The 139498-nt window shown below is 48.2% G+C and overlaps 8 protein-coding genes and 1 pseudogene across 18 annotated transcripts; 3 read left to right on the top strand and 6 right to left on the bottom strand.

Moving 5' to 3' along the window:
• Positions 1–1265: 1265 nt before the first annotated feature.
• SPRN (shadow of prion protein) lies at positions 1266–2633 on the bottom strand (the record flags this gene model as incomplete). Its single annotated transcript, XM_081233463.1, has 2 exons — positions 2535–2633; positions 1266–1728 (listed from the first exon to the last, which is right to left on the bottom strand). Exon 2 carries the CDS (start codon positions 1710–1712, stop codon positions 1266–1268), a length of 447 nt encoding a protein of 148 aa, XP_081089589.1. The 5' UTR covers positions 1713–1728; positions 2535–2633.
• Positions 2634–9058: 6425 nt separating this feature from the next.
• On the bottom strand, positions 9059–9647 carry LOC308624139 (ganglioside GM2 activator-like; annotated as a pseudogene). The gene has a single exon. The product of its transcript is annotated as a ganglioside GM2 activator-like (transcript).
• A 642-nt stretch (positions 9648–10289) lies between these two features.
• On the bottom strand, positions 10290–12559 carry LOC308620289 (olfactory receptor 6B9-like; the record flags this gene model as incomplete). The annotated part of the gene is given in 6 exon segments (XM_081239730.1): positions 10290–10801; positions 10804–10828; positions 10832–11239; positions 11241–11273; positions 11275–11329; positions 12351–12559. Coding segments are annotated over 6 exon segments (1242 nt in total).
• A 7077-nt stretch (positions 12560–19636) lies between these two features.
• LOC308620326 (pre-mRNA-splicing regulator WTAP-like) lies at positions 19637–20694 on the bottom strand. Its single transcript, XM_081239803.1, has one exon. It carries the CDS (start codon positions 20529–20531, stop codon positions 20097–20099), a length of 435 nt encoding a protein of 144 aa, XP_081095929.1. The 5' UTR covers positions 20532–20694; the 3' UTR covers positions 19637–20096.
• Positions 20695–39664: 18970 nt separating this feature from the next.
• Positions 39665–40619, bottom strand: LOC308620284 (olfactory receptor 226-like; the record flags this gene model as incomplete). Its single annotated transcript, XM_081239715.1, is given in 3 exon segments — positions 39665–40202; positions 40204–40232; positions 40236–40619. Coding segments are annotated over 3 exon segments (951 nt in total).
• Positions 40620–50665: 10046 nt separating this feature from the next.
• On the top strand, positions 50666–68548 carry SCART1 (scavenger receptor family member expressed on T cells 1; the record flags this gene model as incomplete). The annotated part of the gene is given in 22 exon segments (XM_081239705.1): positions 50666–50948; positions 52830–52883; positions 52886–52956; positions 52960–53131; positions 53807–53841; positions 53845–53979; positions 53981–54101; positions 54840–54856; positions 54858–55152; positions 55556–55865; positions 55987–56324; positions 56400–56585; positions 56588–56713; positions 58516–58542; positions 58545–58823; positions 58967–59035; positions 59109–59512; positions 59708–59806; positions 60077–60131; positions 60242–60339; positions 60492–60575; positions 68429–68548. Coding segments are annotated over 22 exon segments (3378 nt in total).
• Positions 68549–77750: 9202 nt separating this feature from the next.
• On the top strand, positions 77751–91528 carry CYP2E1 (cytochrome P450 family 2 subfamily E member 1). 6 transcript variants are annotated; one of them, XM_081243535.1, is made up of 10 exons: positions 77751–77944; positions 78849–79008; positions 80269–80472; positions 81867–82016; positions 82311–82471; positions 82921–83097; positions 84138–84279; positions 86183–86370; positions 86874–87015; positions 91036–91528. In XM_081243535.1, exons 1-10 carry the CDS (start codon positions 77768–77770, stop codon positions 91047–91049), a joined length of 1515 nt encoding a protein of 504 aa, XP_081099661.1. In that variant the 5' UTR covers positions 77751–77767; the 3' UTR covers positions 91050–91528. The 6 variants fall into 6 exon arrangements, with proteins under 6 accessions (XP_081099661.1, XP_081099662.1, XP_081099660.1 ...); XM_081243536.1 differs by having other exon boundaries at positions 91022–91528; XM_081243534.1 differs by lacking the exon at positions 91036–91528 and adding an exon at positions 87774–91010.
• A 43-nt stretch (positions 91529–91571) lies between these two features.
• Positions 91572–114778, top strand: LOC308620547 (zinc finger protein 717-like). Of its 4 annotated transcripts, none has more exons than XM_081240224.1 (5): positions 91572–92197; positions 109171–109297; positions 109550–109642; positions 112576–112743; positions 114662–114778. In XM_081240224.1, the coding sequence occupies exons 1-5, from the start codon at positions 92066–92068 to the stop codon at positions 114667–114669; spliced, it is 528 nt and encodes a 175-aa protein (XP_081096350.1). In that variant the 5' UTR covers positions 91572–92065; the 3' UTR covers positions 114670–114778. The 4 variants fall into 4 exon arrangements, with proteins under 4 accessions (XP_081096350.1, XP_081096347.1, XP_081096348.1 ...); XM_081240222.1 differs by adding an exon at positions 95566–95624 and having other exon boundaries at positions 92127–92197; positions 112576–114778; XM_081240223.1 differs by lacking the exon at positions 91572–92197 and adding exons at positions 92298–93177; positions 95566–95624 and having other exon boundaries at positions 112576–114778.
• Positions 114779–122006: 7228 nt separating this feature from the next.
• SYCE1 (synaptonemal complex central element protein 1) lies at positions 122007–130994 on the bottom strand. Of its 2 annotated transcripts, none has more exons than XM_081239787.1 (13): positions 130583–130994; positions 127097–127159; positions 126394–126453; positions 125978–126052; positions 125278–125325; positions 124977–125031; positions 124186–124275; positions 123874–123937; positions 123008–123074; positions 122808–122931; positions 122632–122742; positions 122388–122475; positions 122007–122138 (listed from the first exon to the last, which is right to left on the bottom strand). In XM_081239787.1, exons 1-13 carry the CDS (start codon positions 130650–130652, stop codon positions 122061–122063), a joined length of 993 nt encoding a protein of 330 aa, XP_081095913.1. In that variant the 5' UTR covers positions 130653–130994; the 3' UTR covers positions 122007–122060. The 2 variants fall into 2 exon arrangements, with proteins under 2 accessions (XP_081095913.1, XP_081095914.1); XM_081239788.1 differs by having other exon boundaries at positions 123008–123071.
• Positions 130995–139498: the final 8504 nt, after the last annotated feature.

Raw genomic sequence — 139498 nt, 5'->3', positions numbered from 1 at the left:
TGGACAGGCTGGTGGCTTGAGGGAAAGGCACCTGAGAGGTGAAAGGCTGGCCTTCCGCGCGGGTGTTGGGTGCCGGCGGCAAACCCTTCTCAGGACGCGCCCTGTGGTTTCTTCAGAGGCTGCTCTGGCCTCGTTCTGACAGCCCTTGGGGTGTGGAGGAAGCTCAGCTTCTCCTGGGCTTTCTTCTGCTGGACAGGTGCCCTCACATCTGGTGGTACTTGCTGGGCGCCGGGCCCTGCCTTGTGGCCACGGGTCTGACTGGAGCGCCGGCCCCTCCGGTCCACCTCACCCTCAGCTTCCGAGGGGCTGCCTGCCACAGCTGCCATCCCGGGGTACAGGCGGGGCTCTTATCCCGGAACGTGGACCTGGAGCTCAGAGTGAATGGAAAACTCGAAGTTTAAACAGATTTTTTTTTCTTCCAAAATAGGTCCAAGAAGAGTTATGTGATTTGTTTCAAGTCAGAGCAAAGTGGCTTTAAGGGTTTAAGGGAGCCCCTGGCGGTGGGTGTCGCAAAGTGTCTGCCCACAGGGGGACACGGGCCCTGGGCCCGAGGGCAGGGGCAAGGCGTGGGCAGTTCCTGTGGGCGAGGGTATCCTGGGAGCCATCTGGAGAACCACGGGGCCACCTCTGGGCTCACTAATCCACAGATATGGCCCCTTTCCTTTCTGGACAGGCAGGCAGCACACTACAGCCTGCGAGGGAAACCTCTCCTCTTCCCCAAATCCTCAAGTCCTTTGGTCCACTGGGGCTGTTTCTGGGGGGGAGGCCACCACGTCTTCAGGGCTGTGGCAGAACCAGCCCAGCCTGAGGGCCCACCTCTCTGCCTGGTGGTCAGCACTGTCCACACCTCTCAAGTGTCCAGGTGGGGTCAGGGGAGCTGGAGTGGCCTGAACAGCTTGTAGAGTGGTGGGCAGCTGGCCAGGATGGTGCAGGAACCTCAGGACACCTGCCTTTCTGGCTGGGGAGTACCCTAACCTCCAAGTGGCAGGCAGGGCACCCTGGAGTTGATGGGCCACTGGCCCCCTGGTAGGGTGGGAGGTGCGGAGGCTGGGGAGGGGATCGGGCAGGAGGGGGAACAGGAGGTGCCTCTGGGTCACAGGAGGAGAGGCTGCTGGACTGTCGGGAGTTGGCCACGCAGCTCCTCTGGGCTCAGAGGCCTTGGGCAGTGGAGGCAAGGGGCGCTCAGTGCTGGGCAGCCTCTGTGGTGGCCGCCCGCGGGGCGGGCGCGGGCTGAGGGCAGATCTGGCCCCCGAGCCCAGCCCGGCCTAGGGCCGCAGCAGCCCCAGGGCGCCCAGGGAACCGCCCAGAAGCAGGCAGAGGTGAGGGTCGCCCGTGGGCCCCGCGCCCGAAGTCCACGCTCGGTAGCTGTAGACGCTTCGGTTCGTTCCGTTGCCGCCGGGTGCGCCGTCCTCGTCGTCCTCCGGGCCATGCTCCCCGGGCCCCGCGGCCCTCCTCCAGCTTGAGCCCGCTGCCAGGCCCGCGGCTGCCCCCGCCGCTGCCCCCGCCGCCGCTCCCGCGGCCACGCGCAGCGAGGAGCCGGCGTAGCGGGGCGCAGGCCTCACGCGCACCCTCGAGGCCCCGCGCGCGCCCCCGCGCAGCCCGCCCCGGGCGCTGCCGCGAGCCCCGCCACGGCCGCCCTTGGCCGCGCCGCTGTCGCAGAGGAAGGTGGCCGCTAGCAGCAGAGCCCAGCACGCGGCGGCAGTCCAGTTCATCTTCGTGGAGCAAAACCTGCGGGAGGACGGAGGAAGGGACCTCAGCTTCTGCGAGGCCCAGGGCGCCCGGGGCCTGCGGACAGGGGCTCAGCATTTGGTGGTACATGGGGCCCCCGCACCTTGGAGCACTACCCGCCCAGGCTGGCGTGGGCTGAGAGGAGGAGGTTTTAATGCCTGAGCGTTAGGGACTCAGGCCTGGGGAGGGCGTGGGTTCTTGTTCAGTAACTGGGAAGGGGCGGCAGGGGCTGAGAGGGTTATTCTGTGCTTGGCGGGGGGGGGTGGAGTAGGGGCAAAGAATGGGCGGTGGCGAGCACCTCCGGGGCAGGGGGGGCGCTCAGGCCTGGGGAGGGGGCTCCGTATTCTGGGCTGCTTTGGAAGGACCGACTCCGGCCTCCAGGGCTCGGCAGGACCAGAGGCCACCCTGGGGTCTCAGGGACCGAGGGCCTCCAAGGAACCAGATCGGGGTCTGGAGAAGGGACCAACGGTGAGACTCGGCCCGGCGCTCCCAGCCCCTTCCAGGGCTGCGCGGGGCCAGAGCCGGTTCGGGCCTCGCGGGCTGGTCACACTGTGCGGACCCCGCCCCACCGCCGCAGGCCCGGACCCAGCTTAGGGTCGCCTCCCGCCCGCTTCTGCCTCGCGCTCCCCACCTCCCCCTGCCGCCTGGCTCAGCTGCTGGGCCGGGGGACAGGGACGCGACCACCTGCCGGCGGCTCCACCCTCTGCCCGGGCCCTGTCGGCCCCTCGCTGCGTCTTCATTTGTAGCCCGGCGGGCGTCAGCCCCAGCCTCCCGGTGCGTGCCCACATTCCGCCGCCCGGCCTTACCAGCCACGGGCCTCGCTCGGAACCGCGGCGGCCGCTCCAGGGACCGCTGCCGAGCGGGAAGGAAGGCGCTGCGGCGGAGACTGCACGGGGCCCCGAGCGCCAAGCGCCGACCGCGGATCCTGGCTTTTGCGTGAGGCCTCCGCCCTAGGCTTGGGGGTGGGCAGACGCGGAGGCGCATCCCCCGGGAGACGGAAGGGAGGAGATAAAGGCAGGCGCTCGGAGGCGCAGCCCCTCTCGCTGCCCAGCACGCCGTCCTAGCGGCCCCCGTACCCCCACCCCCCGCAACCCGGTCGTCTGCCCCGCTGTCTTCAGCACCCGGTGCGCACACCGCCACCTTCCCACACTCCATCCCACTCCACCCGCCCCAAACCCTAACCTCTCTCACCCCACCCTCTCCCGTTCCTCATTTCCATCCTTCCCGGGGTGGGTGTGTCCCAGACACAGGGACCACAGAATGCGACGTTGGACCTTGAGCTCCTGACCATGGTGCACAGAGAGGGGAGGACGGCTCTCCAGGGCCCCATGGTGTCTGAGTCCCAGAGCAGCACCCCGTCGTGGGCCCCCCTCCTCCCACCCTTCAGTGCCCACTGTTCAGGCTCTTCCAGGGTGTCCTCAGGTAGCCCCACCACCGGTAACCCGACTGCTCAAGCCAGCGGGCCTCCCCAGTCCCGGCCGGATTGGACTCAGGGACCACGTCTGAAATGGTGCTGTCCTGCTTTCCAAGGTTGGTTTGTCCTCTGGAATCTCTTCCCCTCCACCCACTGACTCTAGGCCTTCACCCCAGCCACTCCACCCGGGGACGCCAGGCTCTCTTGATGGTGTCGGAGGTGAGCTTCAGAGGGTTGTTATGTGATTCGATCTCTCAGCTTCCATCAGACCCTCCGTGGTCCCTGGAGGCTCGGTACCGCTGCTCCACACGTTCTCCTGGGCAATCTCAGGGCCTGTCGGTTTCAAATGTCACCTGGGCCAGAGGGGCAGCGGCCAAGGAGAGAGCCTCCCGCCCAGCCTCAGGGATTGGGCTGCTGTGGTGATGGATGGCGGGAGGGGTGGGGACAGAAATGGGGGTTCGTCCAAGGTTTGCATTCTCTGGTTGAGCCCCACCCCGGTCCCACGCACAGAACGGCCCCCAGCGTGTTGCTCACCCCAAGGAAACAAGGGCGTTTCTCTGACGGCATCAGGAAGCGCCCGGAAGCCCCGGCGTGGCGTGGGGCCTGCTGGGGACAGCTGCCGCTTTGGCCTCTCAGCGTCCTTTCCCTGTTCCGGTCAAAGAATCCATGTGTGTGCCCTGGGGAGCCAGCCCTCTCTTATGTTCGGCCCATGGGGGTCTGACTGTGACTGCCCCCTCCCCTGGTCTTCTGAGGGGATGTGGCATGCCCTGTGGCTCTTCCTGGCCACGTGGACCTGCTTCTCAGTGTAGGGCCTCTGGCCGTGGTCTGAGCTGCTGAGAGGGCCGCTCTCCCTCCGCGGGAGGCTGCGCCTGGAGCCGTTGCATGCGAGGACCCGTCACCCTCGTGGAGCCTTCGCATGGAGCCCGAGGGCAAGTGAGGCGGGCCCTGTGCCCCCTCGACCTCCCGGGTCAGGCAGCGCCACAGCTGACGCCGTGGACCTTCTCTGGATGAGTGCTGTCCGTCACCTGCACTTAGAGGGTCCCCAGCCCGATGGCCCGTCCCTGGCCCCTCATTCTCAAGGGTTCTGCCGAGCACAGGGAGCTTCCCGGCAGCCTTCCCACTGCTTCGCTTTAAAGTATGAACAGCAAACAGCGTTTATCAGGCATTCGAAGACAGAAAGTCTGCAACACAACAGAGAAAGACCAAGGTAAAGAAATGGGGGGGGGGAAGGCTCAAGAAGTTTGAGGAATTAGAAGAAAACCTAAGAAACAAACAAAAAATACTCCAATTCATAGGCTCAGAAAAGCTGGGGGGCGGATACTATTTATATAAGAACAGGATGCTGTGACAAAGGTCGAGGCTAAGAAAGAACCTCTGAAAAACAACCAGGAGAATTGAATTATAAAGTTAAGGAAATTTCTCTGGATGGCAAACAGATGGCAAATATGAGAGAAAGGGCACAGTTTTGGGCTCTGAGTCTGACAGATAGTTGTTTGGAGGAGAGAGAAGGACCAAGGGCACCACGTAGGAAGAGCCACGGGCTGAGGCTTAATTAACCCTTTTTGAGACCCTAAACCTTTTCTCTTAAAATATATAAGGGAAGCACAGAAAAAAATTTAGAATATATTATGTTTAAATATCAAGATGAAAAATCTAAATAAAATATTAGCCACTGAGCCCAAGAGTACATCAAAAGCAGGTCAGCACCACTCAGGTCCAGGTGGTTTCAACATTGTCAAGTATGTGGACGTACTTTACTCACTTCTGCACCAAGGGAGAAGAACGCTCACGATTTTCTCAGGAGAAGACAAAGCATTTCATTTCTTAATTTTGTTTTGTTTTGTTTTTTGGGGCGTTTTTTGCATGTGAAAATGTATTACTATTGTGCCGTCACCATCAAAACTTAGGATCTTGGTCCTTTCTTCTAACCTTTGCGTTAAGGCCAAAAGAGAGACATTGGCTACTTTGACGACCTACAAGACGACTCCAGGAATGTCACCAACAGCATGACCTTTGGGACCAAATCCAGCAACCAGAACTTCATCATTTTCCTCAATAAAGTTCAAAAAACCATCACTGGGTGCAAAGGCTGTGATTATTTGGCCATTCTTCACTAACTGAACCCTGACACCCTTCCCTATGGCACAATTTGGCTGTTTGGCTTCAACCCCTACTTTTCCAAGCACAGTTCCCTTTGCATGAGAAGCGCCTCCATAAGGGCTGGCCCTCTGGGCTGTGCTTTCTTGTACTGTTTATCAGGCCACCTCTGGTCTTGTCAGTGGCTACGGAGCTTCCTGGCAGGATGAAGACATGCCATGGGCCTGAGCAAAAGAGAGCCATTTCTGAATTTTTAAATGTTTTTTTTTTTTAGTTTTTTTTAATTGAAATATATATGACATGTAACATGTTGTAAATTTAAGGTGTCCAACATGTTGATTTGGTACATTTACATATTGTAATATGATTGCCATTGTCAAGCGTTTGATTTCTATCAACACTCATTGGTGGGGAAAAATGCCAAGAAAACTAGTCGTTGAAATGAATTTTTTAACTCGATTAAGGCTGTATTTCAAAAAAACCCTCAGCAGACATCATACTTAATGGAGAGCCTTTAAATGTGTTCCCTTAAAAAATATGAACAAGAAAAGCTTCCTACTCTCACCACTTCTGTTGATCAGAGTAAAGTCCGGCCTGAGACCAGGAGACAGCCATGCACTGGAGAAGCCACAGGCTCTGCAGTTCGACTGCTTACCACCCCCCGCAGCTGGGGAGCCAACGACTAGGCAGAGCCGACGAAGCCTGCAACACGGTGTGCTCTGAGGGTGCCCGGGGGGTTTTGCTCCCCCCAAAGAGGGCATACTCTCCCCCTCCCCTTCCTCCAGCCTGGATTGTGGACCTGGTGCTGGGAGTTGCTGCTGCCATCTGAAGACTGCAGGCTGGACACCAAGGCTAGTGTGTGGGAAGGTGGGAAGGAGCATCCTGGGTCCTGGACACTCAGCGATGCTGCTCTGTTGGCCCTGTACTGCCCATGGCCTGACTGCTTGTCCCTGTTGGTTCAAGCGATTGCTACCTGGATATTCTGTGACTGCAGCCATATGTGTGTCTTAGGGTTGATAAAATAGAATTTCTCTACCAGAACAAGAAATAGCTAGAAAATATAAAATAGGGAATTCCCTGGTGGTCCAGTGGTTAGGACTGCATGCTTTCACTGCCGAAGGAAGGACTGGGTCCCATCGTCCCTGGTCGGGGAACTAAGATCCCACGAGCTGCACGGCTCAGCCAAAAAAAAAAAGTGAAGAAGAAGAAAAAATTAACAGTGGTTCTCTAAAAAAAGAAAGAAAGAAAGAAAAAAACCCTGAAAATATAAAATAAAATGCCATGCACAGTAACAACCAACTCCATAAATAACCTCCCACAATGCAAAGGATCTCTGTGGCAAAAAAAGAGAAAAAAGTCATTAAGGAACATAAAAGAAGACCTGCATAAACGGGGGAGAAACAAGGACAGCACAAGTTGATACCTTGAGTGACCCTGCTCCACAGTTAACCCATAAACTTGGTGAAATTCCAATAAGAATCTCCACAGAGTTTTTAAAGGAACCTGTTATTGACTGAATTGTGTCCCCACCATGCATTCCTGTCCCCAGCACCTGAGGATGTGACTGTATTTGGAGATGGGTCTTTGCAGAGGTGATTAAGGTAAAATGAGGTCATCAGGGTGGTCCTGACCCAATATGACTGGTGCCCTTATAAGAAGAGATCAGGTCACAGACATGCACCCAGGGATGGCCAGATGAGGATGCAGGGGGCAGATGGCTGATTGCAAACCAAGGACAGTGGCCTCCATGAAACCAACCCTGGTGACACCTTATCTCAGACTTCCAGCCTCCAGAATTGTGAGAAAATGAATTTCTGGTATGTAAGCCGTCCAGTCTGTGGTACTTAGTTACCGCAGCCCAAGCGAACTAATACAGAACCCAAGGGTTTCTAAAGTCCATACAGAAAAATAAAGGTCAAATATAACTAATTTTGAAAAAGCAGATCAAAGAAGAGGGATTCACTGTGCCAGATATTAAGATGTTGCAGAAGCCATGGTGATAAAACAGTCCAGTCTTGGCAGAACAGAGAGAGAGACCAATACGAGAGAAGAAGGGCATCGCTGACAGACCAGGTAGGAGCTTGAACACGTGCACAGGAATCAAACAAGGTTGAGAATGTGATAGAGAATGGGAAAACTGTGAGAGGAGCCAGATGGAAATTCCAGAACTGAAAAAACACATTAGAAAACAGATTAGATAGATAGAACGCATTAGTAACCTGGAAGGTCTTCTTCTGAAGACCAGAGGGAAAAAAGACAGAGCATGCAGAACAGGCTGCAGGGGGTCACGGGGGACCCTACAAAAGGTCCAACATACGCGCACTTTTTTTTTTTCAAGTTAAAAAAATTTATTACCATTCCAGCCTTCATGTGAGCCCAGAACACGGGGCTGGTCCCCGGGGATTAACTTGTCAGGAGAGGACAGGACAGTGAACAAACCCAGGCACCTGACATGAGTCCACCTCTCTGTGCTGGACCCCTGCTCCAGAGTGGCTGCTGGCGGGCCCAGCCCTTCAGCCTCTGCCCCACTCACCCTGACAGTGCTCCAGGGCCAGGGCAGGCAGCCTCGTGACCCCCGAGCTCACAGCTCTGAGGCCGCCTCTACTCCCCAAGCACTGGAGGAGCCTTCTAGGGTCAGGCACTATGGATTGGCCCAGTGGAGGGAGAAACAGTGTTGGAGGAGTTGTCTCAAGGTTAAAAGGACAAGGCATGCATGTTCTTATATCCCAGGCCACCAACTGGCCACCCATGAGCCAGCCAGATTTCCCCAGTGACAAGTCTGTTTGGCCCCTTCTGCCTGCTCAGTATTTTAAAAAATTAATTGGTTGCCGATATTTAAAAATTGGCTTCATATAAGAGTCTGGATTTCTGGCTTCTCGAGGGGAAAAAAATTGAGAATATTTGGTAACACTGGACCCACATTCTCCTGTGGTACTTACTGGCTAGGGCTAGACAGCAGCTGTCCCTATGGACCGGATGTGCCCTTTCCAACTCACTCCAGTCCCCTCATTCCTGATTATACCCCCAGCTCGAGACTGGGCAGCAGCTGCCTCGGATCAGTTATATTATACGAAGGAAAAAATGGAAGATGTGCCCGGAAACAACATGATGTTCCTCGTGGTCCTCATCATTTACTGATGTCTTGTGCTTTGCCCTGCAGGCACCTGAGTTCGCAGACTATCTTAAACACATAGAGCATTCTCAGATATCTCTCCCATCACATGCCCTGCCTCTCCAGGATACACTGTGCCCCACTGTTAGCTGGGCAAGTCTAGAAAAGAACACTAAATCATAGAAGTTAATGGAGGAATAGACTGAGATGGACTCCTTCAGACCCTTCATTGTAAGCGGGGGTGGGAGTAAAATGAAAACTGTTAGTACTCTCACTCTGCTTTTAGGTCAGTGACACACACACAAAACCAATGAGAAAAATCATAAAGATACTTCAGGAGACCAAGACTGGGTCAGTCTGAACGGGGGGTCACAAAACATGTTAGCCCCCTTCCTTGACTGTTTAGAAAATGAGTTGAGTTCTTAGAGAGAAAGCCATGGGGGTGAGGAGGAAAATGCAGTGGCCAGCCCAGTAGATGTCCTGGGCTGTCAAAAACCACCAGGCTCATCCTCGCTTAGGTTAGAGCTGCTGGCCCACGCCTAAAAATTTTATAGGTGGCATAAAATGACTTTCAGCGGGGGAGTGTCATCATTGTAGAAAGGGGCTCGAGAAAGGACAGAGAGTAGAATCTGGCCTTGGCCAACGTAAGACAGAAGAAGAGGATGCCTTTCTCACACCTCCTTCATCCTGCTGTGGCAAGTGCCGCCTTATTTGCCCTTTAGGGAGGCAGAGATCTTGGCACAGCCCAGACGCTTCCCGTTGCTACTTAGGATGATCTCCGACTGGTACTTCCCACTGCTGAGCCAGCTGGGCAACTCCACGTCAGGCAGGAAGAAGTCAGACTTGGGTAGTGAGTAGGTGCCTTCTTTGAAGGGACAGTGACAGGGAAGCCCACAGGTGTGCAGGGGTTCTTGGCAGGGATTCTCAAGGGGAATTAACATTTCAAGCACATTACAGAAGTTCTCGTAGGTGCAGCTACCAAGTTGCTCCACACATGGGACTTTGACCCAAAAGCCAGCCACTTCATTCTCCAGAGTTAATACCACCTTCAGAGGATCTTTGAGGTCCACAGTGGTCCTGACCTCAGCACTGATGGTCATGTTCCTGGGAATGACAATGGGGTCAGGTTCCACAGTCAGGCTGTTGATCACCGCAGGGTCCTTCCCCTCATCGCAGTTATCCCAGGAAACGCTACCAAGCCTGGAGAGCCTTCGAGAGGATGCGTGCAGGAGCTGCTGGGCCGGCAAGAAGCAAGCCCAGGGAGATGAGGAATGGAGCCTGCATCAGGGGGTTCATCACAAAGGGTGGGTCCTCACCGGGTTAACTACAAGTTTTGTGGAGGTGACGACGCCTTTAAATGCCTGCCCGTAGTGGTTATGCAAAGCTGTGCATTCCAACATACATGCACTTTTGAAACCAAAAGGAGAGGAAGGAAGAATGAGGCAGATGCAGTGTTTAAGGAGATAATGGCTGATAACTTTCCAAAACTGATGAGAGAAAGCAAGTCTCGAATTCTAGAAGCATGACAAACTCCAAGCATGATAACTACAAAAAAAAAAAAAAAAAAGCATACCCTGGACACCAAACACAACAAAGAGATCTTGAAAGCTTCCAGGAGTGGGGGAAAGCCAGAGATTGACCAGGTTACAGGTGGTCGGGGGAGTGACGGTGGAGGGGGACCTTCCTGGGAGCTCAGAGTGAGCTCGTCCTGGGCTGAGGAGCTGTCCCCTGATCGGGTGCTGAAGCTCCCAGTGAGAGGCAGCTGGAGCCTTTGGAGTTTCGGCTGCTCCCACTGTGCTCCCGTCTCAGGGTGAGGGGGGAAGAGAGGAGCTTGCTGGCTGCACTAGTGGGAGAGAGCCACCGCCTGCCTGGTGTGGGCTGGTGGCTGTGAGCAGATGACGGGGGACGGATTTGAAGTTCCTCCCCCTGCAGCTGGTGCTAGGAGGGGCCAGGGGCCTGATGGAGTTTGGCCAGGGCCTCCCTGATGTCGTGGTTCTGAATGCAATAGATGTTGGGGTTGAGCTGTGGGGTCACAACAAAGTAGACCATGGACACCAGCTTGTTGAAGTCAAAGGAGCTGATGGCGTGTGGCCAGGCGTACATGAAGATGGTGGTGGTGTAGAAGATGGCCACCAGCGCCAGGTGGGAAGCACAGGTGGAGAAGGCCTTCTGGCAGCCGGACCCTCCTGGAATGCTCAGCACCGTGGCCACGATGTGAGCATAGGAGACCACGGTCACTGGCAGGAAGGTCGCGAGCACAGCCAGGGCTGCCACGAAGTCCAGCACTTCGATGGTGATGGTGCCGGAGCAGCAGAGCTGCAGCAGGGGTGAGATGTCACAGAAGAAGTGGTTGAAGATGTTGGGGCTGCAGAGCCTGAGGCAGGAGGTGAGAGCCATGGACACAAAGGAGACCAGGAAGCCACCCAGCCAGGCGCTGAGGGCTAGACTGAGCAGAGCCTCCAGTCCATGATGGCCGGCTAGTGCAGCAGGTGACAGATGGCCAGGAACTGGTCACAGGCCATGGTGGCCAGGAGGAAGCACTCAAGCGAGCCAAGGGAGAGGAAGAGGAACAGCTGCGTGAGGCAGCCTGAGAAGGAGATGGTCCTCGCCAAGACCAGGCGGCCAGCCCGCAGCTTGGGGATGGTGACCGAAGTGTAGAGGGTCTCCAGCACCGACAGGTTGGCCAGGAAGTAGTACATGGGTGTGTGCAGTGGACGGCTGGCTCTGATGGTCACCACGATGGCCAGGTTCTCCAGGACAGTCACCATGTAGATCGTGAAGAATGACCCGAGCAGCGACCCCTGAAGGTAGCACAGCTCAGGGAAGCCCAGCAGGATGACATCTGTCACCAAGGTCTCAGTGGAGTTGGTGGAGTTTCTCATAGCCCTCCCTGGCAGGGGGGTCACTTCTGAGTATTAACTCTGGACAGCAGAGAAGCAGGTGTGATGTGTGCTGGGCAGGGGGCCAGGTCGTGAGAGCTGCATGTGGGCACTGTAACCCTTCTCAAAGCTGCTGCAGCACTGACCCCCTCTCAGCCCAGCACGCACCTCACCCCGAGCTAACACCTGGCAAGGGGGCCTCGGTGCCTGCACACCAGTGCGCGCAGATACACCTCTTACCTCCACACTCATGTGGATGCTCTCAGGTGCGTACTGTTCCCTATCCCAGCACCAGGTACATGGACAGGCGTGGGAGTGCCTGTGCTTGTGCACGCGTGCGCACACACACACACACAGGTGCACTCCTGCACACACCCCCAGGTACATGCACACACACTCGCACACAGGTGTATGTGTGCACATAGCAGGAGAGAAGACCCATTCTGCCTGCCTGGTGTGCCATCTTAGGCTGTGTGTCTGGGCACTTCTCTGGCCTCCTCCACGTGGGCCCCCAGGGACTGCTGCTCCATGCTGCTCTCTGGCCAGGGTCCCTCATGCCTCAGGAAGGACACCACTTCCATCAGATGGCCAGCTGGCTCTCCAGGGGTGAGGAAAACCTGGGCCAGGGATTTGCAGGGCTGGAGGTGTGGCGGGGGAGTGGGTGGGAGGGTTCATCCCCACTTTTCGTGTCCCCACATGGCTCTCCTTGAACCGGCCTGAGGTCTTTATCCTGTGTGTTCTGAGCATCAAAGTGGCCTTTGAGGGATGGTGGAATCGGTCCACTCAGAGCCTTTCAAGGGCCACGCAGTTTGGGACTTTCGTGCCAGGACGCCCAGGAGTTGGGTGTCTGATGGATGGGCGAGCGGCAGGGAGGTGTGGCGGGCTGGGGCGGAGCCGGGCAGTGCTCCCCACTGGTGAGTGAGGGGCTCCTGGGGCCTCAGCTCCTCTTCAGCCCCTCCCCTACTCTGCGAGGTCGGGGTCTGTCCAGCAGGACCGGGGCGCGCTGGAGGTGGAGGGTGATTCCCGCCGGCAAGTGTACTTCCTGGGCGACCCTCAGCCGGTTCCTCCTACGTTTACCTTCCCTGTGCTGGGGCTGAGCTGGTGGCTGCTCCTGGCTCACCTCGAAGGGGCTCGGAGACCCCCACTGATAGCACCCGGTGCCCAGCCCCGTGGGGAGGGGCTGCAGGAGGGCTCAGAGCTGGTGGGGGGTGCAGGACTGAGGACTGTGCTCCAGTCCCTGGCGATGTGAGACCCGTCAGTGATGCGGCAGAAGAGGCTGAGAAGGGGCTGAAGAACCGGGGTTGGTGGGCCAGCTTGGACACGGGGCATTCGGGCTGGGGGCTCCAGAAGCCCGTGCCCTGCTGTCTATGCCATGCCACTTGGTGGCAGGTGTTGGGGGCACCCGGCAGGTGCTGCCCTTGTAGCACCCCCAGGCCCTTTGCCTCAAGACCAAGGTCACTGCCAACCCACTCTACCCCTCACCTCACAGAAGGTCTCCGGGGAGGGTCTAGGGGAAGTGCCGCATCCCACTGGGTCCTGCTGCCTCGGGGCCCAGGTGGCTCTTATGGGGCTCATTAGAGGCTTCGTCCCCCAGCCCTGTCCTCTGGAGGACACAGCGGGACTCAGAGCAATTTGCAGGGTCCATGGAGGGACTGTGAGGGGGGAATATGATGTAAGGGGTGGGGGGCTTCCCGCCTTCCCCACGGGACAAATAGAGCCCGGCCTGTTACCTGCCCTCCAGGTGCCCTGGCCCTGGTGACGCCTGAGACTGGCTCCCAGTCTCAAGGCCCTTCCCTGAGGTCCAAAAGGGAGGGGCTGCTACCTGATAGCGTTCGTTTTATTTCCTCTCCATGCAGAGCATTTATTTATTCATTTGTATAAAATAAGGTAAAGGACTCTTGTAAACCTCTCCACTCAAGACCTACACAGTGGCTAATAAGTGACCTTAGTTCCTCCCCTCTGCCACCCCTGCTTCCCTCTCAGAGGGACCACTCACGGGGGTTCCCCTGCTGCCTAGAGCATTTTAATTATAGATAACACATTGCTTAGTTTTGCTCGTATTCAAACGTCATAACAAAGGGTATCATGCTACATGCTGTCTTCTGGGTCTTGCTTTTTCTGTTGCTAAGATTCTTACTCTTTTTGGTAGCTGTACTGCATTCATTCTGACACCTGTGCAGTAACATTCTGTCGTGTCTGCCTCCTGATTCGTGAATTTGCTCTTTGTGCACAGCTCCTGAGTGCTGGGTGCCAGTGTTTCTCTTGCAGCTACCCCTACGAATGGGAGTGCTGGGCTGCACTTCACATGCAACTGCAAGAAAATGCCAAGTTCTTTCCTCAGAGTGGCTGAAGTGATCACACCCCGACCACTGAACTACACCCTCTCCAACAGAGGGTGTGGCGGATTTCCTAATATTTGCCAATTTAGAGGGTAAAAATAGCATCTCACTGTGAATTGTCTTTCCCTGCTTCTCTTGATATGGTTAGTGTCAGTGAGTGTTTCTGCTTCTGTGAGATGCCTCTGTGTGTGTGTGTGTGTGTGTGTGTGTGTCTTTTGCCCATTTCTCTCCATGGTGCCACCTTTTACTTATTGATTTGCAGGAGTTCTCTTTATATCCTTTTCTAAATTCCTTTATTGAGGTGTAATTTACACAGCGAAGTGCACAGACCTTAAGTGTTAAGTTTGATGAGTTTTGACGAATGCACACATGCATGGAACCTGCACCTCATCAAGATACAAACTTCCTTCACCCCAGAAGCATGCTCCTTCCCAGTCAACCCTTAATCCCCCACTTCGAGGCAACCACTGTTCTGATTCTTTTCTTCATAGATTAATTCTGGTTCTTTCTAGAATGTAAGAGAAACGGAACCACCCAATATCCCCTCTTTTGTCTCTGGCTTCTGTCAGCATGTTTTTGAGGCATGTCCAGGGTGTCTGTGCCCGTTCCATTATATAGATAGACCATGGTTGTCTGGAAGAGTGTTCTTTAATTTCCAAGTATTTGGAGATTTTCTGGAGATATTTCTCCAGATATTTTCATTTCATTGTAATCAGAGAGCATACTTTGCATAATTTTGAATCTTTTAGAGTTTGAGATTTATTTAATGCTCTAGAATATGGACCTGTATTGGTAAGTGATCTGTGTTCATGGGTCTATTTCTGGATTCTGTTCTGTTCCATTTGTCTCTAAGTTTGTCCTCTCTCTGATACCACACTGCCTTGATTAGGACAGCTTTCTAGGCTTGAAACCGGCTGGTGTGAGTGCTCTGACTGTTCTTGTTCTTCAAAGTAGCTTTGGATCTTTTAGTTCCTTAGCTTTTCCATAAATTTTAGATTCAGCTACTTGATTCCTATGAAAAAAATTCTGTTGTAATTTTTTATTGGAATTGCATTGAATCTAGATCAGTTTGGGGAGAATTAACATCTTTACAATATTGTATCTTCCAATACATGAACATGGTCTATCTCTTCATTTTTTGGTTCATCTTTGATTCACTTCATTAGTGTTTTTTAATTTTTACCATGTTTTGCAAATATCTTTCCCCAGTTTATAGCTTTTCTCAGTTCCTTTAAGATGTCTTTTGATGAACAGAAGTTCTTAATTTTTCAGTTATTTTAGCACAGTTTTAGATTTACAGAAAAGTTGCAAATTTAGTACAGACAGTTCCCATACACCCCATACCCAATTTCCCCTAATGATAATATCTTACATTAGTGTGGGGTACGTTTGTTACAATTCATGAACCAATATTGATACATTATTATCAACTAAAGTCCATACTTTAGTTGGATTTCCTTAGTTTTTACCCAATGTTCTTTTCCTGTCCCAGGATCCCATCCAGAACACCACATTACATTTAGTTGTCATGCTTCGTTAGGTTCCTCTTGGCTGTGAGTTTCTCATACTTTTCTTTTTTTTTTAGACAGTTTTGAGGAGTTTGGGTAATCTCTTTTATAGGATGTCCCCAAATTAGGGTTTGTCTCATGTTTTTCTCATGATTAGACTGGGATTATGGGTCTTTGGGGGGAAGACCACAGAGATAAAGTGCCCTTCTCGTCATGTCATATCAGAGGTCCATACTGTCAACAAGAATCAAGTGTTGACCTTGATCACCTGGCTGAGGCCGTGTGTCATCTCTCCTGTCAGGTTACCCACCAGCCTTCCACACTGTCCTCTCTGGAAGGAGGTGATTACATCAGCCCACACTTAAGGAGTGGGGGGGGGGCGGTCACGCTCTCCCTCCTTGAGAAAGGAATATAGACCTAAATCACTTGCAGTTCTTTTGCATGGAAGATTTGTCTTTTCTCCTCATTTCTTTATTTATCCAATCAGTCCTTTATATCAGTACAGACTCATGGATTTTATTTCATACTTTGGGCTATAACCTGATGCTATTCTAATTATTTTGTTGCTCGAACCATCCCAGTTTCTGTCACTGGGAGCTCTCAGGTGATTCCTGGGCCCCTTGGACAGGCCCCATCATTTTGGCTTTTCTTTTGAGTACTTACTTTCTGGTGCTGAGATGCCCCAGGCTCATCCTGCACATTTCCTGCCATACCTGGAATCAGCCATTTCCCCAAGGAGCCCTGGTGCCTTTTATTAGACGATGATATTAGAAACCAACCTCTGGGGACTTCCCTGGTGGTCCGGTGGTTAGGACTCTGAGCTTCCACTGCAGGGGGCACAGGTTCAATCCCTGGTCAGGGAATTAAGATCTCTCGTGCCACGAGGCATGGCCAAAAAAAAAAAAAAAAAAAGAAAGCAACCTCTGGGCGCCAGCAGTGTTTGTCGCTACCAGGGTACTGTTATCTCTAGGCCCCCTTGCCTGACAGAGCAAGGAGGCCTGTGTGTACAGTAACCTGTGTGCACACACTTCCACACGGATTTCTGTATGTAACACCTGTGTCTGTGCTAAGCCAAACACGAGACCTTACTGACGTCTCCGCCTCTGATCCGTCACCACGTGGACCTTTCCGTCCGCCTTGCTGCGCTTATCTGTGAAAGTCCACGCCGACATGAAACCCCTGCCTCCCACTGCCCACCATGCATTAACTTAATTGTCCAGTTCCAGTGTACATGCAAAGTGGCGGTAGAATTGTTAACCTGTACTCAGCTAGGAAAAAGCTTTGTCAACTAGAGCACAGCGCTGGGTAGTTTCTCCTGCCATTGGTCTTACAGACTCCACTCATTCCCAAGGTTACTTAGATTAGCACCTTTACACCCCACGCCCTGCAGTGAGGTTTTTCTTGCATTCCTTATACAGTTCAATTGTTTGCCACCTTCTGCATTCCATCTAGAGTCCCCGAGCCTCCTAAATGATTTTTTTTAGGTTTATATACATTGAAGTTCACTTTTTGTACGGTAGAATTCTATGGGTTTTAACAAGTATCAATATCATGTATCCACCATTACACTATCACAGAATAGTTTCGCTGCCTTGAAAATCCTCTGAACTTCACCTGTTAAACCCTCTCTCCTCCCCCTGACCCTTTGGCAGTTACTGACCTTTACAGTCTCCACCGCTTTGCCTTTTCCAGAATGTTATAAAATTGGAATCACACGGTGTGTAGCCTCTTCAGACTGGTGTTCTTCAGTTAGCAATGTGCCTTTAAGATTCAGCCATGTCTTTTCGTGGCTTGATAGCTCATTTCTTTTTAGTGCTAAATGACATTCCACTGTATGGAATTAGCACTAAGTGGACCACAGTTTATTTATTTGCTCACCTATTGAAGGACATCTTGGTTGCTCCCAGTTTTGGGTGGTTATGGATAAAGCTGCTGTAAACACTAGCATGCAGTTTTTTTTTGTGGGCATAAATTTTCAGATCAGTTGGGCAAATACCTAGGAGTGTGACTGCTAGATCATATGGCAAGACTACATTTAGCTGTTAGGAAGCTGCCTAACTATCTTCCAAAGTGGCTTTGTCATTTGCTTTCCCACCAGCAATGAAGCAGAATCCTTTTGCTCCACATCCTTGCCAGCATTGTGCATTGTCAGGCTTTTGGATTCTAGCTGTTCTTATAGGTGTGTAGTGGAATCTCCTTTTTAAAATATTTATTTATTTATTTATTTGGCTGCACTGTGGGGCATATGGGATCTTAGTTTCCTGACCAGGGATCAAACCCGTGTCCCCTGCAGTGGAAGTGCAGAGTCTTAACCACTGGACCACCAGGGAAATCCCTGCTTATTTTGATTTGCAATTTTCTAGTAAATTTTGTTGACCATCTTATCATAGGCTTCTTTTTCATCTGTATTATCTTCTCTGGTGAGGTGTTAAAGGTCATAATTTTAACACAGTCAAAATTTTCAATATTTATTTATTTATTTATTTTTGAGAGAAAATAGATTTTAATGAAGTCTCTATAATACAGATGTTGATTTCTATATGACATATATTTGTCATTGATTCTTTTTTTAAAATCTTTATTGGATTATAATTGCTTTACAATGGTGTGTTAGTTTCTGCTTTATAACAAAGTGAATCAGTTATACATATACATATGTTCCCATATCTCTTCCCTCTTGCGTCTCCCTCCCTCCCACCCTCCCTATCCCACCCCTCTAGGCGGTCACAAAGCACTGAGCTGATCTCCCTGTGCTATGCGGCTGCTTCCCACTAGCTATCTACCTTACGTTTGGTAGTGTATATATGTCCATGCCTCTCTCTTGCTTTGTCACAGCTTACCCTTCCCCCTCCCCATATCCTCAGGTCCATTCTCAAGTAGGTCTGTGTCTTTATTCCTGTTTTACCCCTAGGTTCTTCATGACATTTTTTCCCCCTAAATTCCATATATATGTGTTAGCATACGGTGTTCGTCTTTCTCTTTCTGACTTACTTCACTCTGTATGACAGGTCTATGCACCTCATTACAAATAGCTCAGTTTTGTTTCTTTTTATGGCTGAGTAATATTCCATTGTATATATGTGCCACATCTTCTTTATCCATTCATCCGATGATGGACACTTAGGTTGTTTCCATCTCCGGGCTATTGTAAATAGAGCTGCAATGAACATTTTGGTACATGACTCTTTTAGAATTATGGTTTTCTCAGGATATATGCCCAGTAGTGGGATTGCTGGGTCATATGGTAGTTCTATTTGTAGTTTTTAAAGGAACCTCCATACTGTTCTCCATAGTGGCTGTACCAGTTCACATTCCCACCAGCAGTGCAAGAGTGTTCCCTTTTCTCCACACCCTCTCCAGCATTTATTGTTTCTAGATTTTTTGATGATGGCCATTCTGACTGGTGTGAGATGATATCTCATTGTAGTTTTGATTTGCATTTCTCTAATGATTAATGATGTTGAGCATTCTTTCATGTGTTTGTTGGCAATCTGTATATCTTCTTTGGAGAAATGTCTATTTGGGTCTTCTGCCCATTTTTGGATTGGGTTGTTTGTTTTTTTCTATTGAGCTGCATGAGCTGCTTATAAATTTTGGAGATTAATCCTTTGTCAGTTGCTTCATTTGCAAATATTTTCTCCCATTCTGAGGGTTGTCTTTTGGTCTTGTTTATGGTTTCCTTTGCTGTGCAAAAGCTTTGAAGTTTCATTAGGTCCCATTTATTTATTTTTGTTTTTATTTCCATTTCTCTAGGCGGTGGGTCAGAAAGGATCTTGATGTGATTTATGTCATAGAGTGTTCTGCCTATGTTTTCCTCTAAGAGTTTGATAGTTTCTGGCCTTACATTTAGGTCTTTAATCCATTTTGAGCTTATTTTTGTGTATGGTGTTAGGGAGTGATCTAATCTCATACTTTTACATATACCTGTCCAGTTTTCCCAGCACCACTTATTTTTTTTTTCAAGGCACATTTAATTTAATATCAAGAGTACAATACAAAAGGCCCAAATACAATGAAGGAACACATTCCCCCATTAACACCAACGACAATGCTCTTTCAACATGTGCCTGTTGATGGAATGGGGATTTAATAAATTTTACTACTGAAAAAAATAACGCAGTGAATCTCATCACAGCTAATATCCTTATACAATCTAGTTGTGAAATGAATGTTTATAATGCTTCAACAGTTTAGACCTGAAGTTTGATACCACACCTTCATTATTTGTACAGTCCTCAATAAGATTATCTACAGTATTAGCAACCATTCAAAGGACAAACCATTGAGTAAAACCACATTGATTTAAGGCTCAGTCAGGTAATATGGAGCCCCAAACTAAATGGTTAAATATATGAACTACTTGTACTACCATCTATTATTTGATTCTCTCATGACTATTAAGTTGGTTCTTAGCAAATAAACCCTTTAAAGGCAAAATTCACCTCATTTGAGTTTGACCCAGAAGTTCAACAACAATCACGAAGTCCACAGTCTTATTGGCAAAACTGATATACAGTGTCTCTAAGTCACTATGCTCAAGGTTAAGAGTGATGCATATTCCATCTTTACATTTACTGCAATTTTACATGTTCAATTCATGATTTTAAATCTCTAGGTTTTCATTCCTCCAAACTGTCTGAAGACACAGTGTGCCACAGACTTAAGACTTCTGTTTCTCCCTCTATTTTCTTCAAACAGAAACATTTGTCAAGTGTCTACACGTTCTAGAAGGGGAATTTTTTGGAGGTGGCCACTTCTTTGGAGTAGCCTGACGCCATCAGGTCTCTGAAGCAAGGGGAGGGGGAAGAGAAAAAAGCTGAAACACAAGGTTCATCTGGTAAGTTTTACATTAACCATTACAAGCTGGATAGTATAAGAATGTGGCTTTTTGGCTCAAAAAGTCTGAGTCTTGGTGTGGAAACGAGTACTTGGCTGTCCCACCACAGCTTTCTCGTAGTGGGACTGTCAGGGAAGTCTTGACTGGGGAGTATGATTTGTTTACCTATCAGGCGTAAACTTTCAGGCACTCAGTTCATTTTGGGATTGTTCCAGTTTGTCTTTAGTCTGTTCCAGTTCACCTTTCATTTTCAGGAAAAACAAGTTGATCGCTGGGTCTACCATTGTTGAACTCAGTTGGGCAACGCTAGACTGCTGGACTTGCTTGAGGTACTGGATTTGAGTAGTACACTCTTGCATCTCTTGCTCCTTGGTTGCTAGTCGCATTACAAGAATGTTTTCCCTGCGTACAGACTCTTGCTGTTGTTGCTTTAGTTTTTCTTCAGATTCCCTTAAGCCAGTTACATCATTACAGTTAAGATCTGTGTACTTGCCCTCCAAAGCTTGCACATATGCTTCATATTGTTTCCACCTGAGAATTAATTCATCTTGTGCCATAACTTTGAAGTCTGTTTCACTCAGTCGAAGCTTATTAGGAAGAGGTTCCTCATTGGTCATCTTGAATCCTCTCCTGATGGAGGCCGTGCTGGCGCCGCCCAGTCATATAGGCTGATCCCGCGCTACCCGCTCGCTGCCCAGGCCACCCGACCCTGCTGCCACTGGCCCCTGCGCTCCTCCTCCCGCCACTGCCCCGGCTCTCCCCTTTATCTACAGGTCTTGCTGCCACAAAATGAGCACCACTTATTGAAGAGGCTCTCCTTTCTCCACTGTACATTCCTGCCTCCTTTATCAAAGATAAGGTGACCATATGTGCGTGGGTTTATCTCTGGGCTTTCTATCCTGTTCCATTGATCTATCTTTCTGTTTTTGTGCCAGTACCATACAGTCTTGATTACTTTGTTGTAGCTTTGTAGTATAGTCTGAAGTCAGGGAGCCTGATTCCTCCAGCTCCGTTTTTCGTTCTCAGGATTGCTTTGGCTATTCGGGGTCTTTTGTGTTTCCATACAAATTGTGAAATTTTTTGTTCTAGTTCTGTGAACAATGCCAGTGGTAATTTGATAGGGATTGCATTGAATCTGTAGATTGCTTTCGGTAGTAGAGTCATTTTCACAATGTTGATTCTTCCAATCCAAGAATATGGTATATCTCTCCATCTATTTGTATCATCTTGAATTTCTTTCATCAGTGTCTTATAATTTTCTGCATACAGGTCTTTTGTCTCCTTAGGTAGGTTTATTCCTAGATATTTTATTCTTTTTGTTGCAATGGTAAATGGGAGTGTTTTCTTGATTTCACTTTCAGATTTTTCATCATTAGTATATAGGAATGCCAGAGATTTCTGTGCATTAATTTTGTATCCTGCTACTTTACCAAATTCATTGATTAGCTCTAGTAGTTTTCTGGTAACATCTTTAGGATTCTCTATGTATAGTATCATGTCATCTGCAAACAGTGACAGCTTTACTTCTTCTTTTCTGATTTGGATTCCTTTTATTTCCTTTTTTTCTCTGATTGCTGTGGCTAAAACTTCCAAAACTATGTTGAATAAGAGTGGTGAGAGTGGGCAACCTTGTCTTGTTCCTGATATTAGTGGAAATGGTTTCAGTTTTTCACCATTGAGGATGATGTTGGCTGTGGGTTTGTCATATATGGCCTTTATTATGTTGAGGAAAATTCCCTCTATGCCTACTTTCTGCAGGGTTTTTATCATAAATGTGTGTTGAATTTTGTCAAAAGCTTTCTCTGCATCTATTGAGATGATCTTTGGTTTTTCTCCTTTGTGTATCTCCGACGTGTATCACGTTGATTGATTTGCATATATTGAAGAATCCTTGCATTCCTGGAATAAACCCCACTTGATCATGGTGTATGATCCTTTTAATGTGCTGTTGGATTCTGTTTGCTAGTATTTTGTTGAGGAGTTTTGCATCTATGTTCATCAGTGATATTAGCCTGTAGTTTTCTTTCTTTGTGACATCCTTGTCTGGTTTTGGTATCAAGGTGATGGTGGCCTCATATAATGAGTTTGGGAGTGTTCCTCCCTCTGCTATATTTTGGAAGAGTTTGAGAAGGATAGGTGTTAGCTCTTCTCTAACTGTTTGATAGAATTCGCCTGTGAAGCCATCTGGTCCTGGGCTTTTGTTTGTTGGAAGATTTTTAATCACAGTTTCAATTTCAGTGCTTGTGGTTGGTCTGTTTATATTTTCTATTTCTTCCTGATTCAGTCTTGGCAGGTTGTGCATTTCTAAGAATTTGTCCATTTCTTCCAGGTTGTCCATTTTATTGGCATAGAGTTGCTTGTAGTAATCCCTCATGATCCTTTGTATTTCTGCAGTGTCAGTTGTTACTTCTCCTTTTTCATTTCTAATTCTATTGATTTGAGTCTTCTCCCTTTTTTTCTTGATGAGTCTGGCTAATGGTTTATCAATTGTGTTTATCTTCTCAAAGAACCAGCTTTTAGTTTTATTGATCTTTGCTATCGTTTCCTTCATTTCCTTTTCATTTATTTCTGATCTGATTTTTATGATTTCTTTCCTTCTGCTAACATTGGGGGCTTTTTGTTCTTCTTTCTCTAATTGCTTTAGGTGCAAGGTCAGGTTGTTTACTCGAGATGTTTCCTGTTTCTTAAGGTGGGATTGTATTGCTCTAAACTTCCCTCTTAGAACTGCTTTTGCTGCATCCCATAGGTTTTCGGTCATTGTGTCTCCATTGTCATTTGTTTCTAGGTATTTTTTAATTTCCTTTTTGATTTCTTCAGTGATCACTTCGTTATTAAGTAGTGTATTGTTTAGCCTCCATGTGTTTGTATTTTTTACAGATCTTTTCCTTTAATTGATATCTAGTCTCATAGTGTTGTGGTCAGAAAAGATACTTGATACAATTTCAATTTTCTTAAATTTACCAAGGCTTGATTTGTGACCCAAGTTATGATCTATCCTGGAGAATGTTCCATGAGCACTTGAGAAAAATGTGTATTCTGTTGTTTTTGGATGGAATGTCCTATAAATATCAATTAAGTCCATCTTGTTAATGTATCATTTAAAGCTTGTGTTTCCTTTTTTATTTTCATTTTGGATGATCAGTCCATTGGTGAAAGTGGGGTGTTAAAGTCCCCTACTATGAATGTGTTACTGTTGATTTCCCCTTTTATGGCTATTAGTATTTGCCTTATGTATTGAGGTGCTCCTATGTTGGGTGCATAAATATTTACAATTGTTATATCTTCTTCTTGGATCAATCCCTTGATCATTATGTAGTGTCCTTCTTTGTCTCTTCTAATAGTCTTTATTTTAAAGTCTATTTTGTCTGATATGAGAATTGCTACTCCAGCTTTCTATTGATTTCCATTTACATGGAATATCTTTTTCCATCCCCTTACTTTCAGTCTGTATGTGTCTCTAGGTCTGAAGTGGGTCTCTTGTAGATAGCATATATATTGGTCTTGTTTTTGTACCCATTCAGCCAATCTGTGTCTTTTGGTGGGAGCATTTAGTCCATTTACATTTAAGGTAATCATTGATATGTATGTTCCTATTCCCATTTTCTTAATTGTTTCGGGTTCGTTGTTGTAGGTATTTTCCTTCTGTTGTGTTTCTTGCCTAGAGGAGTTCCTTTAGCATTTGTTGCAAAGCTGGTTTGGTGGTGCTGAACTCTCTCAGCTTTTGCTTGTCTGTAAAGATTTTAATTTCTCCATCAAATCTGAATGAGATCCTTGCTGGGTAGAGTAACCTTGGTTGCAGGTTTTTCTCCTTCATCACTTTAAATATGTCCTGCCAGTCTCTTCTGGCTTGTAGAGTTTCTGCTGAAAGATCAGCTGTTAACCTTATGGGGATTCCCTTGTGTGTTATTTGTTGTTTTTCCCTTGCTGCTTTTAATATGTTTTCTTTGTGTTTAATTTTTGGCAGGTTGATTAATATGTGTCTTGGCATATTTCTCCTTGGATTTATTTTGTATGGGACTCTCTGTGCCTCCTGGACTTGATTAACTATTTCCTTTCCCATATTAGGGAAGTTTTCAACTATAATCGCTTCAAATATTTTCTCAGTCCCTTTCTTTTTCTCTTCTTCTTCTGGAACCCCTATAATTCGAATGTTGGTGCATTTAATGTTGTCCCAGAGGTCTCTGAGACTGTCCTCAGTTCTTTTCATTCTTTTTTCTTTATTCTGCTCTGCAGCAGTTATTTCCACTATTTTATCTTCCAGGTCACTTATCCGTTCTTCTGCCTCAGTTATTCTGCTATTGATCCCATCTAGAGTATTTTCAATTTCATTTATTGCATTGCTCATAGTTGCTTGATTCATCTTTAGTTCTTCTAGGTCCTTGTTAAATGTTGCTTGCATTTTCTCTATTCTATTTCCAAGATTTTGGCTCTTCTTTACTATCATTATTCTGAGTTCTTTTTCAGGTAGACTGCCTATTTCCTCTTCATTTGTTAGGTATGGTGGGTTTTTATCTTGCTCCTTCACCTGCTGTGTGTTTTTCTGTCTTCTCATTTTGCTTATCTTACTGTGCTTGGGGTCTCCTTTTTGCGGGCTGCAGGTTCGTAGTTCCCGTTGTTTTTGGTGTCTGTCCCCAGTGGCTAAGGTTGGTTCAGTGGGTTGTGTAGGCTTCCTGGTGGAGGGGACTAGTGCCTGTGTTCTGGAGGATGAGGCTGGATCTTGTCTTTCTGGTGGGCAGGTCCACATCTGGTGGTGTGTTTTGGGGTGTCTGTGGACTTATTATGATTTTAGGCAGCCTCTCTGCTAATGGGTGGGGTTGTGTTCCTGTCTTACTAGTTGTTTGGCATAGGGAGTCCAGCACTGTAGCTTGCTGGTCATTGAGATAAGCTGGGTGTTGGTGTTGAGATGGAGATCTCTGGGAGATTTTCGCCGTTTGATATTACATGGAGCTCGGAGGTCTCTTTTGGACCAGTGTCCTGAAGTTGGCTCTCCCACCTCAGAGGCACAGCACTGACTCCTGGCTGCAGCACCAAGAGCCTTTCATCCACACGGCTCAGAATAAAAGGGAGAAAAAGTAGAAAGAATTGGTAGAAGTAGAAAGAAAGAAATAAAGAAGGAAAGAAAGAAAGAAAGGAGGGAGGGAGGGAGGAAGGAGGGAAGGTAGGAAAAAAGAGAGAAGATAAAGTAAAATAGAATAAAGTATGATAAAATATAATAAAGTTATTAAAATAAAAAATAATTATTAAGAAAAAAAAACGGCTGGATAGAACCCTGGGACAAATGGTGCAAGCAAAGCTATACAGACAAAATCTCACACAGAAGCATACACATACACATTCACAAAAAGAGGAAAACGGGACAAAAAATAAATCTTGCTCTCAAAGTCCACCTCCTCAATTTGGGATGATTCGTTGTCTATTCAGGTATTCCACAGATGCAGGGTATATCAAGTTGATTGCGGAGCTTTAATCCGCTGCTTCTGAGGCTGCTGGGAGAGATTCCCCTTTCTCTTCTTTGTTCGCACAGCTCCCGGGGCTTAGCTTTGGATTTGGCCCCGCCTTTGCGTGTAGGTCACCGGAGGACGTCTGTTGTTCGCTCAGACAGGACGGGGTTAAAGGAGCCGCTGATTCGGGGACTCTGGCTCACTCAGGCCGGGGGGAGAGAGGGGTACGGAGGCGGGGCGAGCGTGCGGCGGCAGTGGCCGGCGTGACGTTGCGCCAGCATGAGGCGCGCCATTCGCTCTCCCGGGGAAGTTGTCCCCGGATCCCGGGACCCTGGCAGTGGCGGGCTGCACAGGCTCCCGGGAGGGGAGGTGTGGAGAGTGACCTGCGCTCGCACACAGGCTTCTTGGTGGAAGCAGCGGCCTTAGCGTCCCATGCCCGACTCTGGGGTCCGCGCTTTCAGCCACGGCTCGCGCCCCTCTCTGGAGCTCCTTTAAGCAGCGCTCTGAATCCCCTCTCCTCGCGCACCAGGAAACAAAGAGGGAAGGAAAAGTCTCTTGCCTCTTCTGTAGGTCCAGACTTTTCCCGGACTCCCTCCCGGCCAGCCGTGGCGCACTAACCCCCTTCAGGCTGTGTTCACGCCACCAACCCCAGTCCTCTGCCTGCGCTCCGACCGAAGCCGTAGCCTCAGCTCCCAGCCCCGCCCGCCCCGGTGGGTGAGCAGACAAGCCTCTCGGGCTGGTGAGTGCTAGTCGGCGCCGATCCTCTATGCAGGAATCTCTCTGCTTTGCCCTCCGTACCCCTGTGGCTGCGGTCTCCTCCGCGGCTCCGAAGCTTTCCCCCGCCGCCACCTGCAGTCTCCGCCCGCGAAGGGGCTCCTAGTGTGTGGAAACCTTTCCTCCTTCACGGCTCCCTCGCACTAGTGCAGGTCCCGTCCCTATCCTTTTGTCTCTGTTTATTCTTGTTTCTTTTGCCCTACCCAGGTACGTGGGGAGTTTCTTGCCTTTTGGGAGGTCTGAGGTCTTCTGCCAGCGTTCAGTAGGTGTTCTGTAGGAGTTGTTCCACATGTAGATGAATTTCTGGTGTATCTGTGTGGAGGAAGGTGATCTCCACGTCTTACTCTTCCGCCATCTTCTCTGATTCTCAATATTTATTTTTTTATGATTCACATTCTTTTTTTTAATAAATTTATTTTATTTTTTAAAATTTAGTTTTGGCTGTGTTGGGTCTTCGTTGCATTGTGAGGGCTTCTCATTGTGGTGGCTTCTCTTGGTTTGGAGCATGGGCTCTAGGCCCATGGGCTTCAGTAGTTGTGGCTTGTGGACTTCAGTAGTTGTGGTTCGCGGGCTCTAGAGCACAGGCTCAGTAGTTGTGGCGCACAGGCTTAGTTGCTCTGCTGCATGTGGGATCTTCCCGGACCAGGGATCAAATCTGTGTCCCCTGCCCTGGCAGGCGGATTCTTAACTACTGCACCACCAGGGGAGCCCCTGATTCATATTCTTTTAAAGGACATTCTTGGCTACTCTGAGGTTAGAATAATGTTCATCTATATATTCATGGAAATATTTTAAGTATTTCCTTCTTTTTTGACATTCTTTTCTTTTTAAAAATTGAAGTGAAATTCACATAACATAAAATGAACCAGTCTGCTCCCAATTTGCTTTCTGTCTGTGGATTTACCTATCCTAGATATTTCATATCAATGGTATCATATGATATGTAACATTTTGTGTCTGGCTTCTTTCATTTAGCTTAATGTTTTCAAGGTTCATCCATGTTGCAGCCTGAATCAATACTTCATTACTTTTTATGACTGGATAATATTCCATTGTAAATATATACCAACTTTTCTTTCTTTATTAATCTCTTAGGGTTGTTTCTACCTTTTGGCAATTGTGAATAGTGCTACTGACCTTCGTGTACAAGTATTTGCTTGAGTACCAGTTTTCAGTTCTCTTCGATATATATCTAGGAGTGGAATTGCTGGGTCATATGATAATTTTATGTCTAACTTTTTGAGGAAGTGCCGAACTGTTTTCCACAGCAGCTGCACCATTTTACGTTCTCACTAGAAAGGGTTCTGATTTCTCTACATTCTCACCAATGCTTGTTATTTTCTGTTTTTAAAAAAATATATGGCCGCCCTAGTGGGTATGAAGTGGTATCTCATTGTGGTTTTGATTTGTGTTTCCCTGATGACTGATGACACTGAGCATCTTTTCACGTTGGCCATCTGTACACCTTTGGAGAAATGTCTATTCAAGTCCTTTGCCCATTTTATTTTATTTTATTTTATTTTTTGCGGTACGCGGGCCTCTCACTGTTGTGGCCTCTCCCGTTGTGGAGCACAGGCTCCGGACGCGCAGGCTCAGCGGCCATGGCGCACGGGCCCAGCCGTTCTGCGGCATGTGGGATCTTCCTGGACCGGGGCACGAACCCGTGTCCCCCCCATCGGCAGGTGGACTCCCAACCACTGCGCCACCAGGGAAGCCCTAAGTAGGCTGTTGCAGTAATCCAATTGAGCAGTAATGGTGGACAGGGCAGGATGGTGGCAATGGAGGGAGAAGCCGCCAGGTTCTGGATATTTTCTGAAAGTAGATCCAACAAGACTGCTGCTGGACTGACTGTGGGATGTGAGAGAGAAAGAAGAGCCAAGGGTGATGTGGATTTTGGGCAACTAGAAGGATGGGCTCCATTTATAGAGAAGGAAACAGCTGGGGATAGAGCAGGTTTGGGGGTATTTCAGAAATTCCATGTTGGACACATTGAGTGCAAGAGGTCAGGAGACATCTGAGTGATCTGAGTGGAGGTGGAGAGGGAGGACCTGGACACGGCTCTGGACTTCAGGGGCACTTTAGGGGCATTTGAGAATGTCACAGTGAAAACCATGGGACTGACTGACACCCCAAAGGAGGGATGTGGAGAGAAAAGAGACCTTGGATGACAGGCCTGGGACCTGATGCTAAGAGGTTGGGATCACGAGGCGACACCAGCCCAGGAGGCCGGGGGCAGCAGCCCCCAGGGAGGGGATGAGCAGGGCCAAGAAGAGGAGGTGCTGTGGCCGGCGCTGCCTGTCCTCAGCCTGGCCAGGGCGGGGGGCGGGGGGCAGCGGTCACACGTCACACAACAGAGACAGAGTGGCTTTGGGGAGGTGGTGGGGCCGGGGGCATGTGAGAAGGTGAGTGGGGAGAGCACATTGATACCATCAAGGCGCCAGAAGTGGTGAAGCTGGAGGGGCAGTGGGGAAGCCTATGAGGACAGCATCACATCTGATGGAAACGCCCAGGAGCGAGGGCAGCCTTGACGCTTTGGGAACTAGAGGAGCGACCTTGCATCAGGCGAGAGTGGCCCTTGGGTGGGGACTCGTGGTGTGTCCCAGACGCACTGTACCCTGGGTTGAGGGTGAGATGTTTGAGACTTTTGGACTATTGCAGTAATTCCTCTGGGGCTGGGAGCAAGGGGGGAAACATCTACCGACATGGAATTCCTGTGCTCACCCTCAGAGGGATTTGGAGTAAGCAGCTTCAAGCCCACAGGCAGGAACTCAGCTACAGCTTTCTCCCCAGGTAGTTGCTGGCCAGGACACACCTGCTGAGGACACACCTCCTGAGCTGGGACACACCTGCTGGGTCAGGAGACACCTGCTGAGGGGACACCTGCTGTGGAGACACCTGCTGAGGAGAAACCTGCTGTGGAGACACCTGCTGAGGGGACACCTGCTGGGCCAGGAGGCACCAGCCCCTTGCTGGCTGCAGGGCCCTGGCCATGGCTGGGTCTCTGCCCATGGTGGATATTCATGCCTTGCTTCCTCAGCTTCTGTAGATGTGTGTCCAGAGCATCCCCACAGGCATCTCTGGGCAGCAGGATGGCAGCGGTGTCCCACTCAAGGGCTGAGAGCCGAGGGCAGGCTGTTCTGAGCCCAGCTCAGCAGCTCGTGCAGCTGTGCTCGGAACGTCTGCTCACCCATTGCCTCTTCCCTGACCTGCTCCACCTGAGGGAATGTCTTTATTCTGAATTCTGTTTCTGAGAAAAGTTTGTGTTCTCCAGGCACCTGGGGAATCCTTTGTAATCCCCTTGGTACCCAGTCAGCGCACAGTTGATGAAAATTCCAGCCCATATTGACGGGAGAAGTCTTTAGAGCTGGGTGTAGAGGTGCTGCCTTCCCTGGGGCATAATTAAAAAGGAGGCAGGTGGGGCTGCTGGGGGCTGAGAGCCCGGGGTCAGCAGGTTCCGGCTCGTTAGGCCCCGGCGACGCTCTGGCGTGTCACCTTGAGGATGGCAAGGGCCGTCCCAATTAAGAACGAGATCACATCCCTCCAGGGTCCAGTTTGGAGGAGGCAATTAATTTCAAACAAGCAATTGCGTACCCGGCGATGCGCCTCCTGAGAGTGGGGGTGTCTGCGGGAGGGGAAGGTTGAACAGAAACCTGGACCAGGTCTCCTCGTCCTCCTGGCCTCCCAGGCCACGGGGGCTGAGGCGTGGGGAGTGTCCCGGCCTTGGCAGCCACCTGCTCTCCTGGTTTCTGTGGAATTTTCTGGCAGAGTCTTGCTGCCTCTCCGAGTTCTGGCGGGTCTGCGGGCTGCCCCAGGGCACACCCGGGATGAAGACACAGTGACACCAGTGTGTGCAAATTACATTTCTTCCAGCTGTAACCCGAACACATCCAAGTCATTTGTAGGGTATTGACTTTCCTGCTTTCTCTCACTATTTATATTTCAAAGGGCTTAAATGCTTTTTTTTTTTTTTTGGCGTGTAAACTTCAACAAATTTCTAGTAGGCTATTTTTTACAAGCCAATATGTCACAACACAGAATTTTGGGAGTCTTTTGCATTTTAATCAATTAGTTGATATTGAGATATAATGAACACATAGCATTTTATTAGTTTTATGTGTACCACATAATGATTTGACATTTTTATGTGCAGTGTAACGGTCACCACAGTAAGTCTGGTTAACATCCATCACCACACAGAGTTAAAGAACTTTTTTTTCTTGTGATGAGAACTTTTAAGACCTACTCTCTTAGCAACTTCCAAATATACAATGCAGTGTTATTAACTATAGTCACCATGTTGTACATGACATCGGGTGTGTAAACTTCTTATCAAAGTATAAAATACACATAGAAAAGTGGCCAAATCTTAGGTGTATAATTTGATGAAGTCTCATAAACTGCATGCACCTGACCAAGAACCAGACGTGGCTGGAGCCCCAGATCCCAATGCCTCCTCCCCCTGGGGTCCCCGAGGGCGGCCACGATCTTGACTACCTAGCATATTCACTTTGCCTGTTTTTTATTTTTATATAAATGGAATCACACAGAATGTGCTCTTTTGTGCTTGGCATTTTCCCTCGATGTCATGCGTGTGAGATTCTGCCGTGGTGCCGTGTGTGGTTGTTTTCACTAATCCTCACTGCTGCTTGTCCTCCACTGCATGAATAGACCACGGTTCATCCACTCAGCCGTTGAGGGTTGTCTCCGTATTTTGGTTATTATAAATTATGCTGCTCCAATAATTCTCATACTGTCTTTGGGAAGTCCTGTTGGGTATGTATCCAGGAGTGGAATTTCTGGGTCCCAGGTTGGTGTGTGTCCATCTTTACAGACAACAGTCTTCTGTAAAGACTGTGAGTGCCAGTGAGTGCCACCCTGTCCAGTGCCTTCAGGAGTATAGGCGTGTTTGTCAGGCTCTCCAGCACTTAGTATTGTCTGTCTTCATTTTGGCCATCCCAGAGGGTATGTATCACATTGTGGTTTCAACTTGCATCTTCCTGATGACTAAGGAATTGGGCATTTATTCTTGCTTGTTTGCCATTGAGATATAAGTCAAATCTCCCTTGATCTTGGATGCAGGAGAGCAGAATACAGCTTCTGTGGCAACCCGTTTATTCCCAGTGGCCCAAAGGATGGCCCTCGGATGGTCCTGCCGATGCTCAGCATTGCCTGGGTCTCAGTGGCACCTTGGAGATGGTGGACAAGGTGTGTCCCCAACACGCTCCCCCAGCCTTTCCATTTGAAATGCATGTGGTTGGCTAACAAGATCCTCTCAAAGCAGAAGATACGTCGGGTGGGGCTGCAGTGCTGCTGTGAGCTGCTTGTGCCTCATGCCACTGGGCAGTGACTGCTCAGCGGGACCACTTGAGGCAACACCGCCTTTGCCAAAAGCTGGGGTGGGGTCTTGCTCCTCCTCCCGGTGGCTCTGAGATCCTGTGCTCAGTCCCCATCCGCACAGTGGGTGTGACCACCACGCCCACCCCGTAGCACCGTGGGGACTTGTTGTGCTCTCTTGGCAGGACAAAGCAGGGGTAGAACCCACTTTGCCAAAGAGGCTCATGGACACATGGCGAGCACACCACAGATCCAGTATCTGAACCTCTGTCCAACTCCTCACACGTGAATGAAAGGACTCAGCCTGGCCGCTGTGAGGCAGCGGGCAGGATGCAAAGTCCCTGTGGTGGAGGGGGCACCACAATGGGTGGACCACCTTGTGCTTCCTTTCAGGTGAAGTAGAGTTGACTTATGTTTCAGGTGTACCACAAAGTGATTCAGTTATACATACATATACATACATATATATATTCCTCTTCAGATTCTTTCCCATTATAGGTTATTAGAAGATATTGAATATAGTTCCCTGTGCTATACAGTAGGTCCTTGTTGTTTATCTATTTTATGTATAGTTGTGTGTATCTGTTAATCCCAAACCCTTAATTTATCCCTCCGCCCCACTTCCCCTTTGGTAACTATAAGTTTATTCTCTATGTCTGTGAGTCTATTTCTGTTTTGTAAATAAGTTTGTTTGTATCATTTTTTTTAGATTCCACATATAAATGATAACATATGATATTTGTCTTTCTCTTTCTGACTTACTTCACTTAGTATGATAATCTCTAGGTCCATCCATGTTGCTGCAAATGGCATTATTTCATTCTTTTTTATGGTTGAGTAATATTCCATTGTATATATGTACCACGTTTTCTTTATCCATTCATCTGTTGATGGACATTTAGGTTGCTTCCATGTCTAGGCTATTGTAAATAATGCTGCTATGAACATTGGGGTGTGTGTATTTTTTAGAATTGGTGTTTTCACTTTCTTTGGCTATGTACTTAGGAGTGGAATTTCTGAATCATATGGTAGTTCTAATTTTAATTTTTTTGAGGAAACTCCATACTGTTTTCCAAAGTGGTTAATATCAGTTGCAAATATTTTTCTCCCATTCACTAGGTTGTCTTTTCATTTAGTTGATGGTTTTCTTCGCTGTGCATACAATGGAATATTATTCAGCCTTAAAAAAGAAGGAAATCCTGCTATATGTGACAATATGGATGAACCTGGAAGACATTATGCTCAGTGAAATAAGCCAGGCACAGAAGGACAAATACTGCATGACTCCACGTATATGAGGCATCAACAGGAGTCAAATTCATAGAAACAGAGCAGGATGGAGGTTGCCAGGAGCTGGGGGGAGGGGAAAGGGGAATTCTGTTTCAATGGGTATAAAGTTTCTGTCATGCAGGGTAAGTTCTGGAGCTCTGCTGAACACATGGTGCTTATAGTTAACAACAGTGTGTTTGCACCTAAATTTTGAAGAATGGGACAGTGGTGTGGTGATGGGGCCTGGGGTGGCCTTGTGTTCCCATGCTGCACAATTCCTGAGAGTGGATAGGAACCTTCCCCTCCCCCCAGAGCATGGTCTTTATTGTCCAGCTAATTGACAAGTGTTTAATGAGGCCCAGCTCTGTCCTAGGTATACCATACTAAGTGTAAATACAGCAGTAGGAGACACAGTCCCTGTCCATTTGAGGCATATAACCCAAGTATTTCTCAGGAATTACTCCATGGTCAGAAATAAAATCTGGACTTAGTTGCCTGTATTGCAAGGAACATTCTTTAAAGTCAACATTTTAAGGAAAAACATTACACCCTGCACTTATATGGTATGCAATTTCTTCCTGGCAACATCAGCTTCATCATTATCAATAAACAAGGTTTACTTTTGTTAAAATTCACCTTACATTACCCTCCTCTGTAATTTGAATAAAGATTTTAAATTAATAAATAAATTAATTAATTTTTGGCTGCATTGGGTCTTCATTGCTGCATGTGGGCTTTCTCTAGTTGCAGTGAGCGGGGGCTACTCTTTGTTGCAGTGCACAGGCTTCTCATTGCATTGGCTTCTCTTGTTGTAGAGCATGGGCTCTAGGTGCATGGGCTCAGTACTTGTGGCACACGGGCTTTGTTGCTCCATGGCATGTGGGATCTTCCTGGACCAGGGCTCAAACCCGTGTCCCCTGAATTGGCAGGTGGATTCTTAACCACTGTGCCACCAGGGAAGTCCCATAAAGATTTTTTGAAAGGGAATTTTATGAGGTTAAGCAGTGGAAGGAAGGGCTTAGGTATAAATTTGGCCAACAGCTGTCTGGGCAAAGTTCTAGGGTGTTGAGTGAACCCAGCTCATCTCCAGGCCATTTTTACTAATAGTTTGAGGACAACAGAAAGCACCTGAGAGTGGATGGGAACCAGTAAACATGCAAAGGTGAGGGGCTGTCCCTCCTGTAACCACAGCACGTCATGTAAGGCGCTGTCTGAGCTTGACCCTGCTGGTCCTGAAGAAGCAAGCCGCCATTGTGAGAAGGCCTGTGGGAAGGCCCCAGGGCAGGGGACTGCAGTGGCCTCTCGGAGCTGAGAGCAGCCAAAAAGAAAATGGGACCTCAGTCCCACAACTGCAGGGAGACAAATTCTGCCTGAGGGTCCGGCCCTGGTCAAGCCTCATATGAGAACTCAGCCCACCTGACTGCAGCCTGGGGGCCCTGAGCAGGACCCAGCTCAGCTGTGCTTAGGCCAGCGGCCCACAGAGACCATGAGATAACAAATGTGTGTTGTTTTGAGCCACTAAGTTTGTGGTGATTTGTTGCTCAGCGTAGAAAAACATAGGTGGTGAAGGAAAGGATGGTGGGCTGTAAGATTGAAATTATTTTTAGAATCAGCAGCTACCTGAAAGGCATTCATGTGTCTGCTTTAGCAGGTCTTTGCTGAGAGTAACCTGAGGCCAACAGCACCTCTCCAGGTCCACACAGGTACTCTTTTTTTTTTTTTTTTTTTGTGGTAGGCGGGCCTCTCACTGTTGTGGCCTCTCCCCTTGCAGAGCACAGGCTCCGGATGCGCAGGCTCAGCAGCCATGGCTCACGGGCCTAGCCGCTCTGCGGCACGTGGGATCCTCCCAGACCGGGGCACGAACCCGTGTCCCCTGCATCGGCAGGCGGACTCTCAACCACTGCGCCACCAGGGAAGCCCCACACACAGGTACTCTTGATCAGGACCAGGGGAGAAGCACAGCAGCCAGAGCTGGTGGGGCAGAAAAGAGTCCCCTCAGGAATCTCAGGAATCTCCTTTAAGTTCTGGTCCAGTCGATCCTGAATGTCTGTACAAGTGCCAAATCCCCGTATCATCAATTTTATTGATACTCTCAAAGAACCAGCATTTGGTTTCATTGATTTTCTCTCTCTTTCTTTCTGTGCTCTATTTCACTGATTTCTGCTCTGATCTTTATTATTTCCTTTATTCTGCTTATTTTTGTGCTTAGTTTATTATTATATTTCTAGTTTCTTAATATGGAAGCTGATATCATTGATTTAAGGTCTTTCTTCTTTTCTAACATAGGTGCTTGATGCTATGAATTTCCCTCTGAGTACTGCTTTAGGAGAACCCCACAATTTTTGATATGTTGTGTTTTTATATTCATTAAAAACATTTTCTTATTTCTCTTGATTTCTTATTTAAGTAACAAGTTATTTAGAAGTGTACTGTTTCCAAATATTTGGAGATTTCCCAGATATCTTATTCTTTTATTGGTTTCTATTTTAATTCTATTATGATCAGAAACATACATTGTATTACTTTCAATTCTTTTAAACTTGAGACTTGTTTTACAGCCTAGAATAAGGGTCTATCTAGGTAAGTGTTCCATGTGCACTGGAAAAGCATGTATTCTTCTGTGTCTTGTGAAGTGTCCTCTAAATGTCAATTAGGTCAAGTTGATGGCTGTTCAGTCTACTGTGTCCTCCCACTTCTACTTGTTTTACCTCCTTGTGTTTTGTAAATACAGTTGTTTTTTTGAGTTTTTCCTAAGTCCAATGCTGGCAGTTGCTCACCATCTTTCACTTCTTCACGTGCCTTCTTATCTTTGACTTTGTGCTGAAGATGATATTTGAAGCAATATCTGAAGGAATGATTGGCATTACTCTGATGTAATCCCTCCCTCCAGGAGGGACTTTTGTTGGTTTTTACTTCTTCCAGACACAAGGTGGTGCTGGTTGTTTAGAATCCTGTGACTCCAAGTTCAAAGTCTGCACTTTCATGCTCTGAGGATTCTCGACTTGTGGTTGTCCTGGGCCCCAGGCAGCTGGATCTTGTCTGAATCACCCTCATTCCCAGGGTGCAGCCCCTCCCCAGGCAGGCTGTGGGTTTGCAGGGTCACCGTGTTGGTGGGGTCTGTAGGGCCTCAGCTGGCCTGAGGGCCGAGTCTGGGCTCCCCGCTCTAGACACCAGTGGTCTTTGTTCCTCAACCTGGCAATTTCTCACTGACTCTTGTCCCTTTGCTGCTTTTAAGATTAAAACGTGGTTCACTCCCCTTATCTGGTTGTCCTCCAGGAAAAGTTTAATCTGAAGTGCTCAGTTCTCCAGCCTGGGTCTGGAGCTCCCCATGGTTTCCTCTGCGTCTCTGGTACTCTTGCTTAGATATCAGATCTCCGAGCCAATTCCCTGATTTTAAAACGTGTTTGGTATCCATTTTGCATGTCAATTCTTGGCTTGATTTTCTGAACGATTTCTTCAATTCACTTCCAATCCTTACTGAAATTTTATTTCTGCCATCATATTTCCAGTTTGCAAGAGTTTTCTCTCTCTCTCTCTCTGTGTCTCTCTCCTTTTAAAAAAAGTTTCTATTGTTTCAACAACGCAATACATGTTTTCTCATGTCCGAGGATATTCACAAAATTCTCTCCCTTTGAGCTCTGCTTCCTCTGACTTCCAGTCTTTCCTTAGTTTCGCTCCGTCTTACCTGCTAGAGGCTCTCATCAGATGTCTGGTGACCCTCAGCTCTCAGCCTGCACTGGAGAGGCCCAAAATGCTGACTATACCCAGGAAGGGTCACTGGGCTGGGACATCCCACTCACTGTCAGTGTCCTTGGTTCTCAGCATTCGTGGGGAGTTTCCTCAGAGAAGTTCCATCCAAGCTCCCATCTGGAGGGACCAGGGTGCAGGACTGGGGTCTCACCATCAGATATCTGGGTGTGTCCTCCCTGGGCCTCTGTCTCTGGAGTTCTGGGGGGTCAGGCTGGGTTTTGCTGCCTTCTGTAACCTCCCACTTTCAGCCCCATGTGAGCCTGGAGCCGTTGGACACCTTACTCCCCGGCCTCGCCGTTTGCATCTTCACTTCCATGCCCTGCTCTGCCCAGCCCTCCCCATTTGGCCGGTTTCTGAAATCTTGCTGTTGTCCCCTCTGTCGTTACCCTTGATGGGGGGGGGTCCGTTTATCATCATTCTTGGGGGATTTAAGGTGGGAACATGTTGTGCTCAATCCACTCTTTACCTGTAGGCTGGTCTTCACTGGGGGTCGGGGAAGGAGGAAGGAAGACAGAGACCTGGGGGGTGGGGGGGTGTGGTCACCAGGGCAGCAGGAGTGAGGGTGGGCATCATGGGCAGGCTTTAGCCCAGGGAAGCTCGGCCTCCTCACGGCTGGTGGGGCACCCTGCCTCGCGGGTCGGGCACTGGGTACATCCCCAGCGCTGCAGGCCCGGGCACCCTGACTTCTGGCCACTGCTCCAGGCACACGAGGCCTCCGCCTTCTCTGGTGCAGCGGCCCCGTCTTCACAGTGCGGAAAGAAAGGAGTAGCCACTGGAAATACACATGTTTTCCAAAGTCCGAGAACACAGGAAAATGGGGCATCAGATGAGGCAGAAGGTGCGGGCCGTGCTGGCTCAGCTGAGGAGGGGCTGCCTGGATGGCAAACTTCCTGCTTCCGCTGCCCCCCCCCGCCCGCCAGGAGCTTCTGGGGGGCATGGAACAAATGACCACAGTGGCTGGACAGATTTGCTTGTGGAGAGTCCTGGAAGCTGGGGCGGTTTTGGGGGGTTCTCTGTGAAAGTCCTGCTTGGAGACAATCTGGTGAGAGGGGTCGGGGAAGAGGGGCCTGCCCTCAGCCCCCTGGGGAGGGGCTGGGGCCCAACGGGAGCAGACAGGGAGAGATGGGCTGCAGCGCGAGGGACCCAGGCTCGGAGGGCTGGATCACAGGGTCATGAGGAGGATTTGGGAATTTATCCCGTGGATAATAAGGGTTTGATGAGGAAGGGACAGGAGCTACGGGTGGTCCCAGCAGGGGTCCCCCATGGGGGGAGGTGGAGAGCGGACAGACTCACAGCCCTGCAGGCCCAGTGGAGTGGACGGAGCAGAGGAGGGTGCCAGGGGCTGGGCCAAGGGGTGGAGGGTTCGCTCCTACCACCTGGAGGAGGAGGCCAGCACTGCTTGGTGGGAGGAGGGGGACCAGCAGCTGCAGGGGGCGGAGTGAGGGCTGTCAGGGGGCAGCTGTGGGTCTGGAGCTCAGAGCAGGGTCCTCCAGGAGGTGCTGGGATGGGCGTTTAGCGTGAGAATGGTCCTGGGCAGAGTCCAGGGCCCCCGGGTGTGGCCTGGAGAGGAGGGGCCGACACAGAGGAGGCCCAGGAGGCCCAGTCCTTACAGCTCTGCAGAGTCTGGTAAGGAGACCCCCACCATGTCCCGGGGCTCAGAACTGCAAGGGCTTCGTGGCCTCAACAAGAGCCGTGAGGGCTGAGACTACCACCCGGGAGGTGTCTTCCTTCCCAGCTGAGGCCGGCCAGCCTGTTTCCTGCAGCCCATTCCTGCCCCGAACCTGGGTCTCTGTTGCCCCCTCTGTCCTCCCTTCTCCGAGCTCTTTCTCATCAGTGTGGCCACCTTTCTCATCAGAAGGAGCACCAGGAGGCCACCCTTCCTACCCACATGCACTCCCCCAGCACCCCTTTCCTCCCCTCACCCCCAAACCAGTTTGGTCCCAGACTCTGCTCCCCCACTCTGGTGTCTGACTGTCTCAAATCCAGCAGAAGCTCTCCAGGCCTCGTTTTGCCTGGTTCTCTCCTGCTCCAGGTCCTTAGGTCCTTCGCGCTTTCTCTGAGGGCATCTGGCCTCTTCCCTTTGGGCTCTGCGTCCTTCCCTCACTCACGGTCCTGACTTTGGTTGCCCACTATATACTGGTGATTACAAGGGCTTTATTCTGGCGCTTTCTCTCTGGAGCCCCAGATCCAAGCACTGCACTGCCTGTGGGACATTTCCAGACCTGAGCTCAGCCTGGCATGGGGTCTGCCCACCCCCCTGCCTCCAGCCACTGTCACTGCTGTTGTCCCGTAGGGCCCTCCTCTCTCACTGGGACCGACTCCACCCTCGTCCCTCCAGGCATCCATGCCCCGCTGGTTCACTCTGGACAGGTCCTGTGGCCCCAGCACCTTGGAGACCCTGCTGTGTGGCAGGCCCTGGTCAAGCTGCACCTGCTGTTCCAGGTGTGTCAGCCAGGTGTGAGTTCCCTGACCCACCTGGTCTCGGCAGCACCTGGCAGCAGCTGGCAAGGGGCTGGCATGCAATACTCGCTTTATTAATTAAATGACAAATCAGTGACCCAGTATTTTCACTCTGCTCTTTAAAATGATCTCTTTACAGAAGTTTGATTTGGAAGTACACCCATTTTGAAAGAGGGACGTGCCCATAATTTCTGACATAAGTCATCTCTCATGGGACATCTGTTGCATCATGGTGGCTGCCATGGCAGCTGAGTGGCTGGACGCCCGGAGTCTGGATCTGATGCAGCGATGGGGTCGTCAGCACCAGGTCTCCCAGTGAGAGGTCCCTCTCATGAGCTCTGCCCACAGTCGTGGCCGAAGGGGCAAAGCGTGGGCTTGGCTTCCCACCCACAGGGCTGGGGCTCTGTTCCCCCTCCCCCTTCCCTGTGGATGGTGGAGAGACCTTCCCTCCCAGACAGACTCTCTGGCCGCCCAGCACCCGCCCCCGGTGCAGTGGACAGTCCTGTCTGGCTTGGACGGCGCTGCCCTCACTCACTCCTCGCACCTAAGCCCCACGTGATATGGTTCTCGCCCTCCGTAATGCCCTGGTCGGGGGTCATTTGTCAGCACAGGGCCCGTCAGCTGCTGAGCTGGCTGCGTGAATGCTGAGTGAGGGGGACAAATGAGAGGGGTCCTGAGGGCAGGTTAGGTGGTGGGTCCTGGGGTCAGGTGGGGAGTGCATCCTAAGAGGCTGCACCCAGGGCCCGGGCCACCCTCTGCACCACGCTGTGCAGGGCCTCCTTGACCTCCCGGTTCCGCAGGCAGTAGATGACGGGGTTGAGCAGGGGCGTGAGCACTGTGTAGACCACGGACACCAGCTTGTTGAGGTCGAAAGAGTAGATGGCACGAGGCCGGGCGTAGATGAAGAGGGAGGCCGAGTAGAAGATGACCACCACGGCCAGGTGCGAGGCACAGGTGGAGAAGGCCTTGTGCCGGCTGGCGGCAGACGGGCTGTGCAGTACCGCGCTGATGATGGCAGTGTAGGAGGAGACGGTGACCAGCAGTGGCCCCAGCAGGATGAGCAGTGCCAGGAGGAAGTCCACGAGCTCCGCCAGGGACATGTCGGAGCACGCCAGGTTCAGCAGGGGGGACATGTCACAGAAGAAGTGGTTCACGACGTTGGGGCCGCAGTAGCCCAGGCGCGAGATGAAGAAGACCTTCCCCAGGGAGATGGTGAAGCCCAAGAGCCAGGAGCCAGCGGCCAGGAGGCTGCAGAGGCCGGCTCATGATGGCTGGGTAGCACAGAGGGCTTCAGATGGCCACATAGCGGTCGTAGGCCATGACACCTAGGAGCACGCACTCTGAGCAGGCCAGGGCCAGGAAGAAGTACAGCTGCGCCATGCAGCCTGCGAAGGAGATGCGGTGGAATTCGGGCGCCGCCAGGCTGAGCAGCGTCTTGGGCACCGTGACGGAGATGTAGCACACCTCCAGGAAGGACAGGTTGCTGAGGAAGACGTACATGGGCTTGTGCAGTGCGGGGCTGGCGTGGATCATGGTGATGATGAGCAGATTCTCGGTGACGGTCAGCAGGTAGGCCAGCAGGAGCACCACCAGCAGGCACGTGCGCAGGCCCGGGGAGCCCGGGAAACCCACCAGCATGAACTCAGTCACCTCCGAGCGGCTGGCTCCTGCAGGCATGACCTGGGGGCAGAGATGGCGGGTGAGGCACTGCGCCTCCCTCGAGCTGTGTCAGCCGAGCTCCCTATGGGGAGGGGACCTGACCCTCATCTGCATCCCCCAGTGCTGCCCAGGGCCTGGCCCCCGGCACCACGAGTTTCCCACCGGGTGCTGGGTGGGAGCTGGGCAGACGTGGGCTCTGTCTGCTCTGGGGAGGCCAGCCCAGCCTGGTCGCAGATGGTAGACGAATGCTGTGTGTCATAGGGCACACAGGAGGACACCTGAGAGACCTGACCTGGCAACCGCAAACAGGCTTCATGGGGACTGGTGGGGGCCCATGGCCCAGGTCACTGAGGTCAGGGACAGTGGGCACGTGAGCCGGGGCAGAGTGGGAGGAGCCAGGCTCCTACTGTCTTCCCAGGTAAGTGGCAGGTCCCCACCACCCTGTACATGCGATGACAGCCCTGCTAAGTTTACCCCACGGTTACACATGGCACTCAGCAGGCTCCAAAAAGGGTGATGCCTGTTCCCAAGAAGCAGACTCCCGAGGAGTTCGCAGGACCCAGGAATCCAAGTCCCCCCACCCTGAGTCCCCTCTCAGCCCTGGATAAGCAAACTGTGACCCCAGAAGCTGAGTCGCCTCCACGGCCCTCAGGATCCGGCCCTCAGCTGCCCGGCCCCATGCCAGCTCCCGTGCAGTTCCGTCCGAGCCTGGTCCTGCGGCCACGGCTCTGCAGGGAGGTTCTGCGGGTGGGGCCTCCCTGTGCGGATCTCAGCCCCTACCCCAAGTGATAGTCAAGGGGCTGCGAGGGGCCAGGGCTGGCGGCGGCTTCTCCCCTGTTACAAGAAATTGTCTTCACAGGCTTGAAAGGACCAGATGCTAAAGACGGAAGTCGGCTCCCGCTCTCGCTCTCGCTCTCGCTGGGCAGCCAGGTCTCTTCCCTCCTGTTGGGCCCCTACCCCCTGCCCCACATAAGCCTGTCCCTCCATCTCAAGAACGGGCCCTCCAGACATCTTAGTGAGCTTCCAGGTCTCCAGAACCCATTTAAAAGTCAGTCCAGGGACTTCCCTGGTGGTCCAGTTGTTAGGACTCCACGCTTCCACTGCAGGGGTCGCGGGTTCGATCCCTGGTTGGGGAAATAAGATCCCACATGCCACGTGGCATGGGCAAAAAAAAGTCAGTCCACTCATTTGTAGTGTGACTGGGGTTTTAGCTTTTTGACTGCACTGTACGGGACTCAGAACAGGGCCCTGAGCGGGTCCACACACTTGACGTCAAAGTAACACCCAGTCGAGAGCCGGCTGCCCAGCGAGGGCGGGAGGGGAGCCGACTTCTGTCTTTAGGATCTGGTCCTTTCAAGCCTCTGAAGACAATTTCTTGTAACAGGGGAGAAGCTGCCGCCAGCCCTGGCCCCCTGCTAGAACAGGCTGGATCACGTGTGCAGGATGTATCTGGAAAACAGAAACCCCAGCCTCATATCTCTGCCCTTATTTCGTGTCTGCTCCAGGCGGCAGGAACCTCCCGTTTTCATCCTGCAAAGACTTTAGGAGGTAGCAGGGCCCCGAGCTCCAGGGTGTGGGCTCTGGGACGGGCGGCTCGGGTTCAAACCCTGCCCTCCCTTGGCCACCTGAGCCTTGGACAGGACAGCTGCCCTCCCCACACCCCTGCTCTCTCAGCCGTCCCACGGGGTCATGGCAGGACCCTGGCTGAGCTCACCTGCTACAGACCCTGGGATGCCTGGTGGCCACAGGGGCAGCAGTGACTCCAGGCAGAAGAGGGACCTGGTCAGACCTCGGTGGTGTGGTGTCAGCTGCCGGTGTGGCCAGGGCCTGGGCACAACTACCCCGGGACCCCCTCGCTACTCACCCACTATGGCTCCTGACAGCCATGTCTGCTCTGAGCTGCCGCTGACCGGCTGTGAGACTTGGAACAGAGATCTGTACTCACCCAGCTCCTGTTTCTCAGTCTGAAAGATGCAGCAGAAGGGCCACTTCTTTGATGGGGTGGGAGGTGGGCCTGAGTTCTCATCATACAGATGCATGGGGACAAACCACAAGGTCCCCGTCTTGCACCACAATGTACCAGTCAACACACGTGCTCCCCAAACCCGACATGAGCGCAAGAGCCACACACCGTCCCCCAGACGTAGATTCACTCACAGGTGCCTGCACCCTCCGTGCCCAGCCCACAGGCCCCCGAGCAGAGCAGGCATTCAGGTGGACACCACACCCCCAGGCAGACAAAGACACAGAGACAGCAGTGCCCGTGCCCCAGAGAGACACTCAGACATCCCCGTACACACGCCACCTGCACAGAAACACATGGACAAACACGGCTCTGACACAGGGTAAACCCCATACCACAGACATGCCCTTCACACGGGCGCCAGTCAGGACACACACCCGGCTACCGACAGCCCTGGCTGGCTCACTGCCCATTGTTGCGGGAATGGGCACACACAGGCACACACACCCTCAGCTCCACCTGTGCTAAGACTGACGCAGTCTCAGGCAGTGGAACTGGCTGGGTTCAAGTCCCAGCCCTGCCCACGCTCTGCTCACCTGTCATGGGGCGCCCGACAGTTCTCCAGGGCAGGGGCCTGGCAGACGCGGCTCCTTACCTGGTCCTGAGCGCTCAGAGGGACTCATGTTCTGCACGGGTGTTCGGCTGGGTCAAGGCAGGCAGAGGCTGACCAGGGGCTCCTGCAGCGTGTGTCCTGCTGACAGCTGAACCCAGCTCTGGGTGCCGGGCCTGCGGATCTCCCCATCCCAGGACTGTCGTGTTCCCTGTGACCATCCAGGTGCATCCCTCCCAGGACAGAGCTCTGAGGATGCAAAAGGGGTGAGCCTGGCTGCAGGGATCCCTTCACAAAGAAGAGGCCCGTCTGGGGGGTGACAGCGGTCGGTGCCCGAGATGGGAGCAGGTGCCTCCTCCGAGGTCCCTGTTGCACAGGAGTGGGAGTCCGGTCTTCTGGGGGAAAGCACAGGGGACCACAGTCTCCTCTGCACGGGGAGAGCGGCCGGGGGCTGGGCAGCCTGGGAGCCCACACCACCCGCCTCCCAGGCCACGAGTGTGTTTCCAAAGGATAACCGAGTCCTAAATGGGAGGCTGACCTCGGTCCTCAGTCACTTTCTTCTCACATGAAAAGAGCCCACAGAAGGGAGAGGCAGGCAGAGGAGGACAGGGGCAGGCTCCTCCCACCCCCCGGTCCCAGGGGCCGGTGCACAAGACACCCACACGGCTGCAACTCCTCCCGGGAGGCCCAGGCCTCCGCCCAGGGGCCCTCCTGTCCTGTGATTAGCTCTGTCAGCCAGAGTGGCGGGAATCAGAGCCCAGAGGGAAACCTGCCCTCCCCCGCTGTCCTTGTGGGACCAGAGCCGATGTGAGAGAGGTAGGATGTGGGTGCAGGTGGACACCCTCGCCATCCAGCGGCCGCTCAGTGCAGCAGAGGGGGCTCGGGTAGAAACCACTGTCCACCGTTGGCCAGAGCTGGGGGCGCAGGAGTGGCCTGGGCCGTGCCCCAGACCCTGCTGTCCTGGGTGGGCTCCACGCTGCCTGCTCCGAGTGGCTGGGGCTCCTGGCCGGCCGCATGGTCACCTACCTCCCTGCTCTCCGGCGGTCCACTGTGAGGGTCACACGAGGTGGACGGAGAAACCCTTTAGTGAGGCACGAAGGGGCGCTGGCCTAGGACCCTCTGCCCAGGAGCCCGCAAGGGGCCGCGGCCGCTTCCTGGCACGTGGGGCACAGACCTCGCCATCAGTCTCTGTGCTGAATCAGAGAAGGGGTCCCACAGGCTGCAGGGGACAGCTGACCGGCCCCTTAAAGGTGGGAGAGGGCCCTGCTGCCGCTCCAGCCTAGGTCCCTGCCCCAGTGGAGCTCAGAGCTCTGGGGCTGCCCCGCTGGGCCCGGGTGGGGGTAGCTTGGCTGTGTGTCCCTCTGCCCCAAAGTCATTTTACAGAAGTCCTTTACTCCTTCATCATTCAGCGGCGTTTGCTGGGTCCTCACTGGTCTCGGCCTGGGCTCTCAACTTCAGACGCAGCAGCAAACAGACAAGTTCCTGCTACGTGGAGCTGGGGTGTTGGAGGAGGTGGATGGCAGGCTGCTGAGCAGGCCCTCCTGGGGCCCACGGGTGGTGACACGTAGTAGGTTCTCATTAGTTATCTATTTTTTACACAGTAATGTATATTCCATATAAATTTTACAATAGGTTTGTCTATGTCTACCAAAAAAATCCTTGCTGAGATATGGATAGGAATTACCTTAAACCCACACATCAGTTTAGGGAGAATTGACATCTTTGCTATGTTGGGTCTTCCAATCCATGAAAACATATGTCTCTTTAAGTTAGAGAGTATTTGATTTCTTTCATCAACATTTTGTAATTTTCATCAGACATATCCTGTGCATGTTTTGTTAGATTTATGCCTAAGTGTTTCATTTTCATTGGAGAAATTGTAAGTTATTTTGCATTTTTATTTTGGGTTCCACCTGTTCATTGTTAGTATATAGAAATGTAATTGATTCTTGTGTTTTGATCTTGTACCCTGTAACCTTATTGAATTCACTTATTAGTTCTAGTTGTTGTTTTTTTTTTGTAGACCTCTTGGGATTTTCTACATAGGCAATTATGTCATTTGTAAATAGAGACATTTAAAAATTTTATCCTTTCCAATGAGTAAGCTTTTATTTCTTTTTATTGTCTTACTGCAATGGCTAGACCTTCCAGTAATATGTTGAGTAAGGGTGGTGAGAATGAACATCCTTGTACAGTTCCTGATCTAGAGGGAAAACATCCAGTCTTTCACCATTAAGTATGATGTTAATTGTAGGTGTTCTGTAAGTGCTCTTGAGGAAGTTCCCTTCTATTCCTAGTTTTCTGAGAGTTTTTTACTTATCCTGAGTGGAGTGTGAATTTTGTCAAATGTTTTTTCTGCATCATTGATATGATCATATAATTTGCCTTCTTAGCCTTTTGTGGGTGGATTACAGTAATTGATTTTCAAATATCGAACCAGCCTTGCATGCTTGTGATAATTCCACTCAGTTGTAGTGTATTGTTCTTTTTATACACAGGATTATATTTGATAAAATTTTGTTGAAGATTTTGCATTTAAATATATTAGAAATATTGTTCTGTAGTTTTCTTTTTCTTTTACTCATCTGTAGTTTTCTGTCTTTGGCTGGATTTAGTATCAGAGTAATCCTGGTCTTATAAAATGAGTTGAGAAGTGTTCCATCTTCTTTTATTTTCTTGAAAAGATGGTGTGAAATTGGTGTATTCTTATTTAAATTTTTGGTAAAATTCTCTTTGAAACCATCTGGGCCTAGGCATTCCTTTTTCAGCAGTATTTAGACTTTATTTTTTTTAGAACAGTTTTAGATTTACACAAAAATGGAGAAGATAGTACAGTGAGTCATCATGTATTCCACCACCAGTTTTATCATTATTAACATCTTACATTAGTGTGGTGTATCTTTGCTACAATTAATGGAACAATATTGATACAGTATTATAAACTAAAGTCCATAGTTTATTCAGATTTCCTTAGTTTTTACCTGATGTCCTTTTTCTCCCAGGATCCCATCTAGGACACCACATGACACTTAGTTGGCCTGTCTCCTTAGGCTCATCCTGGATGTGACAGTTTCTTATACTTCCCTTGTTTTTGATGACTTTGACTGTTGTGAGGAGTGCTGTTCGGGTATTTTGTAGGATGCCCCTTTATTGGAATTTGTCTGATCTTTGTTTCATTGGATTGTGGTTATTGGGAGGGTTTTGGGGAGGGAGACGCCCTACTTGTCACATCATATTAAGGGCATATACCCTCAACATGACATGTCACACTGTCAATATTGCCCTTGAACACGTGCTGTGGTCGTGTTTGTCAGGTTTCTCCACTGTCAGGTTACTCTTTTCCCCCCGATTCTATTCTATGTTTTACTCTTTGGAAGGAAGACACTATGTGTGGCCCACACTTAAGGGAGATTATGCTCTCCCTGCTTGAAAGCATACTCCACACAAAATATTTGGAATTCTTCTGCATGGGACATTTACCTCTTCTGCCCCATTTGATTTATTTATTGTTATATACTATTGATTGATTTATTCGATATTTATATCGGTATGGCTCAGGGATATTTATTTTACACTTCGGGTTGTAACCATTGCTGTTTTATTTATTTTGTTGTTCACATTGTTCCACCTTTGGCCTTTGGGAGCTCTTTCAGCTTTCCCCTGTGTACCTTTGGCATACTTCCTTCAAAAAAATTTTTTTTATCATTTGTTTTTGATCACTTCTTTGCTTTTTGGCACTAAAAGATGCTCCCAGCTCATCTTGTATTTTTGTCTACCCCAGTTTTAGAATCAGCCATTTCTCCAAGGAGCTATGGTTCCTTTCATCGGATAATGGCATTAGAAACCTAGATGTGGACCCTAGGTGTGCTCTTTGCTACTGGAGTGTCTTTGCTCCTAGGCCCTCTCAGCTGACACATACCTGCACACATGTCTATAGACATGTCTATAGATATATACACATATCTATAAATATTTCCATACATAAGCATCTGTATCTATATTAAGCTATACATGAGATCTTACTGATGTCTCCAAGTCTAGTCCATCACTACATGACTCATTCTAACCTCCTCCCTTGCTAATCTGCAAATGTCCATTCCAACATGGAGAACCTTGGCTTTAGGAGCATTTTGGTTACAAGAGCTTGACTTCCTTAATAGTTATGGGACTATTCAGGTTATCTATTTCATCCTGGTTGAGTTTTAAAGGAACCTAAATGTAAGTAAGGTTTCTATATTTCACTTTAATTGGTGAAATGTCAACACCTGTAATGGTGATAAGTTACTTATGTGTATAATAGCTATAGTAACCAATAAGAAAACTATACAAAACTCAGGGGGATATATCAAGATGGTGCAGTAAGAGGATGTGGCTCTCATCTCCCTCCAGGAGTACATCAAAAATACATCTAAATGTGGAAAAATTCTTACTAAAAACTGACTGGAAACAGAAAGACTCCTGTACAACCAAAGTTGTAAGAAAGATGCACACATACTCAAGCATTTTTTCTGACTGCAACTGTATGAAACTAGAAATCAGCTATAGAAAGAAAATGGGAAAAAAACAAGCATGTGGAGACCAAACGACATGCTACTAGAAAACCAATGGGTCAGTGGAGAAATCAAAGAGGAAATCAGGGCTTCCCTAGTGGCGCAGTGGTTGAGAGTCCGCCTGCTGATGCAGGGGACGCGGGTTTGTGCCCTGGTCCGGGAAGATCCCACGTGCTGTGGAGTGGCTAGGCCTGTGAGCCATGGCCGCTGAGCCTGCGCGTCCGGAGCCTGTGCTCTGCAATGGGAGAGGCCACAACAGTGAGAGGTCCACGTACCGTGAAAAAAAAAAAAATATATATATATATATAATTTCCTAAGTATTTTTTCTGTATACATTAAGCACCACTTCAGATGTTATAACTTTTGCTTCAATCATAGAATATGATTAAAGAAACTCACGAAGTGAAAGTCTATTATGTTCACTTCTACTTTTACCCATTTCATTGTTCTTCTTTCCTTTCAGAAAGCCCCATCTTACTATTATCATTTTCCTTCTGTTTGGAGGGTTTTCTTTAGCCATTATTTAGGGGTAGATCTGCTAACAACAAATTATCCTAGTTTTCCTTCATTTGAAGATGTCTTTATTTCTCCTGAATTTCTGTAGTATAGTTTCACAGATATAGGACTCAGGCTAGGTGCATCTTTTCTTTTAGCACTTAGAGACTGCTGTTCCACTACCTACTGGCCTCCACTCAGATGAGAAATCTGCTTTCATTCAAATTGGTTTTCCTTTGTAGATAATGAATCATTTTTCTCTGGCTGTTTTTAGAATTTTTTTCTTTGTCCTTAGTTTTCAAAAATTTAATTATTATGTGTTTTCATGTGAATTTCTTTGACTTTATCCTATTTGGGGTTTACTCAGTTTCTTGAACCTGTAAGTTTATGTCTTCAATCAAATTTGGGAAGTTTTCAGCCAGTATTTCTTCAAATTCTTTCTTTAGCCTCACACCCTCTTTCCTCTCCTTCCCAGTTCTCCAATGATATAAACGTTAGATCTTTAGTTATTGTCCCAGAGCTCTCTGAGTCTCTATTAATTTTTTCCCATTTTTCTCTGTCGTTTACACTGAGTAAATTCTATTTATTAGTCTTCAAGCTCACTGATGCTATCATTTGTTGTGTCCATTCTACTATTGAGTCCACTAAGTGAGTTTCTAAAAAAGAGTTCACATTGTATTTTCAGTTCTATAATTTCCATTTGGTTCTTTAAAAAATATAACAGCTTTATTGAGATACAATTCATATACCACAAATGCATCCTTTAAAAGTGTATAATCCAGTGGTTTGTAGTGTATTCAGAATCATGCAACAATAACCACTGGTTAATTTCAGAACATTTTCATGATCCCTCAAGGGAAATCCTGTCCCCATCAGTGGTATTTTCCATTTCCTCATCTTTCCAGCCCCTGGCAACAACCAACCCACTTTCTATTCTATGGATTTACCTATTCTGGACACTTCATATAAATAGAATCATGTATGTGGTCTTTTGTGGCTGACTTATTTCACTCAGCATGATGTTTTCAAGGTTCCTCCCACTGCAGTGTTCATCAGTACTCCATGCCTTTCTTTTTTAAAAAATATTTATTTATTTGGCTGTGCTGGGTCTTAGTTGTGGCATGCAGGATCTTTAGCTGTGGCATGCAGGATCTTTAGCTGTGGCATGAGGGATCTTTTAGTTGTGGCATTCAAACTCTTAGTTGAGGCATGCATGTGGGATATAGTTCCCTGACCAGGGATCGAACCTGGTCCCCCTGCATTGGGAGTGTGAAGTCTTAGCTGCTGGACCACCAGGCAAGTACCAGTACTCCATGCCTATTATTCATTGCTGAATAATATTTCATGGTATGGATGTACCACATTTTGTTTATCCATTCATCAACTGATGTACATTTAGGTTGTTTCTATTTTTTCTGTTATGAATAATGCTAATATTTATGTACAGGTTTTACATGAACACTTATGTACAGGTTTTAATATGGACATAACTTTTAAAAATTTAAGTACAGTAGATTTACAATATTATATTAGTTTCAGGTATACAGTATAGTGATTCAGTATTTTTGCAGATTATACTCCATTATAAATTATTACAAGATAATGGCTGTAATTCCCTGATCTGTACAATATATCCTTGTTGCTTATCTTGGACATAACTTTTCATTTCTCTTTGATATACAGAGTTTCTGGGTCATAGGGTACCTCTCTGTGTAACATTTGGAAGAACTGCTAGACTGTTTTCCAAAGTGGTTGCACTATTTTCCAATCCGACCAGCAAAGTATGAGTGTTTCAGTTTCTCCACATCCTCACCATTTGTTCATTTTTATAACTTCTATTTCTTTGTGAGAATTTTTTTCAGTTGTTTAAAAAGAATTTGAAATTTAGAGTAGAAGCATTTTTATGATGGCTGTTTTGAAATCCTTGTCAGATAACTTCGACATCTAATTCTTGGTATCGCCATCAGCTGATTGTCTTTTACCATCAAAGTATGTTTTCCCTGGTTCTTCACATGGTGAGTGATTTTCAGTTGTATCCTGGGCATACCGGTTGTGATGTCAGGAGACTCTTGATTCTATTTAAATCTTCTATTTCAGCAGGTGGTCACCATTTTTAGGTTCAGGGTGTAAGTTCTGGGCTTCTTTCGTGGCTTTAGTTGCAATGATAGTTTAGATCTCAGAGCCCATGCAAAGCTGTCCTGGCCTGTCTTGTTCTTCTGTGCTGTGGGGCTCCTACATCTTCCCTGCTGGTCCCCATGATGTCTGGTGTCACTGTGTCACCACCCACAGTGGGGAGCTGAAGCCAATGGCCTGGGTGGAGGGCAGGGCTTCGCTGCTGCTGTGGCTATGGGCTGATCAGACCACCTGCCTGACTGTGGGGTCTGAGTGAAGCTACCCATCAGCAGTTATCAGCCAGGAGGAAACCCACAGCCTGGGCCCCTCGCTCATGTCTGGTGGCGCTCAGGGCCGCCAAGGCCATTGGCTGCTCAGCACCCAGACGGAGAGAGAGAGCCACGGATACACTCTGGAAAGGCCCTTGCTGTCCCATTGGTCCCGGGAGGCCACTGGCAGCTCTGCTTCTGTATATTTGGCTCTGGACCATGACCTCTACCTGTCCCAGCTGAGTGGTGGGAGCTGGCTGAGGCCCTGGGACTGCGGGGCCACGAGGGCAGCTCTCTGGGCTTTGGGGCTCAGCATCCTTCTCTTCACTGTCAGGGCAGTCCCCACTGGTAAGTTTCTCCTTCCTTCATCCATGGAACCTTCTGGAGGCAGAGACTTCATAGACACTGAGGCCCTGGGGTTTGAGTACCCCCTGTTGTGACCAGCTGTCTGCCGGGGTCTTGCTCAGCCAAAAGCAGGGGCACATCCTAGGGCAGGAGGGTACGTGGGCTCCAAATGCAGACCCCTGGAGACGCTTGTCCCTACACTGATTGAACAGGTTCAGTACCAGGGTGAGCCCAGAGCCCCCAGCCCCACCGCTCAGAGTCCAGAGTGCAGGGCTGGGCCAGAGCCCAGATGGAATGAGGGGATATGGCCAGCAACTAGTCCCAACGACCCAGATCGACAGGGGGTGCTGATGGATTCTGCAGGGGACTGCCCCCTCTCCTTCCCCTGGGACAGGGCAGGGGGTAGGTGGGGGAGTGTGAAAGCTGGCAGCACCTGGACATGAGGGTGAGCACAGAGCTTGGTGCTGGGCCATAGAGGAGAGCCACAGTCCCAGAGATGCCACATCAGGGTGGGGGTGGTTGGGGGGGCAGCTGGGTCTAGAAGCCAAGAGGCTAAGTCACGGGCAGGAAGCTATAGAGAGGGGTCCTGCCAGAGGAACCGCATGGAGAGGCTGGAGGTGAGAGTGAGCCCCAGGGATCTGCATGTGGTGGCGTGGGCGCCGTGATGAGTGGGTGAGTGTGTGAATGTGGAGCGTGGGCAGCTATGCGTGTGAGAGAAAGTGTGAGCAATCGTGTTCGTACACATGCCAGTTGTGTTGGGGCTGGGGGTGGTGCAGGCGAGAGTAGCAGCATGCAGTGCTTTGGAAGCTGATGGAAGGAAACGTCACTGGGCAGGTTGATCCAGGGTCCAGCAAGGAGGTGACCACGAGCTGGACAGAAGGGGTGCATTGGGGTTGGGGTGAGGATCTGGGTGGCGATGATGGAGGGCGTGAAGGGCTGAGTTCTGAAGAAGACAGTGATGCGGGCTGGTGGGAGGGGTCCTGTTTTGTGTTAAAATGGCAGATGCCGTGCACATTTACGTCCAGAGAAGAAGGGGTGGGGGGATGAGGGGGTTTGGGGGGAGGGGCGGCAGTGATGGATGAGGGCCCTGGGTGGGAGGTGTGAGGAATGTGCCTTCCTCTGTCCTGGGGGAGTGGGGGGTCTTCCCTCTCTCTCCTCCCCCCATGAGTCCAAGACAGGCCCTGGAGGTGGTCTGGGGTGGTACAGGCTGGGACATACCTGTCCCCGTGGAGGTGTTTTATTTCCCTGCATCAGCCCAGGATGCGGTGGCGAGGACAGAGGGTCCAGGGGCTGATGGGCGGGGCCTGCCTGGGGCTGTGCCGGAAAGACCCAGGTGCAGAAGCCTAGAAGGGACGTGGTTAGGGGGATGCGTCCCTGATCATCCCGTTGAGACAGGAAGGTCAGGGGGCAGCTGAGACCCTCAGAGACTCAGGAGGTGGCCCCGAGGAAAGCGAGCTGGACGGGTGGTGGGCAGCCACGGGGGTGGGGTAGGAGTGAACGAGGAAGACGGGGGGCTGCAGGGCCTCTGGTGGAAGCTGGGCAATGACCTTTGGCTGGAGGCTGGGGTGGGTGGTAGGGGGAGCCTGCAGCTTCAGGCAGAGGAGGACAAGGGGACTTCCATGCCTGGGGGGTGAGGTCACCCACGACATGGGGGCTCCAGTGGGCCGAGGAGGGTAGGAGAGGACACTTGGGGCTGTACAGGGCACACAGGGGCCCCGCCCCATCACCTTTCTGGGCCGCCCTGCTGGGGGTTGGGGTGCCTGGCTTTGCGCTGAGGCCTCGGAGCAAGGGCTTCCTCGGAGGCAGCCCCAGGCAAACACAGGCATCCTCGCCACCCACTCACGGCTGTTGCCGACCCCTGCCCCTGGCCTGTTCCGTCTGCAGGTGGACCCAGCGACCTGAAGCTGGCCTATAGGCACGGTCTGTGTGACGGGGTGGTGTGGTCCGGCACGAAGGGGAGTGGGGACAAGTGTGCAACCAGGAGTGGACGCCGGTCTGCAGGCAGCTGGGCTGAGGCCGTGCCGTAGGTGCCCCCAAATACGTCCCGCTGCCTGGAGAGGTGGTGCGGCCCTGGCTCCACAACGTGTCCTGCAGGGGCGATGAGTCCTCTCTCTGGGGGTGCAGCCTGGGGGCGTGGGCGCGGAGCCAGTGCCCCTACGAGTGGGTGGTGGTCGCTCTGTGTTCCAGTAAGTCACGGGTGGGGGGTGGGGGGAGGAGAAGGGAGGGTCGGGGGTGGGGCTCTCTGGTGGGGGCCCCAGAACCATCTGACCCCTTAAGACAGGCCACCTCTCATCTCTCCATTCCTCCTGTGTTAGGAGTCCTGTTTTTTGCTCAGCAAATACCTTATTTACAAAGCAGTGCTCTGGGTACTGGGGATGTAGCTGTGAGTAAACCGTACAAAACCCTGCTGCATGGGGTCTGCTGTCCAGGGAGAGACTGAGAGGGAACGAAGGAGCAGGTAGAAGAGCGGTGAGGGGATGGAGAAGCAGGCAGAAGGGTGGGGCCCCAGCGGCCGCGCAGGCATCTCATCACCGTTGCCAACGCAAATACTTTCCCTGGAGGTCTGGAGGGTCTTCAGCTGTGTCTGGGCGCTTTACGTCCTGTCTCTGAGATGACCGGCAGCGTGGTCTGTGGGCCCCAGAGCAAAGCAGGGATGCAGGTGCCTGTGTTGAAAACCAATGAGGATGTTCCAGAGGTCGCTGACCCAGGCAGGGCCTCTGAGCCTGCCCAGCGCTGACCCCCTCAGGGGAGGCGCAGGGCGGGCCTGGGCCCCGGGCCGGCGCCTGGTGGGCGTGGCTGGTCACCGAGGCCGCGTGGCCAACGGAGCGTGCACCCTGCGCAATGCCGCGTGTGCTTTGCAGACGGCACTTTCCGGGAGGTCCGGCTGGTGAAGGGCTGAAGCCCCTGTGCGGGGCTCCCTGAAATCAGGAATGTGAGCGCGGTGGACCACCTCTGTGGCCTGCACCAGGAGGAGGCCACGGTGTTCTGCCGGGAGCTGGGGTGCGGCCCGGCGCTGCAGGCCCCCCGCCGAGATGGGGGGCGTTGCCAGGGAGTACATGGCCTGCGGGGGCACTGAGCAGACCATCCGGAACTGCAGACTGAACAAGTTCCGCAGTGGCTGCGACTTCCGGCGAGATGCCCAGGTGATCTGCTCAGGTGAGGCCGTTCCTCCACGCTGCGGGGTTTCAGGGACAGCAGGGAGTGGGGTGGGGGGGCTGCAGCAGCGGGGTGGCGCCCTGCGAGGGTCTCCCGAAGGCCTGACTCTCTGTAGCTCATACCAACTTTGGACCTAGAGACCTAGAGGTTCTGAGAGCACAGCATGGGGTGGGGTGGGCGCTCACAGCAGGTGCCCCACCAGCAGCTCCAGGTGAGCAGGACCCTGAGGTGTGGGCTCAGAAGCCCCGGGCGGGTGGGGCCCTGGCCGTCTGCAGCGTCTGTGCTATTCTGGCTGTGACTGTTGTGTGTCTTAATGCAAGTCAGGGTTGTGTAGTGAGTTTCCTTCTCAGCCGCATCTCTAGTCTGTGAGAGTGAATCGGGCCTCTTAGACCCTGTGGCTATTTTCTGGGTGAAAATGAGGTATACTGTCCGCTCTCCTTGGTGCCCCAAGGGGGCAGTGCTCTGTGGCCTGAAGGGTGATTGACCTTGCCTCTGGGACCTGGAGGGCCTTGATGCCACTGCCTGGGCAGGCAGAGGTTGTGTGGCCCCTGTGAGCTCTGTTCTGGGTGGGGACACGGCGGGCCTCCAGCCATCAGTTCCTGCCCACTGATTGGCAGACCCACTGTTGGGTGCAGATGGTCCACTCTGGCTGGCGCCTCTCAGGGTCCACGGGTGGGGCTCCAGGCTGAGCTGTTACCGGAGACACCTGTCCCTAACAGGGTTTGTCTCCTTCCCCAGGACACACGGAGGCCCGGCTTGCGGGCGGGCGGCGACCACCCCTGCGCTGGGCGCCTGGAGGTGAGGCACGGCCTGACCTGGGGCAGTGTCTGTGACGCCGACCTGGACCTGTTCACGGCCCATGTGGTGTGCCGGGAGCTGCAGTGTGGCGTGGCCGTGTCCACACCCGGGGGCGCCCACTTCGGCTGGGGCTCGGGGCTCATGTGTATGGAGGCCTTCCGCTGTGTGGCCAACGAGTCTCTGTTGTTCCACTGCCCTCGGGGGCCCGGGCACCAGTGTGGGCATGGCCAGGACGCTGGGCTCAGGTGCTCAGGTGAGGTCAGAAGGGTGGGCTCTGAGGCTGGGCCCTTCCTCCTTCCTGCCAGCCTCCCTCTGTGACTCTCCCCCCACCCCGGGAGGTGCTCTCTCCCAGCTCCTAAGGTGCCGCCCGCCAGGAGGGTGTGCATGTTCCCACTGAAGGAAGGGTTGCTTCTGCGCGTTGAGGGAGGGAGGAGGGGGAGGGAGGACTTTTGGTCATAGAGGGGTGGGAGCCCCAAGGCTGCACCACAGAGCCTGGCCCCCTCAGAGACGTATGAGCGGGAAGCTGAGGCTGAGGTGTGTGGGAAGCTGGCCAGAGCTAGGGCTCTCCGAGACCCTCACACCGGGTGTGAAAGGAAGAAACCGCCATGTGGTGGGCCTGCAGGTGGGGAGTCGCTGACACTCTCTCCTGTCCCCAGAGCTCCAGCTGGTCAATGGCAGCAGCGCCTGCGAGGGGCGTGTGGAGCTCCAGGTTCAGGGGGCCTGGGCACCCCTCTGTGCCGCCCACTGGAACTTAGCAGATGCCACGGTCCTCTGCTGCCAGCTCAACTGTGGCAACGCGGTGTCCACACACCCAGGAGGCCATTTTGGGGACGGGGACTCAACCATCTGGCCCGACGTGTTTCACTGTGTGGGGACAGAGCCCTATTTGTGGAATTGCCCAATGAGCACCCTGGGCGCCCCGGCCTGTGTCCCTGGCAACGCGGCCACCGCGGTCTGCTCAGGTGGGTCAGCAAGAGCGTGGGACAGAGAGGGACGCTGAGAGTGGACGGGGCTGTGCTGGGAGGGGCCGTCCTCTCCCCTGTACAGGCCGGGATCCCTCCCGCTGGCACCTCGCTGGCCCCCGCAGTGTCCTGCCTCCCTCCCCTGGGCTCCCTGACACCCTGCGGCTGAGGGACGGACAGAGCCGCTGTGATGGCCGCGTGGAGGTGTCCCTGGATGGGGTGTGGGGCTGCGTCCTGGACGACGCATGGGATCTGCGCGGCGCGGCTGTCGTGTGCCGGCAGCTGGAGTGCGGAGGGCCTGAGCGAGCCTACGAGGCGCCGGCGCCCCGGCGCGGGGCTGTCCGGCTGGGGCTGAGCCCCGCGCGCTGTCTGGGCACCGAGACCCGCCTGACGCAGTGCAACGTGTCCGCGTCCCCGCTGGTGTCCGCGGGGGCATCGTGGGACGCGGGAGTCGTGTGCTCCTGTGAGTGCGGGCCCGGCCCCCCATCCCCCTCTTCCGTGGGGCGCGGCCGCCCTGACTTGGTCTCTCCCTCCGCAGGGAGCCGCCGGGTTCGGCTGGCCACGGGGCTGGGCCACTGTGCCGGGCTCGTGGAGGTGCTTCAGCGGGGCGCGTGGGGCACCGTGTGTGACGACGGCTGGAACCTGCGGGATGCCCACGTGGTCTGCCGGCAGCTGGGCTGCGGCCACGCGCTCAGCGCCCCAGGGGCCGTGCACTTCGGGGCCGGGACGGGCGCATCTGGATGGACGAGCTGGGCTGTGAGGGCCAAGAGTCTGCGCTGTGGCGGTGCCCGTCGGGGGGTTGGGGCCGGAACGGCTGCGGGCACAAGGAGGACGCCGGCGTCTTCTGCTCAGGTGGGTGCTGAGACCCGAGTCCCCTCCCAGGGCGGCTGGGTTTCCAGTGGCAGCGCTGTGTTAGTGAGTAAAATAATGCCCACGTGCTTTCCTCAGATTCCAGGGCTGTTCCCTTCCTGGTTTGGGAAACTTCTCACTTCACTGCTACAGTGCCCTCTTGCTGCAGGGATGCTGCGTGACTAGCACCCTCTTCTTTGCGCTGCGCTGGGGGGTCGGGAGGGGCCCTGGGGTGTGACGGGGTCTCTGCTCCCCTCCTCACAAGCTCATCTCACATCTGTGCTTGAGGTTTCCCTGTCTTGAATTCTTAATTTTGACCCATATTTTAGTGTGCTGGATGACTTTTTCCGGAGTATTTTTAAGGCAGTGCACGAAGGTTGCTGGTGTTTCAGCTCATATATATCTGAGGCTTTTTCGGTGGATCTTGTCTGGGTGTGATTATTCTTGATGATGGGATTTCGTCACATGCTGGGGGCGTCTGGCCAGTCCTGCCTCCTCTGGCATCTCCAGGTGGCCCTCCGGGGCGGGGTGGGCAGCCCAGTGTGGCCTCTTCTCATTGATTTTGGCTCCTATTTTTGCTTTAGGAAAGTTTTCTTCAACTTTCTCAGCTGTCTTAGATGACTGTGTCTATTTCAATCATCCCATTTCTTTTTTTGGTAACAGGCTCATTATTTTGGCTCTTCCCATCCTTTTAATTTATTGGGGGCAGGGGGGCGGGGCTCTGCTCTTTTCTCACGCTTCCTGAGAAGACGTCTCTAGGTGCTGTCCACATGGCTGCTTTGTTTTGCTGTCATTTCTGGTCTTCCTGTTCCTAGATGTACATTTTAACTTCCACTCTGTTTTCAGTTTCCTTGAAGTTGCTCCTTCCTCTGTGCTGTGGGCACTTGCTGGCTGACAGGCCTCTACTGGGGGACTGGCTGTTGGCAGGGGTGGGGATGCTCTGTCGTCACGATTCAGCCTGGCAGCAGGGTTCCACAGGTGGGAGCAGAGGCAGGCAAGGCACTCTTGAGGCCCAGGAGTGGAAGCCGCTGGTCACTCTTACCGCACTCATTTGGTTGGCCGAAGTCCCAAGCCCAGCCCAGATGCAAGGCTGGGAAATAGACTCAGTGCCGGAGGCACGGATACAGGCAGGGATCTTAGTGGCCACTTTTGTAATCTATCAGAGATGTAGTTCCTTCTGTTGTTTTTTAAAGTTTGTTTTAATTAGTTACGGTCCTGTCAGATGCATTTCATATCCAAATTCCTCGATTTATCCCCGTATATGTATTTTTTTTGATGAATTACAGGCCCTGTGACATAATTTTAGAGGGTCGTCTCATGCTCCACTACGTGGTGACGTTATAGTCTACTTGCTACGTCACTCTTTTGTTGGACTCACACTGCTCAAGGGTAACAAGACACTACTTAGGTGCTGACCAGCCAGGGCCAGTGCTGTGTCCAAACTCAGAGATTGGGCTATTTCCTGTTTTTGAATTTTTTAATATTTATAATCACTGCTAAATTGATCATGTTGTGCAAAAGGGTTATTCTGTATTTCGAGTGATTTCCAAGGATAGATTTCTGGACAATCAGCTGATGCCTGCTGACTAAGGTGTTACAGCTGGGGATTAAATCTGGTTACCTGTGGTCAACTGCTCCCATCTTTGGGGTGGAAATGGATGAGAATGTGGAGTCGCTGTGAGGTGGATGCCAGGGACCCGCTGGGTCAGATGCCCTTGCTTGGCATCGGTCTTGGTGCTGGGACACCCCTGGTTTCAGCCTCCTCTTTCAGAGATTTCCCTGGCCTGAGTGTGATTGTTTTCCAGGGTCAGTGGCCCTGAGGCTGCGAGGTGGCGCTGTGCTGGGTGGCTGGATGTGTTTTACAATGGGACGTGGGGCACCGTGTGCAGTAATGCCCTGAAGGACACCTCCTTGTCCATCATCTGCAAGCAGCTGGGCTGTGGGGAGCAGGGCTGGCTGGAGAACAGGCCCATCCACACTAACCTGGGCACCTCTTGGGTGGATAACATCCAGTGCCGCAGGCTGCAAAACTCTACGCTGTGGCAGTGCCCCTCGGCCCCGTGGCACCCACGCTCCTGCACCCGTGGGGAGGAGGTCTGGATCACCTGTGCAGGTGGGCTCTGGTGGTCTCTGGGGGGCCCAACAAATCATCCGCAGGGGCTGCCATTGACCCATGGGGTCACTTGGGCTCCACAAGCTTCATTCTGAGGCTTCTCAGGGCATTTACACTGGGAGGGCCACTGTTTATTCCAGTAGGATTGTCAGAGATATCAACGCAGGATTCTGGGGAGGCCCTCAATTGCTCCTCGACCGACAGCTGCCCAGGTAACCCTCCCATCACTTCCCTGTCCGCTCTGCATCGGGTCCTGCCCCGTGGTGACCACAGCCCCATTTGCAGAGGAGGGGGCACTGCACGTGCGCGGGGGTGAGGACCACTGCTCAGGCCGTGTGGAGCTCTGGCACGCCGGCTCCTGGGGCACCGTGTGCGACGACTCCTGGGACCTGGCGGACGCCGAGGTCGTGTGCCACCAGCTGGGCTGCGGCTGGGTTGTGGGTGCCCTGACAGGGGCCGCCTTCTGGCCGGGCTCTGGGCCTGTGTGGCTGGATGAGGTGGGGTGCCAGGGCAGTGAGGCGTCCCTGTGGGGCTGCCCTATGGAGCCATGGGGACGCGGAGACTGTGGGCAGGGCTCCTTGCAGATCAGTCTGGGAAGGAAGACCCTGGCGGCCTCTGCCCTGGGACGTGCTGACCGCGAGCCGACCATGGGGGGACATCAGCGAGACCGGGAGGGGGGAGAGGCCAGTGTGCCTGGGGACTTTCATTTTCTTCGTTTCTTAAAGAGAGTTATTAAATCTTTCATCCATAATTCATCTCAGACATTTCTCAGATGCCCACCATGGTCCAGGTTCTGTTTCTGGTCCTCTCTCTGCCTTGCCCTGGCCCGAGGTGGGCTCTGAGTGTCTTCAGCTGTCTTCACCCATGGCCTCTTGCCCGCACAGTTCTCCTGGTGTGTGCGTGTGTATGTGTGGGCGGTCCCTGATGAACCACCTCCTGGCCACCTGTCCTTTCATCTGCAGACAGTGCTCGGCCTGGCGCAGGTATTGTGCCAGGATCCCCAACACTCACAGCTGTCCTGCCCTGATGCCCCCACCAAGCCCGTTGTGACCACACCTCCCTGACCACATCCCCCATGCCCACATTCTCTCTGGGAAATAAGTTTCCCTGCGTCCTCTTCCCTGTGTGGATCTGGTATCCATTTGCAAATGACCAGACCCACCCATATCTGGATCTTTCTGGACTCCCACTCTCCCATCTCAGCATCCTGGGAAAGACCAGGTTTAATTCTCCTGTGATTCCCTCCTCTGCAGGGTCCGTCCAGCGCTGCCATCGATTACCACCTACCCCTCCGTGTTTACCCTCAGGGTCTGGCCAGCCTGTTGCGGCCACCTCTGGTGCTGGGCCCTTGGAGTCTCTCTGAGCACTGCCTCTCGCCTCCCAGCCCTTCCCCTGTGCCCCACTTCCCTGGCCTGTAGGAGAGATGCTGCTTGTGGTCTCAAGGAACATGAGGCTGGAGAAGGTGAATGTGAAGGTCTCTCTTGGACAGGAAGCGCTGATGAGGGAGATGACCAGGGTAACGTGCAGAGAGGCTGGACGGGGCCTCTGGGGCGAAGTGGAGTGAGGAGGGCACGTCACCAGGTTCTGGAGCAACTCCTGACAGAGCCTTGGGGGACAGACGGCTTTCCTGGACGTCTGAGCCCACGCTGCACCCCTGTGCATGTTCAGGGCCTGCCCACTGGCTCCCAAGAGTTGGCCAGCTTGGCTTGCTGCCGCCCGCTGGACCTCCTCGGGGGCCTGGAATGGGGGAAGGTGTGCGGGGGGCGGGGGTGTCCCTGGGGTTGGAGGAAAGAGTGAGCTGGCAGGAAATGAGGTGATGAGGGTCTGAGCAGAATAAGGGTGTCAGCCCAGCCGTCAGAGAGGGCTGGGACTTCGGGAAGGATGCACCTCCCCTCCCTCGGCGTGGCTTTCCCTTCGCCTACCCCCGGCACCCCGGCTGCATCCCCATCCAGAGCTGAGTGCTGAGCTCTTTCCTGAGGGCTCCCAGCCCTCTCAGTCCACTTGGAGGGTATTGATTAGGCATCTTGGGAGTGAAGTGCACTGGGGATACCACCGATGCTGCTGCAGGTCCCCGTGTCCCTGAGGTCCTAGCTGGGGGTGTGGCTCAGTGCACGGTGCAGGCTGTGGTTTGGGGGGAGCTGGAGCTGCTGCGCAGAGGGTCCTGCAGGGGCCCCGCCTCCTCTGGAAACCCCTCGTCTCCTCCACACTCATCTGAAAACCAGAGCTGCTCTTTGTAAAACTGGTTCTGTGGCAAATCTTTTGGAAAGCAACCTTTATTGATCTTATTCTGCTTACAACATAATACACATTCAAAAACTTGGAGAACAAAGAAAGAAAATGAAAATCACTTATTCTATCACTCAGAAAAGGCTGCCTGAGCAGCTTGGCTTATATCCACTGAGAGCTTTTCTTTGCACACATGCAGAGATGTGAGCATGCTCGACAGCAGCGCACCAGTGCGCGTTCTGTGTTCCTGGGGGTTTCCCACCTAAAACATGCAGCTAGCGTGCTGGCTCGTCCACGCTATGGCTCTCAGTGGCCGCCTGGTGTCCTTCATGTGTTCTTCCATCGCTCATTCACTCCTCTGCTGTCAGACGTCTGGCTGCTTCTCAAGGACGCCACCCTCGTAGAGTCATGTTTTTAAGGGTTTTTTTTTTGTTAGTTTTTTTTTTTTTACATCTTTATTGGAGTATAATTGCTTTACAATGTTGTGTTAGTTTCTGCTGTTCAACAAAGTGAATCAGCTATACATATACATATACCACCATATCTCCTCCCTCTTGCATCTCCCTCCCACCCTCCCTATCCCACCCCTCTAGGTGGTCACAAAGCACCGAGCTGATCTCCCTGTGCTATGCGGCTGCTTCCCACTAGCTATCTATTTTACATTTGGTAGTGTATATGTCCATGCCTCTCTTTCACTTCGTCCCACCTTCCCCTCCCCCACCCGTGTCCTCAAGTCCATTCTTTATGACTGCGTCTTTATTCCCACCCTGCCACTAGGTTCATCAGTACCGTTTTTTCAGATTCCATATATGTGTGTTAGCATACAGTATTTGTTTTTCTCTTTCTGACTTACTTCAGTCTGTATGACAGACTCTAGGTCCATCCACCTCATTACAAATAACTCAGTTTCATTTCTTCTTATGGCTGAATAATATTCCATTGTATATATGTGCCACATCTTCTTTATCCATTCATCTGTCGATGGACACTTAGGTTGCTTCCATCTCCTGGCTATTGTAAATAGAGCTGCAATGAATATTTTGGTACATGACTCTTTTTGAATTATGGTTTTCTCAGGGTATATGCCCAGTAGTGGGATTGCTGGGTCATATGGTAGTTCTAGTTTTAGTTTTTTAAGGAACCTCCATACTGTTCTCCATAGTGTCTGTATCAATTTACATTCCCACCAACAGTGCAAGAGTGTTCCCTTTTCTCCACACCCTCTCCAGCATTTATTGTTTGTAGATTTTTTGATGATGGCCATTCTGACCGGTGTGAGGTGAGACTTCATTGTGGTTTTGATTTGCATTTCTCTAATGATTAGTGATGTGACCATCTTTTCATGTGTTTGTTGGCCATCTGTATGTGTTCTTTGGAGAAATGTCTCTTTAGGTCTTCTGCCCCTTTTTGGATTGGGTTGTTGGTTTTTTCGACATTGAGCTGCATGAGCTGCTTGTAAATTTTGGAGATTAATCCTTTGTCAGTGGCTTCATTTGCAAATATTTTCTCCCATTCTGAGGGTTGTCTTTTCATCTTGTCAACTGTCTCTTTGACCACAACTTGGATCTTGTTCTTGGTGATTCACAGATGAATAATGGGTCCCTTCAGATAAACATGTTCAATCAAATAAAACTTCCTTCAGAGAATGTAGGGAGATTGATGTTTCATTCCTAGTGTTTCTTTTATTCTAACCCTTTTACCATTTAGGCAACAGTCAGTAAGTCGTGAAGTGGTCCGTTATCATGAAAGAAGCAAACCAGCAAAAAATGAAAAGTGTCAGCATGCAGCTTGGAATTAAAATACAAACCTGCTACTTGTATCAACAACAAAAAGTCAGAGCTTTGTGAGGCCAAAGGCAAATCACCAGGGGATCTGAGGCTGGTGCCCAGACAAGAGATGCTTCCCTCCACCCCCAGGAAGATCGGAAGCCTCGGGGAGCAGCGCAGACACGCAGGTGGGGGGTCACTTAGCAGGGCCCCGGCCCTGCCTGCTGCCTCACACCTCGGGGACACGAGGCTGGCGAGGCCCGTGGTTTGCCCCCAGAGAGGGGCAGCCCGTGCAGTCAGCCCCACCCGGACCCACTCTGTCCAACAGTAGAAGTGACTGTGGCAATGCTTTCCACCGCTTAGACTTAGCAATGGAGAAACTTAACACCTTCTAAGGAGGGGGTGGAAAATAACAGAGAAGGCTGGGGACCTGAGAGGTCTTGTTCCCAAGTTGAGGGGACTCACCTGCAAGCATCACTTGCCAAGACCAGCGGGGGGTTGATGCTGACACCTGGGACCCACACATGACACCGCAGAAATGCCCAGGAGGAAGGAAAACAGATGTGGCCATGATCACCCTAAGGCAGGTAAAGTGGGTTCACGGTAGAAATAAGGTTCGATGATGGAGAAAATGATCACCTAGATTCAGGTCTAAATACTGCCTGTGCTGCACTGATATTGAATGTCACAACGGTATTTTATGCTCACCAATCACTGCCTCTTTTCCTCATTTTTCCAAAGACTCCCCTTCCAGGGGTAGGTGGAGGAGGGTCCATGTGCCCCACGCAGGGCCCCGCAGGGCAGGGCACAGCCCACTTCACAAGGTCCCTCCAGCACCACAGGATCAGAAGGTCCTCGGGGGACCCACACCCCCTTGCTTCTCTGGACAGATAGCATACTCAATAAATTGTCATTTTATCACTCAGCTTGTAGCCAGTTGAGACTCTTCCCAGTGAACTTGCTGAAGGCTCTCCGAGCCTGGGTATACTTGGGCGTGCTGAACAGAATATTCTGTCTCTACCGTCATGTTGGTTGCTTGGGTTCTCACTTATAGCTCAGAATATTGAAAAAGGTCAATACAGATGAAATCTGGAGAATTTCTGATCTGAATTAATTTTTAAGAGACTACCTTTAGGGTCACGGTTTCTTGTAAAGAATGAAATTCCCAAGCAAAATAGCAATAACAGTGTTTTGTTTCTGTATTTATTTTGAGTAATACCAAAATAACAATATTAACATTAAAAATTTTTAAGTTCTGAATTCACAAAACTTTTTAAAAAATCAGTGAAGCTAAATATTTAATACAACTCAAATAGAAAAAGTATAAATATAATAAGTAACATCAAATAAAATGTTGATTTATAAAGATACAACTCTTAACTCTTGTCGTTTTAATTCAAATTATTTAAATGCAGAAACATGAAGTATTATACATAAAGTAAGAAAACATAAAATGAAAAATTATATATATATTATATGAGCTATTGACACTAACAACCACTTGCATGGATCTCAAAGGCGTTTTGTTATGTGAAATAATCCAGTCCCAAAAGGTTACATTCAGTGAGCCCATTTATATGACATCCATCAAAAAAAAACTATAGTGACCAAGAGCCGAGCAGCTGTTGGCTGGAGTTATGAGAAGGAGGCGGGCGCTTGTTGGACTGTAAGGGAATATCAGGATGAAGTTTTTGAGATGATACAACTGCTCTGTACCTGGTCATAGCGGTGGTGGTTACACAAAACTACTGGTATTAAAATTCATAGACCTGTACAGCAAAAGAAAGAGAAGCCGATCTTACATATGAGAATTTTGAAAAATAACAAAGTAAATCTTAGCAAATTATAAAATATAAACACGTTGTACTCCACATTCTTTCAAAAATCAAGAGTTAGAAGTAGTTAAAAGATAATTCCTCCAATCTTCTTTAGTTAGGAACTGAAATCAAATTAATGACAAAGCAGAACTTTTGAGACATATCTGTTGATGACATTCCCAACCTTACTATCAGAAGCACCGTATCACTAGCTTTACACAGAATGCCATCAGCATCGCTTAAATGTGGACTTTGGCAGGTTGACCTAACTCTTGAGATAGTTCCTTATTCAGCTCCCTGCAAAAGTTGCCTCCTGACATGCTCCCCAGGAGTCTAAACTGTGCAGGGTTGTCTCTTGGCACACATTAGCTTACACAGTGTATTACAGATTATCCTCATAAATAACCACAGTGTTAAAGAAAAAGCAAGATATAAACTCTGGCACTTCAGGTAGAGTTTTATTTCTGGTGCTATTGATAAAACAGTCAGCCTTTCTGCTTATGAACCCTCCCAATACGTTAAATATATTGAAAGCATCTGGACCCCAACATGGTTTAAGCCCAGAAAATAATGCCTAGTTTCCTGAGATGGATGCCTCTTATGATCTTAGTGATCGTCGTCATTGTTATCTTCATCACCATCACCAACACCGTCACCACCATCACCATCATCACTATTGTCACTGTCACTGTTATCATCACTGTCATAGCAAAGGAAATAATGACTTGGGTGTGCTCTGCTCTTCCTTTTCTGCTTCGACTGAGATGGGCTTTGCATGGACTGTTTCCACCTCTCAGTCACACTCTTCCTTCATGCTTCTTTGTATTCTCTGGACCCATTGCTCCTCTTTCCTTTTTTCTTTCATCAGGGACCCTCCCACTGTGCCTTTCCTTCATCCTTTCCATTTCCTTTGGGCCATTTGTACAACCTCTCCATCCTCTCCATTGAAGAGCACTGGCAGGTGTCGTCTATGAGGCAGGGCTCTTCATCCTGGCTGCACATGGCTTCTCCCTCGTGCCCATGCCCCCTACCCCAGAGAGTCCAGTGCGATCGTTTTAGGGCATTCTGGAATCAGTATTTTTTGAAAGCTCTCTTGATTCTGATGTGCCTCTGGGATTGATAACACTGTGTTTGGGCAAATTTAATTGCACCTGGGATTAGATAAGTGCCAGACAACTCTACTTACTAGATTAGAAAAATGCAGGCTGTAGAGCTGAAACACGGTGTAACCATGAGTGGTCTCCCACTCCTCGCTGTTTAACCAGGGAGCCCACAACTGCAGCTGAAGCTCTCCTCCCTGACCACACTTAAAAGGAAGGAAGGCCAGAGACCTTTGGGCCAGAATGTTTATTCTCTGCATTTTCACTGTAAGGATATTTTAATTCAGAGGACATTTTGTCATAAATATGCACTTTTAAAACAGAATTGTGCCAACATTGATGACTTTTCATTAGAACTCATTTACTATGGTCTAATATGTTGGTCAGTTTCCTGTATAAACTATGTCTAACTTTTTTCCATTTAATTTTACTCAAATGGGCTTCCTCTATATTAGTTTCTTCATTTAAATATCCAATGAAGATTCATCAATTAGTTTTTTGCTCATATACATTATTTTCACCATATCACTTCTCCCAACGTGAATTTTCCTTTGTGGCCAAGATTTCTCCCAATCCTCTTAATGTTTCCATTGTTTCTTACCTAATCTTTGAAAAAACTGAACGTCGTTTTGTGTGCCAGAGATGGAGGAGAGAAGACGGATTGCCAGCAAGTTGGGTCACTCTTCTGGATGATGAACAGCACGGCCCTGACAAGTTCATTACCCCATGTTTCCTTGGATGGTTAGCTGACGTCCCCCCATTCAGGGGAGGGGTGTGAAATTTAAAGAAGATTGTGTATTGTTAGACTGGGCCATAGTCTCTTGTGAGACATGTAAGTCTCGTTCCCAAATCCCCCATCCCTGGAATAGGCTTCAGGTGTATGTAAGCCAACAGCAGCCCCACCAGTGACCCTTTGGTCTCACAAGTTACCCTTTGGTCTCTGCCAGTTGGTCTTTAATACGTTATACAGGAAACCAGCATAGCGACGTCAATGTCAAACAAAATAGATTATGAGGCAGAAGGTATTATCAGGCATACTAACGTCAATGTACCTGATAAAATAGTCACAAAGTCTCTAAAATAAAAACTGACAGGCCTCCGGGGAGAGATCTGAAGCTATTGATAGTGCTCTGTCCATCATGAAGTCAAGTCAACAAGCAAATAGTTTTAATAGCAAGAAAGACATTTGAATAACCTCACCATCACAGCACATGTAACTTTTCAAACATTACCTGAACATTTACATAAATGGGCCTCATTCGGGCCAGTGCTTCTCTGACTATCTGTAGTAAAGAGTTGGTGTATTGCATGGTTTTTGTTATTTTGCAACCTGTTATGAGCCAATATTTTTTCAAAACATAATAGAAGTGACTTACTGGAAAAAAAATCATGTGCTTGGTAAGCACAGCAATGTCAAAGTTTCTATGTCACTGCTTCCTCTCAGTTTCCATCCTGGTCTCAGCACAGACAGAGCAGACCGTTCACAGACAGCATCAGTCTGTGCGCCACACTTAAATTGCATGTACGAGCCATAAAACCTAGTTAACTGTCCTGGGATGATTAATATCTATACGGGGAAAACAGATTTTATCCTTAGCCCTTACCATACACAAAAATCAGTTCCACATGGATTTAAGATGTAAATGTGAAAAGTAAAACTTTAAATATGGGCAACTATCTTTCTGATCTTTCCAGGGCAAGGACAGATTTTTAAGCCCAAAAAAGTGCTCCAAAACATAGGATCGATCATTTTCAAGTATCCACTTATTTTTAAAAAATGCGATAGTGTGAAAAGGAAGCCCAAAAAGAGGAAAAATATCATTGCAACACATAAAACTGAAAAAGGGTCATTAGCTACAATACATAAAGCAGACCTACAAACCATGAGAATAAGACAGAAACCGCAAGAGAAGAGCAGGTACATGAGTAGGCATTTTACAGAAGAAGATACAAGTCTGATGAATAAACATATATAAAGAGATTCTCTACTTCATTCATAATCAGAGAAATGCAAATTGGGACCAGAATTAAATACCATTTTATGTCCATTAGTCGGGTAAAAATTAAGAACTCCGTTAGTATTAAGTGTTGTGAATGGACAGGAACACTCGGACATCCTGGTAAGAGTTAAATGGGTTCAAACACTTAAGAAGTGACATGGTGTCATGTATCACGTAGCCCTTGAGACTGCTGGCCTAGAGATGTTCCTGCAAGGTGTTCCAGGAAGCATGCATGAAAATGGCATGAGCACCACTCTTTGCAGCAGCAGAAACGTGGGAATAATCTGATGGGTAGTGGACAGTCCTGGTCACTGACCCCCAGCCACAGCTCACAGGGTGCCTAGAGGTAATGATGGAATCACTTCTAGAAATTCAAAAATAAGAAAAATGAAACAATGTGAAAACATTGGCAAGAAAACCACCGAGAATATCAGAAGGGAAATTCGGGGCAGTGGTCACCTCTGGAGGCACAGGGACAGGACAGAGGCAGGCAGGTGCAGCTGGAAGTGAGGTGATCGTTCTGGGATTAGCAGTGGATTGCTTGGTGTTCACTGTTCTTATACCTTGATTTACATGAGGAATTCCTCATACATTCTTTTCAACATACCAAGGATGATATGAAAGATAATAAAGGACAAGTTTGCTTTAGGCTTTTTCCTTTTGCCTCTCCTCTGGGCTCTCTGGTGGGTCCTGCAGTGGCTGGTCCTCTCTCTGGGTCCATCCAGCTTCCACAGGCATCACTGCCCTTTGGGGGACCCTTCTGTTGCCAAGCCCCACCACCGCTCTGTGTTGGCATCTCCTTTGGAGTCTCGGTAAGCGGAAGCCACGCCCCTGGAATTCAGGAGAGCCCCTTCCTCCACCACGCAGGGCTAACTCTTCTGCACGTAGGGAAACTGTGTTGCTTGCTCCCGGAATTTTAAACAGCAGCTCTGAGATGAATGTAGAGCCAGGGGACAGATGAGAGAACACACACTTATAATTCCCCAGTCCCTTTGATGTGAAAAGTTCTGTTCCTGGGCCAAGCCAGCTTGCCCTTTGGACACTGGGAGGTTGTGCGTTCTGTGCTTTTGTTTTACTTGGAGGAGATTTTGGCTTTGTCAAGGTCATTCTTTTTAGCCCAGAGTGCATTAAATGTCACATACTTACCTGCCCATATTTCTATGTGGCTGTTCGCAAACCTTTTACCTACAAAGGAAGAGGGAATTTCCAGAAGAGCATCCTATTTTCAGCTCCAACTTTACTCCACTCCTTCTTGCTTATCCACAGCCTTTTGGGTGCCCAGAGAAGTAATAGTTTTTACGTCTGTGGTCTAAGGATTCATGGCTAATGGGTTGCCTCTTAAGGAACTTCTGGGATAGTTGTGTGTCCTTCTTGTGAGTAAGAAGGGAGGGGAAGTCAGTGCACAAAATCAACCTGATAGCAAATACTGTTACCACAGAATCTACCGCTAAGGAGAGCTTGGCCCATGGAAGGAGGTCAAGGATCCTGTGGGGGTTACAGCCCAGCAGCAGTCTTGAGGGGAAAAGGCTCACTGGATATTCCAAACATGTAGTCCATCCTCTCCCCGTAAGACCTGTTTGAGTGTAGATTTTACACTTCTAGGAGCCGGAATCAAAGAAAAAGATATAATGTAAAATTAACAGGCAAAGAGACCAGTAAAGCGTATATTTAAATGAAAGTAATGACTTGATAAGATGGCTATAAATATTAATGAAGTTGCAAAAGTTGACTTTCAAAAATAGAAGAAAATAAGAATTTCCCTGGTGGTCCAGTGGTTAAGACTCCACGCTCGCAGTGCAGGGGGCCCAGGTTCAATCCCTGGTCAGGGAACTAGATCCCGCGTGCTGCAACAAAGACACGGTACAGCCAAATAAATAAATATTTTTAAAAAACAGAAGAAAATACATTTAAACATACTTAAAACTAATATTATGAAACTAAAATTCCTGAGTTGGGGCAGAGTGGTATATTGCATGGAAAGTGGAGAAGAAAAGTATGCTAAAGGTCTCTTTTTGCTCAGATCAAAAGAACTCTTCAGGTTAATAAGTCTATGTGTACTTTCAGACTTAAGGGTAATCATTAGTAGAATAACAACAGAACATAAAGACACCAAAGCATCACAGAAGAAAAGGAACAAACAGAATATGACAAATTCAGCAACTAATAGGGAAAGGATATATATCATAAAGCCATATTTACCAGCAGTCACAATAAATGTGACATAATTCTCCTGTTAAAAAGAAAGAATTTTTAATTATATCAAAGCTATAGGATGTTACCAGGCATTTCTCAAGGACAAAATGGCATAGAGATACTTAAAATGCTGGGATGAACAAAAGAAAATACGTGTCAACAATTATCAAAGGGGACAAAAGATGTTTATGCTGCTAAAAGGTACAATCCATTCAGAGTTAAATCACCAGTCTGATCGTGCATTTAATATATCAAAGTAACTTTTCAAATAAAGCAGCTTTTAATAAAACATGATTACAAATAAAGATGTTACAAAATAAAATAAAATACATTTACAAATAATTAGGATGCAAACCAGAAATACACGAGTAAAAACAATAGATACAGATCACAGAGGGTATTAAAAAGTAGGAAAAAGACAGTGTTATTAAAACTAAAACAATAGCAAATTCTCACTTGTAGCATCGTGCATGGCAGTAATAGATATCAGTATTTCTCAAACTTTTCAAGACAATCTATGCATATATGTTTATGTGTTTACATCTGTGAGCATGTATACACATATATGTGTTAACATTACTCATGATGATAACTGATGAAAGTAATTGTACTTTCTATACAGAGACTCATTACAGCATCCATACATCCAATATCCCTTCTTTGAGTAAATGCATATGCATATGTGCATTCAAGCACCTCTTGCAGTAATTCCCCCAAAGGCTTGATAAACACTTTGAAATAAATAATACACACACAAAAAAAAAACATGATTTAATGTGAGAAATTAGCACATCTTACTTAGAAATGACAAGATCACATAGATTTTTTTAAAGACAAGTTTTATTTATTTATTTTTAATTAATTTATTTAATTTAGTTTAATTTAGTTTTGGCTGTGTTGGCTCTTTGCTGCTGCGTGCGGGCTTTCTCTAGTTGCGGTGAGCAGGGTCTACTCCTCGTTGCAGTGCAGGGGCTTCTCATTGCAGTGGCTTCTCTTGTTGCAGAGCACAGGCTCTAGGCACATGGGCTTCAGCAGTTGTGGCACACGGGCTCAGTAGTTGTGGCTCGTGGGCTCTAGAGTGCAGGCTCAGTAGTTGTGGTGCACAGGCTTAGTTGCTCCACAGCATGTGGGATCCTCCCAGGCCAGGGATTGAACCCGTGTCCCCTGCATTGGCAGGCAGATTCTTAACCACTGGGCCACCAGGGAAGCCCCTAAAGACAAGTTTTAAATTAGACAATTAAAAGGTAGTTAACACAGATTAAAAATACAACATAAATGTTTTGTAATCTCAACATGGAGAAGGTCTTTTTAAGCATGATCTAAATTCTGAAAGCCTTAAAGCAGAAGTTTTGAAATGTTTAACTACATTAAAAACCTAAATTTCTTTTTTTTTTACATCTTTATTGGAGTATAATTGCTTTACAATGGTGTGCTAGTTTCTGCTTTATAACAAAGTGAATCAGTTATACATATACATATGTCCCCATATATCTTCCCTATTGTGTCTCCCTCCCTCCCACCCTCCCTATCCCACCCCTCTAGGTGGTCACAAAGCACCGAGCTGATCTCCCTGTGCTATGCGGCTGCTTCCCACTAGCTATCTATTTTACATTTGGTAGTGTGTATATGTCCATGACACTCTCTTGCTTTGTCATAGCTTACCCTTCCCCCTCCCCATATCCTCAAGTCCATTCTCTAGTAGGTCTGTGTCTTTATTCCTGTCTTAACCCTAGGTTCTTCATGACATTTTTTTTTCTTAACTTACATTTATATGTGTTCGCATACGGTATTTGTCTTTCTCTTTCTGACTTACTTCACTTTGTATGACAGACTCTAGGTCCATCCACCTCATTACAAATAGCTCAATTTTGTTTCTTTTTATGGCTGAGTAATATTCCATTGTATATATGTGCCACCTCTTCTTTATCCATTCATCCGATGATGGACACTTAGGTTGTTTCCATCTCTGGGCTATTGTAAATAGAGCTGCAATGAACATTTTGGTACATGACTCTTTTTGAATTATGGTTTTCTCAGGATATATGCCCAGTAGTGGGATTGCTGGGTCACATGGTAGTTCTATTTGTAGTTTTTAAAGGAACCTCCATACTGTTCTCCATAGTGGCTGTACCAATTCACATTCCCACCAGCAGTGCAAGAGTGTTCCCTTTTCTCCACACCCACTCCAGCATTTATTGTTTCTAGATTTTTTGATGATGGCCATTCTGACTGGTGTGAGATGATATCTCATTGTAGTTTTGACTTGCATTTCTCTAATGATTAATGATGTTGAGCATTCTTTCATGTGTTCGTTGGCAGTCTGTATATCTTCTTTGGAGAAATGTCTATTTAGGTCTTCTGCCCATTTTTGGATTGGATTGTTTGTTTTTTTGTTATTGAGCTGCATGAGCTGCTTATAAATTTTGGAGATTAATCCTTTGTCAGTTGCTTCATTTGCAAATATTTTCTCCCATTCTGAGGGTTGTCTTTTGGTCTTGTTTATGGTTTCCTTTGCTGTGCAAAAGCTTTGAAGTTTCATTAGGTCCCATTTGTTTGTTTTTGTTTTTATTTCCATTTCTCTAGGAGGTGGGTCAAAAAGGATCTTGCTGTGATTGATGTCATAGAGTGTTCTGCCTATGTTTTCCTCTAAGAGTTTGATAGTTTCTGGCCTTACATTTAGGTCTTTAATCCATTTTGAGCTTATTTTTGTACATGGTGTTAGGGAGTGATCTAATCTCATACTTTGACATGTAGCTGTCCAGTTTTCCCAGCACCACTTATTGAAGAGGCTGTCCTTTCTCCACTGTACATTCCTGCCTCCTTTATCAAAGATAAGGTGACCATATGTGTATGGGTTTATCTCTGGGCTTTCTGTCCTGTTCCATTGATCTATATTTCTGTTTTTGTGCCAGTACCATACAGTCTTGATTACTGTAGCTTTGTAGTATAGTCTGAAGTCAGGGAGCCTGATTCCTCCAGCTCCGTTTTTCGTTCTCAAGATTGCTTTGGCTATTCGGGGTCTTTTGTGTTTCCATACAAATTGTGAAATTTCTTGTTCTAGTTCTGTGAAAAATGCCAGTGGTAGTTTGATAGGGATTGCATTGAATCTGTAGATTGCTTTGGGTAGTAGAGTCATTTTCACAATGTTGATTCTTCCAATCCAAGAACATGGTATATCTCTCCATCTATTTGTATCATCTTGAATTTCTTTCATCAGTGTCTTATAATTTTCTGCATACAGGTCTTTTGTCTCCTTAGGTGGGTTTCTTCCTAGATATTTTATTCTTTTTGTTGCAGTGGTAAATGGGGGTGTTTTCTTGATTTCACTTTCAGATTTTTCATCATTAGTGTATAGGAATGCCAGAGATTTCTGTGCATTAATTTTGTATCCTGCTACTTTACCAAATTCATTGATTAGCTCTAGTAGTTTTCTGGTAGCATCTTTAGGATTCTCTATGTATAGTATCATGTCATCTGCAAACAGTGACAGCTTTACTTCTTCTTTTCTGATTTGGATTCCTTTTATTTCCTTTTTTTCTCTGATTGCTGTGGCTAAAACCTCCAAAACTATGTTGAATAAGAGTGGTAAGAGTGGGCAACCTTGTCTTGTTCCTGATCTGAGTGGAAATGCTTTCAGTTTTTCACCATTGAGTACGATGTTGGCTGTGGGTTTGTCGTATATGGCCTTTATTATGTTGAGGAAAGTTCCCTCTATGCCTACTTTCTGGAGGGTTTTTATCATAAATGTGTGTTGAATTTTGTCGAAAGCTTTCTCTGCATCTATTGAGATGATCATATGGCAAAACCTAAATTTCTATATGGCAAATCAAACAAGAGACTGAGAGAAATTATTTTCAGCACATTAAACAGGAAAATAACTAATGTTTATTTGATACATAAGAGTTCTAGGAGAACTGGCAGTTGAGTGAGTGGGATACATTGACTTGATAAGATGGCTATAAATATTCATGCAATTGCAAAAGCTGACTTACAAAAATAGAAGAAAATAGGGATTTCCCTGGTGGTCCAGTGGTAAAGAATCTGCCTTACAATGCAGGGGACCCAGGCTCGATCCCTGGTCAGAGAACTAAGATCCCACATGCCACGGGGCAACTAAGGCCGTGTGCCACAACTATTGAGCTCGCGTGCCTCAACTAGAGCCTGCGTGCCGCAAGCTACAGAGTCCAGGCGCCCTGGAGCCTGTGCACCACAACTAGAGAAGAGAAAACCTGCACGCCACCACTAGAGAGAAGCCCGGACACCACAACAAAGGTCCCACGTGCCACAACTAAGACCCGATGCAGCCAAAAACAAATTAGATAAATAAATAATAAATAAATCTTAAAAATAAAAGAAAATACATTTGAACAAACGTAAAACTAATATTATGAATCTAAAATCCCTGAGAGTTGGGGCAGAGTGGTATACTGCATGGAAAGTGGAGAAGAAAAGTATCCTGAAGGTCTCTTTTTGCTCAGATCAAAAGATATTGATTAAACTCTTCAGGTTAATAAGTCTAAGTGTACTTAGAGACTTAAGGGTAATCATTAGTAGAATAACAACAGAACATAAAGACACCAAAGCATCACAGAAGAAAAGGAACAAACAGAATATGACAAATCCAGCAAATAATAAGGAAAGGATATATGTCATAAAGCCATATTTACCAGCAGTCACAATAAATGTGACATAATTCTCCTGTTAGAAAGAATTTTTAATTATATCAAAGCTATAGGATGTTACCAGGCATTTCTCAAGGACAAAATGGCATAGAGATCTTAAAATGCTGGGATGAACAAAAGAAAATACGTGTCAACAATTATCAAAGGGGACAAAAATATGTTTCTGCTGCTAAAAGGTACAATTCGTTAAAAGATAAATCACCAGTCTTAACGTGCGTTGAATATATCAAAGTAACTTTTAAAATAAAGCAGCATTTAACAAAACATGATTATAATGTGAGAAATCAGCACATCTTACTTAGAAATGACAAGATCACATTGATTTAAGACAAGTGTTAAATTACACGATTAAATAGTAATTAACAGAGACAAAAATATAACAGAAGTGTTTTGTAATCTCAAAATAGAGGTCTTTTTTTTAAAAAATATTTATGGGCTTCCCTGGTGGCGCAGTGGTTGAGAGCCCGCCTGCCAATGCAAGGGACACGGGTTCGTGCCCCGGTCCGGGAAGATCCCACATGCCGCGGAGCGGCTGGGCCCGTGAGCCATGGCCGCTGAGCCTGCGCGTCCGGAGCCCGTGCTCCGCAACGGGAGAGGCCACAGTAGTGAGAGGCCCGCGTACCACCAAAAAAAAAAAAAAAAAGAAAAAAAAAAAAAAAAAAAAAAAAAATAAAAAATATTTATTTCGGCTGCACTGTGTCTTAGTTGCAGCATGCACGCAGGATCTAGTTTCCTGACCAGGGATGGAAACTGGGCCCCCTGCATTGGGAGCGCAGGGTCTTAACCACTGGCCTACCAGGAAAGTCTGAGAAAGTCTTTTTAAGCACGATCTAAATTCTGAAAGCCATAAAGGAAAAGTTCTGAAATTCTTAACTACATAAAAAATCTAGGGCTTCCCTGGTGGCACAGTGGTTGAGAGTCCGCCTGCCGATGGAGGGGACACGGGTTCATGCCCCGGTCCGGGAAGATCCCACATGCCGTGGAGCGGCTAGGCCTGTGAGCCATGGCCGCTGAGCCTGCGCGTCCGGAGCCTGTGCTCCGCAACGGGAGAGGCCACAACAGTGAGAGGCCCGCGTACAGCAAAAAAAAAAAAAAAAAAAAAAAAAGAAAAGATATTTCATTACCTCAGCACTCATCCCTGCTAAATACTCCTTTCTAACTAGAGAAAGAAGAAAATCGTCCCAATGTTATTATCTCTTTGCTACAACCAAACAACAGTAGACTTGATGGAGAAGTACCCATTCCCGCCAGGCACAAGGCAAGGCCACCTCTGTCATCCCAATTAATCAGCATTGTCCGAGAAGGTGCAAGCTACTGAATAAGATCCAAGACGAATAAGAAGGTCTTGCTTCTGAAAGGAAGTACTCAACAATGTCCTTACTTTCAAAAGACATCTGTACCTGCGTTTAGAATTTGTTGTTGTTTGGCCCTCCAACGGCATTTCCACAAAACTTGGAAGCCTCTAGCTCTTCCTGAGTCAACTTTGGTGATGAGCCTCTAGAAAACTTTTATTCATTTTATGTAGAATTTTCAAATTGATGTCTTTACAGTTGTGTAGGGGTTTTTTGCCTTATTTTTCCAGTCTACATTTCCGAGGTTATATCCTGCCACAACCAATGGCATTTGATTGTCCCTCTTAGATAATGTGGGTGGGTTTGTTATTGGCGGCGGCTCAAAGCAAAAGTAACCACCTAGAATAGTAGGGCCTGGCCCCAGACCACCCAGGCTGCACCCCTGTGAGGTCTAGTTTCACCTGCGCCTGCCCTTGGGCCCCTTTGCAGGACGCACACGCTCAGATAAGCTGCCAGATGTAGTTATTCTCGGCCAATGGGGGGGAGCAGAGGGCCTTCTCTGCCTCAAACGTCTGCTGTCCTCACGCCCGCCAGTCAGGGCTTGAATTGGAGCCCCAGGGAAGGCTGACCCTGCCCAACCCTCAACACCAGCAAGAGGGACAAACCAAGAAGAAAAGTGCCGCGTGGACCTGGATGTCTGTCTGGCAGGCCTGGCAGGGTGGAAGAAGAGGGCAGAGGAGGGGTCAAGGTGGCTCAGTCTCCATCCTGGGGAATGCGCTCTGCAGCCCCACACCAGCCCCTGGGAGGAAAGACCAGAGCCCACGCAAGTTGGCAGGGCCTGCAGCCCAGCAGCTCACGGGCACACAACAGGCCCGAGACTCCTGCCAAGGCCAACGCCCCTACATGGCACAATAAGTTAACAAGTCCAACACCAGTGACGTGGCTGCAGGTCTAGACGCAGAAAAATCACATTGCTAGTAAACTGGGAGGGAAAGTGGGTTAGAATTCAGTATGTGGAATGCAGCCTCAGTTTTACATAGGTAAATATACAGAAGGTGATTTTTGTGCACCAAGATAAGACATTTTAAAACATAAAGTCTACCAAAATATTTCATTGATTTAAACAAACACAATAAAAATCCTAACGTATTTTTTTAATTTGAAGAAATGATTCTAAACAGTGATTATCCCCTAATTTTCTACATTAAAAATGTAGTTAAGTTTTTCAAAATTGGTCAACTCTTTTCTTTTTCTTTCTTTTTTTTCTTCTACTGAATTTGTCAGTTGATTTGACAAAGTGGAATAAATGTCAGATGCTGAATTTTCCTTCTCTGGCCTATGAATTTGGCTGCTGGTGATTCAGTGCCACTGGGACTGCTCAGACAAACCTGCTCAGAGGTGAGACCTGGAGATCAGGCACTCTGCCATGGAGACTGTCAGCACATAATTGATGTTGCCTTACGTAAATCCTACCCCAAACAAACCCATGTAAACAGGACCGTACTCCTTCTTGTCCAACCAGTGTCAAAGGGAGGACAGGCCATCACCCCATGTTCTGATGTGTGGGTTGGTGGAGCTCCCCTGGATGCCAAGTTTACTGACATTGGTGCAGGTGTCAGTAGCCAGTGCTGGCAGAGCCCAGGCGTGGCCAGGTGGGTGTCTGGATGGAGTTCTAAGCGGCAAACACTGAAGGGATCAGCCTTTGAAATGATGGCCAACAGCAGCTAATAATAAACTAATATCTTGGTCCAGAGGAAAAGGAAGGTGACATTGGCTGGCTGGTCACCCTCCTTCTCAAGGATGCATTATAAAAGCTTTGCCTCTCCCCAGGAGCGTCCGCATGAGTCGGCAGATCCCCGGAAGGCACCATGGCCGCCCTGGGCATCATGGTCGCCCTGCTGGTGTGGATGGCCACCCTGCTGCTCATCTCCATCTGGAAACACATCTACAGCAACTGGAAACTGCCCCCTGGCCCTTTCCCACTGCCCATCGTTGGGAACATTTTCCAGTTGGAAATTAAGAATATTCCCAAATCCTTCACCAGGGTAAGAGAAATATTGTTGATTTGAGGGAGGAGCTTTCAGGAATTAGATGTAATATGTGTGCGTTCAATTCACTCTCAGACAAATTGTAATTCAATACCAGCTTGTTATGAATTAGCTGAATTACCAGTAGCACCCAAGAGTGATATTCAAAATATTTAGCTAGTGTTATTGCTTGGGGACGGAGCACAGTGGGCCTTGGCCATGGCTGGCCCTGAAGGCCCTCGCTTGAGCAAAGCGTTAACTGCCGTGCTGTCGTTGGGTGGCTTGGCCAGGGCAGTGTGGCCGGGGCTGCTGCTGTTTGCCACCGGGATGCAAGGAGGGTCGCGCACTGAGACCAGACGCACTGGCTGCGTGTCGACCTGCAGCTCCCCGTAGACGCCAAAGAACAGGGGGAACGTGAAGTGTTTGACCCCCCACAAATCCCACTACGCTAACAAATCTAAAAACGAAACACGTTAATGAGTCTATTAAATGAGTTAATAAAAGAGCGCCACGGGGCACAGAGCCGCTCTGAAAGGCGTTGACGAGCTTCCGGCAGAGGAAGACGTGCTCGTGGGCCTCTGAACAGTATGGCTCCGGGGCCTCCAGTAGCGTCCTGGGGTCCGGGACCTTGACTGGGGACAGCAGACGGGGGGTGGTGGGGCGGATATGGGCAAAGGGGCCTCAGGGGGAACCAGAGGAATCGGCCCTCCCAGTTACTTGTTCCCCGGAGGGAGGGCAGCTAGGCACACCCAGGCGCGCCGTGCGCTGGATGTGCTCCCGGCAGAAGAAGCCTCTGGGGAGGTCTTCCCCAGATCACTCTGGGTTCTCCTGGCCAACAACAGCGACCCTGGGGGGCACTTTAAAGCGAGGCATCTTCCCCACGTCCGCGGTGGCTCACTCCCCGGCCTGGTGGTCTCCGCAGCTGGCAGAGCGTTTCGGCCCTGTGTTCACCCTGTACCTGGGCTCACGACGCTTCGTGGTCCTGCACGGCTACAAGGCCGTGAAGGAGGTCCTGCTTGACTACAGGAATGAGTTTTCTGGCAGAGGAGAAACCCCCGCGTTCCAGGTGCACCAGGACAAAGGTGCGTCCTACTTGGGGGGGGGTGCATGTGGGGTGGGGGAAGATGTTGGGGGGAGGTACTGAAATAACAGTAACAACGTGCTAAAGACAGAAAGGTGAAGCGATCGCAGACAACTCAGGTGAAGGCTGGTACATTCACCCACTCAGTCATTGCTCTGTGCCATTTGATGGACCCAGAGTGGACAAGACCTGGAGCACCCACCCTCCGACCATCAGGACAGACGTGTTCATAGAGAAATAGGACACAGGGAGCTGCTTCTGACGGCTGGGCCGGGCCTCCCCCTGCAGACCTTCCCGCCTCCCTGGGCCCTCAGTCTCCCCTGGGAGCTCTTTCCACTCACAGCTTCAACTACTCGTGGTGTTGGGGCTCCATCCACCGAGGGCCCCTCACCCACTATGGGCATCCTGCTTCTCCATCGAGGGGGCCTCCCGATGTCCTACCTGGGGCTGTTCTTAGACCAGGAAGGGGGTGTTGAGACCTCCCAGTGACCCCGTCTCCCCAGCCTCACTTCTTTCCTCTGCCCCTCCTCCCTCCGGTGTCTCCAGAGCCCCGAGTTCCCCTCCTGCAGGTGGAGGAGGCCTGGGCGGGGCAGGGGTGGGGTGGGGTCTAACTGGTCTTTATCTGAGTGTTTTCCAGACTCCTGACTTCAGACTCCATCTTCCGCGTCTCCAAGGAGGTCCTGGAGCCTGGGTGGGGGCGCCCCTCCCCCACCTCTCAGCTCTGAAAGCTCCCTGCCCCACCTGCTGTCCTCCAACCTCACCTGCTTGGCCTTTATCATTTGCTCACTGGTGTTTGAGATCCAAAGCAGATGAGAAGGAAACAGTGTCCCACCAACCCAGCAAAACTTGGAAGCCTCTAGCTCTTCCTGAGTCAACTTTGGTGATGAGCCTCTAGAAAACTTTTATTCATTTTATGTAGAATTTTCAAATTGATGTGTTTACAGTTGTGTACGGGCTTCTTGCCTTATTTTTCCAGTCGACATTTCTGAGGTTATGTCCTGCCACAACCAATGGCATTTGATTGTCCCTCTTAGATATTGTGGGTGGGTTTGTTATTGGCGGCGGCTCAAAGCAAAATTAACCACCCTAATCTTTGTCATTAACACAAGAGGAGACTTACTGGAGGAGGGACCCAGGAGGGCAGGAGTTCTGGGGTCAAGGAGCTCCATCCTGGCTCTGGGGACCCTTTACCTGCCAGCCCTGGTCCGAGTCCTGGGCCCCTGAGAGCAGTCAGGCAGGGGCCGGCATCCACATCCTGCAGGTGGGACACGAGGGGCTTGCCTGCCTCCTGCCCGAGGGCTCCAAGGTGCTGTTTCTGTACGTCCCACACGGCCCAGGGCTGCCCCTGGACCTCAGCCAGGCCCTGGACCGTCCCCAGGAATAATGATGTGGACGTTGGAGATTACCATCGTGCGGGGCAGCGGCTGCGTATTAAAGTGCCGAGGGGGCCGCGCCCGTCCTTTCAGTGAGTCTTCACAGAGCTCTGGGAGAGGAGATTTGTTGCCCCGCTTCAGCCTGTTTGGATCCCAAACGATGGCGCGCCTCTGGGTTCTGTCTCTTCCTCCTTCTCTGTGTCTCTCTGACTCTGTCTCTTTCGCTCTCCGTCTCCGTCTCTGTCTGTCTGTCTCTGTCTCTTCTCACAGTTTTCCGTGTCTTCCATCTGTTCTGTCTACACAGTTCTCGCCGGAACATTTTAAAATCATCTGCGCCTCTGCCCCTCCCTCCCCAACCACCTCTTCCCCTCATCACATGCCGTGCAGGGTGGTCCCCCAGCATCTCTCCTCCTGCCCTCCTTCTGGCTTCTCTGGTCCTCAGGGCTAGGGGCACAGCCTCTGTTCTGTCCTCTGGCCTCCTCAGCACACACTCACTGGTCCCTGCCGCCCCTTGCTTGTCCGCCCTGTGTCCTGGGTCAGTAACTTGGAAGGCTGGAGCTGCCCGAGGCCTGGCCGGGCTGATGGCATAGACACCCGCGAGTTTGGACCATCCCTCCCCTAGGTTCCCTCTTGGGCTGCTGTGCCATGTACCCAGCATCCACTTGGCCCGTTATGCAATGTCCCACAGGAATCGGCACCAGGACACCTGAACACAGGACCCTGAACTCAGTGTCACCTGTGCTTTTAACCTGGTGAACGGCACCTGTAAATGGGTCTCCTCGGTGCCCACACACCCATCAGTGGTCATGCTGTCCATCCCCGGGCTTGACTCCATGGCAGCCTCCTTGGGTCACATCCCTCTGCTCCCACCCCTGCCTTGTGCTTCCCCTGCAGGCCGTCCAGGTGTCCTTTTGGGGTAGAATGAAGCCCTCCTCCGCTATACCTCTCAGGTCCGGCCAGACTTCCTTCTGGAATGTCCGGGGCCATGGCTTTCCTCAGGCCTCCACATGCAGGAGGGAACCAGATCAAGATCTTCCCGGATCCGGAGGTCTCTGTGGTCCGGGGGCCCTGTGACCTCAGATTTTAGTAAGGACTTGCTGTGAAGCCACGGAGTGCGAGCTGAGGTGTCTATAGTGTGAGGGTAAAAAATCATTGGAAACAGAATGGCTTCAAGGAAATTCGTCAGTAAACAGGAAAGAGGCAGAGGTTTTTCTCAGTGGTCAGGTGTGGTTTCCCTCCTGTGGGGAGGACACAAGGCAGAGTGGGGAAAGCAAGCAGGCTGGTGGTTGCAGAGCTTACAGGGGCAACGGAGAGAGCCAGCCGACCCCAACGGCTTCTCTCCAAACCCAAGCATCTGTCACTGTGCCGGTCAGTGGGGCCCCTCGGTCCCTCCCACGCAGAGCAGAGCGCCGGGCGCCCATCACTCCTGCCCCTTTCTCCTGAGAGGAGAGTCTGCAGTGACAGCCTGCTGCTCCCTCTTCCTTAGGGATTATTTTCAATAATGGACCGACCTGGCAGGACACCCGGCGGTTCTCCCTGACCACACTCCGTGACTTCGGGATGGGGAAACAGGGCAATGAGCAGCGGATCCAGAGGGAGGCCCAGCTCCTGCTGGGGGTGCTCCGGAAGACCCATGGTGCGTACAGCCTGGCCTGGGCCCCACGGCCCCTGACGACAAGGCAGCTCCCCATGTTAGCCCCAGACACCACTTCACAAGCCAGTTTCCTCTGTAACCCAGGGAGCGGGCGTGGTCATCGAGGGTGCAGCTGGTGTGTCCTGAATAACTGAGAAGTGGAGAAAACCCGAGTGGCTCACAGTCACCACCTCCCGAGAATTCTCCGAGTCCTAGGGTGTCTCTTCACAAGCCCTGGAAATGGCCCTCCTGCCACACCCACGAGCGAAGCGCCCTGTTGGCTCCCCTGTTTTCCAGGCCAGCCCTTCGACCCCACCTTTGTCATCGGCTTCGCGCCCTACAACGTCATCTCCGACATCCTCTTCCACAAACGCTTTGACTACAATGACAAGGCGGCTCTGAAGATGCTGAGTCTGTTCAATGAGAACTTCTACCTGCTCAGTACCCCCTGGATCCAGGTGAAGCACGTTCCTCCCTCTTGCCTGGTCTGCACCCGGCTTCAGTCGAGGGTTTACAGCAGGGAAAGGATAAGAAGGGGCACTTGTGTGTGGACAGACACACAAGACTAGAGAGCCTGAACACTCCTTCTGGACACTTCCATGGGGCCCACCTTTCCCCCTTGCTAACCTCAGGACACTTAACCATTTCACTCTTTAAAATGAGTCCTCACCGGACACACGGTACCTCTGCCTATGTGCTCACATTCCCACCACGGAACTCACACGACCTCGTAGAGTGGTGCCCAGAAAGATACTTTCAGCCAAAATATTCTAAATAATACAATAGTGACAGCCATAAATTCAGGTTTGGAGAAGGTTGCCAGCCTAGTACGCCAAATGCTATTGCATCCAGAAAAAAAAAATATATATAGTAAGAAAATTCTCTCCCTCCCTCACTCTCTCTCTAGCTTTATAATAATTTCCCAGGCTACATACGTTACCTGCCTGGAAGCCATAGAAAACTAATGAAAAATGTGTCTGAAATAAAAGAGTATGCTCTAGAAGGAGTGAAGGACCACCAGAAGTCGCTGGAGCCCAGCTGCCCCCGAGACTTCACTGACACCATGCTGATGGAAATGCAGAAGGTACCCTCACAGCTTGCAGCTTCCAGACCAGGCAGAGCTGAGCCCTCAGCCATTAGGAGATGGGTTTTTGGGGGCAGGGTGCATTTTTCAGATTTATATTATGACCTGCACTGCAGTGTCCACACTGCCCACATTGTGTACATTCTGATGCTCTTAGTTTTATACAAATACACTGGCTTGAGTGTGACCACCACACGTCGACACACAGCCAGCCTGCCTGGCCGCCCTATGCTCCACTGTACTGTCCACTGTGCCGGCCAACAGGATGGCCTTTCTTGGGGAAGCCATCAGGGGCTGTGGGACTGGGTGAGTGGGACCCTCACGTTGGCTTCCTCCAGCCCAGCCTCTTAACCGCTTCTGATCAACTGACTAATGACCACATCTCACCTGGGGAGAGGCCCTCAGTGTTCCTCAGCAGCACATAACCCCCACATCGTGCGCGAACTCAAGGGGGCCCAGACCTTCCCAGCACCACCTCTCTGGCACCCCTCTGGGTTACCCACCCAAATCAGTCAAGCTTCTCTTCTTTCCTTGGCATCACATATGGCTCTAGAGCCACACATGAGCTCCACACCTGGTTTCCTGGAAGACTGCCCTGGGTGTCTGAGAGTCTCCTCCATCACTTGGGCCTCCTCCCACCCCTCCCACCTCCCACCCTATGCCCAGCTCCCCTGTGACTTTCCTGCCTCCTGGGACCTAAGGCAGCGGCCGTGGGGCGGAATGAGGCCGAGGGCAGCCCTGCAGAGGCCCCACAGCTCAGCCCTGAGCTGCTAGAGGTTGTGGCACAGGGCCAGGGAGAGCCTCACCCTCAGGAGGGCCCTCGGTGCCATAGAAGGAGCACGGACCCCACAGCCAGGTGAGGGCACAGTCCCATCCGTGGTCGGTTTTCTGGGACCCTCTGTTCCCTAGCCTTGCAATGGAGACGATGGTGTCTGTGCAGGATGGGCCCCCTGTGGAGCTGGCGGGGCTGCCAGGAGCTCTTCTGCTGAGGGACACAGGGTCTCTTTCTCATCCACCTGAAGACCTTCCTCACATTGCAGGAAAAACACAGTACAGACCCTGTGTACACCTTGGAAAACATTGCTGTGACCGTGGCTGATCTGCTCTTTGCAGGGACAGAGACCACCAGCACCACCCTGAGATACGGGCTCCTGATTCTCATGAAATACCCGGAGGTCGAAGGTAGGACAAGTGACAGGCAAGGACACTGGATCATGTGGCCGTCGCACCTGCACGGTCAGCCTGGAGCATTTAGGCTTCAGCTTCCCGTCGGCAAAACGGGGACTGGCACTGTTTGTTAACCCTTGCAGCTGCGACACTGGGATTACTGGAAGAATGCTTTAGGGGAAGCGTTCTTGTACATGACAGGCCCCAGCACTCAGCCCTCCCACACCCACTGACAAACCCCAGATTGCAGGAAGAAAGCCCAGTGGAGAAATGCCATATGCTCTCTGCATCCACTCCAGGCCATGATCTATTTATGACAGAGAAAAAATGTGCACATCGCCCCTGAGTCAGACCCAGCCTTCCAGGCAGAGCTGAGAGGGAGGAGGGGGCAGGAGCAAGGCCTCCTGGCATGTCTCACCCGACTGGAAGAGTGGGCCTCAGAGGAGGAACCCCAGGAAAAGCACCGCAAGTCTGCCTGCTGCCCTGGACCCAGCCTTCCCTCCCGGGGCTCCTCCCCAGCACTGGAGCAGGTGGGACCCAGGGTGGATCAGGCATGGCTTTGGGGGCCGCATGCACAGAGCACGAGGTGCTAGAATCACCCACATGGGCCAGTGGAGGCGATGTGAGCAACACCATATATCCACAGGCCAATCGGTGCCAACCTCCAAGGAAAGAGGAGGTAAAGGAGCCGTCGCCTGGGGCCAGGGTGCCCTCCCCGGCGGTGCTCAGGCCTGGAGCCCCCGCCCTTCACTGGGCTGGGCACAGAGCTGGGGTGGGGGGGTCCCCACGGCAAGGAGCTCCTCACGACCTGAGCCATGCTGGCTGCTGCTAATGATGATAATTTGGCTCCTGCTGTGTGCCGGGTATGGGGATTCGCCCTTTAATACACTGTATTCTTGAGGGCTGATGGAAAGGGCATGAGGTTATTTCCCGTAGGAATGTGTATATGTGACCTGTCCAGGGTCAGACCTGGTCCGACTCCAAAGCCTTTGCTTTTCTACCTGACAGAAAGGTGAGGCGAAAGAGCCGGAGGTCCAGGGAGTGAAGGCTCCACGCGTCTGTGGCAGTTCTGAGGGAGCTTCTGACCACTCTGTACTAGGGGAGCCACAGACTCCAAGACTGTTTTAATTATGGACTATGAGGAATTTCCAATACAGAGGAAAAGACAGAAAGTAAATATGACTGACACCCACACATCCATTGCCAAATTTAACATGTGTTGACATTTTTCAGTCCTGGCTCAGAGCTCTTGGAAAGAAAGCAGGTTGCAGAGCCAGCCCAGGCCCCTCCTCGCCTCCCTGCCTTCCACCCACCCCAAACTCCACAGTATCCCTGGACTTCTATGTGAGATCCCTGTGCATTACTTCTTATATTTACCATCTAGTAGATATCAGCATACCATCCATCTTGTTACATGTGTTTAAAATTGTTACTCGGTCACCATGCTGCAGGGGCTTTGCAGTTCACTCAACAGATTACAAGGCCCACGGGCAACCTCAAACCCAGAGAGGCCAAGCAACTGCCAGAGGCTGCTCAGGAGCACAGCGTGCATGTAGTTTCCGGTCTCCATTCACCTCCATACTCCTTACAAGCCTGCAACAAACCAGCCTGGGGTAACCATTAACACAGAGTTTCCCTCCAACTAGAGATCCCCAAGACCCTTTCTTATTCTCTACTCCTGGCATGAAGACCAGAACGGGACTAGCCATGACCAGCTAAGGTAATGGAGGCCATAAATAAACAGCTGCATAAATGCTGTAGATGGTCCCTAACCTCACTGAGCCCTGTTCTTACTGACGCGTGTAGATGAATTATCCAATAATCCAAAGCTCCATGAGCATCTACTGGGTATATGGATGGGAGCATGAATGTGTCACCAGCCTGGACTCACGCATTTATTCCATGCATATCTTGGCAGAGAAACTTCATGAAGAAATTGACAGGGTGATTGGGCCAAGCCGAATCCCTGCCATCAAGGACAGGCTGGATATGCCCTACCTGGATGCCGTGGTGCATGAGATTCAGCGATTCATTGACATCATTCCCTCCAACCTGTCCCACGAAGCAACCCGGGACACAGTGTTCAGAGGATACGTCATCCCCAAGGTCAGATGTGAGCCTGCAGTGCACCCCTGAGCACCACCCTGCAGATCAGCTGCCTGCCAGGGAACAGGACAGGGACCAAGGACACCTCCTCTTGGCAGATGTGGCTGAACACTGGGGGCTGGGCCAGCATCCCTACCCTGCAGAGTGCTGCTCCCCCAGCAGGCCTTGTGGGGACCTGGTGACCACAGAAATGGAGGCAATCTGGGAAAGGGGCTCCTCAGACGGTGCCTGGGGTTGAGGTGTGTTCCAGCAGCAGAAACAGACAACAACAGTAACATCCAGCCCTGGATGAGTAGGTCCAAGGAGCTACTTCCCTGAAAAGATGAGAGCTGTCATTATCATTTGGTCGTGACCTCCACCTGCTCTCTGTCTGCCCTCAGGCCAACACCTCCCCGGGTTGGGAACATACTATCTCGTCTAACGTAAAATCCAACTGCTGGCTCCCAGGTGAAAGCCTGTGTCGTGTTAACTTGACTGACCAAGGCAGCCTCTGTTCCTTCCAGGGCACAGTCATAATTCCGACACTGGACTCCCTCTTGTATGACAGCCAAGAATTCCCTGAACCAGAGAAGTTTAAGCCAGAGCACTTTCTGAATGAAAATGGAAAGTTCAAGTACAGTGACCATTTCAAGCCATTTTCCACAGGTAAGAAGAGGTCATGTGTAGCACCTTCCCTGGGGATTGTCCCTAATTCCTGCTGTTCCATGTGTGATCAGCATCGTGCCCCTGATTTCTGTCCGTAACATGACCCAAGTGTGTTCTTCCCTGTTCAGAGAGGTTAAATGACATCTTCTCACCAGAAGTCCTGGGAATGAGTTGAGACGAGTTCTTTTTTCCTTAGATACTTCACTTCATTCAGTGCTAAAACTCTTCATTTAATAGAACTTAGTGAAAATCTTTCAAAACTATATTACCTGACTCTCCATAATTTTAAACAAGGGTTACTAAGCAAATTTTAACGTTTGGTTACCTGGACTCATCATAGGACCATCTAACCTTTCCAGCCCTTGGCTGCCTTTCCAGGGCCTGCCCTTGGTGTGGGTATGATGGAAGACCTGAAACCAACTCGATAACTTTAACACCAACACGAGAGCTTTGGCTTCCACCTGGGGCCGCTCTTCTTTCCTGTAGGACATCAGGCTGAGCACTGGGCAGAGCCCATTCTCCCAACCTAACACAGGTTCATGCAGCTGAGTCCTGGTGGTTGAGGCTGTGTGAAGGCTGGTCCCTGAGCACACCTGTCGCTGATACCCTTACACTGAAATCCACTCTGGGCTCCCTTTCAACAGGCAGACGGGGGTCAATTCTGCTTCGGGTGGCTGTTGACGCACAGTCTCCTCCCACCCAGCTCTGCCCCTGCTGTCTCGCCCAGGGCGGGGTCTTAGTGCTGTTGTCCCCTCCAGGAAAGCGGGTGTGTGTTGGAGAAGGCCTGGCTCGCATGGAACTGTTCCTGCTCTTGGCCTCCATCCTGCAGCACTTTAACTTGAAGTCGCTAGTAGACCCCATGGATATCGACCTCAGCCCCATCGCAATTGGGTTTGCCAAGGTCCCCCCCCATTACAAACTCTGTGTCATTCCCCGCTCACAAGTGTGAGGCACACGTTCTCTGTAGACCGCGGGTCCCTTGATGCTGGCCTGGAGGCCTCCTGCTTCCCTGCACCCCCTCAGCAAGGCTAGCCAGGGCTCCACAGGGAACCAACTGGGCCAGAGAGGCTGCTTTCCAGGCCAAGCACATTCTTCAGATAGAATTTGAAACAAAGTCCATAAAAGATTGTGTCAAACTAATTAAAGTAATTAAAGCAAACCATGACTTAGTTTGTGTTGGAGTTCCTAGAAACCATGAGAAGTAAGAACATATCAGTGTAGGTTAAACTAAACCCTTCTGTGAAAGTAGAGCTACCCAGTCACCAGAGTCAGCATCTCCTGTAAAGGACTCACAAAAAGGAGTACAGACACTATTTTGCTGTTTGGAAAAAATAAAAATAAGGAGGATTTGTTAGCCATGTCCTGAATGTGTCCCCTGACATCCTTCCCTAGGATGTGAAGTCATCCCTTTGGGCTCACTAATAGCATTATCCTGTGCTATATTTTAAGATTAAAATATGTCTGAAAAGTCAGCATAGAGATCTCTTATCATCTCTTAAGTCTTTGTGCCTGGAAGGGGAACGCATAAGGATATGGGGACCCTAGTGCAGAATGAGGCAGAAACGAGGAAATCATTATTCAGTTCTGTGAACTAAACCTCAATGTTGTGAAACAGAAGAAGAATTTGGGACAAGAACCCTGTTCCCACCCAGAGGGCACACACCAGGAAACCCACTGTATGCCCAGACTTCCTGCTTTGACTCCCCCGTCAGTAAAATGGGCATGTCAGCAGCCCCTCTCCACAGCATAGAGTGTGAGGGCTGAACGGGTAAGATGCAGAGCTTTGGAACACTGTGCAGCATATAAGCCCCATGTTCCTTAGTAAAGTGAGTAAGTTTTCACAGCCAGCAGTGCAGCATCTTCCAGCTCTCACTGACCTTCCTGCTTCTCACTTATAAGGTCCTGTGATAACATTGAGCTCACACAGGTAACCCTGGAATCCCTCCCCTCCTCAGGATCCTTACCCTATCACATATTCAAAGTCCCATCTACCATGTTAGGTAACATTCACAGATTAGAAAGAAGGAAGGGGTGTCAGGTCCCAAGCAAATCCAAAACCTAGCAGAGCAAATGACAAGACCTTAAAGCCTGAGAATGATCCTCTTTGGATCATTGAAAGTCAGGCCATACTTGCAGTTCATTTTATAAGCCAAGCATCCCCCGATATCAGACAAAAATTACAAAAACTAGAACAGGGCCCGCAAACTCCACTCTTTGTCCTACTTGACACGGCCTTTAAGATCTTCAGCGACAGGGAGGAAATTTCCAGGAATGGGCGAGAAGTAAGAGAGGAGGAAAAATTAAAGCGACTCGCTCAATACATGGCCGTTGCCATTGCTCAGTCCCCCACAACAGGGACCTACAGGAATCCCCTCTCCTTCTCAAAGACCACCGCTGACCTACTACCAGTGCAGTCAGCAGGGGCACACTGTCAGGAAATGCTGCACCCTGCCACCCCATACCCCATGCCCTTACTGTCACCAAAAGGGCCATTGGAAAAGGAGTTGTCCCTTCCGTCCTCAAACGGGTAGGCCAACAGCATGACCACCCAACTTCCAGGGTATTTCGGGTCCCGGCCCCCTGGGCCAAAGTCAAGGCCAATTTCCCCTGTCAGTGGTAAGTGACCATCAGGAAGAAGAAGCGGACTGTGCTCTGGATCTGGGGCTCCTGGATGCGGACGACTTAAGGTGCCTGGGGCTCAACCTCCAGGCCCCTATGTTCTCCATAAGACTGGAGGAGCCCTGGGTAACCCTGGATGTGGCAGGGGCTACTATCAGTGTCTGATTGACACTGGGGCTACTTATTCAGCTCTGACCTCCTTCTCTGGTCCCACTCGCCGTTCCTCGATCCTCCTAAGAGGGATAGACGGACAACCCTCTTATGGCCATTTTACACCTCCCTTACCCTGTCTCTTGAAAATACTTTATTCACACACTCTTTCCTAGTCCTCCTGGCCTGTCCTACACCTCTGTTAGGCTGGGACCTTTTAAAAAAACTTAAAGCGACTTTATCATTTACACCAGTAAATATGGCCTTAACAGCCACCACGAAGACCACTCTAGCTAAAGTCCACCCCATCCCCAAGTTGTCCCTAACAGAACCACAATTTTTGGTTCCAACCCTCAAATATTAAGCAAGAAGACTGCAAAAAACTCAAGATACCTGAGGATTATGACATTGGGTGGAAACTTACTATTCCTTCTTTCAACTGGGCTTATAACTTTTCCTCTCATCCCTCAAAGGTTGTTTGCCTCTCTCCTTTAGCTGGAATGACTTTAGCTACTACCTGTGAGGGCATAGAGCATTCCCGCACCCATTTAGGAAAACCCTACTTCAACATCACTTTAGACGTCTGCCTAGCCCCTACAAATCGCACCTATTTCCTTTGTGGATCCAATGCCTATTTATGCCTTCCAGCCAACTGGATGGGGACCTGTACCCATGCATACATTATTCCTAATATTATCCCTATAAATGACAGCATCCCACTTCCCTTATACTCTCAATCACGTAAACAAAAGCGGGCAGCCCTCACTGTAATATCAGTCCTAGAGATTATCATTGGGATAGAAACAGGCTCATCTGGACTTTTAAACTTTATTTTCACTGCCCGACAGCTTTTTCTTGAACTTACACAACAGATTGCCTACCCAGCAGCTCAAATTAACACTCTACAAGAACAAATAAATTCTCTAGCAGCAGTGGTTTTACAGAATAGGAGAGCTTTATACTTACCAACGGCTAAACAAGGTGGGACCTGTGCAATGTTAAAGGAGGATTGCTGTTTTTTTGTCAACCAGTTGGGCAAAATTCAAACTAAACTTCGGAATATTATCGCAACAGCTAAAGGGTTTTATATGAAGGGAGCCTCAGAGGGATTCGACTGGTGGGATTTCAAGACTAATATCTGGTCCTGGTTCTCTTGGCTAACTCCTTTTCTAGCTCCTATAGCAGCCTTCCTACTCTATTTATCTTCAGGCCATGCATTTTTAACTTCCTTGCTAAGTTTGTCTCTTCTAGAATACAACAAATGAACCTCCAGATGGTAAGGTGACAAGAATACCGGCCAGTCAACACCCAGACAACACTTGAACGAGCCTCCATCACATTCCATGGAGCCCCCACCCCCTCTCTAGGAATACTCTGACAGAGAGCAGGCATCAGGAACCCAGGGCCCCTACGACGCCCCTGCCTCTTCTCCTAACAAAAAGGGTTCCCGAACGCCTGAGAAGGAGCTAGGCAGATAGGTAGACATGAGCAGGGTGTCCAACAGGGCCAAAGGATTGTCCCTATAAATAAAGAGAGGGGGAAATTTGGCGCTCCAAGGACAAAGAACAAGATAAACTCTAAGGGCCAGCATTGCCAGAACAAAGGGTTACAGGACTTTTATCACTATGTCACATTGCGACCATTGCAATGTCCCAGAGCCCTCCCAAGCAGCATGCCCTGTCCCTTTCCCATCCACACCGCCTGCCTTGAACTCCTCTGTGGCACATACAGGCACACATAGACCTACGTGTAATAAAATTTTCTATTTCACGTTTCCTTGTGGTCTTTGTTGACAGTGGTTTACCATCGCGCACACAGGATATACACTTAAACTGTTAATTTAACAAAGTCACAACAGTCGCAATATTGGTTTAAATACTTTAATAAGGACAGACATTGTGATATTTCACGATTCATGCTGTAGTATGCAAGCGTTAAAAAAAAAAGAAAAGGACGTGGGATCCATAACCGCAATGCCATTATAGGAAACAAAAACATTAAAGCTAACTTATAGTATCATCGGATTCTCGGCCCCCATAAGAATTTACCCATTCGTCTCACAACATCTCTTTCAGCTTCTTAAACTAGGACTTAATAACAAACCAGAATTCCACGTGGTTGCACGTGGGTCGAGACACAGTCTCATCCATCACATCCGGGGCTCAGGGCGGTAAGACCCATTACCCCTCGATACACAAAACGTTCCCCGACGGCGCCTACGGACGGAGACGCGTGTGGGACACGCACTCTCCCCACGCAAGGACGCGCAGCAGCCTCTGGGATGGAGTCTTTCGGGTTTCTCCTGCGCGTGTGCGGTCCCGCCCACCTCACCCTCTTCCGTCCGGAACTTCCGGGCCCCACCGCCCTACGGCAGCTGCGCTCGCGCGCTGGCTGGGATTCTGGGTCCCTGGAGGTGGGTGCAAGGGTGGAAGGCGGCCGCGGCGCGGGGACGCAGGGCGGGGCGGGGATGCTGCTCCACTCGGTGGGAGCGTAAAGGTCGGCGGGTGTGAGCGGCGCGGCCTGAGGCGCATGTGCGAGCCGCGGCCTGGGCAGGGGCCGGGAGGCGATTGTGGCCTTAGGACCCGCTGGTCCAGGGCTGGAAAGGGCCGGCTCGGGCCGTGCTTCGAGTGTTGCTTGGTCAGAAGACGGTGCACTGCGGACAGCCGGGCACCCGCCTCCGGAGGCTTCGCGACCTGGGGGTGGAGTCCAAGGTGACTGAGGCCGGGGCGGGTCTGCAGACCAAGCGAGCGAGCGTGGGTGGGCTGCGGGCTGCGTGCACTGTCCAGCTGTGCCGCCGAAGCAAGCATCCCGGGCGATGTCATTAACCTCTGTGACACTCGGTTTGCTCACCTGTGACGCGAGCGCCTTAAGGACTAGCGAGTTGCCCCCGATTGCCGGAGAAATCAGTGTGAAGTGCATGAAGGAGTCTTACTATGTGGTAGTTGTTACTGGGGTCTCTCGGAGTCTTTTCAGCAGGTGAAGTGTCAGGTCCCCTCCTGCGCTGTGTAGCCTGCTGAGCACCAGGTTTCGTTTACAGTTTACACAAGTCCTAGCTTCTAGGGACCGTGAGTGCCAGGGGGGATCGTTGGGCTCTGAATGACTGACCCCTTTTCTTTGGAACAAGGTAGTTATTATGAAGCACGAAGGGGAGGCGCCCTATGAACCAAAGACAAACCCTGAAACCTGAACCCGCTTATTAACGCTTCAGAGCAGAGGCAGAAGTCACAGAAAAGAGAAGATTCTAGCTTTGCATGGCCAAGCAGTTATTGATGCTTCTGTGCAGAGTGAACGAGATATGGGTGACGCTGCTTCCTCCCGAAGTTGTCAAAGACTGGGTGATAATGGGAGGTCCGAATCGACTTTCAGAAGGAGACCTGAGCTAGGCTGAGAGGGGTAGGTAGAGACCAAAAGAAATGTTACTTATTGGAGAGGCCCCGAGGGTGTGGTCTGGGGTGGAGGGATAACCTGTCACAGCTGAGAGAATCTGTCTATGGTGCTCCCTAAATATTCCCATTCCTTCATTCTACTCCCACTGTTTCTGTTATCTGAACTCTCTCAAGCCTATTATACCGCCAAGTTTGGTATCTGGAGGTATGCTGATGCTCGCTCTTCCTTCCTAGCAGTTCTTTCTGTTAGTTCAGGAAGGGTTTGTCAGGGTATGTCTGCCTTATGAGAAAGATTGGGGAGTGAGTGGGGTGTGGGTGGAGGAGAGGAAAAAGGATTTGAGGATATGAGTGATGTGCCAGGCTCACGTGATTTTTTGTATACATCAGGCATCTTGACTTTTGGATAATATTATCCACTCTGCCACCATTAAGTCAAACACGTTTACTTTTGACACCATTTTTGAGAAATGCAGTCAACTTAAGAACAAATAATTTTTAGAAGACCTTGACTTAAACATGCCTATCTTATTTTCCCTAGTTCTTTCTGTGGACTAAGTGAGCTCCGGGGACTAATAATACAAGTGTTTCCCACTTAACATCAGAAATCTGTTCTTGATAATCATAAATTCCACAGCACAGTAACAGGAGCCTATTTTCCACTGTTTAAAATGGGAAAATTAGAGTGAATCACACTTCACTCTAATTGGCTCCAAACTGATTTTTTAAAAATGTAAATAAAACACAGCATATGCCCCCATAAAATTAACAGACTCATGTTATGGTGTAAAAAAGTTAAAACATAGTTTTCTGGTCTGCGCACAATTGCTTTTTAAAATTCATGTGGTCTCTTAGTTGCAACAACCTTACTGAGGTCCAACCGGGTGACATTTGTTTTCCTTTCAGAAGTTCTACATGTGGTTGTGAAGTTCTGTTGATTGTATTTCAGCATGTAATGTAAGACTTTTTTCCCCAGGTAATTTTGTTAAAAACATTGAGTTTGGGGACTTACACATATCATTTAGCATTTGCTCAGTAATGAACCAACCCAAATTTACTGACTTAAAAAATAAAAAGTAATAAAAAAACATTGGGGGTTTCCCTGCTGGCACAGTGGTTGAGAATCTGCCTGCCAGTGCAGGGGACACGGATTCGAGCCCTGGTCCGGGAAGATCCCACATGCCATGGAGCAGCTAAGCCCGTGTGCCACAACTACTGAGCCTTCGCTCTAGAGCCTGTGAGCCACAACTACTGAGCCCACGTGTCACAACTACTGAAGCCCATGCGCCTAGAGCCCGTGCTCCACAACAAAGAGAAGTCACCGCAATGAGAAGCCCACACACTGCAACGAAGTGTAGCCCCCGCTCACTGCAACTAGAGAAAGCCGGTGCGCAGCAACAAAGACCCAACACGGCCAAAAATAAATAAATAAACAAATATATTTAAAAAAGATTTGCTCAAAGTTTAGCATTTTGGGTTTTAAAAAATTTTTGTTTTTACTTTTTTAAATTTTATTGATGCATAGTTGATTTACAATGTTGTGTTAGTTTCTGCTGTACAGCAAAGTGAATCAGTTATACATATATCCACTCTTTTTTAGATTCTGTTCCCGTATAGGTCATCACAGAGTATTGAGTAGAGTTCCCTGTGCCTTCAGTAGGTTCTTATTAGTTTTCTCTTTTATATATAGTAGTATGTATATGTCAATCCCAATCTCCCAATTTATTCCTCCCCCCCTCCTTTTCCCCTTGGTAACCATAAGTTTGTTTTCTACATCTGGGACTCTATTTCTGTATTGTAAATAGGTTCATTTGTACCATTTTTTTAGATTCTACATATAAGCAATATCATATGATGTTTGTCTTTGTCTGACTTACTTCACTCAGTATGACAATCTCTAGGTCTGTGGTTCAGCATTTTGGGGCTAGGTTTAGTTGGTCAGTTCCTATGTTAGTGTTGTCTGGTTCACAAATGAAGCTGTAGTCATCTGGTGCCCTGACTGAGGCTGTTTGATTTAAGATGACTTCATTTACTTTTTTGGTGGTTTGTGCTTTCTGTTGGCTAAACCACGTGTCTCTAACAGGCTAGCCCCAGAAGGCAAGCTGTAGTGGAAAGTGCTTTTCGTCTGTGTTTGCATCATATGTCCTTATTTTTTTTAATATCTTTTTCAGAGTATAATTGCTTTACAGTGTCGTGTTAGTTTCTGCTGTATCCTATGTCCTTTTAACCAAAGCAGGTCAAATGGCAGAGCCATTTCCCATTTTCACAGGGAAATATGGAGAAGCAGCCATTGTTTAAATCAGAGAAGCAACCATTGTTTAAATAAAGCAACAACCATTATTTAAATAAGCATTTTAAAAATTTAAATTGATGCCCCTCCATTCACCTTCTCTCCCAGCTCTATTTCCAGAGTCCTCTGTGGGTTTCTAAGAACAGCAGGAAATGAATACATCTCTGGTGAGTTGTTTTTTTTTCCTCAACTTGTTTTATATTTTACTATATGAGCTTTATGAGGGTCCTTAAAGTAAAATGGAAAAGTAAAATTAGGTAAGATTCAGCTTCAGGGCAATATACATAAACAAGATAAAGGTGGCATGTGGATATAGGCACATAATATGACTTTAGAGTGGTCCAAGGTGAGTGCAATGGCAAAAACACAGGTACAGCTGTTCTCTGATCAGAATGGGCCCTTAGAAGAAAGCATGCTACGTTCCCTTGAGACATGAGAACTTGCATGCACAGATGTCTGAACAGTGTCTTAATTGGTCACATAGATGATGGAGTGGACAGTGTTTCACTGCCAGTCTGGAAATAAACACTTCATGTATTCTGCAATGGTGACGCTTACCTAGTGCTGAAGCAGAACTTGCTTAATCAGGTTTTTCTGGAGTTGCTAAAAGAGTGTGGTCCCAGACAGCTTTTGGAAGGCCCTACTTGATGCGTGGATAAAACGTGGAATGTCTGGAGGATTGAATTGACTGCAGGTCCTTTATTTATTTATTCATTCATTCATTCATTCATTTTTTTGCGGTACACGGGCCTCTCACTGTTGTGGCCTCTCCTGTTGCAGAGCACAGACTCCGGACGCGCAGGCTCAGCGGCCATGGCTCACGGACCCTGCAGGTCCTTTAAATAACTCATTTCTCTCAGCTAGTCTATGTATGCAGGTTGTATAGCAGACTGTTCAAGGTTATATTTTCTGGCAAATGTTTCTACTGCTCTTTTGCAGCTTAACCTACTCAACATGGTCTTAATTCATTTCTTCTCAAGCTTGCCAATAACCTAAATTATAGTTAGGTTCAATGAATATGTTGTAGTCTTTGCCTTACTTGAACCTTCTGCCATATTGAAGCCACTGTCCATGATCTCCTGGAAATTCTTGTCCATTAGCTTCTATTGTGGCCTCTGATGGTTTATTCCTGAATGCTTCTGTCTTTCTCTTCTGCTCCTGCACGTTGCTCATCCAAGTGTTGAAACGTGGGCCCCACTCTTCACACTCTGCAGTTCTCCTTGACCTGTTCGGCCCTCTGTGATTTGACAGTCTTGTTTCTCTCCAGCTTGGGCCTCTTCCCTACCTTTAGACCATAGGTTCAGCTCCTTGTTGAATGCTTTCTTGTAGCTATCCAGAAGGTACCTCAAGCTCAACAAATCCAAAATGAAAACCACATTCTTCTTTCTTCCCGTACATATGATACTGCTTTCATCCAGCCAGTGAGTCAGACCACCAAAATGGGATTTCTCCTGGACCCCTCCCTCTCTCTCAGCTTTAATCTCATCTCAGGTAAAGTCCTGCTACTTCTGTTTGTGCTTTTAATTTCATCTGATGTCTGCATTGTTGCTCACTAACAAACGCAGTAACTTTCTTTCTTATGTTGGAATTGTCATCCTTGGCAAAACCTGAAGGATGTGTTTGCTGTGATCTGGTTAGATTCCCCTTGAGCTGTGCTACTGGCCAGCATGTGTGGTGACAGCCTTAGGAGTCCAGTGGGAGAAAGAATTCAGGAGTTATTCAGACATATTGTGAACAAGGGTCAGGGCAAAGTTACACAAAGTCTAAAAACAAGGGTTACAGATTTTTGTAATTTCTAACTTTCATTTATATAAATTTGTCAGTGATTCTATCGCTTTTATTATGATATAATTGTGTATTGCTAGTTCAAAAACGACCTTTTTCCAAACCCTGTTAAAGACTATTTAATTCTTCTGCTATTTCAGTGAATCACTTAAAAATGAATAGGGAGAAGTGAATGTGTGCATTATTCATAACTATGACTGTGGAGCAGAACTCTCCTAATGTTGGTTAATTTTTTTTATTGTGATAAAATATACATAAGCTAATATTGGCAATTTCACCATTTTTAAGAGTACAATTCAGTACTCGTAGTACATTTAGTTTATGCACACTTGTGTAATCATCACCACTAAGAATATCCAGATTCATCCTCCCCAGATAAAACTGTACTCGGGACTTCCCTGGTGGCCTAGTGGTTAAGAATCTGCCTGCCAATGCAGGAGACACAGGTTCAATCCCTGGTCCAGGAAGATCCCACATGCCACGGAGCAACTAAGCCCATGCGCCATAACTACTGAAGCCCGCATGCTGCAACTACTGAGGCCTGAGCACCTTCTCCCATGCTCTGCAACAAGAGAAACCACTGCAGTGAGAAGCCCGTGCACCGCAACAGAGAGTAGCTACCACTCACCACAACTAGAGAAAGCCCGCACGCAGCACTGAAGACCCAACGCAGCCAAAAACAAAAAAAAACAAAAAAACTTAACTCATTAAACCCTAACTCCCTATTCTCCCCTCCCCCAGCCCCTGGCAGCAGCCACTCTAATCTCTGTGTCTATGAAGTTGATGACTAAGAACCTCATATAAGTGGAATCATGCAGTCCTTAAGTGATTGACTTATTTCACCTAGTGTAGTGTCTTCAAGGTTTATCCATATTGTAGCATGTCAAAATTCACTTCCTTATAAAGTCTCAATAATATTACCATTATATGTATGTCCACGTTTTATTTATCCATTAATCCATCAATGGTTTTATGGGTTACTTCGACGTTTAGGCTATAAAGGATAATGCTGTTATGACCATGTGTGTAGACATATCTTTTCTAGTTCCCGCTTTTACTTTGTTTCTTATACACCCAGAAGTAAAGCTGTAGGATCACGTTGTAATTCTGTATTTAATTTGTTCAGGCATCACCATGTTGTCTTCCATGGTGGCTGCGCTCTTTTACGTTCCCGCCGGCAGTGCACACGGTTCCGGTTTCCTCATGTTCTTGCCGACACTTGTCCTTTCCTGTTTTGTTTTGTTTTTTAAATAAGAGCCACATCCTTATGGGCATAAGACGATATCTCATTGTGCTTTTGATTTGCTTTTCTCTAATGACTAGTGATGTTGAGCATGTTTTTATGTGTGTATGGGCCATTTGTATATCCTCTTTGCACATTTTTTAAATAGACCTTTACTTTTTATAGCAGTTTTAGGTTCCCAGCAAAACTGAGCAGAAGTTACAGTGATTTCCAGTGTGCTCTCTGCCCCCAGATACTGCCTCCCCATAATCAGTATCAGGTATTCATTTGTTACAATTCATGAACCTACACAGACATATCATTATTACCCAAAGTCCTTGGTTTACGTTATAATTCACTCTTGGTACTGTACTTTTTATGGGTTTGGACAAATGTGTAATGATATGTATTCACCATTATAGTCATACAGAGTGGTTTTACTGCCCTAAGAATCCTCTGTGCTCCTTTTGTTCATCCTTCTGTAATTCATAGCCCTTGGCAACCACTGGTATTTTTACTGTCCGCATAGTTTTGCCTATTAGAGAATGTCATATAGTTAGAACCGTGTTATGTAGGTTTTTTAGATTGGCTTCTTGCACTTGTTAACATGCTTTTAAGTTTCCTCTGTGTCTTTTTATGGCTTGATAGCTCATTTATTTTTAGCACTGAATAATATTACATTTCCTGGTTGTACCACAGTTTATCCACTCATCTACGGAAGGACATTTTGGTTGCTTCCAAGTTTGGCAGTTGTTGAATAAAGCTATTACAAACATCCGTGTACTGGTTTTATGTGGACATACGTTTTCAGTTCCTTTGGATAAATACCAGAAACGCAGTTGCTGGATCATATGTTAAAAGTGTGTGTTTAATTTTGAAGACAGTACCAAACTGTCTTCTAGAGTGGCTCTACCATTTTGGTACTTTGTTATGGCAGCCCTATCAAATTAATACACTGTACTTCATTCTACTGCTTTATAATTGGTTACTCTAAGGCTTACAATATGAGTCTTTATCAGAATATACTAGAGGAGCAGTGCATTACTTCACATAAAATGTAGAGACCTTTGAGTAGTAGTATTCCATTTACAACCCCTATCATTTGTACTTTGTTTTTATACATGTGTATTTACATATTGAGTCTACATACATTATGAGTCTCCTGTATGTTATTATAATTTTTCTTTAAACAATCATATCTATTTTAAAGGAATTAAGAGAAGAAATATATATATATATATATATATATATACATATATATATATATATATATAAAATCCTTTATATTTACCCACACATTTACCATTTCCAATGATCCTGATTCTTTCCTATGGATTCAGGTTAACATCTGGTATCTTTTTCTTTCATCCTGGAGAATGTCCGTTATCATTTTTAGTGCTATCTTCTGATGATGAATTAGCTTAGTTTTTCTTTATCTGAAAATGTCTTTATTTCATCTTTATTTTTAGCGTAGTTTCACTGGATAGAATTACAGCTTGAAGGATGTTTCCATTCAGCATATTAAAGACGGTTCCCACTGTTTCTGATGAGAAGTCATCTATCATTCATGTGCAGATGTACCTGAATGTGATCTTTTCTTTGGCTGCTTTCGAGATCTTCTCTTTACCTTTGGATACTGGCAGTGTGACTGGTGTGCCTAGAGTAGTTTTCTTTTCTTTTTTTATAAATTAATTAATTTATTTATTTTTGGCTGTGTTGGGTCTTTGTTGCTGCGCGTGGGCTTTCTCTAGTTGCGGCGAGTGGGGGCTGCTCTTCGTTGTGTGCGGGCTTCTCATTGCAGCGGCTTCTCTTGTTGTGGAGCATGGGCTCTAGGTGCGTGGACTTCAGTAGTTGTGGCACACGGACTCAGTAGTTGTGGCGAACGGGCTTAGTTGCTCTGCGGCATGTGGGATCTTCCTGGACCAGGGCTCGAACACGTGTCCTCTCGTTGGCAAACGGATTCTTAACCACTGAGCCACCAGGGAAGTCCCTAGAGTAGTTCTTTGAATCTAAGCTGATCATGGGTCATTGAGCTGCTTCAATCTGTAAATTCGTGTCTTTCACAAAATTTGGGAAGGTTTTAGCCACCGTTTCTAAAGATACATATTATGTTCCATTCTTTCTCCTTTCTGTCTGGTGCTACAATTACATATATGTTAGACTGTTTGCTAAATTGTTTCTTAGCCTCTTTTCATTTTTCTTTATTTTTTTCCTCTCTTAAAAAGATAAGAAAATATCTACTGATCTATCTTTCAGTTCATTGGCTTTCTTTTGCTGTTTCCAGTCCGATGTTCAACTCATCAGAAAGTTTTTCTTTTTTGTTACTGTAGTATGTAGCTCTGCAATTTCCATTTAATTGTTTTTCTAGTTTGTTTTTCTGTACTGATATTGCCCCTCCCCCCCAACCCCCCCTCCGCCAATACATTATTTTTTATCTTCCTTTAAGTACTTGAATGTATTTATGGATGGGTTAACTATGTTTCTGCTACGTGCAGCATCTGGGATTCCTTGGGATTAGTTTCTAGTGATTGTTTTTTGTCGTTTTTTGTTTTTCTTCTTGAATATGAGTCACATTTTCCTCTTACTTTACATGTGTTGAGATTCTGAATTATGTACTAAACATTGTAAATCATATGTTGCAAGAGTTTTTGGATTCTGTTATATTTCTCTGAAGAGTGACTTTGTTCTAGAAGGCAGTTAACTTGGCTGGATTCAAATTCTAAACTTCATTTCTTATAGTGACCAGCAACTGACTCTTCATTCACTTCCTTCAGCTTTGAGAGGCTGCTTTCTTGTTGGGCCCTCTGAGGTCTTCCACATATGTGTAGTTTAGTAGTCAGCCAACAGCTGTGGTTGGTTTTATGTGGAAATTTGGTACATTATGTTCTTTTGCTGCTTCTCTCCCAGGGCTACCCCCCCCCCACTAAGTTTTCCAGTTTTGTTGGCAGCCCTGAACTATGCGCTCTGACACCTAAGCCAGTAAAGCTTCAGCTTTCAGTTTCTTGATCTATTTGCAGATTGAAGATTGCCCTCTGGTAAAATGCCGTAAACTTGCAAAGTAGTTTGTCCTTTAATGGATTATTCAAATCTAGTTTCTGCCTACTTTTAGTTGTTCTCCAGTGCCTTTAGGTGATTGTGTTATAAATTTTGTCCAGCTTTTATAATAGTTTCCTGCACATTGTTAGTCTGGTCAAGCTACTTTGCCATTAACATACAAGCCATGCTACATTTATGATGTTTATATTTTTAAATCTACCTTCACTAGTTTATCTGGCCTGTCTTTATCACAGAGTCATTTTCTCTCCACTGGACTATTGTTCAGCTCTCTTAAGTCTCCCAATCTTATTACCATCCCAACTCAGTTCTTTCTTCCATGGGAATAATTCATCCAAGATAAGGGTCAGTAAATTATGGCATACAGGTCAGACGTGGCTACTACCTATTTTTGTGTGACCTATGAGCTCGTTTTTTGACTTATTACACCTTTTTTAAGCAGTTACTATAAGGTTTGTGCTATTCATCTTTAATTTATCATAGTCTACTTTAAAATAAGATATCATTTATATAAGAACCTTAAAACAGTATACTTCAAAAGTTTTCTCCTCCCAGCTTCTGTGATATCGTCGGCATACCTTTTACTCCCACATGCATTCTTTTGTTTTGGCTGCATTGGATCTTCGTTGCTGCGCACTGGCTTTCTCTAGTTGCAGTGAGCGGGGTCTACTCTTCATTGTGGTGCACAGGCTTCTCATTACAGTGGCTTCTCTTGTTGCACAGCCTGGGCTCTAGGCGCGCAGGCTTCAGTAGTTGCAGCACATGGGCTCAGTAGTTGCAGCACGCAGGCCCTAGGGCATGTGGGCTTCAGTAGTTGTGACCTGTGGGCTCAGTAGTTGTGGCTTGCAGGCTCTAGAGCACAGGCTCAGTAGTTGTGGTGCATGGGCTTAGTTGTTCCATGGCATGTGAGGTCTTCCTGGACCAGGGATCGAACCTGTGTCCCCTGACTGGCAGGCATATTTTTAAGTACTGCGCCACTAGGGAAGTCCCCCACATGCATTCTTATTTTGCTTCATACAGTCAATTACCTTGAAAGGAGTTTGAACATAAAAATAATATAATATTATATTATATCATGTTATATTATACAATATATATTACATAATACAGTATATATTATATATTTATTAATATACTTACCATTTCGAGTGCTCTTTATTCCTTTATATATACCCAGATTTCTATCTGATATCATTTTTCGTCAGATTTTAGGCAATTTGATTATAGTGGTCCTTGTTATATGTTTCTTGCTTGTACAAACTTTGGTGGTCCCCAGAGTGCCCTCATGCCCTTTACCAGCTGCAATTTTGGGAGTCCCCATGATCACCCTCAGATTCAGTAATTCACTAGCAGGACTCAACTCAGAAAAGCCGTTGTGGGCTTCCCTGGTGGCGCAGTGGTTAAGAGTCCACCTGCCAATGCAGGGGACACAGGTTCGAGCCCTGGCCCGGGAAGATCCCACATGCCGCAGAGCAACTAAGCCCATGCGCCACAACTACTGAGCCTGCGCTCTAGAGCCCACGAGCCACAACTACTGAAGCCTGTGCTCCGCAACAAGAGAAGCCACTGCAATGAGAAGCCCGTGCACTGCAACAAAGAGTAGCCCCCACTCTCAGCAACTAGAGAAAACCCCCGTGCAGCAGCGAAGACCCAGTGTGGCCAAAAATTAAATAAATGGGTAAATAAAATTTAAAAAACTGTTGTACTCATGTTTATGGTTCTGTACAGTGAAAGGATGCAGATTAAAATCAGTTAAGGGATCAGGCACATAAAGCAGGGTCCAGGAGTCTTCATGTGCAAGGTTCCAAAAACCTGCCAGTGGAGCCACGTGGACAGTGCCTTTTTCTCCCAGCAACAAGGTTTGACGGTGTGCATGGAATGTTGAGAAGTAAGGAAGCTTACTTGAGCCTTGATATCCAGCTTGTATTGGGGCCCTGTCATGTAGACCTGGTTGACCATCTGTGTGGCTGACCTTAATCTCTAGTCCCTCCATAGATTGAGCTCATAAAATGTGCTGATAACAAGGCCTCCCACCATTAATCACATTTTTAGCATAGGATATCTGTGTGACCCAAAGCTATCAGGTTAAACAAAGATATTTGTATCAGTCAAGACACTTCAGGGCTTATATGTAAAACCTGAAACCATAAAACTCCTAACAGAAAAAAGCTTCTACATTAGACTTGGCAATATTTTTTTTGGATATGGCACCAGATGCACAAGAAACAAAAGCAAAAATAAACAAGTAGGACTACATCATACTAAAAAGCTTTTGTACAGCAAAGAAAGCACTCAACCAAATGAGAAGAAGGGAACTCGTGGGATGAGAAAAATTTGCAAGTCATATATGATAAGAGGTTAATATCCAAAATATAAGGAATTTATTACAACTCATAGGAAAAAATAACCAAGTCAAGAATGGGCAAAGGAACTGAATAAACATTTTTCCAAAGAAAACATACAGATAGCCAACATGTACATGAAAAGGTGCTCAATGTCACTAATCATTGGGAAAATGCAAATCAAAACCACAATGAGATATCACCTCACCCCTGTTTAATGCTAGTATCAAAAAGACGAGATCACAAGTGTTGGTGAGGATGTAGTTAAAAGGAAACCTTTTACGCTAGGGTGGGGATTTATACAGCCATTTTAGAAGACAATATGAGATTTTCTCAAAACTTAAAAATAGGGACTTCCTTCGTGGTCCAGTGGCTCATACTCCGTGCTGTCAATGCAGGGGGCCCAGGTTCAATCCCTGGTCAGGGAACTAGATCCCACATGCCACAACTAAAGATCCCGCATGCCACAGTGAAGATCCCGCACACGGCCACAAAGATCCCGCGTGCTGCAACTAATACCCAGCACAGCCAAATAGATGATAGTTAGATAGATAGATAGACAGATAGATAGGAAGAAAGAAACAATAAGAAACCTTAAAAATAGAACTACTGTGTGATCCAGGAAATCTGCTTCTGGGACTATTTCTGACGGAAATGAAATCAGTATCTCAAAGAAATATCTTAACACCCGTGTTCCTTGCAGTGTTACAACAGCCAAGATACAGAAATAACCTAAGTGTCAGTAATCAGATGAATGGATAAAGCAAATGTGGTATATATATCTAGGGGAATGTTACTTATCCATTAAAAAGGAAGATATTCTGCCATTTGCAACAAGATAGATGAACCTGAGGGCATTATGCTAAGTGAAATAAGCCAAACAGTGAAAGGCTACATTATGGTATCACTTAACTATGGAAGGAAAAATAGAAAAAGTTGAGTTCATGAAAACAGTAGAATGGTGGTTGTCAGGATGGGGGAAATGGTAAAGGTTGGTGAAAGGGTACAAACTTCTAATTATAAGATGAATAAATTATGAGGAACTAATGTACAGTATGGTGACTATCAGACCATAGTTTATAATACTTTATTGTTTAGTTGCAATTTGCCATGAGAATTGATCTTAAGTGTTCTCACACATACACACAAAGAGGGTAACTGTGAGGTGATGGGTGTGTTAAGTAACTTGATTGTAGTCAGGTCATAATGCATACATTTATCGAATCAGCAGGTTATACACTTTATTTATTTATTTATTTTTAAATTAATTTTATTTATTTTTGGCTGTGTTGGGTCTTCGTTTCTGTGCGAGGGCTTTCTCTAGTTGCGTCGAGCGGGGGCCACTCTTCATCGTGCATCGCAGTGCGCAGGCCTCTCACTGTTGCGGCCTCTCTTGTTGCGGAGCACAGGCTCCAGACGCGCAGGCTCAGTAGTTGTGGCTCACAGGCCTAGTTGCTCCGTGGCATGTGGGATCTTCCCAGACCAGGGCTCGAACCCGTGTCCCCTGCATTGGCAGGCAGATTCTCAACCACTGTGCCACCAGGGAAGCCCCCTATACTTTAAATATATATAATTTTATTTGTCAATTATACTTCAATAAAAAGGGAATAATGTAAGATTAGGTATAAAATTAAAATCTAATAAAATAAAAAATAAATATGCCTTCCTCAGTAGCTGGGCTGCTTTTTTTGATATGCTTCTTGTCGATAGTCTCAAGCAGCCTCTTTAAATCTTCAACTGTCAGTATTGTTTAGTTCAGTTTGGTTGGTTTTTGACAGTACAACCCTAAAAAATGTAGTTGGATTTATATCTTTGATTTCAGCCAGTTTGAGCTTTTTGAGACATACCTTTCTATCTTTTTTTTTTTTGGTATTCATGTATCTATATATTTTTTAGACTGTAAGTTTTTGTTTTTTCTTAAGTATTTCATCCTTAGTCTGTGCCATTTTGTGCAACAGAAGGGATTTATTGTGGGCCAGCTCAAGCCATTCTTAAGTTTTAACAGTGACTATCATAGTTATATTCTTCATTTGTTACTTGCCATACAGTTCAGTATAACTACTTTTGATTCCTAAAGTATTTCTCATTGTATTTTTTTCTGTAAGAACTGAAAGAGGCAACTTTTTATGCCTTAACACAATAAAAGCTAAAAAATTTTTGAGAGTTTTCCTACTCTACAAGACCCCAAATTTCTAGCTTCTGCTTATTTTCTTTCATCCCTCCTTGTAATCTGTTTTTTTTTCCCTCCCCTTAGCTCATTTTCCTATATTGCTTTATCAGAAGCGGTGACTAGTAGTTGAGATTTACTATTAACATTTTGATTTCCTGCCTCTTTTTCTAAGATTTTAAGTCCATGATGTAAACATTATTTGATTTAAGAAGTATGACTCATGTGACTTAAGTAACAGTAAGTATATAACTACCAGTTATCTTAAGTCACACCATGGTCCATTATAACACCATCCTCACAGTTTCTTTGCACTACGTGTTGCCATTGTTGGTGGTGTTTGTTCTTGTTTGGTTTGGTGCCGGTTCAGTTACCAGTTCAGTCAGGAAGAAAGGTTTCTTTCTCAGTGCTATTATTACCTGTCCTTCATGGGTCAGCTTTAGTTTTGTTCCTTTCAGCATCATGCAGCATCCCGGACAGAGGAGTATTTCTTTCTGTAATATTGCTGAGGATGAACATGGTAAAGGGGAGATACGGTGATCATTGTGTGACTCTTAAATAGGTTCTGTTTAGGAGTGATGCTTCCATTCATATGTCATTAGTCAAAGCAAGACAGGTGGGGAATTACAAATCTGTTTATGTGAGTTCCAGCGCAAGGGGATATATACATCCTTTTACAGAGAAAGGCACTGCAAGGAGTGCTATGAACTGACTTATATTCCCCCAAATATATGTGCTGTAGCCTTAACTCCCAATGCATTTAATCAAGTTTAAATGAGGTCGTAGGGTGGGGCTGTTACTCCAATAGAATTAGTGGCCCTATAAGAACAGGAAGAGAGAGATCTTTTCCTTCCTTCTCCCTCCCTCCCTGCCATATATGGACTCAGCAGAAACGCAACCATCTGCAAGCTAGGAATGGAGCCCTTACCAGGAAATGAATTGGCTGGCACCTTGATCTTAGACTTCCCTGCCTCTAGAATTGTAAGAAAAGAGTTTTCTGTTGTTTAAGCCACCCAGTCAATGGCACTGAATTTAGCTGGACAGAAATATAACCTACCACATGTTTATTCTTAATTTTCCACATGAACTTTTAAATCAGCTTGCCATGATGTGTACTAATTTGCATCAGTGAACATGGTATGTCTTTTCATTTGTTTAGTTCTTTTTTGTATCCTTCAGGGTTCCCCCCCCCATAAATTTTGTACATTATTTTGTGAAATGTATTGCTAGGTGTTTTGTCTTCTTGTTATTGTGGTTGTGTGAGTGTCCTCATGTATATGAAGGTTTATATAAAAGCTTTATACTAGTTATATAAGCTACTAATTTATTAAATCTTCCTATGTGGAGCATTTGGATGTCATGTGATTCTCTTCAGTTTTCCAAGTATGAATTATATGGAAGCCATCATCATTTTCAGTGCTGTTTTTCTCTCTTTAATTGTGTTGACTGACGCTACTAATACAGTGTTAATAACTATGGTGATGAAGCATCCTTGCTCTGCATGTTTCCCCATAAGTGTGATGCTGGCTTTCACTTGTGGCTAAGACATACACATTTATCATGTTAAGGAAAAATCCCGTGAACCCTCTTTTAAGTTTTTTTTAATTACAAATGAGAGGGTATTTTTATAGATGTCTACTTAGCATCTAGAATTTTCTCCACCAAACTACAAATGTGATGAATTGTATTAATAGATTTCTTAATATTGAGGCTTTCTCTATTCCTAGAATAATTAAAAATTTCTTTTCCGTTGTCATGGTCTGTTTTTCTTTCTCTGTCAGTAAATATCAGTGTTTCCTAAAACACCATACTTGTTCGTTTTCTCCTTTCAATCTCTTGGGTTCTCTTTGAGCAGTTTTATTCACTCTGATGGCTTCAGCTACCACTAAAATATTGCTGTTTCCTAAATCCTTTTCTTCATCTTGTATCTCTCTCCTGAGCTCAAGAGCATATATCCATTTGCTAGTTGCACATCTTCACATATTTGACCACAGAAATTTCAAACTTCAAACATGCTATGTCCAAGATCTGTGTCTGTTCTGCAAATCCTATTATTTGTCCTTATCCCAATATCAGTTTATAGCGCTAGTATCTACCAGCTTGTGCAGACAGCCTGGTAGTAAAGCTTTCCCTTCACCTTCTCAGAGCAAATGAGTACCAAATTCTTTTTCTTTTTTTCTGTTTTGGAATTAGTCCCCTGTTCTGTATTCATCTTCCTGTGTTACCTCTGTTACCTAGTATAGTTGGTCATTTCTCCCTCTGGTTTTTCCTCCTCTGATTCTCCCTTAAGCCCTTCACCATTCTCCTGCTGGACGATGACTGTTAAAGGGCACGTCTGGTTATGTAGCTTACCTCATTATCAGCCCCTCATTATTCACTCCCTGTTGTTTAGGAAGTGGGTCATGTTCACTCTTGGGTAGACATAAGCAATTCCTTAGGTAATAAGAAAATTCTAGGATGCATGTGTACATTTTTAAAAAAATGGTGAGCACATAAGGTTTTTTATTGATGGAGTTAGGTCATATATTTAAATGCAGGGTAACTTTATGATCAGTTCCTTGAATACCTTTACTGTCTTTATCTCTTATCTCAGCCCAGGAGCACCCACCTGGATGTGGTGCTGCTTGTACTTCTATTAAAGTGGCGCCTGTCCTTTCTGCCCTCTCAGCTTGACTTCTGCTCTTGCCTCATGTTCATGAGAACCTGTGGTTCACACTGAACAGCTGACATGTTTAGCTCTTCAGTGAAGTGCAACCTGACAGTACAAAGTACAACTATTCTTCTCCCTTGATACCCCAGGCTACCTTAAACATGTGTGTAACCTGGTTCATCTAACACATTATTCCAGGTAAGTGTGTGTACTTATGTCTCCATACCAGCTCATATGTTCCTTGTATCTTTGGCAATGAGGACCATTCCAGATTTATAAGGGAAACTATGATAGTACTTTGAAGAACTACTAAATTAACACAGACGTAAGGTATTTCTACTGTGATTTCTCCTTATCCCACAATATAGAGTACAAAGCATGGTATGGTATATCCTGTGTAAGATAAAACACACAGATAAGAATGAATTCCTAGACTTCCTGTTCTTTTGACCCAGGCTGATGCCTTGAATTGAGGAAAAATGTACCATTACAGGGGTTGGTGTCATTTGAGGATGTGGCTGTGAACTTCACCTGGGAGGAGTGGCAGGACCTGGATGACGCTCAGAGGACCCTATACAGGGATATCATGCTGGAGAACTACAGTAGCCTGGTGTCACTGGGTGAGCAAAACTCCCCTAGTAACTGCCAAGTGCAAGCACTTTTTTCTTCATTGGTAAATGTACAGTTTGTGAAATGAAATGCTACTTAGGTTTAAGATTCCGGGCCAGGAAGAACGTGTGTTCACCCCTCCAGTCAGAGGTTCAGATCGGCCCTTCATTGCACGACTCTTGTAGCTGTGCTGTTGGCATTTTTTAAGAGCCCGTGAAACATGAATAGTTTGGTGAAAGTCCTACATTATTTCTCATCAACAGGGCATTGCATTAGCAAACCTGAGGTGATCATCAAGTTGGAGCAAGGAGCAGCACCATGGACTGTAAAAGAAACCCCAGACCAGGGTTTCCCAGGTCAGTCAGTGCATACTGAGCAGGGAGGCTGGGAAGAGGAGAGCACAGCAGATGTTGGCCATGCTGAGCTATTTTTCAACAGTGGTTTTCTCCAAGTTCATACCTTGGGACAGACTGTAGCCTGCATGTATCAGACTCATGCATTGTTCAGTCTCCAAATATGGCTCTCAGATGTAAACCTCCCCCTTTTTGTTAATTGCTGAATATTTTCTTAGACTTACCAAAAACCGGTGCCCACCTGCCTCCTCTTGGAATTTTTTCTTGGTTAGTCACTGTCCCTAGATTCTCAGTAGGCTGCCTTTTTTGGTTTTTTAAAAATATTTTTTTATTTTTTGGCTGTGTCGGATCTTAGTTGCAGCACGTGGGATCTTCGATTTCTTGTGGTGCATGGGCTTCTCTCTAGGTGAGGCGCACAGACTTAGTTGTCCCACAACATGTGGGATCTTAGTTCCCTGACCAGGAATTGAACCGGCATCCCCTGCATTGCAAGAAGGATTCTTAACCACTGGACCACCAGGGAAGTCCCAGTAGGCTTCCTTTTTGTTCACTCTTAGAGACTGTTTTCTTTTGGGCATTTAGTAGTACATTCATTTATTCTTTTAACATGTTAATTGGGAAGTTTTACACACTGGTAAATTTTGTAAATGTGTGGATAACAGCAGTAATCAAAGAAATATCCTTTTCAAAATTTATTTATTTATTTTTATTTCTGGCTGCATTGGGTCTTTGTTGCTGCACACGGGCTTTCTCTAGTTGTGGTGAGCGGGGGCTACTTTTCGTTGTGGTGCATGAGCTTCTCATTGCTATGGCTTCTCTTGTTGCGGAACACAGGCTCTAGGCACACAGGTTTCAGTAGTTGTGGCTCACGGGCTCTAGAGTGCAGGCTCAGTAGCTGTGGCACATGGGCTTAGTTGCTCTGTGGCATGTGGGATCTTCCTGGACCAGGGATCGAACCCATGTCCCCTGCATTGGCAGGTGGATTCTTAACCACTGTGCCACCAGGGAAGTCCCAAAATGTCCTGTTTATATAGAGCTTATATTTTGTTGAAAGAGAAAAATGAAACAAATGTACATGTTTAGTAGTGAAATCCGAGCCACAAAAGTGTTAAACAAGGATGAGAGAGAGGAAGATAAGAGGATAGTGTTTCCAGAAGGGTGTTAAGGAGGCACATTTAGGGGAGGTTAAGTGTTTATGTTGGTAGAGCTTACGTTTGAGATGACTGTATTCCATTTTGACATGGAACATATGCATGCGTGTAAAATCTGGAGTAGAAGGTGGACATCACTGCTGGAGATGCAAATTAGGAAATCATTAACTCAAGACTGGTAGGAGTAGAGGGGGTGGCCTACGGACCTATTAAGACCACGAGAGAAGTGGTCCAGGTACAGGGCTCATGAATCACTGCATCAGAAACCATGAGGCTGAGAAGGACCCAGAAAACTGTTCACCGTGGAAAGCGGTGGCCTGTGACATGGGAGGATAAACTAGAGACTGTGGGTCCAAGGCCAGTGAAACCAAGAATTTCGTACTTTGGGAGTGGAGTTTGAAATTAACATTTTTTACTTTCTCTTGTGAAGATCATTGTTAAAAAAAAAAAAGAATGAGAAGTATACATGGGACTCCAGTTTCAATACAACTAAGGGACAGCTGAAACTGTAAAGTACAGTAAAGTTAATATCTTCAGAAGCAGTGAATTATCAAGTAGTCACTCGCACCATGAAGTGAGGTGAAAATGCCTTGGCTGTTGGTCTCAGAAGCACCCAGAAAAAGCTTTTTGAAGATGGTGGGCACATGCTGGGTTGTAGAACCTAAATCCTTCAGACCAGCAGGGAGGAGTTGCACAAAGTGATGAATTAGAGTTTCGTGAACTTGTTAGGGTTCTGAGAAGCCAAGGGTATAGTGTTAAGTTAGGAATTTGCAGAAAGCTCCCTTGTCTAGCATGGAAAAAAAGATTAAGCCTTTGAAAAACCCACAGGTGCCTATAGCTGTTCCCCAGGGAGAAGTAAAAACTAAACAAACATAGTTGTAAAGTTTTTGTCTCTAAGCAGTATTCTTGTTTAGGTGACAGACAAGTGGCCCTCTCCCATATCCTGTAAGTAGCTTATCCAGGAAAATCATGCCATCTTCAAAGCTGAGCTATCAGAAAAGGGCTAGCACAAGTTACCCACAATTATAAGAAGAAAGGTAGAGATAATGAATGGAAAACCAATGGTAGATGAAAAGCTGTCAGCTGAAATCTACATTTAGACAGAAAGTAAATATTTTGACCTAATACTTCCTCATTGAAAAGAATTTAAAAGAAAGGAAAAAAACATAAGCAAAACCAAACAAAAACAAAAAACCCAATGATTTGACATTAGAAAACCTATAAATGAAGTTTCTTACATTAATTCAGTAGGGAGAAAAATCACATACTTAAAAATCAGTACCCATTATTGAATTTTTAAAATATTTATTTATTTATTTTTGGCTGCGTTGGGTCTTTGTTGCTGAACGTGGGCTTTCTCTAGTTGTGGCGAGCGGGGGCTACTCTTTGTTGTGGTGCATGGGCTTCTCACTGTGGTGGCTTCTCTTTGTTGTAGAGCACGGGCTCTAGGCATGTGGGCTTCATAGCTGTGGCACGCAGGCTCAGTAGTTGTGGCTCACAGGCCTTAGAACACAGGCTCAGTAGTTGGGGTGCACAGCATGTAGGATCTTAGTTGCTCTGCGGCACATGGAATCTTCCAGGACCAGGCCTTGAACCCGTATCCCCTGCATCGGCAGGCTGATTCTTAACCATTGTGCCACCAGAAAAGCCCCCGTTATTGATTTTTTAAAGAATCATATCCTGCTAGGATGAAAAGAAACTTCTTTACCTTTACAAACCATTCCATAGGAAATACTTATATGTGATTCAAAGGTATGACCTGTAATTATTTTTATCTCCTTTTAGATGTCCAGATTGTGGATGACGTGATTGAGACCAGCCAGGAAAATCATGGTAGACGTTTGTGGCAAGTTGTAATCACCAGCAACGAAACATCAACTAAGGGGACAACTGACTTAGGAAAAACATTTAATTTGAGCCCAATTCATATTTCAAAACTGATGATAAATGATGGTAACTATTCAGAAATGAAGCCAGAAATGTTGAATATGTGTAAGAACACATTTCTCCCTAGTGAGCCTGATGAGATGCATGCTGGAGAGAAACTGGAGGATAGTAATAGAACTGGGAAATCCCTCAGATATGCTAAGTACCCTAGTCATCAGAAAAAGAATCAAACTCTGCAGCAACCTTTTGAATGTAACAGACAAGGGAGAGACTTCATCAAGGAAGCAATATTCTTTACACATAGGATGTTTCATATGGGTGAGATGGCTTACAAATATAAGAAATATTGGAAGGCCTGTGGTAAGTCAGCTCTCATTGCCCAAGAGAGAACTCACATAGGGGAGAATCACTATAGATGTAACAAATGGGGGAATACCTTTTGTAAGAAACCAACACAGTTGAATCTTCACAGAGCTGATCTCCAGGAGCAACAGCATAAATGTAATCAAAGTGGGAACAATTTTTGCCAGAAATTACATCCCACTCAGCTTCAGAGAATTCAGTTAGAGAAAACGTTTGAATGTGATGTATGCGGTAAAACTTTCTATAAAAAGTCTAATCTCACTAAATGTCAGAAAGTACACACTGGAGAGAAACCCTATGCATGTGATGAATGTGAGAAATCTTTCGGCCATAAATCAGACCATACTATTCATCAGAGAATCCACACTGGAGGAAAGCCCTATGAATGTAATGAATTTGGGAAATCCTTCTGCCAGAAGTCAGCCCTCACTGTCCATCAAAGGATTCACAATAGGGAGACGCCTCATGAATGCAATGATTGTGGTAAAACCTTCCATAAGAAGTCAGTACTCACTGCACATCAGAGAACTCACACAGGAGAGAGACCTTATGCATGTAAAGAATGTGGGAAATCCTTTGGACACCAGCCAGCCCTCACTGTACATCAGAGAACTCACACAAGAGATAAACCTTATAAATGTAATGAATGTGGGAAATCCTTCTGTGTGAAGCCAAAACTCACTGTACATCTGAGACTTCACACAGGTGAGAAACCCTATGAATGTAAAGAATGTGGTAAAACTTTCTACCAGAAGTCAAAACTCACTGTACACCAGAGAACTCACACAGGTGAGAAACCTTATAAATGTGACGAATGTCAGAAAACCTTTTGTGAAAAGTCAACCCTCAATAGACATCAGAGAACACACACAGGAGAGAAGCCCTATGGATGTAAAGAATGTAGGAAAACTTTCTTCCAGAAGTCAGCCCTCACTGTACATCAAAGAACTCACACAGGAGAGAAGCCCTATGAATGTAATGAATGTGGAAAAACCTTTTGCCAGAAATCACACCTCAGCAAACATCAGAGGACTCACACAGAGGAGAAATCATGTATGGCAGAGACTGGCTGTATGTACACCCAAACTCACTTTCTTTTTCTTTGGGGCACACAGTTAGCCTGCATTTCTCAGCCTTCCTTTACTGTGGGTGGGACCATATAACTGAGCTGTGGCCAGGAGAATTTGAACACAAGCAGTAAACATTAATGCCAGGCCAGGCCAGAAGAAAAAAAAAACCAAAAACCTTCCATGCATTCCTGCTGACTTTTTATGCCCTGTGGTTCTGAAGCGCAAATCTGCTCCCCACACCCCCACCCCAGTTTGCCTTGGAGCCACCGGGTGGAGATGGCAGCCATGACTTAAGACAGAAAAAATTGATTATGATTATGGACAGCAGAAATTTTCCCAACTCTACCAAAAAAAAATGTCCATTTGTGCTTTACCTGAGTGAGAAATAAATATTCACTGTTGGGCCCTCCCATGTGTAATCTATTTACAACACTACCAGTCCATTGTGGCCAGTTCATTTTATGAATTTGAGACAGATTTCTGTGAGAAGTTACCAGTCCTTGTGTAGAAAATTCAACACAATTTCTTGTGGTGTCATCTTTCATCCCCAGTCAATTGATGGAAAAATCAAGTCATATGAAGAGACAAAGAATGCAAGAAATGTAGGAATGCCTTTATCAGAGAGAACTCATCGAACACTGAGAATAAAGTAAAGCCTTATAAATATCTTTAATGTGCCAGAGTTTTCAATAAAACAACTTTATGTACATCAGAGAACTTCTAATGAAAAGAAAACTATCAGCTTAGGTAATGTGAATGCAATTTTTCAGATAGAAATATTAATGTATTGAAAAAAAAATTTAAGACTGTAGACAAACCGTTCTCTAATGGGGATGATTTTGCCTCCAAAGGAACATTTGGCAGTGCTACTCCTGGTACCAGCACAGTGCCACTTCTGCCTTTTCATATTCAGAGAAGTTGCAAGGCCCATGAAAGTTCTGAGGAGTGGAGAAATAGACTCTCCGTCTTTGATGGAAATGTTGCAAGGGCACATTGCAGAAGAGTGTGCAGGATGGGACATGTTAATGCGACCGTCTTTGGAAAATATAGTATGATGCTGTCCACTGTATGGCCACAGAGTTCACATAGCTTCCACATACAAAGAATACTCATACTCTACTAAGTCTCCCCCAAATCTCATTTTATAAAGCCGTTGGCTCAGAAATCTAGGATCTTGTCATCTGTATCAGGTCTGGGTACACCTAGGCTCTTCGGGCACAGTTCCATGTTCATGGTTGCTCTGAATCTGAAGATGTGTGACCTGAAGTGACCAGTCACCTGCCCTGCAAACACTCAACAGGCAGTGGTAACACAGAGTTGGGATACCAACAGCAAGTCCGTTCAAGGGGCAGTGGGATGGGGAGGCACTTAGCCATCACTGGCTAAGTCTAGCAGGACACACCATCAGTTCCTTGATTAGGGTACAGTGTTTCAGGGGATAATTTCCAAGGCTCTGTGCTGAGTGAAGTCATCTTCCCTTTTCCATGAGACAAAGCCCGATTTTATAACTAACTAGTTGCTTCAGTCCTACTTCCTACCCAGAGGGCTCTTTTTCTTTTCTTTTGTTTTTTCCTCTCTAAAAAAATTTTTTTTTAATTAAAAAGAATATTTTTTTCCTTTTTTTTTTGGCCATGCCACACAGGTTGTGGGATCTTAGTTCCCCAACCAGGGATCGAACCCTGGCCCCTGGCAGTTACAGTGCCAAGTCCTAACCACTGGACAGCCAGGGAATTCCCAGAGGGCTCTTTTCATTTGAACTGTTTTTAAACCTTTTATTTCAAATTGATTGAAATCCTTAAAAAAAAGTTTTGGGATTCACGATATGTCAAATTGTGATCCATTCCATTAGATGAAAGCCACACCCACATTTCCTCTGGAACACATTTCCTTCCTCCACCTTGAACTGAAGCAGATGCTCACATCTTACAGGTAGCTATCTCTTCTCCCAGTCCTGATCCCTTGCCTCCACCTCAACTTCTCCCCAACACTCAGCCCTTGGTTTCCCAGGAGCTCTTGTCACATTGGGAAACTTTGGAGTCTTCTTCCTCCTATTTTCCTTCTTTTATTTCTCTGATACCTTCTCCCCCCACCACCTTCCACCTCCTGTCCCTCAGTTTCAGCCTCCTTCTCAGCTTACCTTGTGTTTGTCCCAGGAGTTGCTAAACTTCTTGTTTCTTCCAAGTCAGGCAGGGCTGAGCCCCTTCCTGGCTTGCCATGCCTTTTTTTGTCTTCTGGGTCTGTGGATGAGTTTATCAGATGACTAATTTTGCTGTTGGGGGAGTATAGTAGATAATGTATACTGGCTCACTTAACATGCAACCAGTCCAACACTGTGGCAGCAGGCCTTTGCTCATTAAATAAGCTTGAAAGGTAAAAGCTCTTTCCCAGATATGGAAGGCTGCATAATGGCCCCCAAAGATATCAGATCTCAATCTCTGGTATCTGTGTATGTTACCTTATATGGAAAGAGTTGTACAGATTAAGGATTGTTTGATGAGATTATCTTGGATTGTCCAGGCACACTCTAAATGCAATCACAAGTGTTCTTATAAATGAGAGAAGATTTGACACTTAGAGAAGAAATTCCTGAAACCACCAAGGGATAGATTATATAGAGTGATGTGGCCACAAGAATGCCAGCAGTCAGCAGAGGCTGGAAGGAATAAATTCCCTAGAGTCTCTGGAGATTGGCCCTGCTGACACTTTGGTTTCAGTCCTGTGACACTGATCTTGAACTTTTGTCTTCCAGACGTGAGGGAGCACATTTCTTTTTATTAAACTATTATGTTTGCAGTAATTTCTTACACAGCAATGGAAACCAGTATCCCTTGTAGCTAAAATCCTGTATCTGACTCAGGTTCCACCAAGCAGATGTTCCCAGCATTAAGTGGTAGCTGTCAATGGACAAATCAGATGTTCTGAAAACCACAACAGAAGTACTACTGACTCTCCTGGTGGTGATAATTGATCCTGCTGGGTGATTGTGTTGGGATTGCTCGCTTGGGGAGCTGTCCACTCCTTAATTCTTGGTGGGAGTGTTAAGGTGGGTATCAATTTATTTTTGGATGGAGTCCCTATATTTGTCTTTGACTTGATCAGAGTAGGGGCTGGGTTGCCTTGCTTGGTTTTCCTGTTGTCTTCGTTTTGTATTCCAAAACACAGGTGAGACACGAGCTTGTGTAAGCAGTTTATTTGGGAAGTGATTGCAAAAAGCAGGAATGAGGTAGCGGGGGAAATGACAGGAGAGGAGGAAAAGCCAGTAAGGTGTATGCTACTGAGCTGGTGACCACTGTGAACAAGCTGACATCCATCGTGTTGGGTACTCCGTAAGGAGCTGGGTCATGTACATCTCAACTGACCCAATAGGCATGGGAAGCTGACACTTGTGTGTGTGTGTGGCCTAACAATTGGCCGTTATCACTCTGACCCTGTTTTAATCCTATTGCCTTGCATGAGGTTGCAGAACAAGAGAGAGAATGCAGAAAGAGTTTTACAGTTTAGTTACAATTTCCTGGGAAGAAACAGCACACCATGCAGGGCCACTCAGAGGTAGACAGAGGAGAGGGGGAACTGTGGACCAGTGCCTGTACTGTGGATTCAGCAAGAAGGAAGGGGATAGGCATTGCAAGCAGGCTTAGGATTGGCTAATGTGAATATTTTCAGTGGACTTTGGGGCATTGAGGCTGTCCCTGACTGTTCTGCTACCTGGCCCTAGGGCAATTAGGGCAGGTGTACAGTAGTGCAGAGTCTGAGGGTACAACTCAGCAGGTGCTTGGGAGTGTGGACTTAATTGGCTGTTTAAGAGGGTAAACTCATCTAGCTAGGGCCACAAAATTGAGTCAATACTGAGCTCAATTATTTGGGGTATTGGAGTGGCCTGAATAAATGAGGAGACTTCTAGAGTGTAGGACATACATTGCCCTAAACAGCATAGGGTCAATTTCTCGGGTCAGTGTGGCAGGTCTGGCCACTATGTTGTTGGAGAGTATGGAGTTAGTGAAGTCAGTGTAGAGATTCGTTGTATTTGTGTGTTAACTAGTAGAAAGCAGTGGTCGTGGTGCTCATGGTAGGAGACTCCAGGTGGGAATTAGTGGTGGAAAGCTGGGGCAGCGAGTAGGAGAGGCACTGGGGAGTGTGTTGTCCTTTCCCAAGCAGGTTGAGGAATTGACTGATATGTGGCAGTTAACTCCTGGGAAAGGCAATAGTCTCCATTAATTTGTAGAACGGTACAGACAGTCGTAATCTCTCCCAGATTTCCCTTTAGGCGTACAAGTGTAGGGATGTATGTTTTTGCAGAGAGCGAGAGTATACTTGGATCATGGGATAAGCAGACTGGGAGCTCAAGAAACACAATAGAATCCCTAATGTCACAGGAAGAAAAGCAATGAATGTCCTGGACTTAGTTTGCCAGCACCTTGGATGGGGCAAGTCTTGGGCATCCCTGGAGCAGAGGTTTCAGTGTCCAGGACAGAGTTGTCTCCACCTCAGGGGGCGATGTCATCTCCAACACTGAGCTCCTGGATAGAGCAATATTGTCTAGAGTGTGAGGCTGGGGGATCCTTTTCAAGTGGACACCCACCTGGAGTGGTATGAGTCTTATTTTTCTGACTCTTTGGCATTATAAAGATGAACAACTTGTCTAATTTGAAGGCAACGTTGGGCCTGGGAGCTTGACTTGCAAATATCTTTTAAGTTAAGGGGCTGTGGGTGTGCAGCTAGCCAAGGTGATGTTGGCACCTGTGATACTGTCATCATGAACCAAAGTGCCAGCACTCAACTGGCACAGTTAAAGGCTCCATTAAAGATGGCCAAATCTGAGTTTTTAACTCTCCAGGGTTTTTCCCAGATGGGTGATGAGTTGGATTCTGTTGCAAATAGGTTTAAATCATATGGCCTGATTTGGGTGTATGTTGTTAACAGGGTGTCCGGTTGACAATTAAAATATCTGTGGCTGTGGAGCTTTGGCATTACCCTCTAGACAGGCCCTCTAATTTGGCCAATTACTAGGTCCCTTTGCCTCAGCTGTTGGTTTGGATGGTGACAGGCTAGCCTGCAGAGTCTTTGGGTTGTAAAACTTGTATTAGTCAAAAGTGATGGCATGTGGCCCTGCATTCACCATGTTGGTTTAAACCATGGCTTCCTTGGAAGGTTTGGGACTCTGGTTTGCAAACCAATGAAAACACCCAGACTAACGGTAAGGAGACATTCAACAGAGTGGTGTACAGCTCACTTGACTGGCTTTTGTCATTTGATGTTGATTTTCCTCCAGCATGTATCAGTAACAGGTAGAGGTTTTCTGGTTTTATCCTTATGGGATATGGTTTTGATTTTATTATCTCCAAATGTGAATTTCATTTACTAAGTGGAGTTTTCTATTTATCTTTTCCATAGTCCACACTGCCTGTGAGAACAGTCCTGGAGTACATGGAGATGTCAGCAAATTTGTAACCAAGCGTGTGGGCTTGTTTCCTGCTACACAATAGAAAAGAGCAAATATTGAGACAAGTCTTTTGCAGAAAAAAAAGGCTTTTTTGCAGGGTGGCCAAGCAAGGAGACAGGAGGCAAAGTGGTGTATTTATCTTGGAAATAGGGAGAAAGAGGGGCAGGGAGCTCAGAAATGATTGGTGGAAAGTAAGTGTAAGTTTCAATGGAAGTATTGAGTTCTCTGCCCAGGCACTACTGCTCTGCCCTTCATGTGTCATATGTGCAAATTCAGGGTGTCTGGTGTGTAACAGGGGTTGAATTTTTGGCCTGTGACATCTAACGTTCACTATCAGTCACCCTCGTCCCTCAATGTCCCTGTGCATCAGCAAGTTGTTTCCCTATCTGTGGTTTCCCTGGTGTTCTTGGTGTATCATTTTGTTTCTACTACATGGACCTTGTAAATTACAGGGTATGGTTTCACAAGGGGCCTTGAATTAAGAGATTAAGGCCTGGGATAAGACAGAGACCCATATAAGGTGTCCATTTGCTGGAGTGGAATCTGAAAAATTGTCTGAGGAGACCATTATCTCTCTCAGTTGAATCGGCTATCAAGAACCTATCAGGAAGATAAAAGTGCTATTGAAGACCTTTGAAAAGAGTCTAACACTGTGTATTCTGAGAAGTGAACTATGTGCCTTGGTTAATATCAGTAATGCCTGCAACCCCAGAAGGAATGAGGGTAGGGCTAAATCTGGATGTGGATTTGCCTTCCCTGTACACAGTGCTTCGGCCCAAACTGCCACCTGCAGAGTTAAGAATTCCTACTCACTATCATGGTCTCATACACAGCATTACTTCTGACTGAAGAGTTCCTTTAACAACAAAAAAAAGTTATGCAGTGGGCCCAAGTTGTGATGGAATTCACTGGTCTTACCATGCTCCCATCATGCTGAAGCAGCTGGCTTGACAGAATGGCGGACTGGTCTTTTGAAGACTCAGTTACAATGCCAGCTAGGTGGCAATATCTTGCAGGGCTGGGACAGGGTTCTCCAGAAGGTTGCATATGTTCTGAATCAGTGTCTAATATATGGTGCTGTCTCCCATGGCCAGCGCTCTAAGGTCCAGAAATCATGGGGTGGAAATGGGAGTGGTAACACTCACTGTTGTCCCTAGTGATCAGCTGGAAAATTTTTGCTTCCTGTTCCCACAACTGTATATTCCACTGGCCTAGAGGTCTTAGTCCCAGAGGGAGGAATGCTTCCACTAGGAGATACAATAATGATTCCACTGAACTGGAAGTTAAGACTGCTGCTCAGCCACTTTGGGCTTCTCATGCCTGTGAATCAACAGGCAAAGAAGTTACTGTGCTGGCTGGTGTGACTGATCCTGACTACCATGGGGAAATTGGACTACTTCTCCACAGTGGAGGTAAGGAAACCATGTCTGTGATACAGGAGATACCTTAGGGCTTCTTTTAGTATGACCATGCCCTGTGATTAATGCCAATGAAAAACTATAACAATCCAATCCAGCAAGAGTACTGATGGCCCAGATCCTTCAGGAATAAAGGTTTTGGTCACTCCACCGGGTAAAAAGGCACAGACAGCTGAGTTGCTTGATGAAGGCAAAGGGGAGACAGAATGGGTGGTGGAAGAAGGTGAAGATAGTTATAAATACCAGCTGTGATTCCATGACCAGTTACAGAAATGGATATATATATATATATATATATATATATATATATATATATATTCAGAAATGAGGATTGTTGAGGTTTGTCTACCCAACTGTGTCACTGTCCTACCTGGATGGGGGAGCCTTTCAAGAGAAGGAATCTCTTTGTACATACTGAACTGTCTTTTGACCCAAGAACACAGACTTTGACTCCCCTCATTGCCCTGGCTTGGGTGATGCACTCCAGTGGATTTGAAACATGCCCTAAGCACCAACCATCCTAGGTGATTGACTTCCAGGACACTGAGGATTTCCACATATTATGTTCTTGTGACAAGTGTCTCAGGTACAGATTTTGTGCCTATGCAGGCACAAATTACATTTAGGCTCCAATTACATTTCTTTTTCTCAGTTAATCAGTGGGGACTGTGGGATGGAACTGACTGGCTGAGGACCCTTGGTCCTTGTTGGGATTTCTGAGACGCTGTGGTCTAGGCCTGAATAAGGAGTGGAAGAAACTATCACAGGGTGGGTTTGCAGAACCCCTGGGCCTGTTGTGAGAGGGTCTCACTCTTGCATCCCTCTGCCTGGGGACCCAGAACATGTCAAGTCCTAGAGATGAGCAGACCAGAGACTGTGAGGTGAGGGAAGCATTTATCGAGTGCCTGCTGTGGGACTCTGGCTGAAGCCAAGAGGCAGAGTGTGGCCAAGGCTTCACTTAGTCTCAGGTGCCAGGGGTCTTGGGATGGACAACCCCCCACCTAGCACAGACTCAGCTGAGGCAGTTGTGTTGATACAGTGCCTTTATTTCCTGAAGCCCATAAGCTCCAGTGCAGGGTGGGTCCTCCTTGCCTAGGAGGGCATCAGGCTCTGCTTAGTGGGCAGCTCTGGGTCTTTCTCCTCACTGACTCCAAGGGGCTTGGGATTGGCCTGCGGGAGGTCAGAGTGTGACGTGGGAGTCTCCTCACATCCCCATGCCCACACCCTCCCTGGGTCCTGCCCTTCCTCACCCTACCGCTGCGTCTGCACCTTTGCCTTGGCTATGCCCCTTTGGGAAATGCCCTTCCCTGAAGACCATCTTCTGAGCACTCTGCGGACCCCCCCCCCCCGCCTTGCCTTCCCACCCAGAGCTCCTTTCGTAAGCTGTCTCTGCTCCCTGAACCGGATTCCAGGACTCACAGCTTCTCCTGGGCCAGCCCCTTCCTCTTGCTTGCTCTGGCCTTGAGCAGGGACCTGCACTCCAAGCTTTTCCAGCTCCTCCTTCAGCCTGTACAAAAAGGGGTAGGGGGGTAGGGTAGGAGGGTGGGGAGGGAGAAGGGTAGGATTGTAAAGAGACCAAGTGACAGAGTCTAGGAGGGAGCAGAGACTCCCTTAGCCACCTTCCCCTTGGGGACCGGGGGGAAGGGAAGGGCTCCATGCCCACCTCTGCCTCTCCTGCTGCAGCTGCTGGCACTTCTGCTGCAGCTGCTCCTGGCGCTGGGCAGCAGCCTCCAGGAACTCCTGGGCCTTCTTGTTCTCCTCCTCAAACAGATGCCTGAGGGTGGGCATCAGTGCTGGCAGCACCTCCCCCTCCCCATCGCCCCCCCATCCCTCTCTTACACCACAGCTGCTGCTTCCTGGCTGCGCAGGAAGAGCCCCTCAGTGATTGCCGAGCAGCCCTTGGCTCCAAACTGGGAGCACAGACGATGCTTCACATCCTCCAGCTTTGCCTCCACCAGCTTTTCTGCAGCACCAAGGGACAGATGGCAGGGCAGGGCAGGGCAGGGTAGGGCAGGGCATCCCCATTCTCCAGGCCTCACCTTCCTTGAGCAGCTGCTCCTTGCTGCTGTCCAGGGCGCCGATCTCCAGGGCCAGCTGCTCTGGCTTCTGAGAGGTAGAAAGGCGGCCTGTCCACATCTCCTGGATTCCTCCTATGTGCCTCAGAGAAGCCGATCTGGTTCTGGTCTTTACTCTGCATGCCTTACTTCCTGCTACTCTGGCCCCCCATGCATGCCAGGCATGGACCAGCCTCAGAGCCTTTCCATTGGCCATTCTGTCCACCTGGAGCTGTTTCACCCCAGATACCTGTGGTGCTATGCTGGAGAGGCTCATGAGGGTTAGTGTTCAGGAATTCTGCAAGGTTTGAAATCAGCCCTGGGGTATTCGCTACAGGGCATCCTGCAAACACCACAAATCAAGGCTGTTCTCTGGAGAGTCAGTTACCAGCCCAGCCCTGCAGCTCCTTCTCTTCCCACTCTGTGACCGCACTGAGCCCTTCCGTCCTGACATTCATCCCGTTTTCTTGTTTGGGATCCCCAGGTGGCAAACACTGGCCTGCTTGGTTCCCCACTATCTGCCCTGTGTCTGCGATGGCCCCAAACACACCCATGAATCTCCTTGATGGATAACCCCTCCTTGGTTCATCAGGGTTCCTCCTGACCACTTAAGCCCCCTGGGAGGGCATCAGGGATGGGTGGGCAGGGCCAGTGAAGAGGACAATACCGGGTGGCAGTGAGGGTGATGAGGAAGTGGACTGATCATGATTCTAACACATGGCTGCCAGGGCTTGCTCAGGAACTGGGTATGGCCATTGAGATGAAGGAGGCCTGGAGGATGACCCTGAGTTTTGGGCTGGTGCTGCCAGAGAAGATGTGGAAGGTGGAAGGAGTGGCTCTGAGTGACTCACGTGGAATTCCCAGAGGTCCTTATGCTGGCCCATCAGATCCTCCAGTTGCTCCTCAAAATCCAACCTGGGGACCAACCACATAGGATGAGGGGCCATGGGCTGAGAGACAGCCCTCCCCAACCTAGCTCAGGCTGGGGTCTTCATGCAGAGACACGGGGAAGCTCGCCCATGCTCTTCACTCTGCTGGGAGCACCTTTGCCTCCTTGACCCTCCAAGCTTCAGCTCAGCCCGCTCCTCTTCTAACCCCCATTCGTAGTATTCCCCCCACTTACAATGCATCTGGCCCCCCAGGCTTTGGGCAATGGGCTTTACCTCAACTGCCTCTGTTTGTTCTTCTCCTGCTCAATCTGGGAGTTCAGGGCAGAAATTCGCTCCTTGCACTCCTGCAGCATGGTATGCTTCCTGGCAAGAGGCAAGGCAGCCGTCATGTTTTCTGAATGTCTCCCTAGGAGGGGCCTGGGGTGGGGCTTCCACGTCCTTCTCTTGAGGTCTGTTCTAACCTTCTAGATTAAGGTCCTTCTCTGTAACTTTGTGGGAGGGGGGCATGAGCTCATGCCCTCTGGAAATGTCATTGTGAAGACTGGGGAGATCAATGTGGGCATGGTCACAAGTACAGGCACACACACATATTAGTCTCATGTGAATTTCTCAAACAGTTTCAAAGTTGGTATGCTAGGGGCTTGGGGCCTCTGGTCACAAAATGAGCAAAATAAAGATTCAGGAGGTAGGGACATGGATGCACAAGTAGTTGGGTGGATGGAGGGATAATGGATGAATGGAAAGAGACTGGTGCACAGATGGTTGGCTTGACGCCTAAATGAAGGGGCACATGAGTAGACAGCCAAGACAGCCTGCAGAAAGTCTGAAGGTACAGAATAAAAACCAGCCGAAGGCATTGGACGTTCTAGCAAATGAATGCTCGTCCCAGTGAATGAGTACCCCTAACACTACTGCCTACTGTTGGAGTCAAGGTGGGAAGATAGTCATTTGGCCTCCCCGTTTTAGGGGGAAGGTGAGAGCTGTAGGTCTATGACCGACCTCCTCTGCTTTCTCTACCAGAATGAAGGGACAGCGCCGAGCAGGGGCCAGGTGGAAGCTCTTACCTCTGTGTCTCACTTTCCTTCTCCTGGCAGTGGAGCCGGAGGATCCTCAGGGTCTCTGCAGGGAGAGGAAGTGAGGGCCCCGTGAGAGCCCATCAAGGCATGAGGTTTGGGCAGAGGTAAAAGTGCCAGATCATGCGGGGTCTCCTGGAGTTGATGGGACTTTGTCATTTACTGCACGTTTGGTGGAGGCCACAGGAGGGATGCAAGGTGATTCAGGTTTCAAAAGGCTTCTACTATAGAGAGAGTGGGCTTCTGCAGGGTGGCAAAGGCAAAAACCTGTAGATAGAGTAGCTGCAATTACCTTGCTTTTTGCTTAAGATCTCTTTCAGGCGTACTTTCTCTCCACTCACTGGAAAAAGCAGTAACATGTTCAGGCGTCAGAGTCCACACACTGAACCTTCAGGGACCGGGCTTGCCCATGGTCACATGCGTGGTTTGGTACAGCCCTACCCCCAACCCCAGATGTAGACCCCTCGAGGTGAGCCCCTTCCCCTCGGGCCCATACTCCCTGTAAGAATCCAAGGGCCCTCAAGTTGATAAAGGGTGGCTGTGAGGACCCTGTGGAATGGCAGTGTGTTTACATGGAGGGAAGAGGAAAAATAAACACATTGCATGAAGTTGGATAAGGGCTGTGAAGAGACACATCAAGCAGTTAAGAGGCATGTGACGAGGTGTGGGCAGGGTGCTGTCTCTGGGTGGGGTAATTGGGGAAGGCCTCTCTGAGAGGGGACAGTTGAACTGAGAACTGGATGATGATGTGAGGCGATAGGAACCTGTATCATCTGGGGGAACCTCCTAGCAGAGCCCCTAAGGGGTGGGGGTACGCTTGGAGGGTGTTTCCGGAACACTCCCACCCACAGAGTTGGAGCGGGGAGATTGGTAGGACCTGAGGTTGGAGAGGGGGCAGGAGCCCTTGGCCACGGCAAGGATGCTGACTGGAATATTGGGTTCAAGGCCGCACGACACCGTGGGGACCTCTGGGTCATCCCCCACAAGCTTACATGAGTCCAGTTCCTTCTGCAGGGTCTCCCAGACAGTCCGGGCCTCTCCTAGCTCCTCACTGGCTTTCTTTTTTGCTGTGCCAAACCGCAGGACATCGTGTAAGTGTCTGTCCTTGCAAACATTTCACATTTGTCTTTAAGCAAACCTAGAGGGGCCCAGATTTTACAGAGCAGGAAACAAGGCTTCCAGAGCCCAAGCCCTTCTTGTGGGGCTCAGTTGACAGCAGGACAGGTTAATAAAACATGTGAGTATAGCACCTGAGTTTAGATGGACCCGACCAACCCATGCTAAGTTTAATGCTCTGCTGTTTCAAAACACAGTAACTTTGAACAAGGAGCCCTACATTTTCACTCTGCCCCGGGCGCTGCCAGTCACGCAACCGCACCCGACAGACAAGCCAGGGTCCTGAGCCCACCTTGCTGAACTTCATTGATCCGGTTAATTAGGACCTCAATCCTGGGCTCTAGGCTCCCGGCTGCAGGGAGACAAGGAGGTTGAGTGAAGATGACAGGGCAGGTGAAGGGAGGTGGATGCCCTCCCAGGGCTCACATTCTGGCGGGGGCGGGGGGAGACAGGAACAGATGAAGAACCTGAGTCAGGTTGTGGTTAAGTGCAGTCAAGAGAAACAGACGAGGGGCAACAGATTACAAAGTGGAGTGGGACGTGCTTCTTCAGATATCGCAAGACCCCTTGAGGGCCCCAAATGAAGTGAGGGGGGCAGACCTTGCTGTTCCCTGGGTGGGGGTGGGAGACAGTGAGTACAAAGGCCTGCCCTAAGGTGGAAACACGGGTGGAAGGTGCCTGGTGAGCAAGCGAGAGGAGCAGAGATGAGGTGGAGGGAAGGTGAAACCCTGGATCCAGCAGAGTGCATGGGAACCAAATGGACGGCCAGCAAGGGGACTGCAGCTGAGTTTTGGGAAAACGTTTGTACTTCATCCCCTTATACTTGAATTTTGAATCATGGGTTCATATTTTTACTTCCAAAAATTGTTTTAAAAGTAAGAGAGAACAAATGAGTTAACTTCCCAAGGTGGTGAATTTTGGGCCTTGGAATTGATTCCACTTCTGCCTGACCCCAAATCTCAGGCTGACCCCCAGTTACAGAGGAGACATGTGACCTTTCTGCAACTTCTTCACCATTTCCATCAAGTCTTCAATTTTCTGTGAGGACTTGGCCTGCCCTGTGGAGAGAAAACCAAACATTTAAGAATTATGTAGGATCCAATAAAGATTAAAAAAAAAGAATTATGTAGGAGTGAGAAGCCTGAGGAAGGATCTGTTAACACTGGGCTGGGACTGAGGTGGGCTGAGGGCAGGTCTCCAGCCAGAGTGGTGCGTCTGCTCCTTGCCCTGAGGGAGACACTGCACAAGGGATGAACTGGCCCTTCATGGGCAGATTTTCCTAAAGGGTGAAATGACACCACAGATTTCCCCTTAGTAAAACTCAGGGCAAGGAAAGGGGTACACTCTTACTGCTGATACTGTTCAAGGCTTGGCCAAGGCTCAGGATGTAATAATGAAAGAAAAAAAAAAGAAGTGGTATTAAAAACTGGAAGCAAGGAGTCAGAAATCACTGTAACTAGTAGGTGGCATAATGAACCAGAAATTTCTAGAGAATATTACCCAAAAAAACCTTACAAGGAATAGTGAGAAAATCTAATAAGATGTCTCATTTAATATATATAAATATAAATAGCTTTCCTATATACAATTGTTATTCTGCAGCCTCCAAGTAAAATACTTCATATTAACTTGCTTATAATCAATATAGGCACTTATTTTTAACTCCTTGATGACTTAGTAGAACTAGGCAATTATTATTAATGGCATTAACATCACAATAAAAATAACTGGATATTATGAGCTATGTAACGTAAAAATTCAATGTAGGATTCTTGTAAAAAAATGACACTAATACTTGTTAAGCCTCTCAATGTAAATAACCAATTCAGAGGAAATACAGGGAGAGAGGAACGTTTTAAGTGGCACATGGGCATGCAATTAGTAACATCCACACTGGGAAACGTCACAGGAAAAACAACCCAGTTTCTTTAATTTAAATACATTTTGGGGGAAAAGGGAGAAAGGAAGACCCTTACAGACAAAAAGAGATTAAAGAAACATATCAACCAATCTCAATAAATGGACCATACTTGGATTTCGATTCAATCGAAAGCACTTTTTAAAACAGTGATGACACAATCAAGGAAATTTGAAAACTGACTAGATAGTTGATGAAACAAAGGAATTATTGTAGGCATTATTCAGATGTGACAATGCTATTGTGGTTACTTTTCTGCAAAGAGTGCTTACTTTTTAGAGAGATATATGCAAATATTGGGGTGGCCAAAAAGTTTCTTTGGGTTTTTCCATACCATCTTAACGGAAAAACCCGAACGAACTTTTTGGCCAACCCAATATCTATGGATGATATGTTATGATGCCTGGGATACTTCGAAATGAAACAGTGGAGTAGGTGGTAGGGAGTGGGTGAGGATAACGAGGAAACAAGATTGGCCAAGAGCTGATAATTGTTAAAACTGAAAGATGAGTTCATGGGGTAATTATACTTTGTTCTCGACTTAAAAAAATTTTTTTAGGACTTCCTTGGTGGTCCAGTGGTTAAGACTCTGCACTCCCAATGCAGGGAACCTGGGTCTGATCCCTGGTCAGGGAACGTGATCCCATATGCCACAACTAAAGATCCCACATGCTGCAATGAAGATCCCATGTACTGCAACTAAGACCCAGCCCAGCCAAATAAATAAGTACATATTTTAAAAAAGTTTTTTAATTGAAGTATAGTTGATTTACAATGGTGTTTTAGTTTCAGGTGTACAGCAAAGTGATTTGGTTATACGATATATATACCTTTCAGATTCTTTTCCATTATAGATTACAAGATATTGAATATAGTTCCCTGTGCTATAGAGTAGGTCATTGTTTCTATTTAATAGTGTGTATCTGTTAATCCCAATCCTAACTTATCTCTCCCACATCCCTTTCCCCTTTGGCAACCATAAATTTCTTTTCCGTGTCTGTGAGTCTATTTCTGTTTTGTAAATTTGTACCAGTTTTAGATTCCACATATAAGTGATATCATATATTTCTCTGATTTACTTCACTTAGTATGATAATCTCTAGGTCCATCCATGTTGCTACAAATGGCATTATTTCATTACTTTCTATGTCTTAGTAATAATCCATTGTATATATGTACCACATCTTCTTTATCCATTCATCTGTCAATAGACATTTAAGTTGCTTCCATGTCTTGGCTACTGCAAACATTGCTGCTATGACACTGGGGTGCACGTATCTTTTCGAATTAGAGCTTTCGTCTTTGCCGGATATATGCCCAGAAATGGGATTGCTGGATAATACGGTAACTCTATTTTTAGTTTTTTTTTTTTTTTGAAGAACCTCCATACCGTTCTCCATAGTGGCTGCACCAGTTTATATTCCCACCAACCGTGTAGGAGGGTCCCCTTTTCTCCACACCCTCTCCAGCATTTATTATTTGTAGACATTTTGATGGTGGCCATTTTGACCAGTGTGAGGTGATGCCTCATTGCGGTTTTGATTTGCATTTCTCTAATAATTAGCAATGTTGAGTATCTTTTCATGTGCCTGTATATATTTTTTTGTATATGCTTAAATTTATCCATAATAAAAAGTTTTAAAAAAATTAAGCAACCAACCAATCAAACAATATAGAGAAGGTAAATAATCATTTCTACGTAAGCATGGAGAAATGGAGAGAACAATTAACGAAAAACTACACAAATGGCTAATAATATTTGAAAAGACGTACACTACTTCAGTCATAATTAAAGAGATGAAAATAATATGTTGCATCTAGCAGGTTGGTAAAGATTAGTAAATCTGATAAGGCCCAGTGTTTGTGATGATGTAGGGAAACGGGCAGTAACACTGACAGACTGTGGAAACTGATGCAACCTTTTGGAGGCCAGTCTGGCTACATCAACATTTTGAAGACAAAATTCCACTTCTAGGAATTTATCCATCGGATAAAAGGTATGTTAAATGACACTGAAGCAATATTTATGTCAAAAGTGGGAAAAAAACGTGAACGCCCATCAGTAGAGAACTGTGCATGGGATTTAGCTGTTCCCTCCCCACGTTTTCGTACCACCATCTAGGCTACAGGGACTATCCAGTCCATGCATCTATAGGTTTTGTGTGATCCTCTAGGAAGGTGGCCAAAAACGGGGAAAAATAATTTAAATGTTAAAATTTGTGCCAGATGGGCTACTGCAAAGCCTTTAACCCACTAGTCTTCCTATCATCTGAGTGTGGTACCAAGTTGAAAGGATGTCCTCTGCCTCCTTTTAGCTACTTAAGCGGCGCAGATGGGGCAAACGAGGCCAGCGAGAGGTGAGTGATAGGACGGGGGCCTGTGGGTGAGTCCTCGCGGCTGCCGGCAGAGCCGCGACACCCCTCCGGAGGGGACGGAAGTCGTTTTTCCCCACGTCCGCCCTGACTCGAGGCGGCGCCCGCGTGCGCTCCCTGCCCGCCCAGCCCTCTATCGCCCGGCTCCCGCCGTAGGCCTCGACAGAGGCCGCCGCCGGCCCCGGCTCTACCTCCGGCTTCGTCAGCCCGGCCCACGGCTCCCGCCTGCTCCGCGCTCGAAGGCCCCGAGCGCCCAGCCATTTCCTCTCAGTTTGGCGCCTCAGCTTGGATTAGACGGAACCCGCGCCGGGGGCGGGGCTCCCTCAGCACGCCTGCGCAGTGCGCCCCGCGCCGGATCCCTTCGAGAGCGGGCCGCGGAGTAGACAGTTGGGCAAGCGCCAGTGCGCATGCTTGAGACCTCCCGGTGCAGATTCAGCGCAGAGCAGGCGAGGGCGGCGCCTGGTCTTCCAGGCTTGCGATTGGCCGGTTGAGGAGCCGGTGACCTGCGAGAGTGTAGAGGCCTCCCTAGAGCCCGCCCCACGTGACGTCACCCGCGTTGCGGCCAGTGGGCCAGAGCCTGGCGGTGGGGAGTCGAGTTTGATTTCCGTCTCTGCACGCTGAGGCGAGGTTTCCGGTTTACCCAAAACCTCCGCGTGGGCGTTCTGGACCGAGGCCGTGAGTTGGCCCCACCTGACTCATCTTGGCCGCCCTTCTCGGCTGGACGCGGAGGAGAGCGCAAGGGTGCAGCGAGACCCTGATTCTTCCCAGCGTGATCTCGAGGCTGGCCCTGCCTAGCGTGACACATTCTCAAGGGAGGCGGGGCCGAAGGGTGGACGATGTCGGGTCTGTAGGGCGGGCTGTGGGTGGAGAACTGCCGCGTTCCTCTGTGGGTGTGGAAGGACCGTGGTGGACCTCAGGTCTGCATGTGGAGGGGAGGTTCAGCCAGGCTCCCTGCCGGCGCTGGATGGGGCAAAATTCACGTTTTGGGGGAGGCCGGTGGACCTGGTTGCAGGCGGTGCAGGTGACAGTTACCAGCCTGAGTCTGGGCATCTGAGTGTTCACTGTGCACAAATCCTGTTTCAAGACATCCCACCCCTCGTCTTCCTCACCTGCTGACCGGGATCCAATCACGACAGTAACAGCGAAGTGTGAGGAGCAGTTTTGAGCACTTCCTGTGCGAAGCCTTGCTCTAAGAGCTGCCGTCAGTTTTCCTCATCTGTAGTCTAGGAATAGTAATAGCAAACAAGAACTAACATGTAAGGAGGGCTTCCTGTGCCAGAACAGTTCCTGTTCCCGTCATGGTAGGAGATTAGTTCATGTAATCCTGTCAACGGACAACCTGGCTGGGCTCCCCCTCGCTCACTCTGCTCAAGCCACCAGCCTCCTTCCTCAAGATAAGCAGGCTCAAACCCACCTTAAGCCTTTACAAAGGCTGTCACCGCTACCACATGCACTTGTGAAGTTTTCAGAGCTTGAACTGTCTCGTCGACGTGAACATGCTGTCTGAAAATCCATAGCTCTCGTGACACGGATACGCTTGTGAAAAGTCACAGTGTAAGAATCGGGATTCGGGGTCCAAGCAAAAGTCTGACTGGGGACCAGGGTCAGGGAGAGGGTCGAGAGTCAATGTCAGAGGCCAGATTCGGAGTCGCTGTTCATTGTTAGGATCAGCCTCAAGGTCAGGGACAGGGATGGGAATTAGAGATTCGAGACCACGGCCATTCCCGCCCAAGATCATGGTTCAAGTCAGGGACTACTGACCCAAACTATGGCAGAATGGACCATGATCTCCTTGCTACTGGGGCTACTTCTTTGGGAATGAACTGATACATGCAAGATATGGCCAGACCAAAGGTTCAAGTGACCCTTGAAGCCAGAGCCCATCTTGTACAGACTGCCTGGGGTTAGGGGTTAGGGTCAGGGTTAAGGACCCTCACCCCTAGGGTCAGGGTTGGGCTCTGGCTCAAAATCCAGGGTCAGTGTCAGTGTTGGGGATCAGGGTCACTGCTAGGCTAGAGTTTAGGGCTGGGGTCGGGGTCAGAGTTTAGGGTTATGGGTCAGGATTAGAGAGGTTTGGAGGGTTAAGACTTAGAGCTTAGGGAGTCAGGGTCCGCAGTCTAGGGGTCTGGGGCTAGGGTTTTTACAGTTTAAGGTTATATATCAGGGGATTAGGGTTAGAGGTTAGGGTGTTAGAATCAGAGGATTAGGGTTAGAGTTAGGTTTAACCATAACTGGTCCTCTTCCCCCTCCTCACTCTCCATCTTTGTGAGGCCTCCACGAAGGGCAGGAGTGGCCCAGGGTTACACATGAGGAAGGTAAGCTGAACCATTGATTTTCTGTACCCCAGTACTGGGCTCTGATAGAAGAATGAAATGTCTACTCTGGTCACTGATGGTTTGAAATCTAACCCTACTCAGTCAAGTGTTGTGGAGGGCCCCAGAAGTCCCACAGGGTGTCCCTCTGTCCTCCCACCCTCTGTATGCCCACTCTGTCTGGGCAGCCCCAGGTTCCAGCACAGCCCTGACACACAGAGCACTCAGAAGGCACGTGTGGATTTATATAGGACTGGGGGTAGCGCCCTGCCAGCCCCCACGTGCTGCATACTTGAAGGCTGGTTGGGCCCTCCTGGGACTGAATAGGTCCTTTGTCCTATTCAGGTGGCCAGCGGTAGACAGTCAGGTCTTAGCCAGGACAGCCCTTGACCTTCAACCATCCAGGCAGGCATTTGCAGTCCTCTAGCTCAGGCCAGCCTGGGCCCTGTCAAGCACTTGTTGCCAGTCAGTGAGCTGACCATGTTACTGTGCAATTGAATAGCTACCTGGACAGCATAGACAACCCCCTGGGTGGTTCAATTCCCTACATCCATGTGATTGAGAGAAGTGTCTCTTCCCTCACAGCCTCATAGCCTGCCAAGAGAAGTAATAACCCTCCAAACACTGAGTGTGGCCCTGGCCACAACATCCAAACAGCAGACTGTTACCCCACAATTCTTTGGCCTTCCAGTTGTAATAAACTTTTGACACTCATACTTGTTAAGACTCAAGGATATGGGGGCCGCTGGGCCTCCCAACGTGCAGTTTCTCACTGGGGCCGCGTGGTCTCAGTGAGCCACGTGAGCTTAGGGCTCAGCCCTGTGTCCTCCAGAAAGCTTGCCAACTGTGGATTGTGTGGCATGGAATAACCCTTGAAACTCCTACTGCTTCACTAAGCTAGAGTTTCCTTACCACCCAGTGTTCGGTCTCTGCTCTTTGGAAAGGAGAGAGAAAAGACTGGAAAATGAGCAATTTTATTCTTCAAGGATGGGTGATTAATGTGGCCAGGGGCAAGGTGTGACTCCTGGGCTCCCACCTCCCAGAGTCACAAATGAAGTCTGTGTGCCTTTTGAGGCACAAGGGCGATCAGGGCCAGTCTCTGTTGTGAGGACCCGATGCCCAAAGCCAGAGCCTTGAGTTTACCACCAACAGCACAGTTGCTATTCTAGCAAGTGGAAGAGCCTCCTGCCATCAAGGAAGGACAGCAAGAGTTGCCCAGACGCTAGTGCACAGTCTCTGGTCCTGTGAAACGTGATTACACGTGAGCATGAGCTAGCTCTTCGATGCTTTCTGGTTCTGGAAATCGTATAGGAGGTGGTTCACAGCAGGTGAAGCTAATGCTGTCAGTGGAGAGGTGGTGAAGCCAAAGGTCTGCAGTTCAGACTGAAGGTGCCTATGTCAGTGTGCATACAAGAGAAAACCATCTCGTGTGAGTGTAGGTCAGGCTCGTTTAAGAAGAATGCAGTCGGGCTTCCCTGGTGGCGCAGTGGTTAAGAATCCGGCTGCCAATGCAGGGGACACGGGTTCGTGCCCTGGTCAGGGAAGATCCCACATGCTGCGAAACAACTAAGCCCGTGCGCCACAACTACTGAGCCTGCGCTCTAGAGCCCACAAGCCACAATTACTGAATCCTGCACGCCTAGAGCCCATGCTCTGCAACAAGAGAAGCCACTGCAGTGAGAAGCACGTGCACCGCAATGCAGAGTAGCCCCCGCTCGCCGCAACTAGAGAAAGCCTGCACACAGCAACGAAGACCCAGTGCAGCCAAAAATAAATCAATAAAATAAAATAAGAAGAATGCAGTCGTGTTATGCTTATAACCTGTTTTTTTTTTTTTTTTTTTGCGGTACGCGGGCCTCTCACTGTTGTGGCCTCTCCTGTTGCGGAGCACAGGCTCCGGACGCGCAGGCTCAGCGGCCATGGCTTACGGGCCCAGTCGCTCCGCGGCATGTGGGATCTTCCCGGACCGGGGCACGAACCCGTGTCCCCTGCATCGGCAGGCGGACTCTCAACCACTGCACCACCAGGGAAGCCCCAATGCCTATAATCTTGTATCTCGTGCCTATCCTCAGGGACCCCATCCTCAGTTCCTGAGGCTCCTATAACTCACAAACAGGGATTCAGATTCCTTTTTTTTTTTTTTTAAGTAGACTGAGATAATCCTTATGTCAGAGAGACATATTTTGGGGTGGCATATTCTAGTCATCTTGACATAGATGTACCCCAATTTGCTTTGCATGCATCTATTGAAGGATATCCTGATTTCTTCACGTTTTTAGCCATTATGAATAGTGCTGCTGTGCATAATTGCATCCTTGTTTGCATTTGGACATAGATTTTCAAAGCATGATTGTTGGATCCCAAGGTGAGACTTGTTTAGCTTTGGAAAGGAAAACTGCCAAACTGTCTTACAAAGTGACTGTACAGGCATCCCAAAAGCAAGGAGGGAGAGTTCCTGTTGTTCCTCACCCTCTAGCAATTGGTATGGTCACATTTTTGGAGCTAAGCATTCCTAATAGGTGTGGTGTGATATCTCATGATTTTAATTTGTAATTCCCTAATGGTATATAATGTTGAGTATATTTTTGTTTGATTTTTACCATGTGTATATCTTTTTTGGCTGTGTGTGTGTTCAGATCCTTACCCACGTTTTTATAGGGTTGTTTCAGAGGTCTTTGTCTATTTTGAGTCCAAATCCTTTATTGGATATGAGGTTTGCAAATATTTTTCTCCCAGCTTATGGCTTGTCTTTTGACTTTCTGAATAAGGTCTTTCAGAGTAGAAATCTTTAATTTTATAAAGTCCACAATATTATTTATTTTGTGTTGGGGATTGGGTTTTTGTGTTGTGTGTTAAATCTCAAAGTTCATGATCTACAGACCAAACCCAAGGTCATGTAGATTTTCTTCTATGTTTCTCTATAATTTTGATAGTTTTGCATTTTGAATGTCCGTGAATAAATTTGAATGAAATTGGTGTAAGTTTTAAAGTTTGTGTCTGCAGTCATTTCATTTCATATGGTTTCCAGTTAATTGTTACTTAACTATTTTGGAGAAGTCATGGGATATTTGGCTGTATTTCAGTTTGAATTTCTGCAGTTTAATGGATTCAGCAGAAGTGCTCTCAGGGGGCGGGGCCTCTGCTGGCCTGTGAGGGAGGCTTGGTCGGCACATTCGCATTGGCTGGCGGGGGCGCCAGCCCGCCTCCCTGATCCTCCGTGGGAACACCCGCTCTGACTGCGGACCTGGCTCTGCCCGAGCAGCTGAGAAGAGCTGGGTCTCCTCAGGACCCACTGGAGCCTTGGCTTCTGGAACATGCGGGGCCGAGGCCATGCTGACGGCCCCAGCTCCAGGAGGACAGGCATCGAGGCCACAGTAATGGAAGCCTGGTCTCCTCAGGACCTGCTGGGAGGTGATGCTCATGAGGGAAAAAGTGTGGAAAAGTGGGGAGAAGGTTCCTGTGCGTGGCTGACCGCTGAGGGTGTCTGTCTTTAGAGGACCCAGGAGAGGAAGGGCTTGATGTGGAAAACTGGCTTTTTAGCCAGTTTTTGTGTATGGTGTAGACAGAGTGCAGTGTTGTTGTCTGGTGTGTGGTGTCCAGTTTTCCCAGCACCGTTTTTTGAGGGGACTGTCCTTTTCCTGGTGTATGTTCTTGGCTCCTTTCTTGTGAATCAACTGATCACACACCTGTAGGTTTATTTCTGGGCTATCTATTCTGTTCCTCTGGCGTGTGAGTGTGTTTTTGTGCCAATTACACACTTTATTGGTGACTGTAGCTTCATAATGTAGTGTGAAGTCAGGGAGCGAGATGCCTCCAGCCTGTTTTCCTTTCTCAGAATCCCTTTGGCTATTTAGGGGCCTTTGTGTTTCCACACAAATGTTAGGAATGTTTGTTCTGTTTCTGTGAAAAATGCCATTGGAGTTTTGACCAGGCTTACTTTGCATTTGAACATTGCTTTGGGTAGAATGGACATTTTAAGAATATTCTTTGCAAACATGAGCACTGGATATCTTTCCATTTATTTGTGTTTGTTCAGTTTCTTCCATCAGTGTCTTACAGTTTTCAGGTGTGCTTTCACCTTCTCAGTTAAATTTATTCCTAGGTACTTTTTGGATGTAATTGTAAATGGGATTGTTTCTTAACTTCTCTTTCTGATGGCACATTATTAGTGTATAGAAAGACAACTGATTTTTGTGTATTGATCATTTTTCCCCTTTTTGCGGTGTGCGGGCCTCTCACTGATGTGGCCTCTCCCATTGCGGAGCACAGGCTCCAGATGCGCAGGCTCAGCGGCCATGGCTCACGGGCCCAGCCGCTCCGTGGCATGTGTGATCTTCCCAGACCGGGGCACGAACCCGTGTCCCCTGCATCGGCAGGCAGACTCTCAACCACTGTGCCACCAGGGAAGCCCGTGTATTGATCTTGTACCCTTTGTATTTTGTACCCTGTGTATTTTTGTGTGTGTGTGTGGTACGTGGGCCTCTCACTGTTGTGGTCTCTCCCGTTGCAGAGCACAGGCTCCGGACGCACAGGCTCAGCGGCCATGGCTCACGGGCCCAACCGCTCCGCGGCATGTGGAATCTTCCTGGACCGGGGCACGAACCCGTGTCCCCTGCATTGGCAGGCGGACTATCAACCACTGCGCCACCAGGGAAGCCCCGTACCCTGTGTATTGATTTCAGCTTTACTGAATTCATTTATTAGTTCTAACAGTTTTTTGGTGGTTTGATGTGGAAAACTAGAATTCAGATATCCCACTGTTTCTACTACAACCAGGTCATCCACAGCACCCAAGACATAGTGGCTCCTAATATAATCTTCCCACCGTGCCTCTTAATAACGTGTGGATTCCTACAAGAATGATGAGCGTCACCACTTTAGGTGAATCGCATCTGGTTAAGGCTTGGCCTCTATAATGAAGTTTGATGTCGTCTCTGCATTTTTTGGGGCATAGTTTTGACATAATTCATTTGAAAAGTAATTTACTTCCCAGTAATTTCAAGTGTACAAAAAAAACCTGTAAGTTGCAGTACAAAACACACCACCTCCCATAAAATACTCCATTGTGTTTTACGCAATACTGGGCTCCTCTCCCAGGGAACCAGCACATAAAGCCCCAAAGAGGAAATTTTATGTTTCCACCTTATAATCCTACCCACTGGCCCACTTTAACATTCACCATTTCCCCAACTGTATGGAAATGTCTTTTCCCATTGTGATCCAGTTTTCTTTTTCTGAAACCATTACTGAGACTTTCCCTCATTTTCGAAACCTTTATGGAATTAAAGCACATGAGATGAGTATGATCTGGGTGACCTTTTCTGCATGACCTCTTTGACTTAGAATGTTTTCAGTGTTCATCCATGTTCTAACATGTATCATCAGTGCTTCATTCATTTGTTTCATTGTTATTAAAAATAATATTTACCATTCAAACCATTCTGAGTATACAGTTCTGTGGCATTAACTACCTTCACATTGTTGTACAAATATTCTCACCATCCATCTCCAGGACCGATTCATTTTCTGCATGGGAAACTCTGTATCAATTTCTCTACATTTTTGTCAAAATTCGTTATTTTTAATTTTCTTGATTATAGGCCTTCTAGTGTTTGTGGAGGGGTATGGCGTTGTGGTATTAATGTGCGTTTCCATCGTGACTAACGATGCTTAACATCTCTTCAGGTGTTTGTTGACCATTTGTATGTCTTATCTGGAGAAGGGTCTTTTCAAGTCCTTTTTCCATTTAAAAAAATTGGGTTGTTTGCGGGGGCCTGCAGCTCCCCCGCCCAAGCCGGGTCCCGCCAAGCGCTCCTGCTGGCGGCCTTGGTCTCGGTGAGTCCAGCCTGGAGCGGTCTGCGCGCCGCAGGGGCCCGCGCGCCGGGGCATCGCTAGCGGCCTCGCAGGGGCGCCGCTTCCTGCCTCGCGCTCTTAGGAGAGGAGACGCCCGGCCCCAGGCGCCCATGCCTGGAGTGCTGAGACCGCTCTGTCCCGCGCGGAGGCGGCGCCGGCGGGGCGGGTCTTGCTCGGCATTGGCTGCGGCTCACCTGAGTGCGCCGGCCGTCCGCGCGCCTCTTCCGGAAGTGGGCGTCCCGGCCAGAGCGCACGTGGCACGGGGCGTCCACGGGGCTCCTTGCCGTCCGCCCCCCGTGAGCCGGCGCGGGTCTAGGAAGCCAGCGCGCGGCGGCTGGGAACGACCCCTCCCGTGGGTCCCTGGCACCTCAGCGGCATCCGAGCGCGGAGCGGAGGGCCGCGGACCGCAGGTAAGGGGACAGGGGCTCGGTGGGGGTGGGTGGAGGAGGGAAGTACGACTGACACCAGAGCTGTTCGGCACAGTCGCGGAGCCCCCTAACCTGGTGGCCGCAGGTAAGGGCTCGCCTTTGAGTAAAGGCTTTGAGAACAGGCCCGAGCCTATCCCCTCCAATTTTACAAAATGCCTGCTGGTGTAAAGCTCACTCCCCCGCGCTTCTCACAAGTAGCCAAGGGCCCCTGGCGAGGTCTCTCCAAGCAGGACCAGAGAGGGGCGGGTTGCCCTGAGACTCGCCCTTGGCCTATGACAAGTCTAAGGGATTTATCCTGCATGGTGATTTCACCTGCTGGGAACCCTCCAACTCCTACTCTGGCCAGCTGGGCCAGCCCGGCTTCCTGCACGTCTCCAGGGTTAGGGTTACGGTTAGGGATTAGGGGTTAGGGTTAGGGTTAAGGTTTAGGATTAGGGTTAGGGTTAAGGGTTAAAGGTTAGAGTTAGGTATAAGGCTTAGGGTTTAGGGTTGGGTTAGGGTTAGGGTTTAGGGT

The sequence above is a fragment of the Mesoplodon bidens genome (assembly GCF_964165515.1).
Source record: "Mesoplodon bidens genome assembly, chromosome: 1".
In the NCBI taxonomy this organism is placed as follows: domain Eukaryota; kingdom Metazoa; phylum Chordata; class Mammalia; order Artiodactyla; family Ziphiidae; genus Mesoplodon; species Mesoplodon bidens.
This window is presented reverse-complemented; position numbering and strand designations above follow the sequence as displayed.

Coding starts and splice junctions, on each gene's coding strand:
- LOC308620326 (XM_081239803.1), bottom strand. CDS start 20,531: ATGACCAATGAGGAACCTCTTCCTAATAAGCTTCGACTGAGTGAAACA.
- CYP2E1 (XM_081243534.1), top strand. CDS start 77,768: ATGGCCGCCCTGGGCATCATGGTCGCCCTGCTGGTGTGGATGGCCACC. Junction 80,473..81,866: donor GGGCCGCGCCCGTCCTTTCA/GTGAGTCTTCAC, acceptor CCTCTTCCTTAG/GGATTATTTTCAATAATGGA. Junction 87,016..87,773: donor TTTCAAGCCATTTTCCACAG/GTAAGAAGAGGT, acceptor TGTCCCCTCCAG/GAAAGCGGGTGTGTGTTGGA.
- LOC308620547 (XM_081240221.1), top strand. CDS start 92,066: ATGGAGTCTTTCGGGTTTCTCCTGCGCGTGTGCGGTCCCGCCCACCTC. Junction 92,198..109,170: donor GGGATTCTGGGTCCCTGGAG/GTGGGTGCAAGG, acceptor GTACCATTACAG/GGGTTGGTGTCATTTGAGGA. Junction 109,643..112,575: donor CCCAGACCAGGGTTTCCCAG/GTCAGTCAGTGC, acceptor ATCTCCTTTTAG/ATGTCCAGATTGTGGATGAC.
- SYCE1 (XM_081239787.1), bottom strand. CDS start 130,652: ATGGCTGGGCGCTCGGGGCCTTCGAGCGCGGAGCAGGCGGGAGCCGTG. Junction 122,476..122,631: donor CTGCAGCAGGAGAGGCAGAG/GTGGGCATGGAG, acceptor CTTTTTGTACAG/GCTGAAGGAGGAGCTGGAAA. Junction 122,139..122,387: donor GGGCTGGCCCAGGAGAAGCT/GTGAGTCCTGGA, acceptor GACCTCCCGCAG/GCCAATCCCAAGCCCCTTGG.